Source organism: Idiotropiscis lumnitzeri, chromosome 15 (genome assembly GCF_059441095.1).
Source record: "Idiotropiscis lumnitzeri isolate Australia: NSW breed Sydney's pygmy pipehorse chromosome 15, RoL_Ilum_1.0, whole genome shotgun sequence".
NCBI classification, from domain to species: Eukaryota; Metazoa; Chordata; class Actinopteri; order Syngnathiformes; family Syngnathidae; genus Idiotropiscis; species Idiotropiscis lumnitzeri.
Genome location: NC_142405.1, coordinates 11,401,791 through 11,545,305, shown reverse-complemented (window position 1 = coordinate 11,545,305; position 143,515 = coordinate 11,401,791). Strand labels below are relative to the sequence as shown.

The window sequence follows — 143,515 nt, the reverse complement described above, 5'->3', positions numbered from 1 at the left end:
AAGACGAGAACACACACATTATGCTCTAGGTCTTATTGCAAAGTCATCCGTTCAACGGAGCCCTCCAAGCGCTTATCATAAATGATCACTCCTGACATATACTCATCCTTCGGGGTGATGATGCAACACCCAAACACAGATAACAAAACACACTATCACTGGAAACACTCGTTTCCCCTCAGACATGATATGAATTAGGAGGCTGGTGTGTGCGTGTTCGCACAAACCAAGGAGTTTGCTCATGACATCCATTAATGTCGAATGAGTCACACTTTAATGAGCGCGCTCACGCTCACTCAATCCTGTGGGTGATTAGATTTTCAATCAGCCTTCAGATCATATACAGTACGGGTCAGTGCAAATGGGTTTCATTGCGCAGCAGGGGGTGCATGCAAGAAGAAGATTCCGGGTGTCTGTACTTAAAGAGACCAGGAAACGGAACCGCACCGGACGGGTCTCAATTTTTTTTTATTTTTTTTTTTACACTGGTTCTGCAAAGCTCAGAATGGTCTTGGAGCTAAATATATTCAAGACTTTGTCATTCCCTGTGTGACTTCCAGAACCTGCAGGTCATCAGGTGCAGGCTAACCGATGGTTTCCATAACCAGAAGCAAAGAAAACGAAACAGTATTCTCCTCGCCTTTCTTCATGTTTTTGCCATCTTCAATTTTAGTTTGTGATTTTAACATGCTCATGCCTTTGCAAACCATTTTTTTCCCCCCGTGTTTGAATGGTGCTGTACAAATAAACTTGCCTTTGCCAAGAGTGATTTTTTTTTTCTTAACATGTCATTTTAAAAGCAACAGTCGTCACGCAAAGAACAGCTCTGACTTGCAGATGCCGCTTCACAACAGCTGGTTTGAAGATGTGACAGGGGCAAAGATCAGTCTGCAGAGAAAGCGGCGAAGCAGCATTAATACAGAACAACTCGGCAGACACTAATAATTGTGGTGGCAGCTTGCCACATATAGCTGCGGGGTTTCTACATTTCTACAGTTGGCTATCCTTTCATCGCTTGCTTTTTCGGCGCACTTTCAGTAAAAAGTCTACAAGAGGCGCGGACGCTGCAGGATGCTGACTTCATCCAGTACAACTCTCATACGGAATCGTGTTTTCCAGAGGCCATACCTGCGCTAACGTCTTTTGGCAGAGTGTCCAATCGACTTAGAGAGAGAATTTGGAATGTGGCACGAGATGAAACTTTGTTTACAAAATAAGGTGGATTTTGATACAGGTGTTCTGAACTTCAACAGTCTGTCTGGAATGACAAGAAAATGGGTGGATGACATTGCACGTTCAAGTGTACAAATGTGATATAACGTCAATGCATCTAATGTAGCATATTACGCTGACTTCGTGTTTGCAATATTTTAATCAATGCTAGTGTTAAATTACTGATTGAATGCGTTTATTAGGTTGCATTTTGCTGACGTGACTGTGCACTATAATGTATAATACAACTTCAATGAAGCGGTGCCTGGGAACTAGAACAGGCTGGTGTTTTTACTTTCAGTAAAGTTGTCATTTTAAAACGTCGACGATATGTAAAATATCCATCCAACCATCCATTTTAATGATAAAATAACAGTACATTGTTTATTTTGAGCTTTATTTCATATGACTTTGATTACATTCCCAAAACAATTATTTAATACAAAAAAATTTAATTACCTATTCCTTTAAATATTGCAATACATCAACTAGTCTGAACTAATTAGTCAACGAGATACTGTAAATCAATACAAAAAATTTATATTAATTAAAAATGAATTCACCTATTTTAATTAACCATCTTTTGTGAAAAAGCAAACAAACAAAAAAAACAACCCAATAAAAAGGACTCTTGATAAAGTAATGTATGCGATTATCAGTATATGTACCTAATAATCTGTCCAAAGTGAAGTCATGGAGAAAATTCACCAGCAGTTCAGACTGGTTACATGACGATGACTCAACCCGTTTGCTTCTCAACATGCTAAGTCTTAATACAGTGTCACACTTAAATGTGAGTCATGCAGTCCCGCTCTGACCCACCCGAGAGGTCAGACAACTTCACAGAATACTGTAGAATTCCTGAGACACAGTGCAAAGGGGTTTTGTGCGCATGGTCAGATTCTCTAAATGCTAATGTCTACAAAGATAACATGTCTCTTGACAATAGACCAGTTGTAAAAGAAGAGCACATTGTTGCAACCTTCTAAGTAATTGATAATTCAGAGGTTTGGTAATCTATAAGGCAAAAGGAGAAAATATGGTCATTAAGCTACTGCAAGAAGTTAAAATGTCTTGCTCTGCCAAATAATTAAAATCGGGAGGAATTAAGGGTTCTTTCCAAATTAGCCAATTAACTACTTAGTAATTAGTTCAGAGGTGTTTCTCACTTACTTCCTCATGCATTTCAGTGAGTTACATACTGAAGTCGGTGTTATACAGAGCTCTCACAGTAAAACAGGTGTGGCATGCAGCTTCTGGAAGAATCCATCTGCACACATTCTAACAACTGCTTGGGGACACTAAATAAAATATGAGCAGACATCCCTTTTAAACTTGCCCCACTTCAAAAAATGCCACACTACATAGAACGGGATGGGATTCTGTAAAGTTATCCTGGCCTTAAGGATGAAGGGAGAAGTCACATTAACCTCTCAGAGGGCCAAACATGAAAACCTGAAGCGTCATTCACTGACTGATCCCGCCCCCAATAGATTTACCTTGTCATCCTAGTCTGTGCTACGTTGTGAGGTGACGTCATGGCCTACACAAAACAGAACAACGTGTAAACAAATATGAAGCATATCATAGTGACAGCATCTTAGGAGATATAACCGACTTGGGGGGGATTCGAGATTCAAACCCAATGCCCGTTCACTGCAAATGTAGATGAGTTATTTTTCTCAGTGTGGTTTTAAAGAAAACAATAAAGAGCCTAATTGCCCTCCATCACGTGATTTGGTATTGCATTGTGCAGTACATATGTCAAGCAACATGGTAGAAAAATGTGGACACAAGCATTTCCTCATTCAAGTACGTAAGCAATTTACATTCGGATTCCAGTGTGTTGGCTTCAGTTATGCTAATTAACGGGCTCAGGTTTGTTGTTTCTCGTTTCCTGTTTGTTTCCTTAACTATTGTTTATAGGTCTATGTCACTTTTTTTATCGAAGACTTTTACCTGCTTTCTTTGTTGTCTGGTCGTCTCCACCTTTTTTTGTCTGCTATGGTTTTACTTTGAACGTCAAACATTTGAACAAATTGGCCGTCAGATGTGCCAGCTGAATCTAATAAAAGTAAAGAAGTCTTGCCCTCAAAGAAATACGTTATACAATCACTAGGACAAGAAAAAAATGTGAAGTACAAAATTGAAAGGTTGACAATAGAAAAAACAAAACAAAACAAACAACAACAAAAAAAAAACAAAGACGCACACGCTCTCAGACTAAAACACGATGACTACATTACAAAGTCTTTGTCTCCACCTAGAGGAGAACAGCGTACGTTACAGTCTTTCCATGCACAGTATTTTGAATTGCATTTTATTTAGTTTTTATTTTTACAGGAAAACTACTCTATTAACATCGATGAATAAATAAATAAATAAATAAATATAAAAAACAGCGTTTGGTTTTAATTTGTTGAGTTTAAGCGGCCTTGAACTGAATGCCAGCCACTCACAGAGCACGTATAAAATACAACCATTGACACTCACAGTCATGCATACAAACTTTTTAAAATTGAAGTTCGACCAATGTCTTGACATTTTATATAAACTATAATAATTTTAAACTGCATAATCAGAATGCCCTTTATTGTCATTGTACTCAGTGTATCGATATTGGCACTATAGACCATCATCATTGTACATTGCAGGGCACCCCCCTCACTCCAAAATGTAGCTAGAATAATAATAATAATAATATTTTCCTCAGCTAATAATTTGAATTTCTGTTGTCCTTGCAATTTGGTTGCATTTCACGACTGACTTTAAACCAAATTTTTTCATCTAAAAACGAATCAAAAATAATTTTTAAAAAAAGGGAACGGACAACCGTGCACTTGTCTAGACCAGAATTTTGGTTTTGAATTTAGGCTTAGTCCCTGTCAAATATACAAGGCAGAACAATATACATATAAAAAACAGCTGTTTGTGCATGTATTATTGTGTGTACTCATTAAATAATATGTGGTGAATACAGCTGAATGTAAAAATGTACTTCTAAATTATTTATTTTCCTTTGTACTTGTCGCTTTGTAAAAATGGTAAAAAGCATCACATGTAAAACACAATTTTCCAGTTCTTACAAAATTTATTGTCCTAACAACATAAAGCACTGAACAACTGTATACAGATCTACTGCATTTTAAAATTCATTTACCAACATTTTTATTGACAAAACCATGAACAAATTTCCTACTGCATCTGTAAATTATATTTTAGGCGTATGTGTGTATAAGTGTCTCACACATGAAAGCTCAAGTCCAGCATTGTATTCATTGTACAGCATATACTGACAAAAGATGTTTTTTTGTTTTTTTTCTTTTGTTTTTTTTATAAATGTTGATTTAAAATCTAGCAACAAACCTCACTGCATCAGTGAGTTTTGACCTGATTTCCGCACATAACTCAGTGAGACGTCTGCTAAATTATGAATAAAAACTCATGACAAAGACACTAGCCATTCTAATTGTGTTCAGACTGATGCTACGTACATTACAGCAGCAAGTGGAATAATTGATCATAGCCAAACACAAGTAGTGCAACGACATCCTACGAAGAGTACTAGTTTATATTTTCTATGCGAGACTCTTGTAAATATATCTGGCAGTAAATTACAATAAGATTCCTGTTGGCTTCCAACCAATCAAATCCTGATACAACTGTGCTTAATCCTCTCATGATTTAAGTAAAAAGACAAGACAGTAATGGCAGTCTGAGGAGGATGCATTATATAACCCAAAAACCTCAGGATAAATCCAGATAGCAATGTTTGCTGTAAATCGTCCAGTAGGGGGAACCCTCGGTCCTCACCTGTGTCACCATGACGATGCATTTGTCTAGTTTGCCATCATGCAGCACCTTGATCAGACAACTAATGATGCACTTATGAGCATGAGCATTGCAAAATAATAATAATAATAAAAATAATAATAATAATAATAATAATAATAATAACAAAGTATAAGATGGAAAATTGACACTGAAAGTGAGGATGCTTTTAGGTCAAGTCTACTTCAGCCACATTGTTAAAAAAAAAAAAAAAAAAAAAATTACAATCCAAGTGAAAAGCCCAGAAAAAGATGTGTTATTTTGCGGCATTATTATGAGGTGCTGCATAGGCTGAAAATAACATTTACCTCTCACGTGCACCCTAAAACCTCTCACGCTGACCTAAATCATTATTTTAATAAATAAACTCTTACATGCACCAAAAAAAAAACCTGCAATTCCATTAAAAAAATGGTCACGTTTACCAAACAACCGCCCATATATGCACCAAAAATTCACATTCACCCTAAAAAAAAAACTTATCTAAATATTCTTATACTAACCCAATAAATTGGATTACACCAAAAAAACAACCAAAACCTCCCCCACACACAAAAACCTAAAAAAAACACATTAAAAGAAAACTCATGTTCAGCAAAAAAAAAAAAAAAAAAACTCGCTCTCGCGGGAAAGAAAATAGCTCAAACCTGAAAAGAATTACTCTTATCCAAAAAACTTTCACATACACTCACCCCAAAAATGCTTACATTACCCAAAAACACATTCGGCAAAAAATCTCACAATTTTAGCCAAGTAAAATCTCTGTTTCACTTGACAAAAAAAAAATAAAACATACATATTCATAAAAAAGACCCTGTCACCCCAAAAAAATCTTTGGCAGTTACCAATAAAGCTCTCCCCAAAACTGCCACGACACCTAAAACCTCTCACACAAGAACACATTCATTCACCCAAAACATTCCGAGTCACACACACAAAAAAAAAAACCTCACCAAAGTAACTTTCAAATACACCAAACACCAAACAAAATACTCCCACCTCACCAAAACAACTTCTCAGATGCACCAATAAAAAACAATTCTCACATGAACACAAATATTTCTCACACACTCTATACTAAAACTAAATTTTATACAAAAAGAAAAAAAATTGGGGAGGTTAACGTGAGAGGTTTTCTGGTGACTTCTGGTGAGTTGTGCCTGGTTTTTCAATTCACATGAGAGGTCAATGTTATTTTGGGCCAACAGTAGATATAATCTAAAAGTAAACACACCCCTGTTCAAATGGCAAGTTGCGTGATACAAAAAAAAAAACAAAAAAAAAAAACAAGACTAAGAGAAGTCAATCCAATTAAGGCTGGCACATGAATGTTAATATTTGACATTTGACATTGGGCATAAAACTCTTTTCCTGTATTCGGCTCTGTCAGGAAAGAAGAATTTGCCTTAAAGGTCATCTTAAACCTACGGCTACATGATTGATATGCATCTGCTGCATACCCGGAATCGGCGTGGTCAGCGGCACCATTCATAAGCATGATTTGTGCACGTACGAGTTGAGGAGGCAATGATGATTACGTTTTGCCGTCTCCTCCGCCCCAAAGCTAAACTAACACGGCCAAAAGGCCAAACCGATTGCATGTTTCTCGATATGTAACACACCAGACCCTCTGTTCTGCTCTTATGCACCCACTCTAATTTGTGTCCTAAAGCCCAAAACTTCCTTTTTAATCTAAAGGAAAGTTGTTGTTTTTTTGCAGACATAACGCTCTTTAATAAGGACACATGGTGATGGCTCATTAATCAAGAGAAGGAGGGCGAGTACAATCTTAGAACTTAAGAAAGCAAAGGGAACACACTACGTAAACAAAATGATTGAGACTCACTTCTTAATCAACTGATTAATTAATCTAAATCATTTTTGACAAAATTGTTTCCCCACATCATGAAACAGTTTTGGCTTTTCTTTTTAGTCCCAGCATACCTAAAGTCGATAAAGGCTTGGACGGGGTTGGTGTGGAAAGCCTGACTTCTTCTTCTTGGACACTTCACCTCACCTAACCTTACCATGTCTCTTGCAAGATAACAGCCCATAATTTGTTATTATTGCAACTCAAAATGAAGAAAAGCTCTTTTAATTTTCCTTCCTGTAGAGAGTAATAGCCTCATATCCAGGAATACCTCAAGTGAGGGAAAATTGATTTTTTTTTCCCCCACAGGAGCCCCAAATCCGTGACAGAACTGTACCCCAATAGTGGGCATTGATGAGATTTCCCAACCACGTGTCACGGCACATTTGCATGTCATTATGAAAAACCAACAGGAGTGCTGTGGTAAATTATCCAGTTTCACTTAATTGTTTGTTAGGCAAAATGTATCTGGTTAAGTCCCTTCAGTCAAATGATGACGGTGAATGATCGAGGTCGGAGTAAAGACAATGGAATGCTCACTATATGTTTATGTCTGCTTCATCCCTCAAATTTCGTTCCAGAAGCTACACAAAAATTAGCAAATTTTTCTTCTCAGGGATGTCGGAGTCTTCAGCTATTCCCTCGGGAATCTCCCCAGATGGGAAAATGTGCTCGTCTTCATGTGTGCGGCGCTGATGAGGTCTGACAGCAGAGTGCACAATGTACTCCTCTGCCACGGCAACAATGTGCCGCCAAAGCTCCTCACGCGCGGCCGCACACATGCATTGTATTCAATTTACACACGTGTGCAAGGAGCTCACTACGATGCCCACAATCTCTCAAGCGGTTACGCTGGGACCAGCCAGCAGTGAAGGACAACAATCCATAACTTGGAGTCAGAATTCAAATGGTTGAGGATGGGCGGGGGTAGGGGGGGGGGTTAGAAAAAAAAAAAGGACAAGTTGCTTCAGTATAAAAATAGAGGAATTCTCAGAGGCTGATTAAATGTCTTTGGCACTTATGAAAACACAACATAATACAAAGAGATCAACACTGAGTGAAAAGGCCAAACTTGAAAGCTCTCCAACTCGAAGATTAACATAATCTGCCTTCATCCATATATGAGTCTGGCCAGTCCGGGGTGGATTTGAGCTTGAACCGGCCCGTATTCCACCGTCTCTCCGTCCACTGTGATCACACCCTGCCTAGAGATGGGCTCCAGCCGCAGCGCTTGCACCTTCTCGTAGACCAGGTGCGGGCATCCGCACGCTAAATGCGCACCTTTCTCCATGGCGAGGAAGAGGCGCAAGAGGGCGGGTCGAGAGATTCCGGCAGTCACGTAAAAGAGGTGGATGATTCCGTCATCCGCCATAGCGCCGGGGACTGCCCACAAGTCCTCGGCCAGGTGAGACTGGTAAATTGCCAGCACCAAGACAAAGTCCTCCGCCTTGACAACAGTCCAGCTCTCTGGGACCGGCTGGTCCAGTCCTGGTAATAGAGAATCCAAGGGCGCTCTGGTTTTGCCGTCATTGGGAGTTTTGAGTCGTTTGGCGTTGCTGACGGTGTTTAGGTTGGAGTTTGTCTTGTTGCAATGGCGGTGCAGTTTGTGTGTCGGGGAGGAGTTTGGGATGAGCTGGCAGGGGAGGGAGGAGCACAGCGAGGGTCGCTGAGGCGTGGGAGGAAGGTTCGGCTTCTCCTTCAAAGGCAGGTACGCCAACCTACCCTGGTACACTCGGAGAGTGGCCAGGCGCACCAGGGTGCCCATCAGGAAGCGAATCGCCCCGACGTGGCGGTACTTCTCGCTCTCGATGTCCACGTCGGCCACAAAGCCCCAGGCCAGGGACAGGAAGGAGAAGATACGCTGTTTGGAAGCCAAGTGAATCGACACCAAGTCCAAAGAACCGACGAGACCCTTGCACAGCAAGAAGCCGCAACTCAGAAGGAGTTCTTCATTCCATGCAGGGGGTGACCTGCGGGATAACGTTAAAAAAAAAATAAAAAAAATACCGTATTAATACCGGGTTGACTAAAACTACGGCCCGTTAAACTTTTTAATCGGCCCGCCAAACTTGAAAAAAAAATTAAATGAATAAACCTTGTTAATGTTTTATTTTCTAAGACATATACATCATTGTAATGCTTTTGTTCACTTTCATTTAAAATTATATGTATTTTCTTTCTCCGATGAGGTGAAACAAAAACACTCCATCCATCTGCTCCTGGTCCGTGGCCCCTCTGTCGAATTTTAGAACCCATTGTGGCCCACCAATCAAAAAGTTTGCCCACCCCTGTTCTAGGTAATCAGCAGCCTAACGTGACCTCTGCTGCAGTGGAGCATTGCTCCCATGTCTCTTCTCCCTCTAAAGAACCGATGTGCCCAGTCAGCTCAGAGATGATTACACAGGATGGAGATAAATCACTTTCTTTTTTAAGGCTCAGCAAGTATTTTTCTTAGCTCTATTTTTTATTTTTTTTTGCAAGGTTAGCCCATGCATTTAAATGACTGACTCACTGAGAATAGTGATGGACGGAGGCAGCCAGGGCGTTGCCAGAACCACCCGGGAGAATCCCCAGAGGGGTTTGGATGGCCTCTTGCCAATCGTCACGCTCCATCAGACCATTTATCACCTGCTTGAACATAGATGGAATCAGACGGGTGCTGAAGACAAATAACAGCCAGACATAGAACAGAAATGTGCAAGATGGGTCCAGTCCAAGCACCTCAAAGAGCAGCCCATCTCCCGACATGATAACCAAAGCGTCCCATTGTGACAGGTCTGCTTTCTTCACCAGCTCTCGCGCGTGGTTCTGGTGCTCTGATTACACACAAACAGCGGAAGGGAAAATAAGAGAAGAACATTTATCTCTCGGAGGGACAAGAAAACAAAAAAATACAAGGTCGAGGGCAAAAACAGACATGCTTACATCATGGCCATGGGAGATTAAGCGTTTATTTTGCCCTTATGAGGCCAGAAATGTGACATTCGGCTGCCCAGTGGCTCCTCAGGAGCTCCAAGGCAGCTTAACTGCTCCGTAAACATCTGCGACCAACTAATGCGTATGTACACATTACACTTACTGGATGAATTCAGGTATTTATATGTGTGTATGTTTCTAACAACATTTGTGGACAAAAATGTACACTGTATATCACATTTCAGTTCCAAGAAGCAATCAAAAGGGCTTCGCAGCAAAGAAAAAAAAAATCATAAAAAAAATAAAATACATTAAATAGATCAATAAATAAAAATAATAAATAAATAAATAAATAAATACATTAATTAATTAATTAATAAACACCCATTGGAGCGATTTAGAGTTAGAAGCATAATCTTTACTATGTAGAAATCTTTTGGATCTTCTTTGTGGTCTGTTTTAGGAGTGCATTAATATAATAACTGCATCCTATGAACGGTATGTTGCTCTCAATTTGTAACAGTACATGTTAACATAAAGTGCATGCTGTCCTCAAAACATTGCATTCATATTTTATTACAAAATCTGGATCAGATAAAATCAGTCATCAATTAAAGACACATTATTGATCTGTATGAGCATGGATCACTAAATTCAGCAAAAAATAAATAAAATTATTCACAAACGTTTGTGGACACCGGAGTTCAATAAAGCAAAGAAAATGTGATCATCTTTTTAATATCTTTGAGTCCTTTCTTTAAAGTCAATGGAGATGTGCTCTGAAGGGGACGGAAGCTGTACAACATTTTGAAAGACAGAGTTTCCAATCAGGACATAATAAAACACGTTTGTCATTGTTTTTTTTAGCTATGTGGAAATGGACTCAGTGTGTAGATAATTGCCAAGACAAGGCAAAAAAAAAGGGAAAATCAAACAAGAAAATTAGCATCACTCGATACAATATTGATTAAAGAATTATTGACACACACAACAATTCCCTCGCTCGTCTGTGCCGCTTGTATGTGCGTACGTTAAGTCAGGAGGCGGTGATGGGGTGCTGCGTGCTGCGCTGACAGACAAAGCGGCAGAAGGAGTAAACTGTGCTCAGCAGCCAACTCAGCACTTGGAGCCTGTTAGGTCTCAAGCTGATGCATTACTTCCCAGCCACTTCCCTATTCAGGAGTGACTGACTAACACGCTAACCTCGACCTAGGCAGAGGGGCTTCTCACTTATTATAGAAACCAGTCATGAGCATTAATGCATCCTTTTTTTTTTCTTTGTTATTTTTTGGGGGGGGGTTAATTGCAGTTGTTTTACTTCAGCTTCCTGCACGTGACACTTGAGTAAGGTGGAGCACAGGATGAAGAGAAGGCCTCTGTGCACCGGATGCTTCATACAGTATGTACTTGCAGACTCGGGAGGCTGCTTCATCGGTTTCGTGTCCTTCCTCAGGCAAAAGCTCAGTGATAGTCTTTGAATTGTTGTTTCTAGGCTCCCCCATAGATTTGGAAAGGGCAAATTAATGTGGGAATTACAAATCAACAGTGGTAAAGACCTTGAAAAAAATAGCTTAAAGCGGAAGTCAACCCAAAACATACATATATATATATATATATATATATATATATATATATATATATATATATATATATATATGCTTTCGTCGTCAAAGAGCCTCGTTTAGCTAGTCATTGTCTCGTTATTGTCATGAAAAAAAGAAGCGTTGACGAAATATTTTCATCATCTGCATCGTTGATGAAAACAACTCTGGCGCCTTCACTAGTCAAAACATGGCATTCTGATTAACATTGCGTTTGTGGAATATGTTGCTTAAGTAAGGACCAATCGCGGCTCACCGGTTTTCTGAAGCTGAGCCACGATTGGTTGTTTTCTGAGCCCCAAGCAACTGTGCGACAGAAGTGACAAAATGGCCGCCCCCTGAGAAGGCTAAAAACAGGTGGATTTACTGCTTGACTCATATTCGGCAAACACAATATTAATCAGAATGCCGTGTTTCAACTATTGGTCCTGCATAGAACATGTTCTGTAAAGAACATTTTGGGTTTAAATTCCCCTTTAATTAAAACCTTCCTCTCTTTCATTTTCCTAATTGGCATTCAGACACTCAGTTGCTTACCAATTTACCGCTTCTGTTTGCTCTACCTTTGTTTCAACTAAACGAGAAATTCAGCCACTGCACTGGCAGGCTTCTACTTCTGTGAGGAGGGGCTGTGCGTTCTTGCACGTTGTGTGGTTGACGCTGTCAAAACAGGGCTGCGGTAGTCGTACAGGGTGAGAGAAAGATGCACACCAGCACATCATTCAGAAGGGGAACCATATTGCGTGTGTGTGTGTGAAGCAAGACACGAATTGGGTACGTATGCCATTTTTTAAATACAAAGAGTGTAAAACATGCACAAGAATTTCTGCTTGTTGACACTGGGGCTATTCCAATTTAAGAGATTGTAAATGGGAGCTTGGATGACCCAGTTGTCAGTGAAGTGGTCCCATGCAGAGATTAAAAGTTTAATCCCTGCCATCCTGAGATGCTCGCTTCTTTGGCGTTATGTACTATGTCTTGATTTTAAAAAGGCTGAAAAAAATTAAGACTTTCCCATCCATCCATTTTCTGTTGCTTGTCCTCATTGGCATAAGTGCGTTTGCAATTGTGTGATTGTGACCTAGTGAGGATGAGGTGACAAAAAATGGATGGATGCAAAACATTCTTAAAATAGAATGTTATCTCATGTATTATAGCTGGGGAATTTGTGAGCATTTAGTGTGTACAGTCAGTTTCTTCACTTCTTTGGCCTCCAATATAGAAAACACATGTTGACTCAATAAAAAAAATTTAAAAAATACAGTTCACAATTGTACGGGGAAATCTATGAAAAAAATTGCTATCTGCTGTAAACATATTTTGAACCGAGCATTTTTTACAGACTACCACAAAAGTACAGTGATGCATGACTCACATTCCAAGCGCCCTCACTATGCATGATCAGATATTAAGGTTATGCATCATAAAATGCAAATCACCTGGGAGACTGCACGGATTAAATTTCAAAGGGAAAAAAAAAAAGGGTGTTCGTGTGCACGTGCGCATCTCCGACCTGTGATGACAAGCGTGTAGGGGACGCCAGCTTCAGTGAGCATGCCCTGCAGGTGGCCGGTGAAGAGCTGGAGAGCCTGGCCGCGTCCACTCAGAGGGTTCACCAGTATCATGACTCTGCAAGGCCGACGCACCTCCGAGGTTGGGACGCCTGAGAGACAAACGGAGAAATGTTTCTTGAGCGCATCCGAGCACAATGTGGAAAAACAATGCAATCATTTCACACTGGGTTGAAAGCGAAGCGGGACGGCTGGATTTGAACAATTACGAGAATGGATGGCTAGACTGTGCTTTCGATCATAAAGTAAAAGATTGAGGCCGGACGTGGAAAAAAATATATATTATTTTTTCTATTTTGAACTATCCACCCATTCATACACAGACAAGTAACAAAACATGAGCCTCAATGATTGATATTCTGCATCTTAAATCTTCCATCCACCCATCATGTTGTAACCTATTACCCACAATGCACTTGTACAGCAGGACTTAGCTGCATATGACCCCACGATGGCGATGCGGTACAGAGGTGTGATTCCAGCAGGAGGAGTGAGGAGAGTCAAAACAAACAAGCACATGCTCGAACTGTGCCTCCATTCAGCCGCACACGGTCAGCATTGTTTTTATTTGTATCAAAGCACAATGTGGCTTTCATATACAAAAAGGGCCTTCACACTTCCAGAAGATCAGATACAATGGTGGAAATTGACAGTGAACGAGCTTTTGATCAGCTTTTGTACAGCGCTCCTTTAATCCATCCATCGATTTTCTATACAATTCACTAGAGTGTTAATTATCGCCATCAATCTGTTTGTTCTCATTAAGAACATTTTGGAGTCATCAGGACCATGTGTGTTTTCGGAACGTGGGAGGAAGTCAAAGTATAACCACACAAGCACGGCCAAAACGTGAAAAAAATCTCCACGGGGAAGGAAGGAGGCACATTTTGAACCGATAACCTCACGGACTCCACCGTGCTGCCTAGCTTGAATATAATTGAACTTAAATATTTAATTTAAATAATTCATGGGTTACAGCAAGACCGAAATAGAAACACTTTTCGCCCATCGGTGCAGATTCATCAGGCTTTGATTGAGTCATGATTCAGTCAGTTATTGATATACATCTTATGTGTCTATTGCTTTGGCTGAAATTAATAGAGAAAGAATGGCCGGATTTACACAGCAGGTTTAAGTTCCCAATTCAGATTTCGTGCCGCTATCTGTTTACATGTATTTTTCAAATGACGCATATACAATATCACTGCATTTACATTCACAGAATACCTGGCAAAGACAACATGGAAGTAAAAATAAACTTTGCATACCATTAATGCCAACTGGACGAGCTTTCTTTAGAGCCAAAGCCACCAAAGAAAACACATGAGAGATATGTTATATTTTCTGTTTAGATTTTGCCGCACAATGTTTTTGACAAACTTTAATATGTATCTATTGCGTTAATGAGTGGTTTACTTTCAAAATATGCAGTGAGTTTATTTCAATAATCTAATTCTAATTTATTATCACAATTTGTGTTAACAAAATAGTTATTTTAAAAAAAAAAGTTATTACAACTATTTTTCAAATGCTATTATTTACAATACATAAATGAACCAATTAGTTGATGATAAATAGAATAGTAAATAAATTATATATATATATATATATATATATATATATATATATATATATATATATATATATATATATAATATATATATATATATTATATATATTTATATATATTATATATATTTATTTATTTATTTATTTATATATTATATACACTTTAATCAAGCAATTTTGTGGGGGAAAAAACAGCCAAATTGATAAATAATATTTCATGGCTCTTGGCAATAAAAAATGCCCGTGAGCCGAATTTGAGAACCGCCGCACACTACAGTAGTGTGTGAAAATAAGCAAAATTCCATCACCAAGCTGAAGGGCAGAATATGTTGGCAGCGTGTGTCACAGAGAGAAAAACGCCTCACAGGAGTTTGAGATACTGGCTGAGGTCAGAGGTCCTCTCGTGACGCAAGTGTTGGTCACCATAGAAGCCTCAATGGTGTCATCAAAACTGGAACACGCATACAAATACACAGATCGAATGAGAACAAGTGGGATAGAAAATGGATGGATTTTTTTTTTTTAAACCAAAATACAATGGGAAAAAAATCCTAAATATTTAAAGTCCTGCACAGTATGTGGGCAGTTTACATGAACACTATTGCCTAACATGCATGCGGTGAAATTTTCCATGCAGCTTGTCATATTCGGTTAGCATCCACATGATTGGCCTCCTTATTTACATTTGCATCCCAGCGAGAATTTCAGCAGTCAGTGAATGAAAACCTCTGCGCCAATTGGCAGAGCAATGGCTTCCCTATAATCCTCATAATCCTGATGAAAGAAAACAAAACCCATCCACTACTTCATTGATATAACCTATTCCCTTTCCATTAACTTTCCGTCAAGCTTACCAAGCAGTCGAGTATCCAGTTTCTTTGTCATTTCTCAGCTCTTTGACGTAACACAAACCTTGCCCAGTGCACTTCTCTTGCACTTTTAATCCAACTTTACCATCTGCAGCAAGATCAAATGTAATTAACTTTAGGATAAATACTCTATAAGAGATATAAGGGATTAATGATTCACACTGACTTTCATACACCCTCTGCAACAGAAGCAGCATTTATTAGCAAAACAGTAGTCGGCTCAGTCAGTCAGTTGTACGGGGCTGCTTTGGATATGGACAAGATTATAAATTAAAGACGTGTGATCTGAAAACAGGAGAAAAGTCAACAATCTGCATGCGTCTCATCAAACTGCCAAACCGGATCAATGATGGCGATATTCAAGACTCCGCGACCTCAGATGGCGCTGTATGATCAGGCCAATAGGAAGACAGAGACCAAGTGCCACAGCTCCCACTCAGGTTACCGTCTTCCCTTCTGCTTGCCAAACTCCTGCCGACTGCAAACCACAGGGAGGCTATGCCCACCACATCTTATTTTTATGTCAGCGGTTCTCTTTGCTTGCATCTTTGGCAAGCAACATTCCAAATGAGTTACTTCCACAAGCAACGGCTTGTTCAACTGCGCTGTTTGCTTCGAGTGGATTCTTGCAATTTTGAATTGGAAATGCTGTACACTCACCAGGCGCTTCATTACTAAATAATTTGCCAAGCTCAAACATGAGTGCTAAATCATAAAAAGATTGCATTGAGGAATATGATCATATATACTGTCAAAATGTCAACGTTGCATCAGTGGTTCAAGAATCTGGTCAGTGTGACTTCTTGGGGCCAAGGACCTCTTTCTACTTCAAAGTAAAACTGCAGGACTTTTAGAATTGAAGACAAGAGAGGAAGTCTTTATTGTAGTTTGGGTTAAGCGTCTAAAAGAGTTATGGGTGAGTGACCCTTCCTATCTTGTAGGCTCTGAGAGAAAAATCGACAAAAAATAATTGACGTCCATTCATCCATCCATTATCTGAGCATGCCAGAGCCTATCCCAGCAAAAGTAAAATTAGCTATTCATGCAACATATGCTCAGATAATGGATGGATGGATGCTGCATTTGGTCAGCCCCAAAATGCGAGGAGGCAAAAAGATTTGGGTGTGCGCGGGACATAAAATGATGGAGACATTGCAGTCCGTTTACTCAGCTGAACTCGCTGAGAGTAAAATGTTCTTTAAATTAAGCAAGACTGTGTAAACTCACCAATCCAGCCGATTATCGGGCCAATATTTGGCATTTTGACGATTTTTTTTTTTAACTTTCAAGGACGATAAATTAAACGCTGCTTTATTTTGGCTCGCTGCAACACACATCTCTCTCTCTCTCTCTCTCTCTCTCTCTCTTTCTCTCTCTCTCTCTCTCTCTCTCTCTCTCTCTCTCTCTCTCAGTCTCTCTCTCTCTCTGCTGTGCTCGTAGCCCCGCCTGCAGAAGCAGATTGTCCCACCCATCTGATTGGTTCCTTGTAGCAGTCAATCAGCCAGTAAGTTGCCCGTTTTCTTTTCCACCTCGGGTCACACGCACTAAGGGAGAGGTCCCGCGAGCAGAGGAAGGAATGGAAACAGACTTTGCCGAAATTTAAATAAATGTCAGTCTACTACAACTCACAACTAATAAAAAACTATTTGCCGTAGTAAACTTTAAAGAGCTGTTAGATTTAATTGTGCTCCGTGCACTTTTTGTTAGACATTTTAAACTAAGTTGTCTATTTTCTAACATCCAAGAAAGCTTTAATATGTTATAATCATTAAAGTTATGTAATAAATATGTACTTAAAGGCATTTAAACTAAGTCAAGTTTTGGAATTTTGATTTTTCAAAATTTTGACACAATTTGAACCCTTTTTTCAACAAATAAATATCGGCTTTCGGCCTCCATGACTACTAATAATCGGTATCGGTATCGTCCCTGAAAAAAGCATATCGGTCTATCACGACTGCATATATGCTCTCATTTTTTGGGGAACACCAAGTATTACTTGAGCTAAATTGGGGACCTTCTCTGCCTCTTCTTTTTGCTCCTAATTGTGCTGCATCTGTTCCAGTAGTCACTGCTGCCCGATCTGTTGCGGCACAACACATAAAATGGTTGCTTAAAAAGCCTCAATATAACCAGTGGTAAACCACAGAAAAAACACAAGCTTTCACTCAAAAATGAGCATTAGTATCTTAATGAAGGCTGAATTATTGATTGAGCTCTCGTATTGACTCTCATTAAATTATTGATGTCGCTAACGAAGTGGCCAATAATTGTATTTATTCAAAAAAAAAAAAAAGAAAAAAAAGGGTGCCCAGTTATCCTTTCATGTTTACGCACAAACAGATGTATCACATCGCATATTCCTCCCATATGAGTGATGAGTAAACATCTCCCATATTGTTGACATGTTAATGACTACCTCATTGTAATCCAGGATGAGAGGATAATGAGATTGGAAGGTGGAGGAGGACCAGACCTCATTAGACAATTTCAGCTGTGTTTTCATTTTCCACACATCAATAATAAACCCCTCAGTGGGAATTGACTGCACAGATGAATGGAGTGTGAGCAGCAGTGACACTCTTGTTGACAGTGCAGCAGTTTGAAATGTAAATAGGCTGGGCGGACTAAAGTAAAGGGACAGTCAGCCTTTTGGAAAACGGAAGAAAACAGAAAATTTCTGTCTCCTAACTAGTAACTCTATTTTGGAATGTTTCATGAGAAGTCTCTAAATTGTGTTTAGGTGTGAATGTGAGTGTGAATGGTTGCGTGTAAATGTGTCTTATGATTGATTGGCTGGCAACCAGTAAAAGGTTTACAGTGCCGCTATAGAAAGAATCAGAGCTGCAGCTGGAAATGATCCAATTTCACTGAATGGTCTGACAATTTATTTATTCACTTCAAATAATGTGTCTTGGTTCATCAACCTAATCCAGTGACTTTATGTGACAGCTGGAGCAATCAAATGTTGTACTGTATTTCTACATGGCATGACATACAAATTTAATGTGTGTATCCACTTTTTGTAGTGATTTTTTTTTTTCGATGTAAACTTTTGTGCCTAGGCTCAATAAAGGTTGGGAAACACGTATAATATGGATGGATGGATGATTAATTGAGTAAAAAGGTGTGGCCATGCAAAACTTTGACCCATATTATTAATGCAGTCAGCAATGTGTGCTATTCTAAAATTCCTTTTCACACTGACTGAATTGACGGAAGGTGGATCAACTTTCAAGCAAGTCCAGCAGGTTATTGGCAGAAGGAATGCAAACGTACTGTCCGACAAACTTGTTTTTAACGATAGAATTGTGAGTCAGTTTGAACTTTCATCATCTTGTTAGAAATTGCAGTATGACGCAAAAAGCAGAGCACTTGGTGACACGCTATTTGGTTTCAATAGTGACTTAAAATTATATTTAAAATACTTTTGGATCTATCTAGAATTGGAGCACATTTTTTGTGCCGCCTTTGAAATTTCAGATAGCCCACACACTGATTATGAAAACAATAGTTGTCATGTGACAAAACGTAACTGCATCTGTCATAAAAGTGATTCTAAATGCCAAATAACTTTTGGCCACACATTAATAGGGATTTTCTTCCTCATGATTCCTCCCACCAACACCCCCACAAGCCTTTTTGATGAGCATCTTACATATGTTAACATAAGTTTCAAATAAACTTTTGGGGGATAATTTTGTTCATATAGATTCCTTGTATAGTAGTGCCATGAGAGTTTGATTCATCCAATAACTAGCCTTGTAACTCAAAACACTCAAATCTCAATTCATCTTGTGCCATTGAAATGTTCCAGCCACACAAAACACACAAAATAAATTTTTGTAATGTGTGATTAAAACTATTTCTTATTAAATAAAACACAAATAACTATCAGAATTAAATAGAATAAAAGGAAATTAAACAGTTTTTGACACATTGAGGGTATATCGAGCATAATCCAGCTATAAAGATAAGAAGCTAGTCAAAACAACATAAAACATGTTAGCCCATCCATGGCATTTCCCATTAGACGTTAGCATTAAGTTGGTGGACTTAAAAGCAAATTTCTGTCGTTTTAAATACACAACATGTAATTCACTTTGTTTTATGTTTCGTTTGACAGTAAATTTCAACTGGGCGTGGCAATAAAAACTTTTAGCCTCTTTTTGAGAACGGTTCACTATGCCAAACTTGCTTGTTGGGAAGTGCATTGAGTTGAGTTCACTGCCACCATACAGCACTAGGATTCCCAATTTTTGCTTGCAGTCAAATAAAGAAAATGGGCCGAATGATGGCTCATCTATCTCGAAAAATTGTAAGATGGGTGAAGTCATCCCAGTAACACTTACTACAATTTATGTTATCGCAGACATTTTATATAGCAGTTATTATTTTCTTAAATTCTGTCTCTCAGCGTACATTCAATTGTGTTACTAAAAGCTTTTGATCTATCTAGAGCACAGGTGTCAAACTCAAGGCCGGGGGCCAGATCTGGCCCGCGACCTCATTTTATGAGGCCCGCAAAGGGCAAATCATGTGCATCATATTCCTCTTTCTCGCACATTTTCTTCACTTTTAACAACATTGAGATATGATATATTGCCATTTATTTGTTGCCAATCCACCCCCTTCAAAACAAATTGAAGAATTCTTGACCAAGCAATTACTGACTGGCTTCTGATTTCAAAACTGGCTTTCCATTAATTTGTTGTGCGTATGTGATAACGTAAGGTAATCATACATTTATATGGGTTCACAGTCATGATGGCCTTCTGAGGGAAACCAGAACCATGATTCGACCTGTCCAGAAAAACAAGTTTGACACCTCTGAACTAGGGGAAGAGAGAAAGGTGAGCTACATGACTCAGCAGGGTTGACCTCATAAAGCTAATTACTCAGACTATAGAAATTAGGTAAATCTTTTCCCACACTTTTTACCCATAATAGAGTGCGCCACACAAACCAAAGCAACCCTGTTGAGAAACTCAACATTTTTCTGATAATGTCAGAAAAATACACAAATAATTTTAGGGGAGAAAAACTAATTGTTACAATGTTAACAGCATTGCTATATGTAAGACGAACAAAACGCAATAAGAGAAACCGTCTGTGGCGAATCATATTTCAATTCTGGCATGACCCATATAAGATGCATGAATCGGAACAATGTGACCTTGCTCACCGTCTTTTCGGGGTGCCTGCTGCACAGAGGCATCCCTGATGGCACAAGCCCACCGTTCAGCCTCCCGCAGGTTAGTCCGAGGGTCCTGGACCAGCGCCACCCGAAAGCACTGCTCCACTCGCTGCCGGGCCACGCCGGCGCTCATCCAGCGCCGTTTGAACGGGTAAAAATAAGCGGTAAAGTAGGCGCCGACGTCCGCGCTGTCGGCTCCTCTGTATGCCCGGCAGCCGACGCAGTCCGTCAAGTTGAAGACCACCTTAGTCCGCCCCGGGGACGAGGAGATCCTCTGGATGGTCAGGGCGCTCTCCGTCAGGCTCACCGAGTACCGGACCTTGTCGTCGAGCGTGTCCGTAAACTCCCCATAAAGCATGCCCACGAAGCCGTTCCGCTGGCGGGGTGGCTCCGCTTCAGGGGCGTCCTTCTCCATCCCGGCCAGCCCAGGCCAGTGCGAGGATGGCGGTGCGGTTAGCGACTCTCAAGTGGACTTCGAACTGCTGCGGGACGCTCCGTGCGCGAGGACACCATTCATGGTTTGGAGTCTCTTCCTAGTGGCCAAATGAAGGTGTGCAGCCAACAAGCTCTGGTAGTATATTTTGCATGCACATTGCACACGTTTTAGGTTTCGGGCCAATTTGGACCGGCCAATAATATCCTCATAAATGTCGATATCAAATTCAAAATTTATTATGGGCCTGTCTGGCATTAACACATGGGTGATTAATCATTAAAGAAGTATGGTCAAATTTGAACTTGATCAATCTCAGGGTACTCTAACTTTGTGCATAGTAAATTTCGTAGAGTACATTTTAATCTAAAAAGACTATATTTGGTCCCAGTAAACAGAGTACGATATGAGAGTAAAATATTCAAAATTTTACGTTGAATATTTTAAATCAATTATAATCTTTTTAGATTAAAATGAACTCTACGAAATGCACTGCATGTGCACAAAGTTAGTAAATTTCGGAGTGTACATTTAAATCTAAAAAGACTATATGTCGTTGTCGTAAACAGAGTGAAATCTGAGAGTAAATTATTCAGAATTTTACGTTGAATATGTTAAATCAAATATAGTCTTTTTATATTAAAATGTGCTCCACGAAATGTACTGTGTAGCAACCGGTCAAATGAATGATATTTTTAATGTTTGTCAGTATGACACAATATACGAAGCAGACCTCAAGGGTAACTGCTATATATATGTAAATGTCACTTGTCTCTTTTTGTTATTTATTTATTTTCTTTTGAATACGGTATTACTTGAGCATTTCTTATTATTTCAGTATTTAAACATTACTGCAAACCTTGACAAATACGATGAACACATTGTAAAGTAAACTTCTTCTGAGACAGTGCAAATAAAACAATTTCCTTTATTTGAAATAAGTTCATTTTTGAGTGCTTACGGTATCTTATTATTTCGGAACCGCAAATTATAGCCACGCCCATTATTTAATACGTATGTTGTGACGTGTTCGCCAAATAAAATGAGATCACGCGAGATTTCCTGTCTCTGTTCTCTTGTCGGCGTCCAAGATGAACGTCGGTACTCTCAAGCAGGCAGCTTTTTATATATATCTCTGTTCGAATATTAAGTTAGTGAGGACAGACTTTCCTCCTTGAACTGAGATTTATTTTAAGAGTACTTGGTTGGCAAATCTAGTGACTTTTTGATGTTGCTAGCACGTTAGCTTTAATGCTATCAGCACGTGGTGCAGAGCTTTTCATCGACCATGTACCGTAAAAGTGCATTATCACGGGTAAGGTTTCACGGTCTGTGTGAAAGACGCTTAGAAAATGGCATCTGCTTTTCGTATGTGATGAGTTTTGTTATCCCTGTCTGAAAGAAAACGTGTGGAGAACCTAAGTACCTGAACAAGCTGTCCGATCGGCCGTAGAAGCACGTTGCAGATGCTCCAGCACTCATTCACTCCTTACTCTCGTTTCAGGTGCAGTTGGTGTCAACTTCCAGAACGAGGGGACGTTATTAAGGTTTGTACTACACTGTCGCACTATATTATGTTGTGAACGTTTCAGTGATGATACTTGCTGCATGGGAAGTGCCGTCTGATGCGATAACTGGCGATGAGCTGATCTGAGAAATGCACCCAAAAAGTTATTCTTGGCATAATAGCTGATCACAAGAGACTGACTGATATGTTTCTCATTAGGTGCAGCGCATTGCTGTCATCTGAACATATTCTGTGGGAAAAGAAATTAACAGGTACTTGTGTAGGGACTTGTGCAGGTTCAAGCCAATGATGATAAAAGTTATCCCTGTCTGAACATGAATGTTGAGTCATGGTAACCTGAGGCTTGACCACAATCACATTTTCAGTTATCTCCAGTGTATTTTTCTTTTGTTACCTTTTAGGTGAAATTCCTGCATTGGGATGGATGACCTGAAGAAAATGAGTCACAAGGAGAAGATCTTTTTTTTAATAAACAATATTCTACAAAAATGTATGTAAAGCCCCAGAAAGTGATCTTGAATCACAATGCTGGAGCCCAGTGTGACTTCTGTCTGTAAGACTTTTTCTTCAAGTTTTCAAGGAAGATTTGCTGCTCTTGGAGGTAGTCGTGTTCCTGTGTGCATGAGTAATTCGGTTTAGTGGAAATCCCTACCATGACTTAAAGACTCCATTAAAAACATTCAAGCAATGTGTTTTCCTGACATGCATGTCAACTATTCATTGTGAGAGTTGCGATGAAGTTTGTAAGCATTCCAGTAGTTTGTGATAAACTGTTAGATTCCACTCTGAATACATGATCAGTAACATGGTAAAATTATAAGGGATTTGTTTGCAGGTGATGTTGCTCAGGTACTAGAAGTGTCTCAAATTTGAGTGACGTTCAATTACAAAAAAGTGATTTACTGACTAAATATAATTAAATAAACTTTTTTTCAAAAGGCCAAATTAAATCTAATGCATTTCTTTGTCGTAAGATGTAATAACATTTTTGTGAAGGGTGAATTGCACTTTCTGAACTACTTTAATTAATTTAGTTTGTCATGATATTCAATTGACATGCTCCTGAACAGCAAAAAAAAAAAATCAATATATGCATAATTTTCATATTCAAGGATTGCCGCTTACCTTTCGTGCATTATACTTCCATATAGCCAGACTTGCCTGGAGTGCCACTGACTGAGAATTGGGCATTATCTGAGTGGTGTTTAAAGTTGGTTTCAACTTTGAATCCAGCATGGCTGAACCCGAGTCTACAATGAAAATAAATTGATTATTTGCATGATGGTTCAATTTCAAATTTCTGAAAATGAATGTAGACTGACATCACCTGGTAGAGTGGAATTGGTTTGTGTCAAAGAACCACTTGGAGGGTCTGCTCTCGGCTTCTCCATTGTTTCCTGTGGATTAAATCTTACTCGTTCCTGCAATTGAAAGTGCAAGGTTTATTAACTACAAGTGACAATAAATTATTTATGTTGACAATATCAGATGAAATACCTGAAGAGCACGTTGTTCAAGATGTCTAAGCCGCTCAATCTGGGAATGAATCGTTCTCAGTCTTGCCTGGTGTTCGGACTCGACACGTTTGGCTTCCTGCAATGCCTGTTCTCCTTCCTCATACTTCTCAGCTGCCAGCTGCACACACCATGTCAAGTCACAGTTGTGGTGAGTATTAAGGTGCCTTTAAAACAGCAGCTCCAAGAGTCAAATTAAGAACATTCAGACCGAGCAGAACATACTGCTCCCAATATTAAGAGTGATTTACCTTGCTGAAGGCATCAACTTCTTGTGCTCGGATTTTGAGCCTGAGAGCAGTGCTGCTTATCCTCTCTTTTTCTTGCTCCAGTTCTCCTTTCAATTGTTCCAGAGCCTCTCTCTCCTGTGCCACAGCCATTTCTTTGAGTTTCAGCTCTCCGCTGCGAAGCTTCAGCTCAGCTTGTTCCTTGGACCAAAAAAAAAACAAAAAACAGTTTCCATATATTTTGGTTTGCTGAAAACTAGTTTGAGCTCACCTGCGCAAGACTCATAATTGAGCCCTCTCTTCTCTCCAGTAAAGTGCTGACATCCTGTTCGGCCCTCTCTCGACGCTGCTTTTCCTGGGTATGAAAGATGTTCCACTCGGCTGCCAACTTTCTTCTCTCTTCTGCACACTGCTGCATAACTGTCTTCTGATCCTCCAATAACGCACTCTGATGTGTAGCGGAAAAGGAAGAGTCATGGACAATTACATTTTTGCATTTTTTGTCATGACTGCCTGTGCTAAGCCTCACCTTGGCTCTTTCCAGCTCTTCTCTCTCCATGGTCATCTGCATAGTCAGGGACCGTCTTTCTTCTTCCAAGCTTTTCAGGGAAGATTCTACCTTGGCTTGCTCTGCTGTCATCTTCCAGCGCTCCTGAAAGATGAATAGTTTTGATAGCCTTTGGTCCTTAGGCCATGTGTCTGTGCCCTTGAGTTGCATAAATAGTTTGATTATCTTCAGAGTCTTTTTAATGAGAAAACTATGGACTGACTAATTAATCGGTCAGTCGATTTAATCAACTGATATTAGACTTTTAAAATCAGCTAATTTTATGATTTTTTTTAACACATTTAACCCCACAAAATTGTCATATTTTCTCTATGTTGTAAAGAAACAAATACTAAAGGAACTAACATTATAAAACAAATGTTCTGCTTTTAATTGCTTTTTTATTGTTTTCAGTGTTCAGGGATAAAAAAAAAAAGGAATTGTATTAATTCAATATTTTTTTGGTTAAAATGCCGATTAATCGTTTATCGGAATTTTATCATACCAAATATCGGCATTGGTCTCAATGAACCCTTCTTTGTTCCCATCCGTACACTAAGCTAACGGAGTACAAACAGATGCCCTTAATTAAATTGGTGCCATGAATTGATTTCATGTGCAAGCTTGTAACTTCATTTACTCATTTCAATTGTCATGATCATAAAATCAATTTTCCCTATTAAAATACAAGCTTTCCTAAAAAAAAACAAAAAAAAAAAACAAAACATTTTATCTGCTTTAAAAGAAAAAAAAAACAAAACATTTTATCTGCTTTAAAAGAAAAAAATATAGCGCAGTATTTTATTTTTCAAAAATCTGGTTTTAAGCAGGTAAATTAGTGTTATGAATGAGTGCCTTTATGGGGTATGGCCTAATGAGTGACATTAGGCACTGGTTGGAGTCAGTCATTTGTATGTTTGAGTTGTTCCCTCCACTAAATAGCTGGAAGTGGATCGGCCACTGTGGCTCTCCTTGCCCCCAATGCGAGGGCACGTGCTTCGACTCTCCCTGCTCACTTCACTCAAGATGAAGTTTGCTGGAAAATGACTTCAATTCTGGCAAACTTGGGTCATAACTTGAACAGTAAATTGAAAGTAACCTTCTCAATTTGTCTCTGTTGTTCAGTGATCTGCGTGTCCATCCTGGAGATGATCTCCTTAAGGTAAGCCTTCTCCTCCGCCATCATTTTCTGCTGCTGAGCCAAACGGTCCTGCATGACTGAAAGAAACATGAAACAATTAAACAGTGACGGGGCTCTTGTCCGCTAATGAATCAGGATCACCGCGGGTGTGAAGCGCATACGTCGAAGCTGCTCATCTCTGTGCCGCGCTCCCTGCTCCAAGCCATGGGTTGTGTGTTCATGCCTGCTCTCGACCAAAGTGGAGAGATCTCCGAGTCGAAACGAAAACTGCTCCATCTTCTCGATTACGAGCGTTAGAGACCTGCACAAAGAGGGCATAATCATACCCTGACCACCTTAAATTGATCAGGTAACGATTCAAAGTCTTTTATGCACTCTGTTTTTGTATAATATTCACGTTCATGTTGATAGTAATAATTGAAATAAACCCGCAAACAATAATTTATATTCAATAAATGAAGGACCTGGTCTCAGATGTTGCACTTGTTACTGCATCAATCTCTTCTTCTTTCAGCCTTTTCAGTCTATTAACTTGGTCTTCGTGGTCTTTCTTCATCTCTGTGATAGATTTTCTGAATGTCAAAGAAAAAAAAAATTACAATTGATCATTGAAATTGTTTCTACAATAATGTGTATTCATTATTTTATTATCAACCTATTTCAAATATTTGAAGCAACGTGGAGGTGAAATCTCAATTTCATTACTTCCCGTAATCCCAACCCTCAATGTTTTTACGTCAATGGCAAGTTGCCACTGATATATATTTAAACGCTAGCTCTTTAGCTTTAGTTTTACCTTTGCAAATCCCGGAGTCTTTCTACGTCACGGTCTTGATCTTGCTGAAACTGGGCCAGTTTGCGCTGGTAGTGAGCCTGCAGGTCTGAGCGCTCCTTCTCAGCCACTTGTGTTAGCGCCGCCAAGCGTTCAATTAGATCGTCGCTTTCCTGTCTCATCCGTGTCTCGCTCTGGATTGCCGATTCCTCGAGAAGCTTGACGCGAGTCCTGCAAGCGGCACATAAGATAGTATGACTCACATTTTTGAAAAAGACGGCGGGTGTACAAGCATGTGTCTCGGAATGAATACTTGTGTGCGTTTTCCATGAGCTCCATGTCCTGTCTATGTCGCTGCTGGACACTTTCCAACAACATCTGGCTATGGTCTCGCTCCAGCTGCAAAGTCTTAGCCTGGAGAAGAACAGATAGAGGTCTTAGGTTACATTACCATCCATCATAATGCATACAAGCGTCTCTTGGCGCATGCTGTAGCATTCAAATACCTGTGCCTCCAACTGAATGACGCGCGCCTGTAAATCCTCTCCATCACTGCGGTGTTGCTCATTGAGTTTTTGCAGGGCCTCAACATCCAAAACATCCCGGAGCCCCAATAACTGTGACTGCATCACCTTTCAGACAGAAGCGGTAATCATGTGAAACCCAGGAATGAAATGTGGAAGTGAAGAGAATTGAAATGAATGTGAAAAAAAGGGATTATTAAGCACCTCCTTACCTGCTGTTGGAGTAACAATTGCTGCAGGCTGTCGGCTGAAAATGGCACCTGCTCACGGGATAAGGAATTCAAATATAGCAATTTAAATCCATACAACAATATCAATAAATTAAAAAAAAAAAACTAAGACCTGTTGCTGGACAGCATCTGATGAGTTTGGCATCAAGTGTGGCCGGGGGAGCGCTGAAAAAAATGCAATACAATACTACTTGATTTATAAATATTTTAATTTTTCTAGATGTGTAGATTTAAATGAAAAAAAAAAATCAGATAATCAGCAATGTTTACAGGGGCTGCATAACGATGCTGATCATCTTTTTGAATCAGGTGTGTTAAAGCACAGAGCGATGGAAAACAGTCATGACAGCGACCCTTGAGGAACAGGATTGAAGAGCCCCGATGTAGAATAACGCAGTCAAGTAAGAAAAAGACTATAATGTACCTTGCTTGTCTCTCTCTTCTCTTTGACGGACATGTTGTGCAGCATGGCTAGACTGTCCAAGTGAGGAGCTGGTACAAATTCAACAATATACAAAAAATATATTACATAAAGAACAAGTTGGAAAGCATTCAACCTATTTTGTTATTTATTTAATTCTTCTGCCAAATCTTACCCAACATCCTTGGAGGATGCCGATTGTTTGCCGGGGATGTTATTTCTCCCTCTGCTGGCTTGCTTCCTAAAAAACAGTTTCATAATGACAAATAAGATTCAATGTATGACTATTGTGGAATCTTATAAACATTACCTAACAAGTGACTCCAGATCCATTTCTTCTCCAAGACCTAAAGACTGCTCCTGATTGAAAATTTTGGCATCAAAGTTTGATCCTGAGAAAGATCTCTTTCTGCTCAGAGCTCCTGCCAACCAGTCGTCCTCCGTCTCCTCTTTCTTCTGGCTTTTGATGGCCTCGGGCTTTACTGCTTTGGTGTCAGTCAAAACGGAGGCATTGCCCTCCATTTTAGCGGCTGTTAAATTCTGCTCACCAGACAGAGAGTGCTTTCTCTCCAATGAAGGAGAAGAAGGAGATTTGGGAGACTCTATGGAAGGCTTCTTTTCTTTCACGTCATCGTCAAAGTAGCTCTGCTCATCGTTTGCCCTGAGACAGAGCCAGTCAGCTGGGTTGCGGGATCGAGTGGCGCTTGGGGCAACCGGTGGCTTTTTCTCCGGGGTGGAAGCACTGACATCCTCCGTGGGGAATCTTTTAGTTTTTTTTTAAGCAAAAAAAAAAAGAATATTGTTGACCAATTTCTCACATATCCTTATTGTTTTTTCTTCTTCACTTTACTCGAGCAGCTGTCTGAAGCTTGCACATCGTTTTCATTTTGGATTTCACCTCATAGCAAAAAAAAAAAAAAAATTTGCCGTTCATAACTCGCAAAACTTTTAAGATGGACCACTCGCAAGGCAAGATACATGTGTACAAGTAAAGTAAACACACACCTGATGGATGGCCTACGGCACTGGTGCCCTGAAGCCGTGTCACCCATTATGGGCTGATAGGACCCAAATGTCAGGTCATCTTCTAAAAGGGCCTCTGAGAAATGGACATAAAGATCTTCAATTATTTTTAAAGACTCCATCCCGCTCACGGTGTATGACACAATTGGACAGATGGATATCATGCCTTTTATATTGTAGTTTTTCTCGCGAGACGGAGGCTGGTCCTTCGTAGCACCCGAAGGTGGCCACTCTGGACGAAGGGAATTACAATTCTCTAGAATCTCATCGAGTCTGGTACGGGCTCTCTGTGGTTGCTCACTGTGGTATTGAGATAACACATTCGAAAGGATTTAGGTCATAAAACACACTTAAAAAAATAAAAATCGTCAATGTGAATCAATAAAGTTTGGGAATATTTTTAGATGCGACAAAAGCTGTATTACTTTAAAAATATGTCATTATGTTGAACATTATGAGAGGAAAAAACAAAGCTGTCACCTTTCTCTGTTGGGCCAAAGCACATTGTCTTTTTTCTTGGGAATTTCACAGTCCAAGCCAAGTTCATCAATCAAATCATCTTTCTCATCATCAAACGCAAGGTCATTTAGTTTTTTTGCTGCACTAGCTGATTTAAACAGGAACGAAATTCAGCATGTGATGTTGACATTGAAACATGAAAAATAAGAGATGCTGTGTAAACTTTCAGTTTACTTGTTTCTCGCTTATGGCCCAGTGATGTCGAATGTGAAGGTGCCGTCGGCTGTGAGTTGGATTTGGATGGAGTTTTGTTTTTATTTTTCGACAAATCATCCAGCAGGTCAACCAGGTCATCCATATCATCCTGGTCATCAAGGTCTGCAGAAAAAAAAGACCATATTTGGTTAAATATTTGACCAAAAGTGTCAGTGCCCGAAAGTTCTCATTTCAATCCCTGACAGACTGGCACTTAAATAGCATAAACCTCGTGGAAGGGCATTTTATCATGCTTCCTGTCCGTCACTATACATCACTGGCGGAGATAGATGAATAACAATGTATTTGTACTAAATACATTTATTAAAAAATTGATTGGCTGAGTCAACGTCGTGATTATGTACTCATCTCCTTTTCATAAACTATTACATGTCATCCTGGCATTGCGGCTGAACAATTAAAAAGATTCTCTTAATAATATTGCAATTTGATAATGTGATTATTTTTTTGTCAAGGTCCTATTCTCATGTATAAAAATCAGTATGCAATAATCATAAAAATAAGTTATAAAATCAGTATTATATATAAATGCTTTGGTTTTATAGATACAGTACTAAATTCCATTGCACTCTCTTATTTATTTATCTAATTTATATATTTGTCTGTATTATTGTTGTATTGCACTGGAGAGGGGAGCCCTCTAATCTCGTTGCACACTTGAGTACAATGACAATAAAGGGATTTCTAATTCTAAATTCTAATTCTAATATAAACTTTTTATGATTCATGGTGGCCGACTGGTAAGCACGATGGCCTCACAGTGAGAGACAGCATCGGGCGTGGGTTCGATCCCGGCTCCGGCCATCCTGTGTGGAGTTTGCATGTTCTCTCCGTGCTTGTGTGGGTTTCCTCCGGGTACTCCGGTTTCCTCCCACATTCCAAAAACATCCCAGGCAGGTCGATTGAACACTCTAAATTTCCCCTAGGTATGAGTGTGAGTGCGGATGGTTGTTCGTCTCTGTGTGCCCTGCGATTGGCTGGCAACCAGTTTAGGGTGTCCCTCGCCTACTGCCCGAAGATAGCTGGGATAGGACAATAACGTGCAAACAGGTAGACTACACTTCCTTATCGCGGAACTAAAAAAAAAGGCCTACCAATTTGCCGAATTAAAGCATTTTTTTTCTTTTGTTTTTCTTTTGAAAATGGCATTTTACTACTTTGAAATGTTTAGATATGATTATATGATCATCACTTCCCATTTCTACTGATACACAACTTTGGAGAGCATTGAACTTTGGTGATTCTACTGCAGACACTCTACAAGTGATAACTAATCCACAGAATGTTCCACCCAGGTGGTCAACATGTTTATTTCCTTCAAGTCTATAATGAGGGATGCCGGTGTCGGTAAAGTCATGCGAGCTTCTGTTTTAGAGGACAAAGGCAAATGGCAGACTCACCAGAGAAGCTGAACTTTTTGTTATGTGCTGAAGATGAGCTCTTCTTCTTTCCTTCTATGCCAGCGTCATCGAGGTGAAGTGGGGAAGACAAAGCTGTCATTGATTTCAGAAAAAAAATCACTCTCAGTCAGTTAATATATGAATAAAAAAAAATCATAATAATTAGGGCACTGCTATATTACCAAGTGCCCTTGGTTTTAGATCACTTTCTACATCTTGTTCTGGCAAGAACTCTTCATTATCAGATGATTTTATTTTTGCAGAAGGTGAATTAGTTGGGATCTTTGATGCAGCATTCATATCATCTGGACCCTGTGCAATCATAAATTAAAAACAAAAAATAAAACCAGTTAACACCTTTTAGCAAGGTTTTCCTTGCTTACATTGAGGCAATGGTTCATACAATCTGTTAACATTCTGTTAATTTGCACAGGTGCATATGATGTGCCCCCTATTGGCACAAACCTATTTTCTGTTATGTGTTTTTGTACGTCATTGTTCTCTCTGGTTTTCTTTCTTTCATAAAATACTCCTTGCCACCTTACCCGGAAAAATTTGACATAAGAATGTTTTGTGGTCCGGTCGTTCAGGCACAATAATTTTGTTCTCCTGAGCATTTGGCTCCTACATATATGGTCCAACGAACATAATTCCAACAAGTTCCTCTTCCTTTCACTCTTCAAATACGTGGATCCCCTCAGATACATTTGATATTTCGCTTTCCGAATCAAATTCGGACTGGCCTAAAACACTTTCAATGGAGAACACTGCCATATTCCCTTGCTATTACGTCACACATCGGGGTTTGTCGCTCGATAGAATCTAACAACGGAAAAACTATTATTTTGTCAAACACACAATTTTTTTGCGTGCTCTCTTATTTGTATTATGTGTAATTACTTCACAAATAGATTTTATTTGCCGTTTTTTTTAACTTACTTCACACGTCTTTAAGGCTCTGACCCTGGATAGGTGTTAAAGTTAACATACCTCAGTGTTGCCTTCATCCAAATTTAAGTCGTTAAGCATACTGAAGATGTCAATCTCAGATGTGCTGAAGAAAAAAATATTTGTAGGATTTGGTGGTTTTCTTATTCGTGTATTATATGTAATTAGTCAGACATACCTTTGTTGTAATCCACCACGACCTGATTTCCTTCTTAGCGGGAGTTCTGGTGAGTAAATTGTGAAATGTCAAGAATGACCTTACTACGGTAATCATAACAGGGTTTTTTTTTCATCTGGAGAATTTCTATCACTTACTATCACTATCAAACAAGCTGTCGAGAATATCACCGGCACCGAATGGGCTTTGGGAGAATAATGATGAAAGAAAATGTGCATCTTAAACATCAGGATGTTCCCCTTCGATTATTTTGCACGGGAGGATTTAATTGTGTATTAGATTCTGAATGTTCGAAGCTCCTCTGTATGTACATTACTGTGATTGATTCTGCATCACTATGACGAAAGAAACTTACTTTTTGGTGGTTTTCCTTTTGCCTCGGTGGCCTGAAAATAGCATCACAATTAAAAAACAAATGAAATAAAAAGTAAAAAATGCCGATACAAGAAAATCTCTCACAAAGACTTCTATCGGTCAAGATACTCACCATTTTGGTTTGTTTACCATTGCACTAGCAGTTAGCTGGCTACTTTAGCATCAATCTGATAAAGCGTCTCGTTTCCAATGGTGATTACAAACACCACTCTGCCAACTCGTGCTCCATCATTTCAAACAAGACAGTTGATTTAGAAAACATTGCAAACGTTCGCAAACTCACTTTTTGCATTCGCACTCGCTCTATTTGGAGATTGGAACCGACGAAGGAAGAACGTTTCCTGTTTACTCCCCGGAGTGCATTTTGGGTAATGTAGTTTTCAGCGAACCCGTGAATGCATCAAAAACACGATGAAAATATTGACTTCTACATCTTTCCAGTTAATTACTATGAAAACAAAGTATGTTTGGTCGTTATTTGATTTTACAATCAAATTGGAATGTATTAAATTTAAAACTATGTATTTAATGGTCAAATGATAGTGGAGGATTCGTGTGGTTAGACTTGCGCGTGTGCGTCTGTGTGTGTTTATTAACTTTAACCACTTCAGATAGTGAATCACTGCGCTGGTCACCGCAACCATGTTTTTGTCATCTATTTAGTAAGAAAATTCATTCATGTTTATGTCTGTAAAGTGGAACGCTTACATTAATTATTTATGCTTCAGATTTGAAAGCACTCAATGTTTTAACCTGTGGTTAATGTCATATTAAAGCTCCTAACACCTTCACCACCAGGTGGCATCTGAATTTACAATATTAACGGAAGAAAAAAGGTTCGAAAACCGATCTGAATAATTCATATTTTGTCTATATTTAATTCAGTAAGCCTTATATTGCACTGTAATCAGCAAAACGATAACCAAGTAACCTCCAGTCAGCAGAACTGGGTGATCAGTAAACGTCAGGTATTAAAGTGTGTAGGTGGATATTTTAGCCAACATTCAGCACAAAATGTTTTATGTTGTGACCTAGAAATTATTCCGTAAGTAATGAATATACATCAAAAGCAACAACATAAAAACATCTTGAATCGTTTCAGTGTGCTGTGCTGCAAGAAGTGAGTTCAGTTCCAGTTGAGCAATAAATATCCCAGCAATTAAAACATCGGAATGCATGTGTCATTTCTCCTGGACTTGATTTACTTCATACTCCTTGAATTTTTTGGATACATTTGATGCTGGCAAGAAATGCCCTCTTCATATTTTTTTTTCTTTGTCCTTACAGGGCAAACGTAATGCCATCATTTAATCATTCTAAGGAAATGCAAAATGCTGTTATATTTTTTAAGATTTTCTTTGAATTTGAGAGATCTTTCAATTTATAACAGTTTTCAGGATGATCTATATTCTTCTTTAAAAATGAATACTACATTCCTTTACTAATTATTACTGACATTTGCCCCGTGTTTGGACTCTTATTCTTATACTAGATATCACACATGCGTATTATTTACAACAGCACACAGATGTGTGCACTATTTTTTCCAAGCAACAGGACAATTAGCCTTAAGAGATTCTAGGAAACTGCCTGTGCATGACACATCATATGTCCATTTCAGAAGAATTTTGTTCATTTAATAGACATTCTTTACAATTGCAGTTAGTTTAAAAACAAAACATCAAAGCGCAGCTGTCGTAAAAAGCACATTTCCTGACCTTGAACAAAGGAAGTCCACGAATCAAAGATGTCAATTGTATTTATTTGTTTATTCATTTTGTTATTCAACAAGGAGGCACATTACTAGTTTCGGATCGAGCTCTGCCTATAAACTCTCTAATGTGGTGTTGCAAAACTAAATGAAACAACAATGCAGGGTCATTTTGTGAATCTAACCAGCTTAAACTGGCATGAAACCACTGAACATGTTATCTTCAAACTGGAATTCAGCCCAAATTCCGTTTGCTTCAGTTCCCCGCCGCAGAATAGAGAACATGTGCAGGACTGACCAAAACAGACTCAACCTCAACCCCCAAGCCCCACCACACCTTCTTGTTTCTTCATTCCTGGTTGGAATCTCAGCATGAGCTGCCATATGCAGACCTGTCCGAATCAGTAATGAGAGAAAACAAGAATACATTTACTGTTTCGACACAATCTGATCATGTTAATCTTAATAGCTGAAGCGAAATTTGGTTTGACATCAATAAATGAATATGAGGTGCAAGATCAACAGTACGCCTTTTAATTCCATGCGTTAACATCTGGATCTGGATAGCAATATTTGAGCAAAAAATATTGAAACCGGTTCATATTTTATTCCACAGACGCGTCCTGTTGAATTGATTATTAAAACAATAAGACCGAATGTCTTTCCTGTAAAGAGAAGTTAAATATATTACCAACATGAAAACCAAAGAATGGATTCAAACTGTGGGTGGGCAAACAACTGCGAAGCTGAGAGAAAAATAGAAAATCGACCAAAGCCATTGAATAAACATTGGCCAGATCCAATACAATCATTTGCAGAAGAAGAAAAAAATGGCGTATGTAGAGATGTTAAACGTATTCTCCTAGAAAAACAACAATCTCGACGACGTAAATATTTTGAAAGTTGTAAAGAAAGACTGCGAAACAACCGTTACTGACATTAACAAGAACCTCCAGGAAGCAGGAGTGATGGTCCTGAATGAGAACACAAGTGTTGATTCTCAGGGGTGTAGTTCCAAAACCCTTTCAAGCAGGCGTGGGCAAACTACGGCCCGGGGGCCACATGCGACCCGTTAAACGTTTTAATCCGGCCCGCTGAACTTGAAAAAAATTAAATGAATAAACCTCGTTTATGTTTTATTTTCTAAATACTGTGTTTTTTTTCCAAAGACATATAAATTGTAGTAATGCTTTTGTTCACGTTCATTTAAAATTAAATGTATTTTTTTTCTTCGATGAGGTGAGGTTACCAAAACACTCCATCCATCTGCTCCTGGTCCGTGGCTCCTCGGTCAAATTTTAAAACCCATTGTGGTGTCATGATTTGTATTTGTTATTTTTGGTTTAGTATATGGGTTCATGTTTTGGCCTTGTTCATGTGTCTTGTCTCGTCTTGTCTATTGTTTCCACCTGTGCTCGTTTACCCAAGCCCGAGTGTTAACCAATCCGGTCCTTCCAACCCTCCGTGTCTTGTCAAGGTTGAGGAAGGTGAGGACCCAAACGCAGGGAAGCCAGGCAGGGGTAACTTAAAGGGCATTTAATAACAGAAAACTAAGGCAAGCAAGAAACTTGGAGAACTGGACAACGACAGGAACAGGCGACAGGGACAGGCGACAGGGACAGGCGACAGGGACAGGGACAGGCGACAGGGACAAGCGACCGTGACAATGAACCAACAAGAACTGAAAGCAACCAGGGAACTAAATACACACAACTTGACGAGACAACGAGGAGCACCTGGACAAGACACGGAGGGTTGGAAGGACCGGATTGGTTAACACTAGGGCTTGGGTAAACGAGCACAGGTGGAAACAATAGACAAGACGAGACAAGACACATGAACAAGGCCAAAACATGAAACCAAATACTAAACCAAAAATAACAAATACAAATCATGACATGTGGCCTGCCAATCAAAAAGTTTGCCCAGCCCTGCTTTAAACAATTCAATTACTTTATATGGAGAAAAACATTTTTTGAACTGCCCAGTTGATAGAGATATATCTGCTCAAAAATTATTGAAAAGGGCTGAAATTCTACCACAATTTTTTGACAAACAAGCAATATAAAATGAGAAAAGTAACATTAAAGTTTAGAGCTTTCGTCTCTGCTTGGATTTTGCGCTCAGTTCTTTGCACATTTGGTTTCCAGCTTTCACTCTACAAAATAAAACATCACTTGGTCTTTGTACATATTTCCTGTCCATAAAAAGAAAGCAAAACATTGCGATTGCTTGCAATATAGAAAGTCCATGGGCCCTATTTTTTGTGTGCAGCACATTCTTACAGTGTGCATGAGTGATGTTCTTTCATTTGATATTTTTTTTAGCCAGGTACAGGTCGAAAGGGCCATTTGCCAAACTCAGAGACTTGTTTTGAAGCCAATGGAAGTGCCTCTGTCTGCCTGTGCCTCAATCAAATTCAAAATCATGTTACATCACCTGCGCCACAATTTAAACCTGTTTTACCTAATCCAAATTCTTGTCTACTTTGTTTTGTCAGGTGCGCCAGGTGCATGTAAAAGAACAAGCCCTCGGTCCAGATAAGAAAATTGGCAAACATTTTTAATCCGGTTTCTCACATAGGTCCAAGCTGGACTCCATGAATAATTAAGGCAATTGGAAAATCTCAACATTTGAATGGCTAAATAAGGTTATAAAACCTCTTTTCTTACTTTTAATTTTTGTGCGATAAGGTTGCTGGCAAAAATAACGTTGAACTGATTATTTGTGTTCACTGTTGACATTGTAATTTAATATTTGGCAATTTATTCTTAACTGTCATTGTGTTTGACCTCAGGATTGACCGTTTGGTTATTTAGTTCTTTGGCCATCATGAAGAGGAGCACTCCAATGCCAAATGCTAATCATTTGCTCATCATGTCTGGCTTACTCATGAACTATTTGTTCCCCCCCTCACATCTGAGATGATGGCAACATCCCTGAAGACAAGATGCAAACCAGGTGGAAAACTTTTTCTCTGCCAATTTAATGATAAACGATGCAACCAAAGTGATCCTTTATCATGCAGCAAAATAATCACCCAAAATACACATCCAAAACAGCAAAGTCATTTTTCAGTTACAAGACATCGGAAGGATTCTGGCCGATCTCCCCTTAAATTCTAAGACAGAAGATACAGAAGATCGTGAAGGGAATGAATCAAATTTCACCTCTGAGAAGCAATGACGGATTAACTCATTTGAAAACTTCCAAATAAACCACAACTGAAAAATGCTCATGTGAAAGTCAGTAAAAGTATCACAAAAGATGAATGCAAATGTTTGGAGGGGTCATAGGGTCACAGGCTGAGCAAAGGATTTAGTACTAGATATTTAAAAAATTATATTAATAAAACCATTCATTTTATCCAGTTTGAAGTCAATATCTTCCAATACTTTTGCTCACCTAAGACATCTGTATGTGTGTTATGTGTCTGTCTGATACAAAAGTAAAAAAAAATTAAATTAAAAGAGCTGTCAATGTCTTGTCTCACAGTCATTTTTAAAATGTGAAACCCAAATGTTTTCTTTCTCCAGCGGTGCTTCCTAATTTTTTGCCGTTACGCCCTACCATAGAATGAAATAATATTTTTTGCCCTCCCAATTTTCCGTCACAACTATAAATAGTATTGCCGATGGAATAATAAAATTGTACGATTATTAACATTAAAATAAACAAAAATGAAATCGAAATCTGCTGAATAACTTGATTAACAATATTTACACTCTTTGCGCACACCACTGCGACCTACTGTAGTGGATGTGCAATTACAATTTATTGTAGTATTAAAAAAAAATATTCCTTAGAGTCACATTCACGGTCTTGCATGCACTGGAAAAGCTAATCTTAAAAAGAAACATGGCCAAAAAAATAATGATATGAGAATATATACTTTATATGCAAATGGCATTTCATTATCAAAACTAAATAAATTTAAACTAACTCCAAACCAGACATAAAACTTCACTCACAAGTTGTAATGCCTTGAAGCAAATGAAATACACTTTCCTGGTAAGAGGAAATACATTGGCAGAAAAAGAACAAGCACATTTATCCCTGATTTGCGATATGGAATCTTGGTTAATTTTTCGTTTTTGGTAGATTTCTGACAACACGATGCCAAACTGGTGTTTGGTGACGCGCGAGTTGAACCAAACTGCCACCAGCTCAGCGTGAAAAGTGTACTTGATGCCTGTGTAGTCTGGTTTGCTGTATGGCTTCAAAGAAAAGTGAAAACCGAAATCACAGTGAGGGATAAAAACTAGCACTATATACGCTATATACATTTTCTTTTTCCAATATAAAACTTTTTCTTTTGCCTGGTTCCGGAAAAAGTGGTCAATGTTAATACATTTAAAAACGTCAATTTATTTGGAATTGCAGTAATATATCCATCACAGCGTCTATCGCGTTTCTTACAGCTGTAGATGTGGGAAGGCGATGTATTTGTAATCTGCCTTGAAAGTGATGATGATGGATTGTTGTTCAGCCTCTGAATCATTTAGTGTTCGTGGAGTTGCAGCCGGTGCATAAAAGAAAAATGTGGGACAGGCATCTTTGCAGTCTTCGCTCTTTATGCATCTGTGCTTCGGTAACATGTTCCACTGCTCCACTTTCCGCCCTTGTCTGGAACCTCTTATGAACCCCTTCCCCAACCCCCACCCCCAATTTCATAAACACACACACACACACACACACACACGCTTGTGATCCTAGGTAGGACCTTGTTCCCATTTATTTTTCCCTTTCCATTGCCTTGTTTTGGATTACTGATAAATGTCATTTTGAAGAGTTTCTATAATAACAATGATCATTTTGCTGAATTCCAAGGTTTCTGTAAAAATGAAACTTTGGTTTCTTGATGCATTACTTGTTATTTTGTATGCTGTGAGTGATACTCACCGTCATTTATGATTGTCTGCAGCTTGATTGCTCTTCACATATGGCACCTCTTCTTCCTTCTGCCTGCGTCCAATGAGAAGAACATTTAGACGCGACGTTAAAGGGGAAGTCAAACCAAAAACTTTCTTCCCAATAATTTGTTCCATGAGGCCACATTGGTCTGTTTAATGCAGTGCCATACATTTTTCCCCACCTTATTACAATAAAGTGTAATTGCACATCCACTCCAGTAGGTGGCAGTGGCACTTGCGAGTGCACAGCGAGTATTAACTCAACAGTGTAGGTTTGTTTTGCAACGAGTTGGCGATGTGAAGGACAGTAAACAAACCCTTAGACGACACGAAGACACTTTTAACCGGGATAAAAAGAAAAGCGGAGAGAAACAAAGATAGTTTCAAAAGAAAGTCACACATGCGCAAATATGACGAAGCAGAAAATAATTGAGAAGCACCATTTATATCCATTTCCGCCGGCGACCATTTTGCCACTCGCTGTGAACTGAAAATTACATCACAATTGCTCAGGGGTCAGGTAATGACGAATAATGGCTCAGCTTGTGACTGTCACATGACCAAATACAGAAAACAGGGGCAAACCCACTCTCATAGTACCCCTAAAGTCCCTGGGGCCATACCCGCAAGTGTTTTACACCTTGTCCTTTTGGTCCTGGAGAAGATATTTTGGACATAAACATTACATTGGAACTCATTAACTCATTCACTGCCAGCCTGTAGTTTTTGGCTTCTATATCCGTCAATGGCAGTGAATGAGTTAATTTGCCACATGGGGTAAATTAGTGAAGCTTGTCTCTCCCTGACATACACTATTTCTGACGACACAATAAATCAGAAATTCATCCATGCTATGATGAAGCCACATCTTGGATCAAGCAAAAAAATCAAATGACAAACTTCAGCAGGACCACATGATGCAATGTTTTATGATTTCTCAGAGGATATGCCGTACTGAGAGTGACGTAATACGAAAAGGTGAAAATTTGAAAAGTGTTCATCAGACCACAGGTGGGCCACCAGGGATCTGAGCATCTGAGCTCCTGTGAACGCTGCAAATTGAAAATAACATTTTCCAGGACCCCTGTCAGTCATGTGCCTTAATTACTTTTCTCCACTTTATGGAGCCTCAATATATAACTATAACAGAGTCATGATGTCATTTTTTTTGTATTTATACGTGATACCTCAAAATTTCAATATTTTGGCTCCGAGAGCACTTTCTTCGGAAAATTACTAACAGCTAGTACTTACGGGTAGATTTTACTGGAGAATCTATGGCGCAGGATGAGACCGATGCTGGTAAGGACCATCATTGTGGTGCACATGATCCTTTTTTCAAGGATCTCCTTGTGGTTAGAGCAGCGAGACCTCCGCTCCCATTGAAAGCCTCGAATTGAAAAGGCAAACGTTCGTGGTGCAACAATCAGACTACTATTCCTGTCTTCCTCTTGGCTGTGACTCTCGATCGTGAAGATTAGCTCCGAGGATTAGCTGGGATCAAGGAGGGGTTAGATCTGGCTGGCAGGACGAGGAGGCAAACAGAGCCTTCTGTGGGGTTTTGTTCTAAAAACAACCATCGTGAGATTCATTTTGAGATTGTCAGCACAGCAAATCAAATCCACCTGCATAGGTCAAGTATTTATTTTTTTTGTCACGGTAGGGGGTGGGGGTTAGGATGATCTGATGCTTCACATTTGCAGCATGACAGCAGGGGTTACAATTATACTTTCATTTCATGCATTATGTCTGCGGCTGCACCATGGATATCCGGTTAGCAAGTCTGCCTCTCATGTCTGAGCTCCAGGTTTTGAATCTCGGCACTGGCCTCCCGTGATGGATGCGTAAATTCGACAGACTATGTGGTGTCAAACATACAGCCCGCGGGCTGGATCAGGCCCACAAATGGGTTTAATATGGCCCGGGAGAAGATTTGGTAAAGTGTAAAAATTGTTTCGTTTTTATTGGGGGGGAAAAAAGAAAAAAATGACACATTTAACAACTCGTAACACAGCATGCAAATTGCGATCATCTGCGTAATATTGATGCCAATTGCTTTATGTCATCGATCAAGAATTTACTGGTCCGGCCCCCTCTGGAATAGATTTTCCTCCAGGTGGCTCCTGAGCTAAAATGAGTTTGACACCCCTGGTCCTGGTTTAACATGGGGTGGATTTTCTCAGAATACTCAAGCTTCCTCTCACATTACATCCACTTGCATGTAGGTAGGCGTGAATGGTAGTTTGCCGAAATATGCCCAGTGATTGTCTGGCAACCAATCCAGGGGCATTCAAAGTCATCTAAGATAAGATCCAGCTCACCAGTGATGAGAAGCGGTATAGAAAATAGATGGAGAGCTGGAGTGCTAAAGTTGAGACCGTTGTTGCAGAATTCATTGGGCTAAATAATGTACCAGATCTTAATGACGTTTTTTTTCATGTTCAATGCAAAGGTGTCACCATATATACTCATTAGCTAAGTGTTATGGGATAATTAGAAATATGGTGCTTCGAAGCTCTATATTCCTAAAGTTGCTGACTCCAGAAAAGAAAAAAAAGGCATCAATGAAACAATAGGAGAAAATGAAAAAATTCAGTTTGATAGCAAATGATCGGCAATACGAACACAGTAACAGAAGGAATCAATTAAAATCTCCTTTTCATATTTTTATTTCGAAATGTTGGTAAATATGGATACAAAGTTTCATCATGATGAGAAAAATCGACTATTATTACTATTAAAAATGTAAAAATGTAATTATTCTCAGTAACTCGCATGGTGCACAATATTGAAAGACAGACTTGAACAAAGCATCGAGTGAAATTTACATGGCAGTTTTCAGGATGTATGTACTATACACATTCATTAAAAGGCACATCCAATGCGGCAAATGTGTCCTCTTGTCCTTTGTTTCACTTTGCATTTTCTAACTTCCACTCCCTTGTCGGGATCGGTAGCAAAACTTGAGATTCCAGTTTCTTTTAAAATGTCATGCCTGCTAGTCTATAATCAGACTCATGAATACAGCAACACAAGAGAATGATAACAGTATTGGTTCATATTGGTTTACATCACGTGTGCACCATATGCACAGTATCCTATGTGCTATTCCATAGCTGCCAATAGATAAAATGACACGTTATTTCTGAGATATAGGTTCCGGGAAGTACATCATTTCAGAGGTATGTCCTTCAACCTTGAGGACACACAGGCAGAGGTCTATCGTTACGCACCATTCAAAAAACCTGCTTAAAACTTCACCCGGTGGAGGTTGAGAGCTTCGGCCAACCCTCTTCTTTGTAGGTGCTTGTGATACTGGTGTAGAGTGTAGCGAAGAATTTAGTCCACGCTCCTGCCACCTCTGCTGTCACAACGTCTGAGTACTCTTCCCCCAAAACTTCCAGGATAACACCACTGAGGAACTGGCAGGCACACAAATAAGGGAGATGAGACACAAAAGAATATAGCGCAAATACAAAGAGGTCAAATCAAATCATTTCTGGTGCTCTCCGGTCTCACTAAAGAAGAGATTTTCATGCATCGAAGTCCCAAACCTGAAAAATGCTGGAAAAAGACATCTTCTTATTCACTATTAGTACTGTACAAAAATTCCTACCCAGTGTGCTGTGGTACTTTGAAATGCTGTCAGACATCATCTGATACAGTATGTTACCGATTATGATCCAATTTCACTTAAGGGCATCTCGCCGTCTCCGCCTCCGCTCATTGTCTAATAAACGTCATAAGCTGTCAGTCTCTGCAGGCTGGAGTGGGTAGCCTGAACCATTTTATGTAATTGGAGAGCGGGAGGAGTTGAAAAAGTTTCCCAAACAAAGACACCTACTGTTGCCACCAATGCTTTAGAAATGACATATGTGGGTAATTGTAAGTTGATTACTGAGTGTTATATTATTTTGTCAGGATTCCAATTTCATCAGGGGCCCTTCAGGGGCCCTAGAATCCTTCTCCTTATTTCCCCCTTTTTGGCGCCCCTGGCCGAGTATCCAGCGTATTTTCCGGAATATAAGACACACCTGCATATAAGCCGCACCAATAAATAAATAAATAAATAAATAAATAAATAAATAAATAAATAAATAAATAAATAAATAAATGAATAAATGAATAAATGAATAAATAAATAAATAAATAAATAAATAAATAAATAAATAAATAAATACATAAATAAATAAATAAAATAATTAATTACAAAATAATAATAAAAAAATTACAGGCCGCACCAGGCTATAAGCCGCAGTTTTATATGTTAAAAAAAAATTGTTGTTTACTACATGTACAGACCGATTTTGTACTGTGAATGCACATAAAGGTACATAAACAGATTCTTAAAACAGTGCCTTTTAACACAGCAACAACTTTGATAATTAAAACAGAACAGACTCAAGAGAAAAAAGAAATTGAGATTTATATTGCGTATTTTCTGAACTATAGAGCGCCCCTACCGGTGAAAGAAAGATGCACAGAAAAGCAGCACTGTTGTATTAGCCGCATGGTTCAAAATCTAGGAAAAAAGTAGCGGCTTAAAGTCCGGAAAATACGGTAATACCAAATTGCCCCCGTTTTGCTTGAATTGACAACAATGCGCTAACAGTCCATCAGTGATAGAATGATCGTCTGTTGCTATTGATATATTTTCTGAACATCTTATCTATGCCGCTGAGAAATAAATCTCACATCATTAAAACAATCCAACTCTGGTGATAGTCTTGCGATGTGAGTTCGATCCACCTAAACTTCTGACTCAACATGATGATGATGATGATGATGAAGAGGTCAGCCTTTAAGTCAGAATTGTATTCTATTTTGAAAGCAAATTTCCACCAATGACTTTGTAAGTAGGCCTACTTATTTTTTGTTCTTTATCTCCACTCACGTTACCTTAAAGTACACAGGCTCCACTTTGTGCCGAAGCGCGTGGGTTTTGCCGAGAAGCTTCAGCACTGAGGCCACCTTGTCCGGGTTATCCAGGTTCTCCACTAGTGTATTGATGCTGCTCATGACTCTGTGGGCGTGATTCCTCAGCTGGGCACTGTTTTTCAGTTCCACTGGTTCTGTCATGTTCTTAAATTTACTGAAGTATTGCTTGGATGAAGGGAAGTTAACAAACAGCCTGTCAGGGAGGGAAAGATGAATGGGAGATATCAGTGTGAGGGTGCGAAGCTCCTCTAATCCCTTGCATTTGCACCGGCACCAACTTGTTGGCTAGCTAATATGAGCAAATACATGCACTAACATTCAATTGACCTTAAACATATTTTTTAAATTTTAAATCAATCAATTGACTAGGTTGTGTCTATATATTTATTTTTCCAATTTTTACAAGCAATATGTGCCTGATATTCGGCAGAAAGCAGTTTTTCACAATTTAAAAAAAATATATCACAGTGCCGAAAAAATAAATAAATAAATAAATAAATAAATATATATATATATATATATATATATATATATATATATTTTTTTTTTTCATTTAGATTGTATTTCTTAAGTTTAAATTTTGGCTTTGGAATGCAAGTACTGAAAAACTGAAAGCAACCCCCCCCCCCACACGATTAAATTATCGGTAGGTGGTGAAAATAAAATTTGTATTGAATAGACAAACATATATGCAGTGAGTGCATGACTTAATTGTATTATATACACATTCACTTAACAGCAGATGTTTCTGTGAGTGAGACGTGAGCACATCTGCATCACATTTCTAACATCCAGGGTTCGAATTTCATTTCGGGCCTTCCTGTTTATTGAGAGTCTAAATTGCCCATATGTGATAACGTGAGTCTAAATGGTTATTTGGCTAAACGTGCCTCGTGATTTACAGGCAGTCTGTTTCATGGTTTTCTTTACAGCTTTTTGACAAAATAACAAGGGCTTTGTGTGTGTGTTTTTTTAACCCATTCTACACTCTGAGGCGAGTCAGAAAGGGGCCAAAGCATCTGGTAATCAAATCCCGATGCCCTGTTTCATTTTCTTTGACCAAAAAACGACTCATTAACTTTAAAACACAGTGCTCCCTCTTTAAGACTTGCATTGGTGAATTGAAATTCCTGAAAAGGATGGAGGATGGATGTTCAGCTCTACGTCGATGGAGGGCTTCTGTAAGTATTTCAATTTGATTCTTACAAGCTAATGAGGGACCATGATGTTTAATCTTTCGTGCATGGAATTGCACCACCTGTGGTTGCATATAAATAGCCTCATTAGTATTTTATACGGTCATTGGAGTCTTAATCCTTCGTTATCTATTCTTCAAGATGAACCAGGGAGCTGAACCTGGCGAAAGTTTTTAATTTCATAAGATGAGTCAAAGTCTGCTCTTTTAGATATTATCTTTAACCCACAAGAAGGTATGGGCAGTTTAAAAGCTTGAAAGTTTACTCTGAGATTTGATGGAAAGAATTCTCTCTTGATTCAGATCCTTTCATTAAATTCCAGGTCGCAGGAATTAATGGATGAGGAATATAAATGTGGAAGAACATACTTTAAATCAAAATTGAGAAAAAAAAATAAATAAATAAATAAATATATATATATATATATATATACATATACATATATATATATATATATATATATATATATATATATATATATATATATATATATATATATAGATAGATAGATAGATAGATATAAGATTTTGCGATATATTGCAATACTTTTTGTGTCGATACCAAGTTTCAATACGTTGAGGGTGTATCGATACTTTCAATACCATGTTGAGCTCTGTGATTGGAGGTCATGCACTCCTCTGTGTGTCAGGAACAATTACTGGAACGGTTTATGCACTTTTCAATCGTGACAATTGAATAACTGTCAAATGGCACTCAAGTTCCAACTTTGGGAAGACATGCCTCTGTTTTTTAATACATATTTTAAGATGAATACTTTATAACATTTATCGCAATACGTATCGAATCGCCACCCAAGTATCTGGACGAGTATCGGATCATGACAAAAGTTTGCATCAGGCGAACGTCAATGAAAATACCGTTTGTCTGTCTGTCCTACGGTTCTCTTTCAACTGTGATACCAACTCATCTGCAAGTAATATAGAGATGACTAAAGGTGACTGGGAGGAGTTATATGCTCTGCATTCCTTCTGAGGTCCCCGTAATCTTTCACCTCGTAAGCGCATACAAAGATATGAAGGGTCAGGCAATGAATTACAACTGTCAAAATCTTCCAGCGAGAATTTTCATAACACTGCTGTATTTTTCCTGCTATTTCTGTTTACTCAATGAAAAGACAACAATGGCAGCTGTGAAGCCTTCAGGAATAAACCAGAGCAGATTGCATGGTCCACCACACTTGGATGAAGTAGATGTTTACGTGATGGCTTGACAAAATTCAATGATGCAGTTCGTAAAGAAAACAACCGCACCTCAAAACGGGGCTGTTTTGAAGATCTTATTGCTTGTGATATAGTCGAGGCACCGCGGGATGCCTGGCATTCGAAACATGACCTGCTTCAAGGGAGGGAGCCCTTTGAGAGCCAAGGGTGTCTGACTAATGGATTATTGTTTATCCTTTTGCCTCTACAATTTGACAAATAGGATTATGTACAAGGCGGAAAGTGAGACTAATGCATACAACAATTTGACTGGCTATGTTCCTTGACACATCATGTAAAAGGTCAGTAAAAAAGTTGACCTCCGGCTATGTCACATATAATATCGGTAACAATGAAGCATCAATATGGTTCTAGTTAAATAGATTTTAATCTGAGCATTATGGAACTGATAATGCAGAGCTGTAGTGAATTAAACATATGTGCAGTGTTCAGACAATTATTGTGTCCATCTCTTAATAAGAATTTCTCTCTTTTAGATAAGGTCAACAAGAGAGTAATACGAAATACCTGATGAGTATGGCCACTCCAACATCATCACAGTTCTGGTAGACTTTTGCCCACGAGTCCTGGATGTTCACCTTATCCTTGTTAGTCAGCGGGCTTGGTCTCTCCAGGAGGTCTACCTCGGATTCTCCCTGCATCCTCTCCATCTAGGAACACAGTTGATCAGTGTCTAACACATGCAGAACGCAGAGCAAAGATCTACCCCTCACCCCCGAAATAAATAAAAAGTCAAATGTTACCTTTTTTCTCGTCTTGGCTCTTTCCTGGTGATTGGGAGTGAGGGGGAGTAAGATGCCTTCTTTTCCGTCTTTGCCCAATGAGAAGCGTTGCTCCCCAGCCGTGAAGCTCCACTGAGTGATAGTGTGAGTGAAGAACAGGCTGGAAAAAAAACACAAGAAAAGACACGCAGCGAACGAGGAGGAGCTTCTGTACTCTCTCTTTCACACACTCCCTCTCCTCCTGCTCCCCTTTTCGACCTCACTTTTTATAAGTGCTGTTTGATGAAAACATGATGAGATAGAAGTTTGAAAAAAATAATCCGCCGTCAGGGATCCAATGTGAGATTAAGATGTCAAAAAAAGATAAAGACACACACTGCGACCTATTCTTCCACTATTCCCATTCTTAACTGTTCAGGAGATTAACCTCGAATCATTTTCAATTCCACGCAAAGCCAGACCAACGCAAATGTAAAAGCACACCAATGGGTGTAAATTAAACAGAATGACGTCAGTAAGAAATAGGACAGACTCTCATTCATTTTGATTTGTTCTTTGTTACTGCGTCACAGCGTGGTTTTCTCATCTGACCCCCCACTCGCACCAACACAGCCAATGATCCACACTTAGAAATGTATACTATTCACTCTCGCTGTGAGCTCGTAACAAAGGTTATCCGAACAAATTGTATACCTTGGCTTTATTGTCACAGCTGAGAACGTGCTCAGATTTCATTGCTGGTCAGGCAAGTAACAACAGTCACTCAAGAATGAGTCCAGAGCCACCTGTTGAGAGAAATAAATGCTCAGTTCAGTATTCACAGCCTTTATTAGGGAGCCAACATGTGTATGCAAGAGGTGTGAACAATGTACAGACGCAGGTTAAACATTGACAAGTGTGTCATTAATGATCAAGCTGGTCTGAAAAAAGAAAAAAAAAACACACACAATGTTGCCTGTACATGCCACTGCCGACCTTGTGGGACCAGGTTGTCGTTGTTTGCATGTTAAACCAATGTTGTTTGTAGCTCGCACCAGACGATTTAGATACTATACCTCAAGGTAGCTTGTCGGAGTCTTCAGTATCAGATGATTAATTAAGTTCCTGCTCACAAAGTCAGATGAGGTGACTTTATGAAATATAGAGATTCAATTGGATATTGAATATAAATTTAGTTTAGCCGAAGGCCCCAGATGTAATTGTAATAGTAATCGGAAACTAAATGCAGAAATTGACGCACAAGAGGGTAGCAGTATAGCTCATCAGTACATTTGGGAAGGGCACGTTGGCACCACCGACCCTCACAGCCACATACAATCGCATTTTTTGCACAAACAAATACATAAATAAAATAAATTGAATACAGTACAGTGTTAATAGATATTTAAAAAAAAGGGAAAAAATGGTGTGTTTAACTAACTTTTTAAATGGTGTTGCTGTCTAAATATTGTTGCTGCCCTGTGAATGTCCAATTTTGTGTTTTTAAAATTTTCATGTTAATCTGTAACGCAGACTTTCCATTGACGTAAATGTCTGTAAAAAATGAAAAAAAAAAACGGACTCGTGTTTTCCACAGGACAGCAATGATGTTGAGTATTTTATGAACTTTTTTTTATTTTCCTTTATACAAGCATAGTGTTCATGTGCATATGTGGTTACTGTTACAATGGCTTACAGTAATAAATAAAGGTACACTTTTTTTACGGGGTAAAAAAACCTCTACCTCGTTTTGATGAAAACATGGGCCTCCCACGTCACTGTATTTTAATATTGTTGAGCGTAATGAATTGTACGCAAAGTATCTGGCAAACGTGATCTTATTATTAGCAATAAATATAAGAACATACAAAATTCAAAGGGAATATACAAGTCAATAAAAAGATGCACCGACGGCCCACCAAGGCATTTTCTTGAAGTAATATCTTTGACACACAAACACACTTTTTGCAGCGTGACTCGCAAAGTTTGTCCCACAGAAGCTTCCGTAGAAGCAAATGTCGGCTAATGTTTGGACCAGCAGCACGGTACCTGAACTAGTCAGGCATCAGTCAGTCGTTTGATCACCGCAACACGTTCTAGAAAAAAATCCAAGTGGCGCATAATGATCATGTGCTGTAACTCTCTTACGTTTGGAACAAACTGAAAGTTGTAGTTTCTAAAGACGCGGTTTAAGCTAACAAGCAAGCGCACGAACAGCTAGCGCGGCAGCTAAAGTCGACGCCTCACGAACGAAACCGAAAAAAAAAAAGCAAAAGAAAAAAAGCTGAGTTTTCACACAGAATTTAGTGTGCACCCAAGTTAGTCGACAAAATAACACCTCCAACAGCACGATGAACGTCGCGAAAAGTGGTTATCGCGTGTTCTCTGCAAATTCCACCGCAGCATGCACGGAACTAGCGAAGAAGATAACAGAGTAAGGAATGATACAATTCCTCAGCACAATACCCCGTGCATGCTAAACGGAACTATCCAATAACGCATTTGTTTTAATGTTATATTAACCTGTTAAACCTGTTATTTTACTTTTTGTTTGCAACTTTGCTTGCGATGTACAATGATCGCATTGTATCTGCTTACATGGCCCATTTGTGCATGGAGTTCTGACGTTTTAAAAGATCACGTGTTTGTGTGTGCATCAAAAACGCTGAATATTAAGTATTGTGCTTTTGCTCTTCAGGCGACTTGGAGTTGAACTGGGAAAGTCTGTTGTATTTCAAGAGTCTAATAGTGGTAAGAGGAAACCGTGTTAAGTCTGTACGCGTGAGAGTGCGTCCTCAGGGACTGAAGTCACACAAAACCAAACAAAAAGTCAATATTTCCAGAGTCTTTTTCTTGGAGTGCAAGCTTAGTTCATTGCATCTTAACATCATTATGCACGGTAAACGTGCTTTGTTGTTTCTTACATATGTTGTATGTATGCAGAGACAAGAGTGGATGTAAAAGAATCAGTTCGTGGACAAACCATCTTCATCATCCAGACCATACCAAGGTGAGTGTAAAGAATAGAGACATCTGCACATGACAGCTATAATTTAATAATTGATATTCTGTCTTTGGTTGACATTCTGCTGATTTGTTATGACATTGTCACTTTATGCCACACAGAGATGTCAACACGGCAATCATGGAGCTGCTGGTTATGGCCTACGCACTCAAGACCTCCTGTGCAAAGAACATCATTGGGGTTATTCCGTACTTCCCCTACAGCAAACAGTGCAAAATGAGGAAGAGGGGCTCCATAGTATGTAAACTGTTAGCATCCATGTTGGCAAAAGCAGGTAAAGAACTTCTCTATTACCATCTTTGTTTTTATACCGATTGCAAGAATTCATTTCTTGATTGTATTAAAAAAAAAAAAAAATCTCATTAACATGTCTTTTACTCTGAAGGGCTAACACACATTATCACCATGGACTTGCATCAGAAAGAGATCCAGGGTTTCTTTTCTTTTCCGGTGGACAATTTGCGGGCCTCCCCATTCTTGATCCAGTATATCCAAGAGGAGGTGATAATTCCACCCAATTAAACTTGTTGGCAATTGAGTTCTGTACCACTTAAAATCGGTGATATGTTGTTTTGGTCATATGCCTCTAGATTCCCGATTACAGGAATGCCATCATTGTCGCTAAATCCCCAGCAGCAGCCAAGAGGTAAATACAAAAAATACTCATTCTTGTTATATGCATATGCCGAAGTCTTATTGACCTAAAAAGGGTATCGCTGTCAGTAAATATTGAATTATAATTAATAATTTTATTAGAATTTCTTTTGTGTCAACATTCCGTGTCCAAATGCCGACCACATCTTCATAGTCCAACACTGCTCTTAATGAAAAGCATTCAAATAAGTATTTGGTCTGTAGGTTGTGGTATATTTTTTTTTTTCAAATTGTTTCCCAGTGAATATTGGCAACTCATTATGTGACAGGTGCGGATTTTTTTGTCATTGATTCTTCTAGAGCTCAGTCCTATGCGGAACGTTTGCGTTTGGGTCTGGCTGTGATTCATGGCGAGGCTCAGTGTTCTGAGTCGGACATGGCTGACGGAAGACATTCACCGCCGTGTGTGCGAAACACCACCGGACACACCGGATTAGAGCTGCCTTGTAAGAGAGACATTTCTTTTTCTTTCTCATATTGATTACTTTCATTTAGTTTTTTTGGTGTGACTTTGTAGGTTGGATGAACCCAAAAAGGAGCACATTGTTTCTTTCTAGGGGAGCTCAGATATTACTGTCACAAATTTCTCCTAGACTTCTGTTTATTTGTCATACTGATTTTAGGTTCGTCGCTCATGAAGAATCAGGATGTGTGTGATTACACGCGTTCATACGCTAAATATTCCGTCACATTGCAGCCTTCAAGTACCTGAAAAAATAACCTCAATTTAATTAGTTGTTGGCTCTTTTTGTGTTTGAAATATGATATGATACCAATGTCCAAGCTTCCAGGCATTGGAGTCCAACCCAATACGCTTTACTGCATGTGAGACACGACGGATTTGAAACTTTGTGTATTTTGTTGCATGAACTTTGTATTGACGTGTGTGGGTTTTCAAGTTTGTATTCCTAGGTTATTATTTATCGGTTAGATCAGGCAAACAACAGAGTGTGACTTGAATAAATCAAATGCGTGTGTCATTGGCAAATGACTCCACAACATCCCCTTAATTTAGTCGAAATATTTCAGTTTTTACCAATGACTTGAAAAGTCCTCCCCTGGAGCAGTCCAATTCCATCAATATCAAAGAAAAAATATTGACAAAGTATAGACAAGTGATCCGAAAGAGGATTTCCCAAGTCTTGGCATCATGTGTTTGTGAAATGTGTGCATTTGTGTTTAACGTGGTGTTTATTTGTTGGCAATAGCAGGCAAACAACAAGCTCCGTTCCCTGGCATAGAGCTTCCAAGTACGAGCGTAAACCTAACCTCCATCTAACTATTGAAATGGTTCCTCTTCAAATGGTTCCTCGGTTGTTCGTGCATGTGCCGACAAAGGGTTTGTGTCGCATCCTGGGGAAAATAGTCTGGATTGAAGAAGGGGGCGACTGGTGCAAAGATGTTCAAAGTTAGAAGCAAGTTATTTATTGTATATGCCACGCGCATGGCACGATTGTGTCGGGTAAAATAATCGCACCTCACCTCAGATTCCAGACAGATACTTCTACAAGATGGCCCAAACCTTCTTTGTTTTGTAGTGTTCTGATTTTATTTTCCCATAAATCAAACCAGAACCACACCAAACATCTTTTTTTGTATTCTTTGATTCTTTTCTGAAAATATCTGGACTCATCTTGCCAATCAGCACATGTTGCATCTTTGTTAAACCTGCTTTTTTGGGGGGAAAATCCGATTAACATTTTTTTGCTCTTCTCGACTGCATGTGATGAGACCGATGAAGCACGATTTCCTAATGTAAAACATTCACCTGCAGGAAGGGGTAAAAGTTAAGAATGAATTAGCGTGATGCATTTAATCATTCAGCTCATATCCTCCAAGTCAGTTTTATTCACTGGATTAGTGAGGTCCCTCTTCATTTTTCCGCCCATTTGTTTCGAATAGTGCAGCTTTACACTTTGAAGCAATTTCACGATCAGACAACTCTCATGTTTCAACGAGTCTCTGCAAGTCGTAAAGAACTTTGCAGAAGTGTGTTTACTGCTAACGCGGCTATCATTGGTTTGACTTCAAGGTGTTTACATGACTGACTGATGCTGTGCGCCTCACGGTATTCAGTAGTGTTGCACAAGGCATGCGCCTCCTCTCTCTCTCTCTTCTTCCTGATACTTTTCCTCTTAGATTTGGCTTGGTTGGCTGATTGTCTCCTTCAACCCTGAATTAATTGAAGCATTTACATGGTCAACAATTCTCACAATGCAGCTGTATTTGAACAAAAGTCTGTTTTAATTCTTCGCGACCTGAAGTTGGGCTAAATTAAATATGCTGTGAAAGTTTGTTGAAGCTGGCTCACCTAAATTTGAAAAATTAAGCATTAAAAAAAAAAAAACAACAGCTAAAAATCTCCTGTGATTGGCAGGTGAGCTGCATTGTGGTTATTGTACGCATGTATGCAAATATTTGCTGGAAGCAGTGATGTTGGACTGACGATTGACCCTTAAGATTGGCAACCGCGAATGAAGAATCCGTCAGCAGTGGTTGCCATCCACTGTTGTCCACTGTCAAATAAGTTTCTCCGGTGCATAGTTGCTCTTATGCACACTGCTGTCTGTCATATGCCTGCCACAGGCAGTTGAGACGCTGCCTTCTGATTGGGTATCCTGGGCAGAAAGGCCTCTTGATTCTTTGCATGGCATGTGCTGGACATTTTGGCATTTCAGATAATCTTTATAGAGTAGGCGGGGTAGAATGGGGGGAAAAAAAGGAAAAAAAAATACTTCAGTAACATTCAATTGCCAATTAAACATGGCGACAGCGTTGTGTCGTCAACTAAACATTTCCAACGGTCCATTATTAGGAAGGAATTTGGCACACTCATTTTCCTCAAATACGAACCGTTTTCTCAACCCATTTTACCCAATCTACTGAGAATGACTTGTGAGACGGCGAAAAGCGGAATCTGCAACGCTGCTAACACAAACTCATTTCCTTTGCAGTAATGATGGCCAAGGAGAAACCTCCCATTACTGTCGTTGGGGACGTGGGGGGAAGAATTGCCATCATCGTGGTGAGAGGTTGCTATCGTGTTTTGTTGATTGAAAACCACCAAGGAATACATTCACCTGTCGGACACTTAGAATCTTTGGGGGATCATTATTTTAGATTTTTGCTTACTGCGCGTATGTGCAAAGCAATTTTGCATGCACAAATTTGCGATTGGCAAACAATTTAAGGAAGTCAGCAAGGATACTATTTGCTTATCCGTGGCCATTGCAAGTACTTAATTGACTTCCTTATTTCTTGCGAATTATTAAACCTTTTTTTTCCCTCGTCATTCCCATTCACTATTTTTTTAAATTTATTATTTGTATTATTCAAAAGGTGGGGCGATTTCATCCTCAAGATCCACTAATTCTTGTCTGCTGTTCCCTCCCCCAGGATGACATCATAGACGATGTAGGCGACTTTGTTGCAGCCGCTGAGATTCTGAAAGAGAGAGGTGCTTATAAAATTTACATCATGGCCACACACGGATTACTCTCTGCCGATGCTCCACGGCTCATAGAGGAGTCGGCCATTGATGAGGTGAGGACAACTAAGCATCTAGCCCTGAGGCACTGTGATGTCATTTTCACTCAACAAGGGGCAAAATGGCCGCCCCCTTTTTAACTATCTTCAATGTTTTTGGGGGTGGGGGTGGTGGTGTATCAATAGTTTTCCTCATCACTAGGTGGTCTAATTTGTAACTACACTAATAAGGCGAGATGGCAGATTGGCTCCAGTTATTGTAATTGTTGTCATTCAACAGAGCTGACTTGCAACTTATTACAACTTACTAATAAGTTTGTGTCAGCATTGCATCGATCGTGAGGATGTGTTTTGTATTTGAGGTGGTGGTGACCAATACAGTCCCGCATGAAGTGCAGAAGCTCCAGTGTCCAAAAATCAAGACCGTGGACGTCAGTATGATCCTGGCAGAGGCCATCCGCCGTATCCACAATGGAGAGTCCATGGCTTACTTGTTCCGCAACATTGCTGTGGACGACTAGAGTGTAAAGTAAATCAGAGAGGTGGGTCTGGTGGTGACTGAAGGAAGATGTGCTTCTTTGGGGTTCTAGCACACTACTGTAATGATTAGGAAAAAAAAAACTTACGCGCATCACATATCTAAGTCATTGTCCAGCTCTATACAAGTGTTTCTACTCCTTTACTTGGACTTAAAAAAAAAAACTTCCCACAGCAATACTGTTTAAAAAAAATGTAAGTGATTGAATTATTTTCTTTTTAATCACGCTTCAATTCTGATCAAGTATACGGTTTATTTTGAAATTTCTGAAATTGTTATATACATTACATAAGACAAGATGAATTATCATTGCTTTAAAAAAACAAAAACAAAGAAAACTACGAGTGTACTTAATATCCACTGACTGAAAAGTAGTAAAACATGTCTCCGACTCTCTTGCTGGCCTTTTTTGTCGGCGCTTTGATCAGCTTGCATTTAATATGGGGCACCCAAACAGCTCTTTGTAACCAAATTTGGATTATTTTTTTTTTTTTTTTAGTGTCACATGGGTTCTGTGCCGTTTACACCGCAAACCTAATTCATCCATTGCAGAGAAGAACGAAAACCTTAACCCTATTAGATGAATGTGTTGCCGTTTACCGTACATAGTTTACCATCCTCTTTGTTACTGTTCGACTAACAAATTCAATACATGTACTTAATCGCAACCGTGATGTCGTAGTTCGCATTGTTACTACGAAACGTATTCACAGCAACATGGTTTCGAATAGTTTTCAGTTTTAGGCCTACTTCTCTGTTGAGTTAGCCATTTAGCTTAGCTTTCCCCTTCCAATGTGTGCTGTTTGCGATCATTTCATGCCCTTTTCGGCAGTGTTTTAAAATGTTGATCCTTAGCAATGTGACATCACTGTTGGCGGGGCGTTTATGTCTAAGTCTTAAACAAAAAAAATATATTTAGCTAATCGTCCTCCGTCGTCAAGTACCACTCCAATTGAGACAAAATTAGCATTGCGAATGTTAGCATGCTAAGAGGCTAAAATTAAACGTGTACATTCCTATAAGCATTTAGTGAGCCTCGCACCAAAACTGGCATGCCTTTTGGACTTCAGCAAAATGAAAACAGACAACCACCGGGTGCCTAGAGTTAGATGATGAGATATTTGGTAATTAGAAAAACAGAGTGGCAACAATGTGAAAATATGTAATTACAGTCTTAGTGTACAGGTAAGTTGACATGTTTTCCATTGACCTGTATGTATGTTTTGAACATGTGCACCTTTTGAGCATTAGAAATGATGCTGAGTCGTGATATTAATATAGCTCTCCGCTCAGGGACATGTACTCTATGAGCCAATGCAAAATATGTTTTCAACGTTCCTGATGTTGGTTTGATGGGGTGCTTGCTTTTTGCCATTTGTTGTATCAATTTTAATGCATTATTTTCTCATCAACTCTACTGTAAATGCATGTGCTGATTTGCAAGCAGGAAGTTGCTGTAATTTAAGGGTGTCTTCCCTTTTTTTTGTTGTCCGCTTGCCACATGAATGTTTGTCATTGTCTGTGAAATAAAAGAAACAATTTGCCATACTGGTGCCTTGTTTATCCGAAACTGTTTGCGCCTTTAAAATTTTATTTCATGTACTTTTTCCAATTGGATTGTTCAAATCTATTTGATCTAATCTGCAAAACACCAGACAAGAATAATTCTGCGTAAAATGGACAATTTGATCGTAATTACCGTGTTATGTAATGTTATTTCTGCACCCTCCCACCAAAATGTGGAGGAGCTCGGAGAGGTATGCTGCGGCGATGCCATTTAAAGATTTGGAGAAAGCAAACTCGAAAGTGCACTGGGAGCCAGTGAAGAGAGGCCAAGATTGGGGTTATGTGATCTTCCGAACTGCGGTTAAAGGGCGGGAAGGTAGCATTTCTGACCTTTGCATAAAGCAAAAGTCAAAATTACATTCCTCTTTCCATTTTCTAAATTGATTGTAATGGCTGAGTCGGATTCCTATCTCAGGTGACTTTAATTAAGAGGATGGTACACACTGCACCTGTCGCTGGCTAGTTGCAAGGCACATTAGGCCAACAATTCACGAAAGGTTCGCTCGAGGCGAGGGTGGTTCTTGTTTGTTTAGGCTGTTGTAAGTTCAAGAAAAGTCCTGTTTCCTTGATTAGACGATTTCCATGACACGTTCTAAGACAAACAATTGTTCATACTCCTCAAGCTCTCAATTAACACAACATGCTTCTTTTTTTTTTTTTTAAGAATGTGCGAGAAAGAACAACATGGAAATTCGATGATGACCTGAGCTATTATTGAAACAGAATTTCTTGACTGTCAGGCAAACGTGCTGCCCTCTCCGTTGACATTTTGTTTATATTATTCCAGACAATGGCAAGTCAATATCATTTTACAATTTGGACAGCTGAAGCTTCAAAAGACAATTCAACACAGAGAAAGCAGGGCAACACACGACACAGACTTCCCACTTCCAACAGTCCTGGCATGATGACGATACAACAACAATGTATAAAGTGGTAAAAAGCTAACATAAGAACTCTTCGAGAGCATGGCAAACAGTGCTTGGTGTACAAGATGGCGTACCATTCCAATCTGACAATGGTTGCAAGGTGGAGCAATTAAATCCACACGTTTCCCTCCTTTGGCCATTGTGGTTTAAAACAGCAAGAATATATTTTAGGTTTCCGATCGGTCGCCAGTTACAACTTTCGGGTGTGTTGATTCTGCATAGCGCTACCCCCATGCAAGTGAGTATCCAATCACAAGAGGCGGTCATCACTTTCAACGTGAGTCCGGCGAGAAGGCCTTACTGTCATCAACTCGTGATCGAATTGGCTATCGCAACTGTCTGTCAACGGTAAAAGCCTCCTTGAGATCAAGAACAGACGCCTGCACGATTGTGTCTGAAGGCCTTGGATGAATAGTCCGTGCTCCTGGTATTATGAAATCTGCTTGGCAACACGAGCTAGCTGCATTCTGATTGGATGAAAACGCTAACCTAAAAAATTAACACTAAAATATAATATGACTTCAATGTGAATAATATGATCAAGATTTCTGGATTAGCCTTAGCCTCAAACCATTGCAATGCTTCTGATGAAATCCCAAAATAAATACGAATGAAATTTCAGTTTTAATTATCTAGTTAAGTTTGTTCTTTGCCTGTTAGCATTGCGCTAGCACAGATAGCATATACAGTAAAGCAAATAAAGGATTATTTGCCACCCTGTTGCTATAATTCAAAAAGTGTACAAATATGGATTAGTCAAATTATATGATTTTTTTCCCACCTGTTTTTATTTTTTTTGGGGGGGGGGCAGAAAAACAATTACGGCTTCTGTGTTCTCAAATGTTGGTGAGTAAATTGTTCTCCAATTCCACAATCACCCATTTTGAGAAATTTTTCTTTCTGTACATGTACTCAATTGAGCCCAAATTAATATAACACTAGCCAAATGACCAACATATTTGCAATAGTCTATCCAAATTAATCAAAATTGAAACGACACAAGAAATGACTCAAGAAAGTTGCACTGTGATCCAATTTTCAGAGCCATGCTGCATGACAAATGTTGACCACGAGAGGGCAATATCAGACAGACAAGCTTCTGCTCGAGTTCTTCCGTGGAGTCATTTTTTCAACTTCAAATGACGTGAAGTAACGCAAATAATGTATTATTGATTGTCCTTATTTATCAGCGATAGATAGAATGAGAGCTGTGTTTACAGTATGAAATGAACGTATTTACATTCATATCCAATATGTCATTTATATGTGGGAAATGTTGAACAACAATTCACAAAATAGGATTTTCAACAATTTTTTTCATTTATTTATTTTTTTTTACCACGTAAGGACTTAAGCAACATATGTTTCCACTTGACTTACAACTGCATAGGGTTGTGACAATATAATATACAGTAACAGTAATGTTCTGGCATGTCATCTTGTTCACAGTTAAGCATTTTTTTCCTCCACGACTTAAAAGTTTATTTTCAATTTGTATCCCTGGTGGCTATGTTTTATTCATTTATTCATTCATTTATTTGCTCCAGGCACACAAAACCATGATACAGTACTTCAAGTGTTTTGGCATGAGTGACAATTCTCCACACTTTTCCACGGAGGCTTTGTAGAAGGTACACAGAAGACAAGAAGAACATACAGATGTTAATTAGTCAATATTTAAAATCACTTATTGTGATGTTATTTAGAATCAACTCTTACAATGAGGAATCCATCCAGTCAGCCTTCCATCAATGTATTAACTACTAATTGCATTCAGCGATTCCTTTCAGTAAATTTCCATATTGGTATCCTGATAAGCCATCTCTTCATTAGGATAGGAGACAGCTGTGGGCCTTGTTCATTTTAGGCATTTTGTTCTTCTCCTTGGGAAATGTTTCCCTCCTGTGGCAAAGTGTCGGGCTGAGCCAGCTGGGCAGGTTGGCTTGCTGCAAAAGCTCCCGGAACGCCTGTAGCACGTTGATGTTGTCTTTGGCAGATGCCTCCACAAAGCTATTGTTCCAGTCCAGCTCCACTGTTGCGACAACATCCTCACTTGATACTTGACGCTCGTGTCGACAGTCAATCTTATTTCCTATCACCACAATGGGTGTGTATTTGTCCTCTTTGACCTCCAGAATCTCATCCCGCAGACGCTTGACTGCCTCCAGGGATGCTGGGTCATTCACTGCGTAGACCAGTGCAAAGGCATCACTGTTCTGGATGGAGAGCCTTCTCATGGCTGGGAAAGAATAGCTGCCACTGGTGTCCATGATGTTGATGTTGACTTTGACACCCCCGACCTCATACTCCTTTCTGTGGAGCTCCTCAACTGTGCGGCGGTGCTTGGGTTCAAAGGTGTCCTTTAAGAAGCGCTGGATGAGGGCAGTCTTCCCCACACCTGCTGCTCCCAAAAACACGAGTCGCACATTTGTCCTTTCTTTTTCTTCAAGAGACATGCTGGCTGAGTGACTCTCGGTAAAAGAAGCCCCCGTGATCTCTGCAGCGTAAAAATGTTTTTATCTAAGTGACAGGCAAATGATGACTTGTAACACTGGAGTGGATGAAGCCAGACAATCTGCACGCTGTATTTATGTTCACGCACATGCCTGCCTCCTCCGTCTTCCAACCAATCATGACGCAGCTTGTCATGTAATATCAGACACTCAAAGACATGCTGTTGATACAATATTTAATAACAGAGTGTGATTCTTTTAATTGCTTAAAAAATGTGTCAGGATAAAAAAAAGAAGCTTAAATCTTAATTTTTCAATCATCTGGGCATGAGAATATGCTGTTTCGAGTTAATTTCATAATACAAAAAATCAAATAGATTTTTTTGAGTCTTCCAAAGGGTTTGAAAATCACAACAAATAGCTATCCAAGGATTTGTGGAATTAATAATACATATAAAACACGCTGTCTGAATTTCGAGTTAAAAATATTTTGTATTTGTTAAATTGCTGCAGCTGTTGTGAAATGCGCTATATATATATATATATATATATATATAAAAAAGTTGTCTTATATTTTCTGTGTAGCTTATTCCTGTCATGGTGTGTGTTTGTTGTTTTTTTATTTAGTATTTAGTTTCACGTGTTTCTTTATTTAGTCTGTGTCTTGTGCTCTGATTGTGTTCACTTGTGCCTGTCGTTTCACTGACAAGTGTGAACCAATCAGTTCCCTCAAAACCTTTGTGTCTTGTCCAGGTGTTCCTCGTTGTCTCGTTATTTATTTATTTTATTTAGTTCTCTGGTTGCTTTCAGTTCTTGTCGGTCCGTTGTCGCTGTCTCGCCAAATCCAGTCAAGTTAAGTCAAGCCGCTGTGTTTTGTTCGTCACTGTTGTTTTGTACTTTTTGATATTTTATTTATTTTAAATTCAGTAAAGCAGCTTAAGTGTTAAAAAAAAAAATCACCGACGCTTGTTGCTATGATACCACTAAAACCACCTGCTGGGAGAAATTGGATGTCATACATGAGCACATATGGGGCTGTCACTAATTTCTCACCAGGCTTCAAGTGATTGAAATATCGGATAAAGAAGCAAATTAACATATTGGACTCTGAAACAACTTTTCGTTCATATTAGGTCACCATTCCTGTAAAAATTGAGCAACTTGAGCACATTTTAATCAGTTCGTCTGTTTTGCGCTTGGATATTTTTGTACTCTGTTACAACCTGATGTAACTCAATTTTAAATTTATTTGCACTAATGTAGTGGGGATGTAGAGGTGTCCACATTTCTGACCTTTGCTAATAAAGGTCTTCTCAGTCATTTTTCTTTCTTTTGATGTAATTGATAATTTCTCTCCCCAATTTCAGCTTTGGGTATTCAGAACTTTATCTTGCCTCAGCAGATCTGGTAGTTGGCACACTCTGGGCTCAGGCGTAGCGATTAAACCTCCGAATCTATCAAGCTAAGAGTCTTCAGGCAATTGCACTGCTTCTATCGTTTTTTTTTTTTTTTCTTCTAACTGGAAAGGTAATATTGCCCCACTACTTTGATTACAAGATCTGTATTTACCTCCCGTCCAAAAGAGTGATTTTTTTTTTTTTTTTTTAACATCATGTGGCGTTGTCTGTGAAATTCTGAAAAAAAAATGTTTATATACTACAGAATGCATTTTGTATGGGTTGTCTTGTCTTAAACTTGTCATCTCTTTCACTCGTATCATTCTTTAGAATTTATTTAACTTGATGGAGTTGAGGGATATGATTGTGCAAAATAAAAGTTTTGATGCACATCAGTTTTATTCCATTTCATTTTGATTTTAAATTGATTTATTTTGTACTGGCATGTCATTTGGTTTGGATACTTGACCCATGAAATTGATGACAAATGTACAATTTTAGCTTAATACAAAATCTGTATCGGAACTCACTTCTACTTTGCTAGAGTGGTATTCACAAACAAACAAACCAAAAAAAAAAATGATAATGATAGCGATAACAGGTATTAGTATTGGACCAATTTCGGCCTTATTTAAAGTACTGAGTCATTTGCCGATACCTGCCACCAATACTTTACAATGCCCCAGTCTCATCCGCCATTTTAGGGTTCACATTGCAAGCAAATGCGACCCAAATCAGATTTTTTTCATGACAGTTTGAACAGCTCAATTGTGATTTTTGGAAATCCGACCTGGCTCGCATTCATATGTGATTCTAGATCGTATACATATTAGATTAATTTGCAATGGACCGCAGTCTCACCGGCCAAGTCGCATTTATTCGATCAAGATGGCTTTTAATTCAACTTTAATATAATCTTAATTAAAAAAAATGAAGCCTAAAGTGAACTTTTTTGGCAAGAGTTTTGGCAACACACTGGACCACATTTACTACCATAAAAACTACACTGCGAGTGACGTCTCTTCTGCGCATGCGGGTCACTTTGGGGAGGGATTTAGGGGGTAGTAAAGAGGTAATTCTGAGTTACTTTGAAATTTGGGGTACGTCGCCCGTGTAGGAACGGAACTCGTTCTTAAACTGAGGACCAATTCAGAATTATCTTTCAAAATTTATTGATCATAATTACTAGTGGTATTGATACTTGGTATCGGTATCGGTGGCTACTCAAAAGTGCGTACTCATACTTGTATCAGTTTGGAAAAACAAACTGGATTTTGCTAAAAGGTCACAATCACGGTTGTGTTGGTCATTCTAGCAGTTCATCCGCTCCACTCACAAATTGTGGAGGTACACAATGATCCTGCCTCTGAGTGAGCATCCTATAAAATTGAGTTCAGTCTCAGATTCTGGAGATTCAACCGCCACTGTCTTCAGAAACTCAATCCGATACCTCACTGCATGAGATTGCTTTCAATGACGACAAGGCCTGTAAGAGATCCACCACGCCACATCATCGCACGGCCCCAAATCATGCTACGCCATATCTGTGTAGCAATCTGCTGACAGTTCTCCACGATGTCTCCACACTTTAATGCTGCAACCCGGCAGACAGATGCAAAGTCAATTTCATGCAGGAAGCTTCGCGACACGACACTACATAGAGCAACTTGATTATGCGCTCTTTGAGTGATGAGCTTGGCATTGTTCACCCTCACCAGAAGATATGATGATATTTTCATGCATTTGATGACTTGCAAATGACGGACGAACAATCTGTACTCCAAGCAACTTCTCTATTAACATACAAACACTCAAGACCTGCTGCTGCTTGTTTTCTCTCTCTCTCTCTCTATCTCTTTCTCTCTCTCTCTCTCTCTCTCTCTTAATATTATATATTTACTTCACTCTTTTTTTAATTGCTCAAATATTTAAAATTGAACTGAAATAAGTTAATTTCTTTAGTTCAAAGTCCTCAAGTATCATAATTAAAGTATAATCATCTTTACTGTTGTGGAAGCTGCTCTGGAAACCTTGCAAAAACGTGAAGTGGCCATATAATTGATCCGCTCTTCAGTACAGAGGATAATGAAATCTGGCAAGACACCAGATCAGCACCATTTGTTTGCACACACTGTAAAAGTCAGGCAAAGAACGTTGCACTAATTATCCTCTTAGGTCTTACCAACGGAACCAGATTACTTATTCTCATCATAAATTTTTTTCCAGAAAAGCATTTTTATGAATAACATTTTTTAAATGCCAAATAACGGTAAATACAGATGAACCTCTGTTCATGTATAAGAACTCAGATACAGTACGGTATACAGCAGGGGTCATCATCCTTTTTGAAACTGAGATCCCAAAGGAGGCAAGCGGCTGCATGATTGGGGTACAAGACAGTCTCCAATTGCCCACCCCTTTTTTTTTATGAAACCCATTTTACTGAACTGTTGATTCTTCTTACCCGAACATCCCTTGTTGATGCGAGTTAAAAAAAAAATATGCGTGTATTATCCGTGAATGGCTGCCAACTTGTAGACCTACGGAGCCTCTCTTCTAAAACCGGTGACCCTAACTGAGGACAAGTGAAAAATGGATGGAGGAATCCACATTTATCCCTTGGGGCCCATTTTTTGGAATAATCAAAATTTGCTCCATTGTGTCTCTCGCAAGAATTACTATGTCACGTACTGTACATTATGGGGAAGAAGCCGAAATCTGATATTTCTGACTACTTTTATGGTCCTGACGGAAGAGTTTTACGGCAGGATGTAACAACTTTTTGGGGTTACTGCTGATCATTTTTTTCCTTTTGTAGAAGATGAATAGATGCGCTTTTTCTCCCTTTATTATGGAGAGCATTTGAGTTATTTGATATTGAGCATTATTCAACTTATCCTTGCTCTTGCTTATTTTCTATTTTAAGTGACAGGGTTTGTCTGTCAACATGCAGTCCTTCGAACAAATCCCGCAAGCGCATGCACTCTGATATGTTCTGCTCCCTCTAATCCAGCCTTTCACTACCCTTGTGTATTCGCACATAATGAGATGGCACATGCTTGTTGCTTACAGAATTGTTTTCAGACCTCCTCCCTTGCAGGCTTTCTGCTTGGGAACATCCAGTCCTGGTAATGAGAGGTGTGGTGGTGCTTGCACGATGTTTGCATCTCCTCTAATGACATTACTCGCTCTTGCCGTCCCTAATTGAAGAATCATTCATTGCATTAAATGGGATGAAGCTTTATTCGTGCTGTTTTTTTGTTTTTTTTCCAAATGTACTTATAACCAACTCATAATTTTGAGCATTTATGATCTCATTGCTTCAGGTTCATCGGGTTCAGCAACAGCGCTTTGTTCACGATTTTTATATGTTCAATTTTGGATCCAGATCCAAATTGTGAGCATTTTAGGATTTTGCACTAGAGGGAGAAAAAAAAAACTCTGGGATATCAGGAAGACCTATGTGAAAACAAACTTACCCCTTAATCCATTTTGCGTCACAAAGTAGCTTTTGCCTAACAAAGATAATAACCTGCATTCTTCAAGCTAATTGAATCTGTTTCCTGCTTTTGCATCCAGCACATTTTTAAATTGCTTATACATTCGTTCGAGCAAATTGTTAATTGATTTTGCTGCCTCGTTTACATACCAAACAGTCCATACTCCAAATAGTCTGTTTAATAATTATGATAATGTTCTGCAAGAATGTGTTTATTTTTTTGTGTTTACCAGAATGTGTCATGGCCAGTGGCAGGGTTGTGAGTTAGCGCAGGCCGGTTGAAGCTACGCGAGACCTTTCACTTCTCTTTCATGTGAACGGCGAATGCAAATTCAGTCAGTATATAATTAGCATAAAATAAGCCTGTGGGCAAAAGATAGGAGGAGACTTCTGATACTGTTACATATAAACGATGACCTTCTCCCACTTATCATACTCACACAAATACTGAAATGACATAAACATGTGCCTTTTTGAATATTTCGATAATTCCGCCAGCTAAAATTCACATGGTTTTCAAACATATGGAATTTGTTTTGTTGATTTAACATTTCTTAATTAGGTTCATTTGTGGTACACGTAAAATTTCTCAGACGGTACTCCTCGTAGCTTTGCCCGCTAATAAACCCAATCAGTTTCAAAATATATTATCAAACCACATTATTTTGTAATTGTGCGTTTAGGGGGTTCACACTGTGTGGTATTCAGCTTCTAAAAAAATGTCACTTGTCGGCAGTGGCCGAATTAAAGTGTCTGAAGAATTTCCAAAGAACGCTCACAAAGCTCCGTTTGACCTTTAACGCTGTCAGCGGAATCATGCAATAGAAAAGAATTTCATTAGTTCTCGTTTTTTTTTTTTTTTTTTTTACACCTTTTGAAGTGGGGACCCAACTGATTTCTTGGTTTTCATATCTCACGAACAGAACAATGAGAAATGGAGCTTGAAAATCCGAAGATTCTTCTGACAAGAGGATGTATTCACTGTTTACTTCCATCTTTTTTCATCCTGAGCTGCTGATGTAACATTTACAGTTCCATTGGTTCTGCTGGTCAGGTAAAGGAAAGCTGTGGTGAACGTTTGTTTCAAGGCTCAGAAAGCCTCTTCAAACCAGGTTCAGCTGAGGTTTTCCAGACTACATGTCTGCTCTCTCCTTTGGAAATTGATCTATTTCACATTATGGCTACTTATCCAGTCCTTACTTGTCTCATTTTTAGACAATGTATTGTTCCAGTTTACTGTCTGCACGTTGTGTCCTGGCATGCGTGAACTGGTGTGACTGTGCAATGTTCGCCTATTGCTGAAAAATGCGATTTTTTCTGTTTGAATGATCAAGGTTTGTTCCGGTGAAATTTCATATTTAATAATGGCCATGGTTTGTCTAATGTGTGACACACTGCATATGCTCTAAGTCAGGGGTCTCAAACTCGCGGCCCGCGGGCCATTTGCGGCCCGCGGGATGATAGTTTGCGGCCCGCGGGATGATAGTTTGCGGCCTCCGCCTTATTATGAAAGTTTAATGTTCGTGCGGCCTGCAAATTTGATATGACTGGCACTTTACAGTATAAAGTGCCAGTCTGTAGTTATAAAGCTTTAATTACAGTGTAATTAAAGCTTTATAACTACAGAAGTAGGCCTACTCATCCCAGAACTATGGTTTATGCTTGGGATCTCTGCTATTTGACAAGATTTTGATTTGATTGACAGGAGACCCATGCGCGAACAGGATGTGCAGTCTGACGGAGCTTTGCATCAGCACTAGCACAGACGGGACTAATTATAAAATGTAGGATTACCTGGTCACAGTGGATAAAATTGAACCGCGGATTATTGTTGGGCACATCTTCAGCTTTAAAACGAGGGTAGGATTGTAATTTTTTTTCGATGTTTTAGTAGGGGTTTGATTGATGAATGTTCCACTCATGTTCAGGACAATTCATGTTCAGAAGAAGATTAAAGAACTGTTAATACAGACATTTGACTCATTATTATTATTATTATTATTATTTATTACTGATTAATTTTCTTATTAATTCCTTATTTATTTTCTTATTAATTCCTTATTTATTTTTAAATTTTATTTTGTGTTAAAAAATAAAAATAAAGACATTTTAGAAGATTAGATTTTTTTTATTTTTTTTCTTGCGGAAAACCTGATGCGGCCCAGCCTCACCCAGAGTCTGCCTCTAGTGGCCCCCAGGTAAATTTAGTTTGAGACCCCTGCTCTAAGTACTGTGGCTGCTATATTATTGAGCTTTGGCAAGGCAAAGCACCTTTATTTACAGTCTAAAGCACATTTCAGTCACGAGGTGACTCGAAGTGCTTCACACGACCAAAAGCACAACACCGAAAAGCATTTAATAGCAGAATAGCTGAAGGCATTTAAAGGCAAAGCAAAGAGGCAAAGTAAAGTAGCTTATTAAAAGAATGTCAAATGACAGTTAAATAGATTACCCAACATAACATTTAAAGATGTTTGATTGGTTGTTTATTTAATCAGCTTTAATAAAAGACCAGTCAATGCAGAATTTTTCAAGAAAACAAAACAATGGAAAAGTAGAATGAAGCGTACATTTACATATAAAAGCCAAGTAAACAAATAAAAAGTCGCATTCTAAAATGATCAAAATACACTCCAGTGAAATTTATTTTAAAAATGCTTCAAAGCCTTTAAAGGGGAAGTCAACCCAAAAATGTTTTTTACAAGAATATGCTCTGTGCAGCCCCACTAGTCAAAACACGGCATTTAATTAATTGTTGTGTTTGGGGAAGATGAGTCAAGCAATAAAATGCACATATTTTTAGCCATCTAAGGGCAATTTTGTTACTTCTGCCCACTGAAAATGACCAGCTATCATTTTCAGCTTCAGAAAACAGGTCAGCCATGATTGGTCATTACTTGAGTCCCGAGCAACTGTGATGTCATTTTCAGTCGACAAAAGTGACAAAATGGCCGCCGCCTGAGGTGGCTTAAAAAAAAAAAAAAAATCAAATAAAATCAAATAAAACGGGTAGATTTTGCTGCTTAATTCGTATTCCACAAAGGCAATATTAATCTGAATGCCATATTTGGACTAGTGAAAGCGCATAGAACATTTGATTGCAAATATTTTGGGGGGTTGACTTCCCCTTTAATCCAAGATAAGTGGTGGGGGACAGCATCGTTGTTTGTAATTCATATTTCCAATGCTTGCCTTTCACTCCGGACAGTTTGTGTTTGTTCATATTTTGTTTTATTTATTGTTGTTTTTTTAACAATTCCAATTCAACATCTAATTAAAAAAAACCGAGTACTATGTGCTGCTGTAAAATTTACATTCTTCTTTCTTTGTGTGAATCACATTGACATTTTAGACACCCAATATTTACATTGTGTAGAAAAGTGGCGCTTAAGTGGAAAAACAAGCCACAATTTTGTGGAAGAAATAACTGTGAGGACTGAGCTTGGATTGAAATTCTCTCCAGGGGTTCAGATTGACTTCTTCATTTGCAACTTAGCATATTCAACAGTCTGAGTAAAAGTAAATATTAATTCCCAGGACAATCTCATCAAATCGCCTCTTTTCTCAATTAGCATAGACAGAATTCGCCTCTCTGGATTCGAGGAAGTGTGGAGGCTCTTCAAGGTGAATTTGTTTGAAGACGACTGGAAAATAACCTCTGGCTTCCGTCAACCTTGGAGATATTTCACTTGGCGTTTGCACAAAATGTTAAGGAGAAAGAATTGTTCATTGACATAACCACCAGTCTGATAAACACTTTTGTGAAGTTTTCTTTATGAAGCCAAATCATTTTTGTGGTTTGACTGACCACTTTCATTGCTCCCCTTCATCCTCACAGACACGCATTGAATAGAATTCTTTGCTTGATGACGATTCAAATTGGTCCATAACAAGTGCTAGAGTGCTTTTCAAAGCTAAATGTATCTCATTATTTTTCCTTCGATAATCTTGCGTGATGCAAAGAAAAAAAATTGAAGGAGCCAAATCCAGCAAATATAGATATATATATTTTTTTTATAGGTTATCCAGCACTTTCAGTTCACCATGGCAACAGTGTCTTCAAAACATGAGCTCATCTTGGCTGATTTAAAGATTTTTCTTTCGTCACTTGCAATCTTTGTGTCCAGTTTGGACGGACAGTTTTCCTGTTAAGTGTGGAATTGCTCTTTGTTTCATGTTGTGGTATTTTGCTCCATGTTGTCTGATCCTTAGTTTAATAAAATGTATTATGTGCAAAAATTTGGTTTGAGTTTTTAAATGTATTTATTTAGTATTTTATTCTCATCAAAATTTTGCCTGTTGTTGAGGGAAAAACACAAATTAACATTGGAGCAACTATTCAGAAGTGATTAAAACAAATATTTTCCCTTGCATTTGGGATTTATTAATTTTTCCTTTCCTTCAAATATAAAATATGCAGTATCAAGTTTCTTCTCCGCTCCGTCTCCCCCTTTCACTCCGCTCCGAGTATCGACCCGCTTGCTGTGAGGGATAGCGAGCGGAGACCCAACATCCAATCGCCCTTCAATATGCAAATGAGTCAGTGTCAGGTTTCTAACAGCAGTAAAAGAAAATGACCTTTTCAATCTCGGTATTCGTCATAATTGGTGCTGTCAACCGATTACATTTTTTTATTAATTGCAAAAAATCTGTAATTAATTGTGATTAATCACACTTTCTAACTACAATTTTTATAATAGCTTGTAATTAATGTAAAACAACCAAATATTAAGTGTATTTGAAATCAAAGACCGTTCTAATAGTTTTGTTTGATCCTTGAAGACGATCTAAACGCTGTCATCTTTCCAGGCATTTTCCTTCGAAACAATTCTCAAAACTTGCACCACTGTCCTGCTGTGTTGGTTTGCAAGGCTCCGTGGCAACTTGAGCAGGGTGTTTTGTTGAGATGATGTGCTGAAGATAAACAGCTAATATGGTACAGCGTTTATGATACGCAAACTCTTTTTGGAGTGAATAAAACGGAGTTAACTCAGTTAAAATATTTAATTGCGTTATATTTTTTGAAAATGAATCTCAAGCTTTAATTTTGACAGCCCTACTAATGATATAATCAAAACAAGAGTTCATATTTTTCTCAAGAATCTCAACAAGAACAACCAAAACCATCTAACCAAATTCTTGTAACGGTAGCTTATTCTCGTAGAACATGGTGTGCGCTCACTGGCCTGACATGTGTCACCGCATAGGGAGTGACCTGGATCCACTCCCTGCCACAGAATGAGCACAAATTATCTGTGCGTGCAGACCCCTAAATCAAAAATCCCTGCCTCCATCCAACTTCTGCAGTCTGATGATATCATCTGATCTTCACTTTTCCACTCCTGCAAAACTTTCAGAAGACTTGTCCCAACCTTGTGTATCCCATTCTCCTCAGGGACTCAGCCATGTAAACAAGTGAAATTCAATGTCGAGAAAGCTTGCGTTCAATTCTGCTGGTCATTCTGAGATTAATGCAGCATAATGCCCCCTCAAGATTTGTTCCTGCCCCCTCATACATGCCTGTTGAGATCTGGCCTTGGTTCCGTGTATTTTATTCCATTTTTTTATCTCTTTTTCCCTTTGGCGATGTTTGTTCTGAGTATAATTGAAAAGTCATCAATGATATGGTGTATGCAATTATGCACACACACATTCAATGAAACAATCAATCGTCCGTGTAACTGTTTTTGATCTCTATCCTTGTGCACTCTTTTTTGTCACTCTGCTCGAGCACAGCTCCGTCTTCGGCATTCTGCGCTTCGCTCTGCTCTCATCTGTGTCGCGTAGAGTTCAACTGTGCTTTCAGTGTGCCCTCCCTGCAATAATCCAGCATATGTTGGTCCCCCAGCACCACAACAGCGTCCGGGAGAAAAGGGGACAGTTTATCCTCAAACAAAGGATTCATCATTCTGCTCTTTGCAGCTTAACCTTTCTTCGATATCTTGAAGGCAACCAGAGAACATGCTTTGTTTGCTGGATATCAACTTCTGATGTAAGCATCAGTTCAATTTGATTGGCTAAGACCTTCTGCAAAAGGCACGTTTCCCCCGGTGAAAGGCGGCTGACGAAACTGTCTTATTCAGAATACACATTTCTATGTATTCATTTAAATAAAACGTCACTTGTGTGTTGCATAATCAAAATGCATACGTGAGAAGCTTATCATATATTTTTCAGGTTTTATTTTATTTTTGTTTAAACACACACAGATTAAAAAAAATATAGAAATTTGTGTTGTCTACCACAAATAAAAAAATAATCTGAAGTATTTTTATGTATTTGCTGCAAATTGTAGGTACATCGGTTACAAAAAAGTACGAGGTATTTTGACTCACGTAGTTTTAAGAAAATATTTTCTCGTGTATGCAGCTGCAAATTCCGATGGCCAAAGTGAATAAGTTCTGAAAAATGCATCTTTTAAATATTTGAAAATATTTCCAACAAACTACTGATTTTAGACTCTAAATGAAAGTTATTATTATTATTAAAATTATTGTGTATTACTAAAATCACTTTTGAATATTGCAGGCCTTCCCGGTTTCAATCAGAAAATCCTCTATAGTTTAGAACTTGAATGTAATGTAAAAATGTAATAAATACAGGCATACAATTTTATTTATTTTTGTTATTAAAAAAAAAAATAAACCCAATTAATTCATCATCTTACAAATTCATTAATATTCCCCCACCATGCTTCACAATTTGCAAGTGCATAATTAGGTTCCTTTCTGAACTATAGGACAAATATTTTCAACCATTTTCCCACAGAGTTGGGTATTTTTTTCAAAACGGAATGTGGATAAAATGCATACTTTTTCCAACATTTAGGGGAAGGAACTAAACTAAAAGAAAAAATAAGTTTTCAGTATATATTCTGAGACTGCCTCCCTCTGGCCATCTAAAGGAAATCCACATTCTGTAGATGCATATCAGAGCATTGTATTAAAAAAAAAAAAAATAAAAAAAAAAAAATATATATATATATATATATATAATTCACTCACTGGTAAATTCCAATGTGCTTTTATCATGAAACGATACATGTTACCAACATGACGTGGAACATCACACAGATCCACTGACTTTTAAATTTGCTCCCGGATGAATTTCTCGCCTCTTTAACCATGACTACCTTTTGAGTTGACACATATTTCCTCAACTCCGCTATCCATAATGAGCAGTTATAAATATGCTGCCCTGTGCTGTCCTGTGCTTTTATTGTGCTTGCGATATTGTAGCGGCCATATTGGTCGACATCTTCCTTTGAACTTATTGAATTGTTTATCCGCTCTTCCCCCTTGAACCAGTGGATTTCACCCCGGCTGTAAACTCCATGAAACCAGCACTCTGCCATCGACTCATTAATGAAGTAGTTTTGATTTCCAAGACAGCCTGGAGAGATAAACAACCATTAGAAGACTAAAAACAAGGCAGCAGCTTAAACAAATACAAATGATAAAATCTAGCAAGCTCACCTTGTACAGTGATAAAAGTGGTGCTGTAATTTACCCCCACTTGTGAGCGAAATTTGCAGATGTACTTTCCTTGGTGAATGGGCATGAGGTCGAAGAGTGTCAGAGTGAGTTTATGGAGGGATCCGTGCATTTCGTTCTGACACACATCTGCAGAGTCCATTTTGACCTTAGTGTCACAGAATGTTTTATTTTGACCAATCCAGGAAAAAGATTTCACATCCAACAACTCGGGGGAGGTGGCGTCACATGTCAGTGTGACATTGTCCCCACAGTGCGCCACCTTGTCAGGGGTCGTCTTTACGTAAATATCTGCGCTCAGAGAATAGGATAGAAGTCATAAAAAGTCACATTAGAGTTCAATTAAAAACACAAAAGCTTTATGTGTTTTTCATGAGTATGAAAAACTGTCAATATACTAGAGTCACTTCACCCACAAGTGTACGGCCGTGCCATTTGATGTGTCATTATGTTTTCACAAAAATGGTTACTGAGCTAGTGAACACTCATCCAGAGTTTCTAATGAAATCAAATTGACTTTAAATGAAATTCTGGATAGCCCTCGTCCTAAACTTCAATGTAATTTGGATTGGATACAAAATAACAAAAGTGAATTTATCGTGAGTTTGACCCGTTTAAATTTGCCTGTGAAAAGCTATGATGCCAAAAAACGTTCATGTTAACAATTAGTGTTTTTTGTTGATGAGTGGGAGAGTTTGAAAATTAAATGTTGCAGCAAGACAAAACTAAGAGCTTCCGCCCTATATACTGAATAGGAAAGGGAATATAATCCTGCGCACATGGCATCCAAATAATGTTTTATTTTAATTTAATTCATTATTCTCCCTCAAGGGCAAATTCAAATTATTTCACTCGGTTGTATATACTTTGAGTTGCACACCACACACCCATTGAACCAAATCACACATCAAAGGATGCAAGAAGAAATATCAGTGTGAAAGATTCCAGCAAGCACTATTTCACCTCTTAAACTCTCGTTTTACTGTGACATTTCTTTTGATTTCATGAAAGCAACCAGTTACATTGGCATTACATGCGCAGTTTTTAGGCTAAAACTTGAAAAAAAAAACCCAGATTGTGAGGATGTCTCTTGATTCTCTTGTGAACCATCATGTCAGATTTAAAAAAAAAAATAGACTAGTCATGTCATGTTGTCTTCATCAAACATACTGTACATATGCCATCTTCAGGTCAATCGCTTTAGTACAGGATTCAAAGTGAAACTAAGATCAGATCATAAAGCAAAACAAGATTTTCAATTTTATATATTTTTTTATGTATATATATATATTCCTTATTTTCTTTTTTTCTTTCTTTCTTTTTTTATTATTATTATGTATGTATTTATTTATTTATACAGGCGATTTGGTGGTGTTTTTTTTCTTCTTTTTTTGCGATCCATAGATAAGCTAAGACATATCATTTCGCCTATGCACTGTGTCCTAACATGCATTTCATGTTGGAAAAGCACTCACCCGTAGTGGCAACTGCCACTGTGAACCACATGATGGAAAAACAGTTGAAAACACGTGTCCTCACATCAGAGGAGAAAATCCATCTTTCGATCTGTACAATTGGAGCATTTGTCACATAATAAGTACAGATAGGAAAAAAGCTTGCACTGTTCCAACATGTTTGTTGATGGTCTTGACTCACCATGATGTTTGTCTTAAAACATGTGGAGGTTGTTATTGTTATCCAAGTGAAAGCTTTCTATAGTGTTGCATATATCCACTTAATCTCAGAGAGACCCACGGGTGACTTCGCGGAAGCGTCAAAGTAAAACTTCAGGTGTGGTGTGACGTGTTTGGTTGAACGTGAATGAACATGTCCTGGAATGACAATGGAGGTTAGTGAGTAGAGTGAAAGTCTATTTTCCTGTTCCAACATGTTCACCTGATTGACTATATGGGCACTGCATGCTATTTATATGAACTACAAATGTCGCCAAAAGTGGTGGTACGGCTCTATTAATGAAAGGAAAAACCCACAGTGGTGCCTAAAATAATCAGAATCTGACAAAAGTAATAATAAATAGAAATGTAATGAAAATTAACAAATAAAAATTAAACATTGCTTTTAAATGCACTCAAGAAACATGCCTGGGCAAAAAAAAAAAAAAAGAAAGACTAACTGTTGAACAACCTTTGGAGGCGACTGTGATCAAACGATTTTTGGAACTTTGAGTGAGAATTCTGCACCTCTCAGTAGGCCCACGATGAGAAAACTGCTCCATTTATCCCAGGTTTGAAAGGTGTTTTCTCCAGATAGCATGTTTCACCTTGTTTCACAGATGTTCGATGGGACTTAATAGGAGATCAAACCTCCCAGATGGCCACTTCAGACGAGTCCAGTGATTTTGCTTTTAGACATGCTTGGGTTTTTCTAGCAGTGTGTTTTGGGTCTATATATATATATGTATATATATATGTATATATATATATATATATATATATATATATATATATATATATATATATATATATATATATTTATATATAAGCTTCATCTTATCACCATGAGTCGGCAGTACTGAAAGTTGCAATATGTGATTTGGCCAGTAGGTGGCAGGGACAAACTGTTGCCGGTCCACATTCCACGCGGGCACTCTCCAAGGTTCTACAACTCGATGGATGCATGGAGGTGAAATGCTGTAATCTTAGATAGTTCTTTCTGTATTGATTTTGGCTTTGTAGTGATATCCATCCGTCCATCCACTCGGTTCCTTGCTCAAGAAACGTCCACGGTAGTCTGGAAGCAGAATTGCATCTCTCCAACAACAAGATTATTATTATTTTTTTTCTTTTTCCTCCAAAGCGGGACCCCGTGATTCCAAAACCCAAGTCCTTACAGATAAACTACTGTCGTCGCTAATTTGTAATACTTCATTGACTACAGCATGAATAATAATGCACAGTGGCACTTTCAGAATTCACGCAGCAAAATTTGCGCTGGCATGACTACTTGGCTGTGCATGCGGGAATGAAGCACCTGGGCCCCATGACCACTCCAGAGACCCCAGAAGTAGTCCTCAACATGCAGAGGGGGAGTGGTATTTTTAAGTTTTGACTGACGGCGGAGGACTTATTAGCGCGATGGCCTCACAGTGATGAGGTTGTGGGTTCGGTTTCGGCTTTGGACTTCCTGTGTGGAGTTTGCAAGTTCTCCCAGTGCCTGCGTGGGTTTTCTCCGGGTACTATGGTTTCCTCTGACATTCCAAAAACATGCATGGTAGGTTGATTGGATACCCTGAATTGCGCCTAGGTGGTTAGATAGTTCGTCTTTGTGTCCCCTGCGGCTGGCTGGCAACCAATTCAGGGAGTGCCCCGCAGATAGCTGGGATAGGCTCCAGCACGCCCGCGACACTCGTGAGTAGAAGCGGCTCAGGGATTGGATAGATGAATATTAAATGTGTTTGCACATTTTTTTTCATACATTTTTTAAAAGAATTAATTCTTCAGCTTTTGTTTTGTGTTTGAAATGCTTTTTGTCACCTTGTTTCAGGAACCAGTGTTCACATACATCAGTAAGTATTTGCGGACAATTTATAGTAATTTAACCGCGTAGTTTTGGACATTTTAAGTTATTGAACTATATTTAAATTATTTTTTTTGGAAGGGTTCTTGCTCTTGGGGTTCTTAAAGCGTAGTTGATATTCAACACGGCGTAGTGCTTTCTCACTTAATATGGGACGTAATTAAAGTCAATTTCCCAAATAGGACCCCTTATTATATCTGTTTGTGTGTGATGATTAATAGGGATTAACGCGCCTGCACGTCAGCTGTCCGGGTTGTCTCAGCATCCGTCTCGAATCAACAAATCAGTCGCCTGATTTTTCAATGTGACCCGCTAGATGGCGCCCTCGGCCGTCTTCAACCAGTGTTTTTCTTCTCACGCCAGTCGTGTGCTGTTCATGCCATCCGTTCGCCGCTGTGAGTCGTGGAGCAACAGTACACAGGATGCAGGGCTAACATCCACACAGGTCGCGTGAGGCTGAGAGCATCATCAGCATCATCAACATCAGACAGTCGCGGGACGCATCGGAGGAGGAAGTTGCAACCCGGCGTCGTGTGCACCAGAGCAGACAAGCGTGGAAGTTGGTGTTTTTGGTGACACTCTTCAATTGCTGGCTGCCACTTGCCCGCTTGAAAGTTATGCGTTCGAGTTCTGCGCTCCTCCGCACACACCGCACGGTGAATGGACACGCGTGTGCGCAATGATGAGCAGCGACATTTCCATTATGACGAGGAGATGTCTTCTCACGTACAAACCATTCAGGTAAGCAAAAGCTAATGAACTAATTGCGTGTGCCTGTTTCTTTTGGTTAATGCATCGTTTAGTGTTTGAAATCATCCCTTGAAATTGAAAATAGGTGCCAATTTTAATGATAAAGGCCTAATTTATTTGCAAAGTTTTTTTTTTTTCAAGTTTTATGCAGAAAGGTGACAAATGCTCACGGTAAGAAGCAAATAATTGCAATTAAGGCATCTCTTTGCAGGACTTAAGTATTCATTTGTCTTAAATGTCAGTTAACCTTTTACATTTTAAAAGTGATATTTGAACCTTCCACACGTCGCTTTGTGTAAATAGGCTCGTTACTTTTCCCACCTTCATGGCATGGATGACACCAGGACTAGAAAAGACTTAAATAGAAAGATCAAAGTGCACAAAGGTTGACATTTAGCTTGATTGGTTGACTGGTTGACATCTTGGGGATCCAAACGGCGGCGTGTACCAGGGCGCATTTATAATAATGACAGCAGATTCAACGAAGCAAAAATATTCCCCATCCACGTCCTATAACCAATTTTTATTTTATTTTATTTTTTTAACACTCTAAAGGTATGACGGCATGTTGACTGGTTAGCACGCTGTCGGACAGATGTGGGCAAACTACGGCCCGGGGGCCACATGCGGCCCGTTAAACGTTTTAATCCGGCCCGCCAAACTTGAAAATAATGAAATGAATAAATCTTGTTAATGTTTTATTTTCTAAATACTGTGGTGTGTCAAAGACATATAATTGTTGCAATGATTTTGTTAACTTACATTTAAACGCAAATGTATTTTTCTTTTTCTCCGATGAGGCGAGGTTACCAAAACACTCACATCCATCTGCTCCTGGTCCGGCCCCTCTGTCAAATTTTCGAACCCATTGTGGCCCGCCAATCTAAAAGTGGGAAAAGCAACTTAGAAAATGGATGGATGCTTTAAAAGTGATTGTTGATGAACGCATCTTGTGCCAGTCTAAAATCAACCACCTAAGCTTCCCACCTTTTCCACCTATCCTGAAAAAAGAGAACCCCCCCCCCCCCAAAAAAAAAAACAAATTCAGGTAAAGCAGCCCCCCCCCCCTTAGTTATCAGTTGCTAATAAAACCTGTATTTTATTTATTCGCAACATTACACGGGAACACGATTTGCAGCTTGAGTTAACAAAATAAATGCGTGCAGTGAATTTTTATTTTGTTGTTGGACAAAACACTTCTGTGGTCGGTGAGCATTGACGTGCAAATAGGGCTCACAATGACACCCCTGGGTGCCCCTTCAGCATCAGCCATTGCAAACGTTCACATGATTATAAACCAGCTGGAATGTCACAAGGCAGTTTAGTCGATCACAACTGAGAAGATATTTAATGCGGAATGCCTAAATTTCAACTCATGACTTTTCACTTTCTGTCTGAGTAATTGCAAAAGATTGCTCATTCAAACCTCCGCCAGAGTATGTGCAACATGTCCTTTAATTGTCACTATTCTGCCATATATGCATTCAAGGATGCATCCAGGTTTTAGTCTCAGTGACAATCGTGCCGTTTAGTAAAAGCGTGCAAATCTGTTTTTCAGTCTGAGATGTAATTGGTACAAAACATTTCTTTTCAAGCCTATGAACTTGAGTTTGCACTCTCCCGCAAAGTAGTACGGCTCAGTCAGCTCAGTGGAATTCATGTAATGGGCAAAAAGAACTCACATGCGGGTTGATTGCTATGGTGTAAAAGTTTTACAGTGGACATAAAGTTTGACAGGAAGTAAAATTGCATACTTTCTGTGTACATTTTGTTCCTTCAACTCTGATCTTGTCTCCTTTGTTTTTTTTTCTTCTCTCCTTTCAGGATTTTCGTGGTCGGGATTGGCTTCTTCAGTTTGTGCTTTCTAATGACCTCTCTCGGGGGCCAATTCTCAGCCAAGCGACCATCCGATTCTCCTTTCACCACGCGTGCTGAAGGTAGGCCCGCAGTTCTGCGCCAGTGCTTTTGGCAACGGAGTGGCTGTGGTCCCTGCTGGTAATGGACAAGCAACGTCATGCTGAGACTTGCACGGTGCTTCCTTGATTGCCGCAGAGCAGGCCGGGCGCACACTTTCGCTTTGTTCATCTGGGATCCATCATGTTCATCTTCTGTCCATCAGATCGGTTTGTCTCATTCGAAATAGTCAACATGAGTAGAATCATTTTCACTTTGTGTTCTGTATGACAAGAATGGCGCCTGGTGGAAGGCAATCACGAAAGCAATGGCACTGAACGTTGCCAAAGACGTAGCGGCCATTTTGACACAAGGAGTCAATTGCAGTGATTTAGCAACAGGACACCTGTTATTTTGTAATGTAAAAATTAATACTGTCAAGCGACTACATTTTTTTAAACTAATTAATCGCGAATAATTCCGTAATTAATTGCGATTAATCCCATTTTTCAAGCTTATAACAGGTATTTTCTTGAATAATATTTTGGAATGAACGTGAAACCACCAAATATAAAGTGTATTTTAAATCACTGACTGTTCTAATTGCTTTCTTTGATTCATGAATATGATCTAAATGGAATCTGGCTTTTTTTTTAGAAGCAATTCTAGACGAGAACTTCAACAGTACATTTAGTTCTCTCGACAATCACCACACTCCAGCAACAGTTTGCAAGGCTCAGTGGTAACTTGAGCACGGTATTTTGTTTCGAGTTGATGTGCCAAATATGTACAGCTAATATTTGAATTTGGCTTTGCAAAGTATGCAAATTATTTTTGAAGTAAAAAAAACAGAGTTAACTGAGTGAAAATATTTAATCGCATGATTTTTAAAGAAAATTAATCTAGAGTTAAAGCTTTAATTTTGACAGCCCTAATATAAATGTAATATTTATGTACCAGTCCAGTACAGGTAGTCCTCAATTTATGAATTCTGTTCCTACGCTGGTAATGTAACCTGAATTTTCATGTAAATTGGAATTAACCCTTCCCTAACTCTCTTGACGAATGTTCAAATACACATTTCATACATCATATTAATGAAATAAAATGAATTTAAATAATAAGATACTGACTGTAATACATTATTAATGTGGTGTGTGATTACATATCGTTCCCAAAAGTGACCCGCATGTGCAGAAGAGACGATGTCACTCACGACTCACTTTATGCTCTTAACTTTCAATGGGATTAAAATAAAGTCACATATAAAGTTAGTCCAACAACAATATGCACTCTCCCTCTGCCCACCCTGTGGAGCGCATTTTGGGCTCCGGATGATGGATACATGCAACTTGGTCGTGCTCCAAATCAGATTAAAAAAAAGGAAATCAGATTTGAGCCATTCAGACTGTCATAAAAAAAAAAAAAAATCACATTTGCCTGCAGTGTGAACCTAAAATGCCAGACAAGGCATGACCTTTGTAAACAAGAGTATGTCGTAATTCGAGGACTTCCTCTATTTCTATTATTTCTGTGGTAGATAATGAATTATGTTGTCGTCTGAACAAGAAGAGAGATTGTGTGAGTGATTTTCTTACTTTGTCTCAATCTACATTCATCTGCAAATCCTATAGGCACAGTCATGGAGAAAATCTTTCCAGTAGAGGCAATGTTGGGACCAACTCCATCCATCATTTTCACTTGTAGGTATGCATGGCCATGTTTCCCACGACTGTCCTTTTGTCCACATGACGAGTCCATTCATCCAACCATTACTTGATCGGCTTATCTTGCCAAGCATTCAATTGTGTGCAGACTCTATTAACTTTTATTGAAGATTTTCAGACAGAGGCAATAAATTTAGTTTTACAGGATACTAATAACGCTAGTAAAAAGAAGTTGTGGGTAAAGAGCTCTTTATATTGTGTACCAATATTCAGAATGATCAGATCAGCAGAATCAGAATGCCCTTTATTGCCCCTTCTTCAGTGCAGTGTAATATAAAAAAATAATTCAATTAAATATATCAGTTAAATTAATAAAGGATTAAATAATTAAAAAATAAATGTGAAATCAAATAAATAAAACACATTATGTTGTCGTTCTGCAAGGCAAGGGTAGTTGTGTGCCAGAGCACGGAGATGGCTCTCGGGAAGAAACTGTTTTTCAGTCTGCTCGTCTTTGTTTTGATGCACCTGTGGGGCCTGCCAGAGGGCAACAGGTCGAAGAGGTGTGAGCTGGGGTGAGTGTTGTCCTTAATGATCTTGTGAGCTCTGCTGAGGCACTGGGTCGTGTAGATGTCCGACAGGGAGGGGAGAGGGCAGCCAATAATCCTCTGCGCTGTTTTGACTGTCCTCTGGAGTCTCACTCTGTCTGCCTCAGTGCAGCCGCCATACCAGGTAGAGACACGGGAAGTCAGCAGGCTCTCGATGGACGAGTGGTAGAAGGCCAGCAGCAGGTTGAATTTCCTGAGGACAGGACATTAGACGCTGTTGAATTTTCGGACATTAGTCATTTGCTGCCCATGCATCCATCCATACATCAATTTTCTAGCATGTGAGCTTGCGTAATTCCAGCTAACTTTTGGACGAGAGGGAGGATGCACGCCGGATAAGGCAATACACTCTATGTCACATAAAATCAAATATTTGTGCTTTCTCGCACGGCATGCCATAGACAGCTTTTTAAATCTTACTTAAGCGTCACGGTCTTGCAATCGGAAGTTGTATGTAAATTACACTTATCGCAAAGTCTGCAAAGGGTACACTCTTCCGAATGACATTGACAAGTTACTGCTGACAATCTACCACAACATTAAAATTGCTACTGAGAGAGAAAACTGTTATCTTGCCAAGCACGTTGTCAGTGTTTCCGCTTTTGTGCCTGTGCATATAAATGTCCACAGCCCGAGCCATTTGGGGGTATCGCTGCGAGCTTTTTTTCCGTCCACTGTCTCACCTTTTATCTGTGTCCGGCATGCTGTTGACATGGTGTGATGTTCATGCGGCTGATAGCAGCTGGCAGGAAATTTGTGCGGGGCGCTTCACAGTCCATTTGTCTTTTACTTACCAAATATTTGGCATAATTCACGTGTCGTCATCAGTTCAAGCTTTTTTAACTGATAGTGACAATGCAATTTTCTTGATAATCTACCTCTTGCTTTTAAGTTGTTAGACTCCATTGAAATCTTATCCAATGAGTTCACATGGATGGGTGAATAATTGGTGCAGTGCCATTGAGTGTACTTTTAAGTGTAGTAAGCAGAGGAAGCTCCAGTGATGTGCACTTGGAGTTCTTGCATAAAACAATTCAAAGGTTTTTGCTCATTAATGAAGCCCTGCATGCAGAGTTGTAGAAGAGTGGGTTGCAGACGACAGGAGAGCTGTCTGATTAATTTAGCACTCACACGCTAGAGTCAGGGGAAGGCTTGTTTGGCCTTTAGCTCATTAAAATCAGCCTTACCGCAAGCCATGAAACATCAGTCTATGTAAATCCTCACATGTGCTTAATGTGTGTGCGTGAACATGCGTGAACATATTGGTGAGTGCGCCTTGGTAGCAATGTGCACACATCCAGTACCTATTCAGCGAATAAAACGTCCTGTGGGAAATACGATCAAATGCCAGTCAGATGAAACTGTCCCTTAATCAATTTAATTTGTATTTTTCTTTTGCCAGATTTTGTTCCCCCTTGTTTGTTATGCTTTAACATTTTTGTCAGAATTTATTTGATTTTTTTTTTTTTTTAACATTTTTCACTGCCAATAATGTGGAAAAGAAGCTGCCAAATAGTTCAACCTTGGTTTCATGGCGCCATAACACACATTATGCCAAATGTGTTTGAGGGATTTTTTGTTATGGGCCAATAAAACCTTGGTTGAGCTTTTTGGGCATCATTCTAAAATGTTTGCTTGGCGCAAAAGACAGAGAAGCTTGATGGTGGCAAAATCATGCTTTGGGGCTGTTTTTCTTCTTCTTTGCCCGAGACAAAGGAATTGTGAAATAGCAGTCAGTGTTAGCAAACGATTGTTCAAACTTCTGCTACAAAACAAAAATAAATAATATCTCAGAAGAAGCCTGCCTTTTGAAAAGATGAGAAAAAAAAACAATTGAGTAGCCGATGAGTTTATAGGTCACAATGGAGGAGAAGGTTTTGAAATTATCATGGTCTTATTTTTTTGCTTCACAAAAATTTGACATTTCAACAGTGGTGTGTAGACCTTTTTTTTTTTTTTGTTCACTGTAATATTGTGCTGAGAAATCTTATTTAGTTTGGAAGCCGGCTGGGCTTGGCTCCAACGCCCCCGTAAACCTTAACATGATGAGTGCTATTGAAAATGAAAAAAACATCTATTGAGTTGTACAGTTTATAGGTCACAATGGTATAAAAAAAAAGTTTCGAAATGATTTATCATGGTCTTACTTTCTTATTTCACAAAAACTTGTCCATCCAATAGGGTTGTCTAGACCTTTTTTCACTTTGATGTTCTGCTTCGATATCTTACTTGGTTTGCAAGCCATAAATTCACGATAAGTGATATTGAAAATGTATTGATGAATGGATTTCATGAGAGGGCATAATATTAGAAAAAAAAAAAACTCTCAGTATGATGCAGTTCAAACGTTACTGCTGACACAAACCTCCCCGCGATGACAGATTGGCGGATGAGAGCCGTATCCACTATTAAAATGCCTGTGTTTCCTTTAATACGTTCTCAGGAAGGTACAAGCGACTAATGATGTGAAAAATGAAGAAGGGTGGCACAGGGATACATTTTCTACCAGAGTGGGAAGCATTAAAAGCCAGAGACGTTTGATCCAAGCTATCTGAAAGGCTCCAGAGATGCTTTCTAATAAGCTCTTTGAAGACCACCTTCAGTATGTCCTTTTAACCTGAGGGTCTTGATGCTGCATTGCCTCAAAGGCATAGAATACATAACCTCGAAAATGTACACTAAATGGTTTGCATGTGAAATGTTGCACTCTCTCTCCAGCAACCTTGAGCGTTAATGACCAAAATAAAAAATAAAAAAACGTCTTTAGGTTTCCGCACAGATTTTCTGTTTTGACGAAGGTCTGTGCTCTGCCTAGCTCGTTTCTTCTTTTTTTTTAATTTTTTTATTTTTAATTTTGCTTGAGTATACATCAACCTGAAATTCGTCTATTTTGGAGCTCAACTTGATCTTTCTGGTTTCGTGATTGAGTTGTTCAGACAATGATGGTACTTAATTTTGTGGCTCAGAAATGCACACGGTGCATGAATAGAAACAGAATCGTAGCCATTGCTCTGTTGCCATGACATGAGAATACATCTTTGGAGATGATGAAGCAAAAATTCCAATAAGGCCTTGAAAGTCCCATGCTGATTTTAGAATGTTTGCTGATATTCATTCACAAATGCTCTCTACCCACATAACACGCTACAACGTACACTATTAACTCATTCACTGCCAGCCGAGTTAAAAAAAAAAAAAAAAATGGATCTTTGACGTCTTTCGCCGTCAATGGTAGTAAATGGGTTAAATAAGGTTGGGTATCAATTAAAATTTGCAAAATCAATTCGATTTGATACACAAGGGCCCGCTTCGATTTTCGATTCAGGATTCACTTGATTGTTTTTTGATTCAATCAACAATTTCACGCAATACCAATTTTACTTTCGTATGGAAGACATTCTCAGAACATACTTATATATGTAAGTAGGTGTATTATGTACAAGTATTAATATTTACATCGCGTGACACGTGAAGTCAGGTAAATGTATTGGGGGAAAAAGAGATTATTAAAAGTATCGATATATGGTTTTATGAATCGATATCGAGCGATGAGAAGGAAAGTCAATTTAAATTGATATATAATTTTATTTAAAACAGCCCTACTATTAGAAATACGGCCAATGGAGATTTCTTTGAATATTTGTCAGTTTGATGTCCCACTATTTTTACACCTGACAAAGTTATCACCATCAAACACATGCAGACGGTCTAGACAACAATGCAGATCAGGCTTCACAATTCCAAGTCATGTCTCCTGTGTTTCATGCTGTTTTGTCATGGACATCTTTGTGGCATCATCACTTGACAACACAAAGACCAATTTTTGTCCGTTTGCTTCTTAATGACTTGAACTGCAGGTCTGAGAACATTAAGTGTTGGTTCAGATTTGTGCGCACACGGTGTTGATGTCAGTCGTGCCACTTGTTTAAATTGTCTCCCGAGGATACCAGTGGGAAATGAACAACTTAATTGCCATGCTTTCTGTAAATTAGCTCCAGAACACTTGTCATTTGCATTTTTTGGTGACCATGAAGAAAAAAAATCCCAAAGATGCGATGCAATGTGGCACAACCTATTTCACATTATTGCCTATAAAAAAAAAAAAGTGTCATCAATTGAATGATTTATGACTCCGCATGCTCAGCCGCCATTCAAACAATGTTGTTTGGTTGAGCTGAAAGTGGGTCAGGAAGTTTACGTCAAGTCCTGGTTCAAGTATCATTTGCAATTCTTGTATATTCATTTTGAATGCATGCAATACTTTTTTTTTTTTTTGCTACGCAAATAGGAGATATATTTATGCAAATGATCATCATATTGTCCTGATGTGGCACAATGAGAACACTAAGCGCATAAAAGAGAATGCAACCCATAATAACTCATATCCTCATTGTTTGCTGCGCCACATTGCAGTGAAATGAGTTGCGTTTTGATAGCCTCAAGTTTTATCAGCTGAGCTCTGTGTCTGGACTTTTTTTTTCATTTTTTTCATTTTTTTTTTTTTTAAGATAATGAATCTTCCTGCGACCACCAAGTGACAAATATGATTTCAATTCCATTGTGGATGCCAATAAAATACAACAAACCAATAATGCCGACTCAGCAGCCAACGCCAGCTTTTGATTGAAGCGATTTAAATAGTAGAGCTTGTTTCCATTTTTTGGCTGTCAGACAGAATAAGAGGATGGAGTTGCACAGAAGATAAGGGACAGTCTTTCTCTGCTCTGATAGCTTTGCCATCCGGCACCCCCAGATCTCAATCAGCCTCCTCGGTAATGAATCTTTTAATTAGGAGTGAAATCACAGGAAGAGGTTTAGTTTGGGTGTGTTTGTTAGGACGCTATCCTGATGAGACGGAGACTGCGAGAGGTCGATAGTGTAGCTCTCTGTTTTAAAAACACACAGCCAAGCCATGAAAAATAATGCAATGACATCGTCTTTAGATTACATTTTGTGATGTCACCTTTGAAGTGTTTAATTGCTGAAGATAAAATAATTAATGTTAATAATCATTATGATGCGCTACTGCAAACTATAATGACAATGATGAATGGACATCTAAAATTGTTAAATGAACGTCTTTCTGACAGGGTTGCAATGCAGTGCAGTATTAATTGTTCATGCATTCTGGGTTCAGTTGCATTTTAATTTTGGGTGTAATTGCACTTTTGGCCACAAGATGGCGGCATACTAAAACAGGAAGTAAGCCTGTTCTATGTTCGTCCTGTTTTTTTTTTTAATTCAAGTCAAATACTCTGTAATCCTGCTTTTTACTCCAACGCAAAATGTTTCATAATCATACATCGTTGGCTTGATTATTGCAGCATACTGTGAGTGTCAGGTTTGCTCGCCGGTGGGCGAGGAGGAGGTGGACCCAGAGGTGCGAGGAAGCAGGGAAAAGGGTAAACTAAAGGGAATTTATTAAATTAATCAATGAGGACAAATAACATGGCGTGGACAAACAAACGTGGCAGGGTGCAAAATGACTATGACGAACTAAACTTGACTAAACAGAACAAAAACCGAGGAACGAAGACAGTGACAAAAACTAGGGAGAAGAGCGGGAGCAAGAGCGGGAGCAAGAGCGGGAGCAAGAGCGGGAGCAAGAGCGGGAGCAAGAGCGGGAGCAAGAGCGGGAGCAAGAGCGGGAGCAAGAGCGGGAGCAAGAGCGGGAGCGAAGCGAAGCGAGAACATGAGCGTGAACGAGATCAGGGAGCGGTCATGACAGTCCAAATGAAGCAGCAGGGGTAATGTTCCGACCATGGGTTGTCGGATTGAGGTGTTTAAATAGTCCAGTCAATAGGGGAGCAGATGGGAATCAGGTGTGTTGATGATAACGGGGAACAGGTGCGTGGCTGGTGAGACAGAGTGCTGAGGGGAAACGCCCTGACAAACATAAACAAAAGTGCACATGGTAGGAAAGTGACAAAAACAATAACAAAAGCACATGCAGACGAAAACAATGACCAAAACCCCTGTCATGCCCGACGCGGATCATGACAGTGAGAAGATTTTGTTTTAACTGCATGCACACCGTTTATACAATTGTTTTGTCGAATCTACTCCTCTCGCTCACTTTCAATATATTGCGTTGAATGTGTTTGTATTATTTGAAGCCTTAAAAACAAAGAAATATTGTCCATGTTATAAAAACATGCCTTAAATAGGGTATTTCCGTATCACAGATTTCACTGATTGCAGCGGATGATATATCTTGGTCAAAAAAATAATACTTGTAGGTTGTATGATTATATTTGGCAAGTCGTCGAACTGTTGTGACTGGTCGGTGATTATGGCATACATCCAGTTTTTGCATTACGTTACCTTGGCAGCGGGCTGATCTCAGAGCACAGACTGTAGTGCAAATGGCGGTCTAATATAAGAACTTGTTCAATATTGATGGTGCTGTGGCACTGCTGGAATGGAGTCGTTAGAGGAGATTAGCTGCAGCTATTTAAGCTCTTTATTAACCAGCAGATGAAGAATCACACAGTGGAGACTCTACATTGGCACAAAAATCTAAACTCCCAATGTTTTGTTTTTTTTTTGGTCAAGAACGCAATGCTTCCCAGGAGACAAAAGGGAAGGAGTGAACGGTGGCCTAATGAACACTTGATTGCAAACATACGCTATATAAGACCCGGTTCTAAAAATGTACTGTGTAGGGAAGGGTGTTTGGACTCCGTAATGGTGATTTATGACAAGTATTACTGTGAAGAATTGTGAGTTCTCCTTCCCACACTTTAGCCCAAAGGCTTTTAGATTTGCTGCAGCACTGCAGCTCCGAGACCAACTTATAGCAAATATCTGGAATCCTTCTGCAGGGAGCCCCGGTCTTGTATTTAAAGTTGGTGCCCTTCTTCTAAGAAATAATTGTGCGTTGCATGGTGGAAGATACTGGAAGGGAGCCACAATCAGTCCACAACAGTATATTCTATTTTAGCATGCAGCACTTGAGTCCTATTTAAGATCGTGTCCCCTTTTCTGTTTGGATTCATTCTTTTTACTCAAGCGAAATATTAAACTGCGACTACAAAGTCGTCTGAACAGAAACTCATCTTTCTATGGAAGTGAAAAATTGTTGTCAAACTGTTGAATTATTGAACGGAGGCTTTCCGTTGGCCCCTTTAGACTGCGTATATTCCAGCAATGATTGAAGTTATGTGTGAAAGGAGAAAAAAAAAATATTTACAGTCACTCCAAACCTCTCTTTGCTTCTCAGCTGAAATTCTCCTGAAACTTTTCCACTTTTTCATTTTTTTTATGTTTCTTCTTTCTTTTCTTTTCTGTACAGTACACAAAGAAAAGGAGATGTTTTTCTTTTGCTGCATTTTCTGTTTACCGGAGATGTACCGTGACTTTCTGCCGCGCTGGCAGTGTCAACTCAAATGTTTTGCCAAAGTCCACGTTGTTGCCGTTTTGAAAGCGTGAGGGGGAAAAGTGAAACGGTTCCAATCTATTCTCACTCGTCGCATCACATCAACTCAAAACTGCAAACTCTAAAAAGTCAAAGCGTGCGGAAACAGGAAAAGACGTGACATATGGATTGATGGACAGTTCAGTATTAATTTACAACATTTTAACATTGAGTTTTCTTTTCTAACAATTATTTTTATAAAAATGTTGCTGACAAAGTATTTAACAAAACCTTTCATCTGCTATGTGAATTTCTGGTCGGATACACGGGTTGCCTGCTTGATCTAATTTGTAATTTTCTCTATTTTTTTTTAACCGCTCACCCGCTTGACTACTGACGCTATCGTGTGTTAATTAGCGTTTAGAGCAAAGTATGATCAAAAAACATTGCGGGGGGTCGGCCTTGAACACATGGCAATGCAGTCTTTTGACCTCATTGTCTGCTGCCGTGGGCCAATAAATTGACAAGATGTTTGCTAACAACGTCAGACCACCACTGTGGTCGTTAATTATTTGAGTCGAGCAAGAAAGCAAAACCAATACTGTCAGAATAAATTGCTGATTCTGTCTTTTCACACCCCTGTGTTAGAACACTGGCTCCCAGAGAGCTGTTGATTATTAATGACGGATTGTGGGGGAAAAAAAAAAAAAAGCTGCACTGTAATACTTCATTGAAATCAATTGCATGTATTTATTTTGGACTCATACTAAATGTAATTAAACATGAAATCTTTATTATTTATTATTACTATGTTATTATCTATCATGTTTCTCCTCTTGTGTTTTAGTGTTCGGTGGCCAAGAATCTCGCGGTGTGCTCAGGAAAATCAGCGACATGCTGGAAGTCATTATGAAGCGGATGGACTCGCTGTCTAGACTGGGTAACACCACCGAAACCCACAAGCTGGATGAGCTTGCCTCCGTCCTTGACAGGTACATCGAGCATGTCTGCTTTACTGTTTCGGTCTCGGCTGAGCGAGCGACGTACTTATCTTATCGGAGCAAAAATCTTTTTGCTGTGCCTGCACAACTTTGATGAGGCAGCTACTGGGTGATGATAGGTGATTTCATGTGGAAAAGATGGAGCTTCAATGGTTATCTTAACGTTAATTATTAAGACATTATAAGGGTTGCTCATTCAGAAAAAAAATGTTTGATTTAAATAATTGCAAAAAATACTGCTAATAATGCTAAGTTCTCATAATACTATTGACATTTGTGTGTTTAACTAACACAATAGAATCAGGTGGGTCATTTCAACACCTCAAAAAAAAAAAAAAGAACATTACATTTCGCATAATGGGAAGCTTGTGATGTTGACGTGTCAAAATCTAAAATGTCACTTAATTGGTAATTTATGTTTGTTAATCGAGCTATGCCGGGCTTCATATGGTATAGTGGCAGGAAAAAAAAATGTGTATCCAACTGTTCCCATGCATACAACGGAATAAGTCATACATTTCCTGCGCATCAGCTTTGTCATTTTACATCAAGTCAGTCTTTTGTGAGTGACAGGATCATCATTATTTCATAAACCTTTGTGACTTTTTTTGTACGGGATATGCCATGAGCTCTTCAGATGATGTGTTTGGTTCATTAAAGGTTAGGATTCATCACGCATCCAATCAACTTTATTTACTTTAGAACAAGCGTGGGCAAACTATGGCCCGGGGGCCACACGAGGCCTTTAAACGTTTTGATCCGGCCCGCCGAACTTGAAAGAAATTAAATGAATAAACCTTGTTAATGTTTTATTTTCTAAATACTGTGCTTTTCAAAGACATATCTATATTGTTGTAATGTTTTTGTTCACTTTCATTTAAAATTAAATGTATTTTTTTTCTCCGACGAGGTGAGCTTACCAAAACACTCCATCCATCTGCTCCTGATTTTAGAACACATTGTGGCCCACCAATCAAAAAGTTTGCCCATCCCTGCTATAGAACATTGAATGTTTGTACTGCGAAACCGTTTGAAACACTTTGCTCATGGAGCATTTTCAAAATTTCAAATTGGTAGCTTTCTTCTTGAGTCATTCCCAGCTAAAAGATCCCCTTTCACCAAGTCAAACTAGCTTCAACTCTGACTAATTTGGAGCTCAACACTACTGAATGCAGGTGAACACAAAGCAGCCAAAGACAACAATAAGAGCAGTGGTCTTTAATGAAGTACTGGAGCTTCCAGCCAAGATTTGAGTGTGGTTGCCACAGCAACAGACCTCTCATACTTGAATCTACTCATGGGCTTGAGTAAAGGAGTCTCCCTCCTCTTTATGTACTGGCCATTTCCGTCATGTTTCCACCTTTGAAATATTTTTCCTGCCTTTTTCCCATCTTTGCACGCAATTGCATAATCACCTCTTATTGGGAGTATATGTTGCTGGAGTGATACGGGTCATTCGATTGACCTGAAATGACCCCAAAAAAATGTATGCTTGCTTTTTTACACGCCCTCAGGAAAGCATTTCAAATCTTCATAGCCGGTCTATTTTTCAACAGGGAGCTCAATTTCTGTATTTATTTGATCTGGAAAATGATATCAGCTGAAGAGTCTAAAAACGTCTCCTGGTATTGAGCATCATGGCCACGCCCCCTCACTCCATGTTTTGGTGGGAGTCACATCAAGGACCGATCACAATTTTTCCATTCAAAGTTATATTAAATATGTTGCAAATGATGTCAACGTCCACACCTGATCAAATGCCAGCTTCCGCCTGAGATGGAGCAAAACTTTAGCGTTGGAAAATGTCCAAAAACTTCAATCAGCCGGGGTTTGCGTGCGCATTCATGCTTTTGAATTCTTCAGCCTCGTAAGTGAAGAAGCAACTGGCACGTTTTTTTGGGGGGGAATTGAACAATAGTAATGTGCATTTGCGTTTTGGTGGCCATCGATCACCGTTTCAAGCAATACTACCACGCTTGCCCCTTTGCGGTAACGTAGACAGCCGAGACAGAAAATATAACAAGTCAAGCTCCAAAAGGGGGCGTGGCTATTGATGGTAAATCTCATCCCTAAATAAGCCCTTAAATCACGACAGGGTCTTGAAGGGGGGGGGGGGGTGAATTTTAGTACTGATGTCATTTTTACATGCCTATTATATAAGTGCCAATGTTAAGACGGATCACGTGTCCCTTACTCATAAGTATCTTTTGATGTGTCAGGCTAGCACTCATGAAGTTGCAATTGCATCCTGCATGTGGGTGATGCAATTAAAACGATACTGTATGCACACAGCCTGACAGAAACGTGGGCATGTCTGCCACATGCATCCCATCCAGCGATCAAATATTAATTTGGTGATGCAGTGCCGTTTAATAAAAATCGAGCAATGGACCACAATTTTCTATATGTCAAGAATGTCAATAGTCTATCGTATCAATTTTTCACCCATTTTCTTGTCGTCATCCGCACACAGACTAGATGATCAATTCCATCCAAAACACTTTTTGGATTACATTCAGTAGATTTCAAATAACCATTTAATTGGCCCTTTATAGACTAAATGGTAAATGTTGCGGTGGCAAAGGCCACCAATTTGGCGCTTCTAATTTTCGGAATGATTAGAATGCCAACCTCCATTTAATCTGACAAAAGTGGTTAATAAACGGCGACCCTAGAGACACAGCTGTTGTGTCGCTATTATCTCCTCCACTACGTGCATGCGTGTGTGTGTGTGTGTGTGTGTGTGTACTTTATTATCCCTGTTATGCTCGTGTGTCAGCTTTTCATTTTTGCTAATCTGTTGATCGAAAGGATAAAGGACAATGTTTTCCTATCTTCCCGGAATGGTGAGGAGAAAGAAAAGTTTATGCTATAGGTTTGAATGCAGTTATGCAAATGAGCTCAGCGCCCACAGAACCCAACGGAACCACCGTTCCATTGCTTTGAAGAGATTTTCCGAGAGAAGCAAAGCAAGAGAGCTCATTAAAGACAACTCTTTAAAAGGAGAGGAGCCATGTTTAGACAATTTAGCGCTTGTTGTAAGTAGCAAGTGAAAAAAGTGACGAGACCAGTCGAACAGCAGGTTATGCTATGCTGTCACGATAACGCTTCTATAGTGTCTAATATCGCAACATTTTTTTTTTTGCTATTGTCAAGAAGAAGTGGATAATTAATATAAAACCAAATACAATGTAGATATTTTAGTTTGAATAAATGGAAGAAAAAAATGGAAGATTTCTTCATTACATTGTTTTTTTATGAATCATTCAAGCACATGCATTTAATTACAAATTGTGTGTCTCTCGGTGAAAAGGTTTGTGCTTTTTATGAATACTTTAGTGCTCCCACTATCCCTCTCGAAGTTAAAAATGGAACAGCATATTTTACATCATCCAGGCCAAGATCCACAAAAGCCACTTCTTTTTGGATTGTACTGTGATAATGAAAACGTCATTTACTAATGAAAACGCCTGACAAATTGCTTTTTAAGTTGAATTAATTCCAGAATTATGCATGTCTTTTGAGATCCTCGCTTTAATATTGCGAACGCGCTCGCTGTATGCATCAAGGCGTCTTCGTATCCGGTCCCCAGTCTCAATCGAACGCAAAACAATTAAAGTAATGTTTATGTATTATACTCAACAAGGGAGTTTTCTTTTTTTTTTTCTTTTACACATCAACTCTTACTTTGTGTGCAGCGAATTTAGATAAAACCCAACACATCTTTTGCGCTGTTTCGCCTAATACACACGGCCACTTTTTCATTCATTATGTTGTAAATAATGAGGATGAACCCAATGTATTTGAAGTCATTTTTTGGAATATTATGTGCTCACGCGTGTCCTCATTTTTTGCGCGTGTGTCAGAATTCAGCCGATAGGTCTGGTGGAGCGGATCCAGGCCATAGCCCAGAACATGTCGGACATGGCGGGGAGGGTGGAGCAGATTCTACAGCGCAGCATTGCAAGCAAAAGAGGTGACATTGAAACCCGAACATACTCACACAAGCACACACACACGCGCACGTACACACACACACACCTGTCCTGCTCTATCGCACCTTCAAAATGTCAAATAAAGCCGTCGCCCTTCAGATGAATCCCACCCGTCCATTTCAAATCCTTGCAATTTGGAAAACACTTTCCTCTCTGCCCACACGTGTCAAACTGTCAAGTCTGAATGTTCTTGAATGCACAATTTATGAGTAACTTGCACTTGCTGCTCGAGCTCACAAAACATGACAGGCATTATTCACGACACATTGCCCATTCAAATAGCGAACCCTTCATTTATGTCATAACTGGAAGCACTCAGGTGATCCACACACCAAAACACGTTCTGCACTGTTACGGCGTTACTCTCCTGAAGCAGGATATTTTAAATCAAGATGATGAATGACCTCGAAGCTCTGTCGGCGTTTTCATTAGCCGCTTTCAACTTTCAAAGCATAATGTCACGTTTTAATTCACGTCGCCCTTTGTGACAACAATCCAACATGTTGGCTCGTTAATGTGTCATAGTCTCTAATAACATTTCAATGAGTTTGAGCCAAGCGCGGCGTTACGCAAAGTTTCTTTTTAAGTCAAGTTGCAACCATGCTAATAGGACCTTGTGACTGATGAGGTGCTGTAAGGGGGAGAAGCTGCAACTGCTCCCCTAATTGGGCTCACTAGCGCTGGGGCTTTGAGGAGAAGGATGGATGGAGATGGAAAGAGGTGCAGAGAGATAAAGACAGTGTGAATTAAGTGAGAAGGGAATAAGGGGAAAAAGAGGACACTGCAAAGGCGGCTAAGGGCTAATAAAAGCTGACATGGTCATTAAGCACATGAGCCATGTAAGGGCAATAACTTGAACGAGCTTGGTCGCAACTCATATTACCTAATTGTCTTTGTTGGAAAATAAGAGGTAATGTATGCATAGGACAAAATATTGGGTACACCAATGAAAAATTGAGCCTTTACAAAAACTTGAATTGACGCTGGTTGACCTCTGAATATATCTGCATTGGTTTGCTCCAATGCGTGTTACCATGATGAAACATTTATCAGTGTTTTAAGGAACATTTAACAACATTAATTGTTATACAAGTATCAAGGGAAGTTAACCCTGCAAGTTGAAAAATATAAAACGCTCTTTAAAGTGGAAGTCAAGTGTCTTTTTTTCTTACATATATTTTATGTGGCCCCACTTGTCTAATCACATCATTCTGATTATGAATTAAGCAGCAAAGTATTCATATTTTTATCCATCTCAGGGGTCGGCCATTTTGCCACTTGCTGCCAAATGAAAATTACATCACAGTTGCTGAGGGCTAACGACCAATTGCGGCTCACCTGTTTTCTGGGTTGGGTCATGTGACGTTCGCAAACTGAGCTGTGATTGGTTGTCATATTATTGTAAACACTTTTTGGGGATTTGAGTTCCCCTGTAAATGCTTTTCGAACGAATAAATGAGAAGAGATAACTTGCTAGATTTTTGCATCTCAGTGAAAGGGTATGTTTGAAAAATAAATAAATAAATAATAATAATAATAATAATTATAATGTATTGTTATCATTATTAATTTTATGATAATAATAACAATTATGATGCTTATTATTATTATTGTATTATTGATATTATTATAAATTTTACTGTATATTTGTGTGATAGTTATTTTAAATAATAAATAATAAATAATAAATAATAAATAATAAATAATAAATAATAAATAATAAATAATAAATAATAAATAATAAATAATAAATAATAAATAATAAATAATAAATAATTAAATAATTAAATAATTAAATATTATAATTATTATAATTTTTATTACTTTTTCAAATAACTATCACACAAGTATACAGTAAAGTTTCAATTGGTTGCAACCCAGTGGGACAAGCTATAAATAGAGCAGCCCACAGCTTCATTCTCTGCTTCTTGTCATACAGCACAAAGTGGAACTCCAATACTGTACAAGACACCTGCCAATCAAAATCAAAACATCATAGGAAATTGAGGCCTTATCCCTGAGCGCTGGGAATGGGGTAAAAAAAAATATTAAAAGCACTAGCCAACGCTTAATGGATCAAGAAAACTTCTGCTCAGTCATCCATATAACTACTGGTTCCACTGGCATGACACTGAAACACTCTGTAACACTAAATAATATGGGTTGGAGTCTGTCTCCTTACTTCTCTGTGGCGTTGACAATAACTTCTGTCGGATATACTTCTTCGTCTCTTCTCACGTCACTTTCTTCCCTTACCACATTCCGTTCAGAAAATGTGTAACAGAAAAAGCCAAAGGAAAGAGCAAAACACAGTTCAATCGTTTGACGCTGGCTGAAATGAGGTCGAGAGAGATGTGCTGTGTGTGCGTACGAAGCTCTGATAACCACCCACTTTTCTTGTCCCCAGTTAGGGAAGGAACATTGGGACAGTGTGACATTCCTAAAGACCCTCATTACCCAGACTGCCCCAGCAAGATGGATGTAAGTCTGCCTTGAGTGTAGGTTCCCAAACTGTTCTGCACACAGAAAAACTCATTTTTGTCCTGTCCCCATACCACTGACATTTTGAGATGAACACTCCTCGTGGAATTCTGGGTTGTCAAGATTGACGCATTTCAAGTGACCAATGATACCCTATAGCCTTTGGCTGAAGCTGCTGTAGTACAGATTTATTTTGCCACAAAATCCTTACATTTAGGAGTTATAATTGCAGTGCACTCGCTTACAACTGCCCAAACATGTGAAATAAGAAGGCTTCTAAAGAGCTGCTGTAGCCCTCAACTTACGTCTTGACACTTGAAATGAACATTACTCATCAAATTGATTAGAAATACAATTGCATTGAGTTGGAGTAAATTAAGCAAATTAAGGTAAGTCAAGGTAAAGGTACACCATTGATTACGTAAATAATGCTCAAGACTTTTATTATCATTTGTTTATAATGATTTTTATTCACAAATGTCAGGTAAGCACAAGCAATACATCTCGCAATACCACCTTCAACCTCAAGAGGTGGTAAAGAGCTTCTTGAGATTTAAACGGCGAGTCCAAATGCCATATTCCGATTAAATTTTTTTGTTTCTGCATCCATTTTAAGTGACTCATATCCAGTACAATACAAAATTGTATGTAAATAACTCATCAACACCAATCTCAGCATAGAAATAAATAATAGCACCTAAATAGTACAAATACCGCGAATGGAACATGATTGGACGACATTTAAAAATTGTGTTTAAATCGGTCATTCTTTTCTTCACATCTCAAAGCTTGTGGCAGTTTTTACGCAAAACTACAGTTTGACATTTGATTAAGTAGTGCAAATGCATTTTCAAATATTTGTGCGTTTGTGTGCGTTCCAGTGGATGCGTGCCCGTTGGACCTCTGACCCTTGCTATGCTTTTTATGGAGTAGACGGCTCCGACTGCTCTTTTCTCATCTACCTGAGTGAGGTGGAGTGGTTCTGCCCCCCGCTGGCCTGGAGGAACCAGACTGCTACTCCCACCTTCAAGCCTCCACCCAGAAAACAAGTATGGAACAAAGCTCCGATGTACAAGGATCAAATTTATTACCCCTGCAAAGATCTTAGTCTTGGAAAGCATAAGCAATTGGGAACAGCGCTGCCAGTGCGAGAGCTGTCGGGGAGCAAATATTTCAAAATGACAAGCAAAATTAAGCGCAGCAGAATACTAAACATCAAGCGGCGCTCCTACCTTTGGACATTTGGGCCTGTGCCTGTTTCCGCAGCATGCTTTTAACTTATTGAGGGCAAGCGTGGCATTTATCACTCCTTAAATCAATCCATAGCTGTAATTTATGATCAATAACATCCTGACAGGCCGAATATGCAGCACGCCATCTCTCCGAGATGCACTAGCTGTCATTCCCCGGTGTCTTTTCCCCTCTTGTGTTATCTCCATTCTCACCAGTATTAAATGATGCATTCAAGTGCAATGATAGCTAAAGGTCCAGCTCCCTGTTTAGCACGAAGGTTTGTCCCAAGAGAATTTTGTCGCCTCCACAATGAATTCCAATGTGCAGTCAGTCTGCAGCCCTTTTGCACACGACAGTATTTCCAGGATGAACTCACTTAGATGCATCCCTTGGGTACTCTGCTTGTGGATGCGCTGTACACAAGTTGGTCTTCATCGTTACCTTCATTGTGGGAGTACACGAGAGCCTTGCATACCGATGTATGCAGTGAGCGGCCCTGGCGTATACAGTAATACCCCGGTTATCGCGGTTAATGGGGACCGAGACCACCCGCGAAAACTGAAAATCCGCGAAGTAGCGGCGCACCTTCAAAAATGCTTAAAAAAAATAAATAAATTAAAAAAAAAAATAATAAAATAAAAAAAAAATATATATATATATATATATATATGGGTAGAGAGAGAGAGTGAAATTCATGTTATAACAAAAAAAAAAAATATATTATTAAAACTTATTTTTTTATTCCCCAGCCATTATTTTCGTATTTATTCAATTACTTCTTTTTGTATTTATTTAATTACTTCGACTTTTACCTGCCGGTACGCCGTCCGGTGTGCCCTGTGAATGTTATGATCCTCCAGCAGAGCACTTTTTTCTTTTTTTTTTAATGAGATCCAGCTGGATAAAATGATGCTCCGAAGATGATAACGTTAAGTTTTGATCGACATCGTGATGTAATCAATTAGCAATTTTTATTATTGTTTGCGTCGGTGTATAACTCCATTGCATCACGGTGACAGCTGTTTCTACAACTTTGATTGCACGTAAAAAGGTTTTGCAGTGGGCTCATCCACTTAGTTATCATAGTAAAAACAACACTTAAGACGCAGCTTTTGAATTTCAGCTCACTGGAATGTTCCGGTGTGTCGAACGATGCGGCTAGAGACGTTACATGACTTAGTATGACCCATGATGACCTCACAACATGTTAACTTGCGACATGAAAATTGTGTCTAGAACAGTGATGGGCAACATACGGCCCGGGGGCCACATGCGGCCCGTTAGACATTTTAATCCAGGCCGCCGGACTTGAAAACAAAAAAAAATGAATAAACCTTGTTAATGTTTCATTTTCTAAATATCTATATTGTTGTAATGTTTTTGTTCACTTTCATTTACAATTAAATGTATTTTGTTTCTCCAATGAGGTGAGGTTACCAAAACACTCCATCCATCTCCTCTTGGTCCGGCCCCTCTGTCAAATTTTAGAACAGATTGTGGCCGGTCAATCAAAACGTTTGCCCACCCCTGATCTAGAATAACACTTGAACTGATAAGCTTAAGCAAACCGGCCATGTTAGTTTTTCGCATTTTAGTTGCCTTTCATTGTGAGTAAAGGATGAGAGACGAAAATAAATTCCTCTGTCTGCTCCTCCAAAATGCGATTCTAGCTCGGCACGATTCAATTCTGTAATTTTTGCCTGACGTTTTGAACTGACTTATGGAGGCTCCCTTTGCGCTTTGCAGGTGTCCCAAATGTTGTGGCCAGTAACATTTTGCTGCCTCCACACTTGTGATTTATACTCATGCTGCTCATGGCTGCTATTCCACTGAGGAAGAAGAGTGCATAATATGGGCAGACTATTTATGAGGATGAGCCTGTAATAAATCCGACATCCTGTTAGAACGATCTGACCCATGGGTAGCTGCAAATAGACACGATTGTCTCTCTGTGCCTAATATAGTTTTAAAAATCCCACATTGTCTTCATTCAAAGCAAATGATCTGAATTTCAATGTCGGATTTTACCATACATGCCATAATCCTTTTCGTATGATGGTAATTGCTCGCAATTAGCTTGAAGAAATAACACATTGGTGTGTGAAAATAAAATTTAAAAAAAATCTGTTCCAGCACTAACAGTGGCTCATGTCCTCCAGGCTGTTTTCCAGTTTGACACAGGCGCTCTGCTGGAGCAGGTGGGCACCGGGAAGGAGTCTCTGAACTTCATGAAGAGACGCATACGCAGGCTGGCAGCACAGTGGGCTTCTGCGGCTCGGCGGCTGGATGACAAGCTGCGTAGCCACTGGAGGGACGAGAAGAGGGTGAGTGTGGAGCTTTGGAACATAAGCGGTTTCATGAGCAGAGGACATGAGAGTTAAAGTGCCGCATTTGGTTTCAGTGAAGTTTCTTCATGTTGTTTAAACGAAACACTGCAGACATTTCTGACAGCTTGACTATCAAGTGCAAGGACGAAAATTGCCGTGGGAGTTTAAGTTTCCTTTCCGTAAATGAATCACTTTTCAGTGAATGTCGATTTCAGTCACAGACTTGAGTACGACGATGAGAATGGTCGAACAGGCATTGATTGGTTTGGTTAAATTTTCACCTCTGACATCCGGAGGGACAATTGCCGCAGTTTTTTTCAGTTTCAGTGAAAACCGTCTGAGGAAAAGTCAACAGCTTTGAACCCTCCCAGCTGTAGTTAAATTGTTTCAATTAATTGTCCTCAACCTTTTTCTGCCGCGAAGTCCAAGACTTTTGTGGACCTGTACCAGAGCTGGCTTCGTCTACGTCAATGTGCTAGCTTGCGGGTTTAATATTTAATATTACCGTAATGTGACCGAGTCAATTAGCATATTGGCATCCATCAAGTGTCTGATGTAACAGAGAGAATCCACTCACGTTTCAAAATAAAATAATTTTCAGCCTCGAATAATAAATAAACAAGAAGTACTGCAACCTTTTTTTTTTTAATTCCATCTGTGCGGCCTAAGTGGCCCGCAGACAGATACCGGGCTGCGTGGCATTGGTTGGGGACCACTGGTTCATAATGCCACTGTTCTTTTGGAATTGGCACATTTTTTGGGGGGAAAGTGGGGGGAGTGGCAGGCTAGTAATTGAAAGTCTGATAGAAAGACTCAAGAGATGCCCATATTTATTCGTAATTGTGTTTCAAGAGTGTGTTTCATGTGAGGGTGGAGCATGTAATTTTGCAAATCACAGGGTAAGAATATCGACTCTGATCTTTCTGTGTGGCGCTTTTGTACCTGTACTGGCGTAGGTTTTCGTTAATGAGTCAGTGGTTGTCATTTATGTGCCCTGTAATTAACTAGTGACCAATACAGAGCTTGGATAGGCTCCAACCTCAAACCCTAACCCTAACTCAGGTGTGGGCAAACTTTTTCGACAGACCGGATTAAAACGTTTAACGGGCCGCATGTGGCCCCCGGGCCGTAGTTTGCCCACACTTGCCCTAACTCCTCCCAAGAGAATAGGATAAATAGATGGATGGTTATAATAGAAAACTAACAACAATGTTCAACATTTTGAAACCTCTTCAGAAACACTAAAAATGGCCGCCTGCGAAAATGCCAATGTATATTACGTATAAAAATGAGCTGATACAAGTTGAGACGAGACAGATGTATGTTATTTACACATTGTAACCTCCACGCAGTAAGCTTACACCGAAAGGCTTCATCTTATCTTAATGCCCAGTTTTCTATTTAGCGGTTGAATAAACATGAAGACACAAATTAAAATTTTGAATCCGTCATTACTGCATCCACAGCAGTAGGATGTCTGCGAATCCTCTGATGCATGAAGTATTTGAACACATCGGTTCCTCCCCAAGGAGGAGCTCACGTCGTCTCGACAGAAAAATCCTAAAATGCCGGCAAGAAGAATTTGGAATAAGAATCCGGCAGAAATGCAACCACGTAACTCACAGCCACAAATACTTGAAGTAGTGTGCTTCCCTGCCCTTTCCGGGGCTCACTTTTGACCATTCCTCTGAATACAGATTCTTGTCCATGTGGGATTTCTGACAGAGGAGTCCGGCGATGTGTTCAGCCCAAAGGTGCTGAAAGGGGGTCCGCTGGGCGAGATGGTGCAGTGGGCCGACATCCTCACAGCTCTCTATGTGCTTGGACACGACCTCAAAATCTCTGTTTCTGTCAAGGAGCTCCACGGGTATGTGCTGACCCCGTCACCCCTATTATGTTAATTATTCACTCATTCCCCACCAGCCCAGGTGAAAAGAATGCACTTTCTGACGTTTATATCCGTTAATGGCAGTGAATGAGTTAAGGAACATTTTGGGTCATTTCTTTGTTCATATGCTTATGTTCTAGGCCACAGAAATGAACTGTATATGTTTTTTTTTTTCCTGCACATGTCGACAAACATTATTTATATTGTTTTCATTGTAAAATTTTGTTTTAACTTTATTATTTAACCTTTGTCTTTGTTATGGAGACACATGATACGGCATCTTAGCGCCCTTCTTGACCGCTGCCTTAGTCTAAAATTCGATGCTGCTTTTTCTGCAGTTGGATAATAATTTGAGCGGCTGTTTATTAAACAATTCATGACGGTGCGGATCGTTCACTTCATCTAACACTTGTTTACTCAAAGAAAATGGTTCATTAACGACTCAGTGTTTCTCTGAAAGCAATCAACAGCCCAATCACGATGCTGTTTTTCACCTATTTTTTTTTTTTGATCACCTTTGTTTCCACAAACGCCCTACGCCCGTGTTCATAATTCCTACTTCCCGCTGGGCATTTTTGCCGCAAGGGCTTGACAGCATCACTGCAGTTGATTCACCTCCTCCGTGCTGCAGCTTACTGACTCCAGAGTGATAACAAGCTTGTTGCTTGTCATCGGCCACACACACACTAACATATAAGCACCACACTTCTTCCAAGTAGACGTGCATTTCATGGGTTCCAACTTCAAATCCAACACTTGATCGATTGTCACACTCGCGGGGTGCAACAGGGGGAGTTCAGACTACTGACAGGTTCGTGATCTTTGGGAATTTCTCCACCTTTGGGAAAGCGCCTGCGTGCAATATTTGATTTTCTGTGGGCGGTGAGAAGCCTAGTGCAGACAGGCTGATGATAATGTGTGCTTGTTAGTGAGCAAAGTATCCACTGCTGTAGAGAAGAGGCAATGGCATTAATGAGTTTGGGCTGCCCTTTGAGCTTAAATATCAGGCTGGGCGGAAAAGGTGCTTTGATAAGAGCAGAGATGGGAGATCCGCGAGGAGGGAAATATGCCGCGGTGGGAATGCTTCAGATGGCCGAACTGTTATTTACCTCACTAATTGATGTCATGATGTATTGATTCATGGCAGGGAAACCGCTTTGGGAACATAGCAATGAAGAGGATTGCGTCAGCTCACGTGGATACAAATGATTCATTAACATGCTTGACTTAAACTCAATCAGATTTTTAAAACTTTTTACTTGGATCGAGAGTATTTTAAAGTGACTCACTAATAATATGACTGTGTTTACATTTACTGAACACCCAAGAAAACCTCGATGCGCAAATGGTCAAAACAAGTGTGAGAGGTAGCGTGAAAAACAAAACAAAAAAAACATACCCTGTCGTTTAGCTTTCCAGTAGAAGTGCTTTGGTATAGAAATGTGTGTTTTCATCATCATGCACTGTGAAGTCATATTGGCGGATCCAATCAAATGATGTTTCCGGAATGTGACAAATAAATAAATATAATAATATAATAAACTGGATGGTCGGCAAGCAAGTCCTTAAATAGTCCATGGTAATGACTTGGATGAGTCACAGGTGCGTGGCTGGAAAACCCGCCTCCCTGAACGACTGCTGGAGGGTAACGCCCCCACAAGACAACAGAATAGGGACATGACACAAACGGAGACATGACATTTTTTGCGGTCCTAACTTCATATATTTTGTCAACTATATGTTGCATTTTTGCAGATTAGGGAAAACGAACCACTACAGCAAATGAGTCAAATTTTATTCAACTGCAATTTGACATCCAAAAAATAATGCACACCGGATTATAAAACACACTGTTGAATTTTGAGAAAATTAAAAAAAAAATTAAATGCGCCTTTTAGTCCAAAAAAATACGGTATGCAGTACAACGGTAGTTGTGATTCAACTCTGACAAAGTGACTCCTGTGGAAGAGTTCATTAAAACTACAAAAGTGGCGTTATTGATGTCTGATGCATGATAAATATTGGAATTGGGCCACATGAACCGTGCAGCCGGAAGGGAATTGCCAAAGAAACATATGCCGTGGGTAAGGTCGTTAAATCAGAACTGCTAATGTCCTGTGTTTGTGTATCCGCAGAATCTGCTTTAGAGACACACAGAGGATAGCTTGTTAGTAAATATACATTTATAGATGCAGGCAGCGTAGCATTTCTCAGGAGCTGATATTGGACTCCATTCATCAGGAAATAAAATGTGCAGCCTGAGGGAAAATATAATAGGGGGCCGAGGGGGCTGAAATTGAAGCCAAGTGGATTTATCAACCTCTTTGGGATGCAGTGTCAGTTTATAGGTGGCGGACTCGATTCATATGATTTGGGCTCGCGTCGACTCAAGTCGCTGATTTTATAGCTTGCGACTTGCTTGGCTAAAACTTTTTAAAGACTCAACTTTGATTAGAACTTCATGACTTGACCAGTCATTCTTTGTATCTTTTGCATTCAGTGTGTCTTTTGTTTTTGGAAAAAAAAATGTACAGTTTTTTTTTTTTTGGTGTTACGCTCACCGTAACCCAGCCGCCAGTAGGGTACGCTATGTGCCGAGGGCTGAGGCTGCCTCATTGAGCAAATGTGACGGAGGAGAGCCAAAGATTAATAGGTTGGGATACAAGCAGAGCTGGGCACTTGACCCTTTTTTGCCTGTAAGTCCTCCGTCCTCTGACTACGACCACCCCCCCCCCACCCCAAAAAAAATAAAAAATAATAATAATAATAAATGACGTGACTGCGGGAGATATGCTAACAGCAGAAGTTGATTAAAAGATGTTAGCTGTCTAATTTACAACTCAAATGTGCTTACCTTATTATGGGTTTATTATGGTCTTCTTCATCTCCTTCTTCTTTGTCTCATTCTTCTTTCTCCTTCTCCACAAACGGGCCCAATGTGTCTACAGCTCACATTTATATTAATGGTATTTCTAAATCGCCCAATCATAATCAACATTTGTAAATTCATTTCGCATGACTGTTACTGAGTAACATATACACATATCTCTCAATTCCTTGTTCTTACTCACCCACTTGCTATTAAATTGACTTATCGTTATGTGGGTTGTGCTCCCACTGATTCCCTCAGGCTCAGAACTATTTGCATCTCCAACTCTTAGCTTTCCCACTCACGCTTTGGGAAGAGGCTCACTATCGCATTGTGCAGCTCATATATTAAGAGTTCTTGACATGTGTAAGTTTTTGGTACGAGGCCAGAATTTTTGCAGTTTGGTCCATAATTTAAATGAACTGGAAATTTGTTTTAAAGATTCGTCCATTGGAGAAAATGTTTCAGGGCTGAGAAGGCCTTGCAGAGTAGTCATTGTCCAAACTTGAGGATTTTTCAAATATGTTCTGTATTTTTATTGATTTGGTTTTGATTCAAATAAATTTTCTCAGGTTTTCAATATGTCCATTTGTTATATCTTGTCTTATTCAGGCTAGGTTTTGGTTTCCACCTGTTCTCACCAGCCTAATCTCTGGTGTAACAAATGAGATCCCTCAACCATTTTTTTGTCCAGGTGTACTCCGCTACCTCGTCAGTTTGCTTGTATTTAGTTCCCTGCTTTCTCTCGCTTTGTTGTTGCATGTTGCTGTCATGAATCTTGGTGTTCCAGTTTCCTTCAGTCAAGATTTATTGCTTGTTACTTTGAGCCTTGCTAATTCCGTCTTTTGATTCATCCCAGTGTCTTGTTGGCCCTTTTGTAGTTTTGAAAAAAAAACAACATTTTTTTTCTGCTCCAAGTCTTGCTTCCCTGCACTTGGCTCCAGCTTTTGCCTCCAAAAACACAAAAACATTCAGTTTATAACAAAATAACTTCCCAGCATGATGCACCATAACACACAATGCTTCTTTAAAGTGCTGATTTCCTTCCTGCCTGTTTACAATCCTAGTGATTATCTGCAAAATACGTTAATTGTCGGCATCCGGTAAAATAAACGTCCATATTGTGCATGGCACATTCAAACTTTGTCCACCACAGTGTGTAACAAATCTCAGCTCTGCAGTATATTTTAATATCGCGTATAAGAAACATTGACTCAGACCAGTAAGTGGCCCCTTCTGCTTGAGTTTGTTACATTCATCCTTGATATGACTCAGATTCTGACTCAGACTGCAGTTCAATAGTCTAATAGCAAAGTACGGCAAGCGGTGACACATTTAGACAACTAAGATCTTACATCACATATTTATTAATCCCTGAAATCCAAATTTCCATGACGACGATAGAGGCAAATCAAATGAATTCTTCTGCACTTACAGACAGTAGCGGGTTACTCGGCTTCCGAGTGAGAGTGTTTGTCCGTTTCTATACGTACCAGGTGATTGATTGGCATCCAGTCCAGGCTGCAGTCTGCCTTTCGGCCAATGTCAGCAGGGCTTGGCGCCAGCTCCCCGCGACCCTGAAGAGGATGAGGAGTACACGAAATAGACGGATGGACGTGTATACTGCTTTGCCTGAGTGCATTATTTCCAAAAGCATTACCTTGGGTGTTGATTTAGCCGCGAGTCGTGCGGGGAGCAGCGCAGCCGCTTGTAAATACGCAGCAGCAAAACATGAAGAAGTGAGAAAGAAGCCTCTCATTAAACGAGTGGTGATGACATCACTGAACCGTGTGTGTGTGTGTGTGTGTGTGTGTGTATTGAGGGGGGGTGCAGTTTGCATGGTAGCATGATAGCTGTCACATCTGCTCTAATTAATCTGCTAAACCACGAGTGAGATACGCTGGACGAGAGGATGGATTGGAGGGGGAAGCAGCTATATCCGCGGACATCAAGTACACATCCGGAGAAGTAATGTTCTCCTGAGATAATCCAAAGACTCTATGGCGTCCGTGTTAATTCGTTCAGCGAGACACCCTGCCAGCTCATTGCACAGAAGAAACCACACTGTCTCAATAGAATGTTCTAATCTTTTCTTCTTCTTTTCTGTCGCTGACACTGGCTTCACCTCATGCTTTTATACGCCCTTCTTTTCTGTTTTGTACCTTCACTTGCACCACGTGAGTTCTGCTTTGCATTTCGCCCATGGCTTTTCAATTATCATTCTGCGGGCTCCTCGGAGGCATCGAGAGTAGCCTCTTTTTTCTTAAGTGTGTTAGTAGTGTGATACTGTCTGAGGATTTTATTTTTAGAAATATCAGTCTGTCAAATGCATGGGTGATCAGTCGCCTTGACGGATGAGGACAAGAGACAATGAGGTGTCAAATCAGAAACCTCAATGAAAGGTGATCCTTGTTATACTGGCAGTCTCGGGTTGGTGCCGCTACCAGTACGCATGTGCTCACCTTGCAGCCTTTTGATTGATTTACCTCAGTTTCTGTTCTTTATGATGGAAACAAAAACCGCAGCAATGTGAGCGTCTTGCTTTTTTTTTTTTTTTTTTTGTAATGACCAAAATAAGCCCTCTCCCAAACAACTGTTAGTAGATGTCAAATTACCTCACTTTATTTATTTATTTTTGATTTTTGATCTAATTTGCCCGACCATGATTTATTCTGTTGAAGGGCAACAGTTGGATACACAGGTGACCTTCTGCTCTCTTACGGAATAGCGTTTAACTGTTGTATAGGTCACAATTTGAAGTTGGCATAGATAGCTAGCTAGATAGCTAGCTAGCTAGCTAGATAGATAGATAGATAGATAGATAGATAGATGGATAGACACAAATTATATTAATTAAATCATTATATTTTACCATTAGAAGTAATAATTCAATAATAAATTAAATGATATTTGATCATTTCCCATGGCACCACTGACGGTGTCTCAGATCACACTTGTGTTGCCAAGCCCCTAAATAATGCAAAATGTATGTAGAGTTAATTGTCTGATGCTTACTAAACTGAGTTTTGCTTCAATGTTTCAGTGAATAGTTTTTTGAAAATTTGGTTGAAATCCAAAATGTGGCGTAGGCATTTGTTGGAAAAAAAAAACATGGCAGAATTGACGTCGAATTGAAATAGACAATTAATAAACAGTACAGTGTATTGGATATGATAATGAGTATTTCTAATCATAATCACGATCATCAATTCCTGATCTTACAAATCACTTAGATTTAAGGGTGCAATAAAAGGCCTGATTGACGTTATGAATTTCTTGTCTTTGACCATTAATAAATAAAGCTAGCAAAGACATTAAACGTACGAAGTATTATAATATCCAGACTTTTAGAATTCTGTGGTGTGTTCATACGAAATCAAACAAGTGCTAGAAATCTGTTCTCGAGAACACTTCAATGAGACCCAACATTTCAATCTATCTTGATGCCATTGTCAAACATCTTTCACACGTCACACTTAATGAATGAATTTCCAACGTCAGAAAATGAGGCGCTCATGTGCAATGCCGCTCAGCGCGCCTCCAGAGGAGAGGGAAAATGGAAATATGACGAGAATACAAATGAGTTGCTGACTTGGCACTGCAGTAACCTCACCCCGCCTCCTTCCAAAAAAATTTGATTTCTCACCCAGATGATTTAACGTTGATGTCTATAGAATCTCTACAACCTTAACTGAGCCCATATTGTATGTCAGCTAATGGATAACATTTCCTGTAACTGCTATCATTCATCAATATATGGTCCACTGGTCAAGGCCACCGCGAATGTCCAATTCATAGCATTCAACTTATCACCGTAAAACAGTTCATAATAAAACATACACAGTTCACAGATTTATATAAAGACATAAAATATATTTCCACGTGCGCAAAATGTAATTTTGTGAGAAACTAGGCAAAGGTGCATATTCAGAAAAAAATAATTCCATCATTTGAGTAACTAGGAAATTCAAAGGTCTCGCTGTAATTTCTCTTGGGGCAAATAGATGTTAGTGTGCGTTATGCGTGTACCTTCAAAGTCTTCATTGCACTTTTAATCCTTTTACGATCACTTCCTGCCAAATTTGCATATATCCAATTACACCTCTCGCAGCATCAGTGGATCTCTAAGGAGCAATGTCACGTAACACTTCACTCTTAGTTCCCGTAATACTACATGAGCTTTTACATTAATGTCGTTCAGCTGCGAGCACTAAGAAGACATGTTGGGATGATTTTAATTGGCCGATGGCTCAGATTGATGTTTCGTATATATTTTAAAGGATTATAGTTTAAAGGATGTCATCCAGTCCCTTAAAAAAAGTGGGCTACCGCAACTCTATTAATATCTTTTGGGATGATGAAGCACACGTCATAGAGGGGCAAATGTTGCTTGTGTGAGGTGCAGAAATGTATTTGTGTGCACCTTCTGTTTGATGAAACAGCTTAGAAAGTGCCATTATCCGACACATTCCTGCTCATTATGCCTTTTAGTGAGCAGCTGCCACAAGGTTGTACTGCTCACTGTGTTCCATGTCCAAATAGTGACGCTTTGCTCAGACTAACGTTTTGAACTGTTCAGCTTGTTGTTTGGGTGAACGACCATTTCGACTTAAATGAAGTGCATGCAGCATTAGGCACGTGTCTGATCCGATATGCTTCACATTATATAAATTATACACAACTCAACTAGGTCATGGACAAATTCAGGTGATGCATCTCTGTCTTAACTATTTTATAATTAATACATCATACATTGTGTATGTACTGCTTATTCTTGGGGCAAAGTAGTTTTTCCACTCCCTGCGCTCATATTTTAGCTAACTTGGTCTTTGTCTTGTAAAACACTGAACAAATAGTTGAACAAATTACATTATTCGGACCGATTTTTTTTTTCTTTTGACCGATTCTGTTCTTTGGCGCAATAAATGCAGATAACCAATTAATTAGCTAATTAATTAAATATATATATAATTAATAATGAAAAAACTTCCTATTTGATCCCTCAACACTTACAACAATAACGGTTTGAATTACAGAAGAACATTTCACTGTTTTACTAAAAAATATTAAATATAATATAAATATAAATATATATATATAATATAAAAATATTTTCTGATCGTATACAACTCGACTGTGTGACGCTGAAAGAAAATCGGCAAAAATGTGATGATTTTTTAGGGATGTCATTATGTGTTTGTTAAAAAAAATAAATAAATAAATTTAAAAAAAGAAGAAATTGTCCGATTTTAAAAGTGCTATTTCAGAATGATATTACCTCGCAATAACAGCCGAAATACTTGATGTTCTTTATCTCAAGTGCAACTTGATCTTTTCAGTTTTTAGTCTTTTCTCTTGACACACAACATACTCGAGGCTTTTTTTTTTTTGTTTTTTGAAAACAGATTGATATGACTGAGTTCTTTCAGTGCGCAGAGCAGCAGAAAAAAAATAATCAGTAAAAACTCACTGAGATCATTTTTTTTATAGAGTTTAATTACCTTAATTTTTTCTAATTATTTCCTTAAAATAAGCTCAGCCTGGCAAAGGCTTAAATTAACTACCATTTTATAAGCACAAAAATAACAGCAAAGGCAAGACGTCTTGCACCTTCTAAAAATGTGGACCCTGATCTATTTACTTATTTATTTTTCTATCATAGTGTAAAGAAACTGACCACAATATAGCCTTTGTTTTTTTTTTCCCTTGAAATCTCTATGTGTGCTACCAAGTGTCATTCACGTCTTGTTATTTCTGCAATGCACATGCAAACAAAGCACTGCCGTGCTCCTGAAGGCGACATTTTACATGATGTGACAGGCACCATGAAGGCACCGTGACACATTCAGCAGAAATAATGCTTGAAAGCAGTCATCCTGGTGTTCTGTCAAAAATGTGCTGTTAGTGTTACACAGATTGCGTGTGTGTGCGTGCGTGTGTGTGTGTGTGTGCGCTCTGATGAGATCCCCAACAAGCTGTGTGGACAAATTGGCTGACTCCCCTATTGTGAGACATGTTCGCTGTGTTTGTACGCTTGAACGGCCTCACCGTCATCTTCCTGAGAGCACTGACACGCTTCACAACGCAATTGGGCTCTTTTTTTTTTTTTTATGCTTACTGTTTGAACACTCGGTGTGTCTGTATCTATACATCAAGCACAACAATTTCATACTCGCTTACACGCACACACGCGCACACACTTCCCGTGAGAAAGTCGCATTGATCAGTGCTGAGCGTCTGGATCAAAAAGATGCGTATGAAGTTTTTCCAATGGATGGATGGATGGAAAATCTGAATTAGCCGCTTTGATGCTTCTTTTATGTATGTCCGGTACTTATGGGTCGAAGATTACTGACAACCGACGTAGAGTCTCTTCGCTTCTCAATAAATTACAACATGGTTGTGCAAATTCTCACGGGGAAGTGACATTTTCTCTTTTCTTCATATTTATGTCATATGGCTGTTTGGAACTTGTCCATTTATTTGGCGCCTTGTTGCGTTTATTAGTTTCATCTCTACATCAAAACATCCTCACACTTCCCAGATAGGTTATACCATGAGCTTGTTTTTATAATGACCCTTTTTCGCAGAAGTCATTTCGACTTTTTTAGACATACAAAAAAAAAAAATCTAAAAAGAATTTCCATTAAAAATTGGAGGGAGTAGAAACTATTACGTTTGGTGAGGATCTGGATAAAAGTGCAGATATAGGAATTATTTGGAGTAACATGGAGTAGCAAAATTTATAGGAAAATAGATTTTAAAAAAAGGAGTACATGAAGAGTATTTTTGTACAAACTGCCATTAGCACTGCATGAGAGCTAAGTGGGGGAAGAGCATATGAAAATGTGTGTGTGTGTGTGCTGCAGATCGGAATCCTCACAAGAATGCAAATAAGCCCGCACCATCCCAGTATCAAATATTATTGGGGGGATTAACAACAAAGTGGGTATTTTTTTTGTAAATATTGATGAATAAAGAAAAAAAAAAAAGCATCTGAAGGTGATGTTTTCTTATTTAGGACACAAGGGTAGGTGCTTGAGGGTCAAGCTTTGCACATGCCTGATTATGGCTTTTGGGAGTTTCAGGCTATTGCTTGGTGTTTTTTTTTTTTTTCTGGTGTTGCGAGCCAAAATTTGAGTTGCAAGCCACTCTGACTCGGAAAAAACTGAGCAATTTAGGTAATGTGAGGCCCTCATATGTGGGCAAGGAGAGCCACAATCACCAATGTGTGAACGGAACCGACACGCAAACGCAAAATGAGACCACTCGCAAAGAGCTGCTCTACGCCGCCAACACGCGTTCAGACTTCAGACCCCAGCTTCGAACCACACTCACTAAGCCACGCCCTTCAAAGGAACACATCCAACTTGGATAATCAACAATATCTTAATTTATCTTGTAAATTAAGGTATTACTGTAGTGACATATATTATGTTCATTATGGCTGAAACATTTTTTCCAGCACTGTGGACTGATATCATGTCTTCAGGTTTTTGGGGGTCCCGCCAGGGAGAGGAAGCTGCCCTCTGACTGGCCCTCTGCCCTTTGACCTCATCTACACAGACTACCACGGCCTGCAGCAGATGAAGCAGCACATGGGACTGTCACTGAAGAAGCACAAGTTAGTCCTTTGCGCTACCTACCTCTATTGATGAATAAGATTTCAAATGTTCAGGAAATTGATCTCGCAGTGGGACTAGTGACTGGATTTCTTGCAACTATTGAAACTGAGCCAGATACTTTGCATGCATCTGCAAATCTCTCGATAAGTGTCCAACTAAGCCTTGTTTTCTTGTTTCAATTTTGACAGAGAGCGGTCCGGACCATCGATAGCGTAAATCCTCATAGAATTGATCCACTTTCAAATGCATTGAAAAAAAATTTCAACGCAAAAATTCTTGGAAAAAAGGCTGGTAAAACATTATGCATTTTGGGCACTTCCAACAAAGTGGCTGCTCAAAAATTTAATACAAGTTGAAGGGTTGCTACTTGGGCAATTAAAAACAGGTATGAAAAGGACCAAAGGGGGCATCAACGACAGGCCAAAAAGTTGCTCCGCCACCTCTGCGCAGATGGTTGGATAATAATAACTGCGTTTTTTTTTTTTTTTAGGAAACAGAAAAGACAGAAAAAACTGTATTCAACAACCTTCATATGCAGTATCTCACATAAGTGTTGAGTTATTTATTAGAGTATATTTAGAGTTAACTCTCATAACTATATGTCTCTACAATTTTATTTATACACATTCAACAAAAAAAAATATGATGAGTAAATTAATTATAAATCAAAGTACATTGCATGTGACGGTGAGTAAATACAAAGTACCTTTCCAATTCAATGAAACTTAACATATTGTTATTGCAAATTAAATAGAACACGATTGGAAAATCATTCAATAAAAATTTCACTCGACTCTTCCAAAAAAGGACCAGCCGCAACTATCCAGTATCAAGTTCAACTGACTGATTAACTCTCCTCACCAGAGAGAGTGAGATACTATTTCTTAATTGCTACTGTATGTTACATTCCCTCTCGACGCCCGACACTAATTATGGATGCGGTCAATGCAATGATAAATCTTCTCAAATTGGATTACGGCAATTGATTTTAGCCTTCCCTCTGTGATCATTTTGCGTTTATTGCTGATCTAAGTGGCTATTTTAGCCCATTTAAAATTAAACGCACAGTGCACCTGTAATTAGATTTCAGCACACTTAAAAATAGTGGCTTTTAAGGATCAAATACTGGAATTGTAAATGTCATATGTGCCGATTTATTTAAGTGGCACATAAAGATTTGTCTTTTATGTGATCAGTCAAAGGGCACTCCTGTGCAAGGACCATGCTCATTAATAAGCATTGTAAAATGACTCATATTCTGCTGAATGGATTGCAATTGTAGCCAGTTACTATGGCAACACAGATATTTAATACTTTTGTCTATTTTATCGAATTGACTTTCATTGTTGATCCAAGCTATAGAACAAAAGGATTTTGCGGCAAACATTCTGTTTATATTATCAATATTATTATTGTTGTTGTCAGAGCTTTTTTAAGGAACATTTCAAGTGATGAAAAATTCTGACGCCCTAATCAAAGAAAATGAAGCAACAAATGTAAAGATGTACGTGGCTATATCAGTCTTGGCTTGTGGTTTTTCCGAAATAAACATAAGAGGGAAACCTTAGGTTAAGCTCTACATAAATAAAAACATATCCGTGATTAAATTGTCAAATTGTCAAAGTATTGCCATTTCAATACAGGATGCGATGATGTGTGACTACTTTACAGTTAATTACAAACCTCACTGCTCCTTGATGCAGTTGGTATCATACTGGCATGATGGATTAAATGTGCACAAAAACAAAAAATCAAAAAATTCAAGTGTTTACTGTTTTGAGTTGCTCTGGCAGAAAAAAAAAAGATATCTCACTATATTTATTTTTAGTCATCCAATTCATCAAGGTGTGCGCATCTGAAAGCAGGCAAGTTATTTATTCTTATTATAGCGCCACTTCATATTTTTTTTCTCAGGTGCCACATCCGTGTGATTGACACTTTTGGCACAGAGCCGGCATACAACCACGAGGAATATGCCACCCTACATGGCTACAGGACCAACTGGGGCTACTGGAACCTTAACAGCCAACAGTACATGACCATGTTCCGTATGTGGATATATTTCTATTTTTGTTGACGTGAAACAATACAGGTGTGATATGGATTACTCACACTCATCCGCAAACACGTAACGGTCTGTACCAATTGTTGTGAGTTGTCGGACTGCTGCGAGCTGAGCTTGAGGGCACAGAGCTGTGAGCGTCACTCAGAACAGCTGCTTCTGCGCATATGCGTCAAGCCGCCGACTGCACCAGTAATTCCCTGGCTACACTCTCACTCGCTTACGCGCTCACATAATCACGCCAAATAGGCACCCATTTGTTCAAATCTGCAATACAGATGGGAGTGAGCAAAATAATCAATCAGAGGATTAATTAACCGTTCAGGATTCTGTTCAGTTTGCATGTATTCATAAACAGGTATATTAGATCATTAAAGACTCGTAAGCGTCCGCAGGTGTGACTCTGTGAATAACTGGCTGGCAACCACTTTGTTTTATCCCCTCCAGCCTATTCAAAATTAGCAAGAAAAGTTTCCATGTTACTCACTCCCCTAATTTCTTTCTTTCTTTCTTTTATTTATTATCCTCAAGGGGAAATTTAAACATTCTTTGTGTTGCACATAAAACCCAAATCACACAAATGCAGGTATGCAACAAGCGTAAAAGAGGTGCATACTAAATGGAGCCAGAGTGGTGTGGACGATGCCTTGCTCAAGGACCCACCAATGCCCGTATGTGATATAATGGTAAGTAATGGACAGATTCATTACAGCAGAGTTGCTGTGGATTCAGTTGTCACTGAGTGCAGGTGTGAATGTGTTGTGATTGACTGGCCAACAATGCAGGGTCCTTTTGCTTGATATCAGAACAGGACAAGCGGGACAGAAAATGAAAGGGTGGAGATGGATCGTATACACTGACAAGCCGGAACATTATCAACACCCGGACTATATACGTTTGATTGTAACTTTTTGACTTAACTCTTGTATTTGATTGTACCTGCGAAGAGATCTTGTATGATGTTTCATTCCGTATATTCTCTTTTCAAACCAAGGAATTAGTTTTGTGCTCTAACCTAAATTGTGTTATTTGTCTTCTGGCAGCTCACACTCCAGACAACTCTTTTATGGGCTTTGTGGCAGAGGAGCTGAATGATACTGTCAGACTGAACATCCAAAAAAGCAAAGTGAACAACATGGCCGTTGTTTATGGCAAAGAGGTCAACATGTGGAAGGTAAATATTACTCAAAAAGCCACTGGACTCCCCTTATTAATGTTCTCTAAAACTTGTTACTGCGCTTCCGTGACCTTGACTCTCTTCCGTCATTGTCACTCCGTCCTTATTCATAAAAATAATCGTCCTCCGCCCTCGTCCGTCTGTCTTTGTCCTTTTAAAGTGCTTCCATCCTTGGATTTCACCAGTCCTTCATTGCGTCAGTGCTTGACGAGATGCTAATTCTAAACATTATTTAAAGCTCATTAGCTGGTTAATTTCCTGTTCAAATTCACTTACGGTAATTTCCGGACCACAAAACTGATTAAAAGCCACAACAGCTACATTTAGCCATTAAAACAGATGTGTACATACAATAGCCGCTTCAGACTAATAGCCGCGGGTCTTCACCTTATTAAATGAAGTATTATCTATATTATAAACACCAGTAGATGCTATTTTTTACCCACAACAATGCTTCAATGCATTTTTTTAACTTCATAAATAAATAAATAAAAGCCACTTAGAAGGCTTTGTTTGGCTCTCAATTGCTTCTTCACTCAACCACGTCCATCACTTTTTCTCTCTCCCTCTCGATCTCTTTCTCAGTTATAGGGTAGAACATGCAACAGTATTATAATATTTCAATCTGCTCCAAGTACAAATATTCACTTCACGCAGCACTTGACTCGAAAATATGCAAAATACATATGGGACGACCAGGTTTGAACCAGTAACTTTTTGACTGTGAGGCAGGCATGATAACACTATGATGTTGCCTATACGACCGTATCAAATATACAAAAGTAGGTTCTTACATTGAGTGAGCAAGTCTTCCCTGCCAGGAATGTAAAGTCCAAAGCTGTAAGAACCTTTTATTTATTTATTTTGGAGTCACTAATGAATTTTTTTTCTTGGCAAGTTCCCTCTACTGTATCTTTGAAGTAAGCTATCTTCTCTCCAATTGTGTCTCCAGAATGTTCTTTGTTCAGCGACAGCTCTTCTTACACTATGAGAGTTAACATTTTCAAGGGTAATTTGTCTTGCTTCTCACTTATGAATGTATGTTTCCCTTTTTCACCCCACCATGACCACTGACGCTCCTAGCTTCACGTAAGTAAATGAGCTTATCTCTTTCTTGCAACATGACTTAATTTAGTATACCAATATATCACCAAGCAAATAAAAAAAAACAAATATTTTTTTAAAAAATTCTACAATAGCAGATGAGAGTTGAAAAGGCTTTTTGAGAGCATCCTTATTTTATTATTTATACTTTTTGTGACATTTTTGTTTGAGAGAGTGCTGGGAGATTTTTCTAAAGTGAAATGGATGCCTTAGCTCACTAAAGACTGGGAAACACTCCATTAAAAAAATGTGTGTTTCCCCCGCCCTTACATTTTGTCAGAGACATTCAGAATGAAAAATGTGGAGCTACATTCAGATGGCATTTTTTAATGATTTATAACTTGAAGACACAGCTTAAGTAAATCATTCATGACATTACAAGGAATCAGTTTTCAACTTTAAATCAGAATGCAGTTTGGTCATCCTTTTCCAGATAGGAGTAACTGGACAATTATGTCAGGCGACAGAAATTCCATTTTACTCTTACAATCCAATAACACTTTTTTTTCTTTCATGCCCACCCTTTGGGTGTTTTGCTCAACTTTTAAACAGTGGTGTACGTACTGTTGGGAGGGTCTTTGTTAATTTTTACAGCCGTGAGGGAAAGTTTATATCTGCAGTCAATGCATAAGGAACTAACGATGGTATAAAACCTTATGGAAAATATCTTTGTACACACCATTAAGTAATCACACAAATAATATAGTACAGTATGTATGGAGGAATTTAATTTAATTTAATTTAATTTAATTTAATTTAATTTAATTTAATTTAATTTAATTTAATTTAATTTAATTTAATTTAATTTAATTTAATTTAATTTAATTTAATTTCATTTAATTTTAATATATTTTAATATATTTTAATATATTTTATTTTATTTTTTTAGAAAAGTAAACAAAATGAGCAATACCAGTTATCAGTATCAAGTCTTCATGGAGGCTGCTGTTACCAACCACCGATACTTAAGGCAAAGCAAATCTGGCATTGAGTAAATCTTTTGTTGCAGTTTATTGACACATCGGCGAATAATCATACATTACAGTACAATACAATTTTATCGGCGACAGAAAAAAAGGTCTTGGTTCACACTTCTATGACATTGTGTTTGAGGAAATTGTCCATATAAAAGGTCCTAGAATTATCAGTACTCTTCTCAGTGAGTACTGACAGAGTGAATACTTGCACTAGTATCAGTCTGAAAAAAGTGGTATCAAACATCCCCAATGTTTACCATCGGAAAGTGTGAGCAAGGCCCACTAACAAATCAAAAAGAAATGACCTCACAAAAGTTCTGTTGAAACGAACTGTTGAATGAGTAAGAGCCGTTCTTGCTGTTCAAGGGCGTCCAAGTTGCATCGATATTTTGTGTTTGCCATTTCCTCTTGTCTGGATAGTGTAAAGACCGGAGTTGAATTCAATTAATGATATTCTATCGCCTATTGTGTTTTTGCAAAAATGTCATCTACCTTAAAAGGGTAAGGAACCATTCCTGTCCATCCTGCATCGCCACATGGAGATCCATGGGACAGTGTACTATGAAACACAGCGTCCCCCTGAGGTGCCTGCCTTTGTGAAGAATCATGGCCTTCTCCCTCAGCAGGAACTCCAGCAGCTCCTTCGGAAGGCCAAGGTGAAACTTTGAAATGAAAATGAAGGCATTGTTTATGGCTTCCGGTCTCATCTTTTTTTTTCTATTATTCATCTCCCCTTAAAAGCTGTTCATTGGATTTGGCTTCCCGTATGAAGGCCCCGCTCCTTTGGAAGCCATCGCCAACGGCTGCATCTTTCTGCAGCCCAAGTTTAGCCCGCCTCACAGTTCTCTCAATCATGATTTCTTCAGAGGGAAGCCCACTTCCAGGGAGGCATGTACTGTAAATCTTCTTATTACACCGAGGAACACAAGTTAGGTCTGACAGCCGCTGTCAGTTTTTTTCTATCATGTCAAGTTTTTGAGCTATAGGTTACAAAAGTGTGTGTGTGTGTGTGTGTGTGTATGTGTATATATATATATATATATATATATATATGTATGTATGTATTAGGGCTGTCAAAATTAAAGCATTAACTCAGGTGCTTGATCAAAAAGATTTAAACTCAGTTAAATATTTTAACTCAGTTAACTCAGTTTGATTTACTTCAAAAATAATTTGCATACTTTGCAAATACTGTGCCATATTAGCTGTCTTTAGCACGTCTCAGAACAAAACACTGTGTTTAAGTAACCACTGGGCCTTGCAAACCAACACTGCTGGAGTGTGGCGCTTGTGGGCAGTTTTGAGAAATGTTTCGAAAATAAATGTCGGCAAAGATTTCTCCATTTAGATCGTATTCAAGAATCCAAGAAAGCTATTAGGACAGTCTTTGAATTAAATCTGCTTCATATTTGGTGATTTTGTATCAATTCCAAGATATTAGTCAAGTAAATATCTGTTATAAGCTTTGCAAAAAAATAGGAGTTGAAACATGTGATTAATCACAATTAATCATGGATTTGTTTTGCGATGAATTAGTTTAAAAAAATTAACCACTTGACAGCAATAACACGATTAAATATTTTAACTCAGTTAACTTAGTTTTGTTTACTTCAAAATTAATTTGTATATCTTGCAAAGACTAATTTACACACTGTACCATGCTAGCTGTACATCTTTAGCACATCATTTTCAGTACAAAACCCTGCTTGAGTTACCACTGGGCCTTGCACACGGATCCAGCTGGAGTGTGGTGCTTACAACTAAATGTACTTTATACGTTTTGTGAATTATTTCTACGAAACATTCCCGCAAGAACGATTCCATTTAGCTCGTATTCAAGGATCAAAGAAAGCTATTAGAACAGTCTTTGATTTAAAATACACTTCATATTTGGTGATTTTGCATTGCATGCAAGATATTATTCAAATAAATACCTGTTGAAAGCTACACCAAAAATAGTAGTAGAAAAAAATGCGATTAATCACAATTAATTACAGATTTCTTTTGCGATTAATTAGTTAAAAAATTTAATCGCTTGACAGCACTTATTGGCTCTGGACATGAATTCTTGTTTACAATGTTTTCTTTACACATTTAGTGGTTGGTTATCATTGTTATTTTTACTTGAGCCGCATCCAAAAGCTCTTTTTTTTTTATGTACCTGTTTACAGGTGTCTTCTCAGCATCCCTATGCAGAGCAGTACATCGGCAGGCCTCATGTCATTACAGTTGATTTCAATAACTCCGAAGAGTTTGATGCAGCCATCCGTGACATCATGAAGCTCAGCGTATGTCTGCTACCACACTCATCCAACACATCCGTGGCCCTCACATATTATTATCTTTGACAGTCGAAATCATGAGAAAATGAGAAATGTGTTCTCTTTTTCATGTTTGCCCCACTTTGAAGCGGTTAGCCTTTTAACGGAGCTCTTCATCGCGGCATTAGACGGTATAGAAAATTTCTTTGCTGAGTATCTTGCTACTTTGCATTGCTAATCACTTGACAGCATCCCTGCATGCAAACTGTGGTATCAGAATTGCGCCCAATTCCAAAGAAGAAAGCATAGCTTCACTTGCCATATTCACATCTACAAAGTAGGCTTTAGCTTTCCATACTGCATAATATAAACCATTTTCCTCGCAGAATGTCACGGACTGAACTGCTGAAATGCAATATGGAGTCGAACCTTTCTTAGAAATGAGTGAATGTTCAATATGCCATTAAAAAAAAATCAATCCTACTTATAAATATAACTAACTAGTTAGAAAATTGACATTTGTCTTGTGAATTTAGTCTTGTATGGACTTTTCAATTATTTAATTTTTTTCTGGTATAACATGCTCTCATGTATTATACGCAAGCCATATTTTCTTATGATGTATTTTACGCTCCCCCGATTCCTGTAATCAAAGTATTATCTGCTAGTACTGTGATTTGAACAAGGTGCTCGTATAAGTCCATCCGATGTTTTGAGTCATCAACATTTTTCACAGAAAAAAAATGAAAGAAATGCATTGAAATATGTCTAACTTGTTGACACCCTCGAACATAAATTTCAGCCGTGGTCTGTATGAACTCCCGCGGGAAATACGAGGCTAACTGCGTAATTGCTTCACCGGCTCCATCGGCTAATTGCTGAGGCTAAAGCCTTTCCAAGAACCAAAACAACAGGTCAAAGGGCTGCGCAACCAAACGACTGCCCGGACTTCATTAACACAACTCTATAAAGCCAAAATGTCATCTGCAGGGTCCTTACTGCAACAACACCCCCAATAGATCATCTCGCTATACTAATGGAAGTTATCAGCCACAAGATGAAGCGCAGCACATACAGTACTTGTCATTAACTAATAGATGCAGGTTGTGATTTTTTTCTCTGTATGACTAATAAAATATTATTTTAAAATTCCATACTGCCATCGTCATGTAAGAATTGTCACGCAGTGTGAAAGGATCATAGCAGCTCCAGTGATTTCCTGCAGAAATACATTGAATTCTTTGTTTGACAATTATATTCAACATTTCATAGGGCACTCGTTTAAATACCACCAATAAATGTGATTTAAAAAAAAATATAATAGGCTGTATTCTTTAGTTCAGGGGTGGGCAAACTTTTTGATTGGTGGGCCACAATCGGTTCGAAAATTTGACGGAGGGGCCGGACCAGGAGCAGATGGATGGAGTGTTTTGGTAACCTCACCTCATCGGAGAAAAAAAAAACCCCACAGTATTTAGAAAATAAAACATGAACAAGGTTTATTATTTTAATTATTTTCAAGTTCGGCGGGCCGGATTAAAACGTCGAATGGGCCGCATGTGGCCCCTGGGCCGTAGTTTTCCCACACCTGCTTTAGTTATATATGCTCTCTTTACCCATATTTGTGTTTCCTGATTAGAATGTTAAGCCCCACGTGAGCCATTTAAACCAAACTACTCGAATGGATGAATGGAGATACCTTGATGATGACTCTAATATTTATTTTCTATTAATTTTTAGGAGCTTTTAAACACGGCCAACTCAAATGTGCTTCCCTGTCACTTCTGAGCTAGTCTAACCATTAAAAAAATAAATAAATACGTAAAAAGGCCAAACTATTGATCAGTGTTCTCATGTTGAATTTCAATATACATGCCATCAAAAGCCGGGCGGTGATTGACAGCCTCTGACGGGCGACGCTCATAAGCGCCCCAAGATGGACTCGGGACCCCGTCTCTTTAATCTACATTTTTTGACATATTGATGAAGTCATCACTAAAATAATGAAATCAAATTCCAAAGCTGTCCCCTGTGATGTATTAGGTCATTGATTTTAATGCGAACGCATGGAACAATATAAGCCTTTCACAATTACGCTAATGAATATGTCAGCGTTGATTAACTACCTTGCTCAGTGACAGTAATTACGCTGGCTCGGTTCTGTAGAAAAACAACACTCTCTGGATCCTCTGTTCTTTCAGCTGTGCTCCCCATCTGTGTTTGCAGGTGGAACCTTTTTTGCCGTATGAATACACCTGCGAGGGCATGCTGGAAAGAGTTCATGCCTACATTCAGAACCAGGTGCGTCTGGGTACGCAACATGCTCCCGTGGGTAAAATTAATACGTTAATTAAAGTCTCTGTCCGCAAGAGTCGACGCCACTCCTGATATAGGCCGTATTTTTTTGTTATATCAAATGTCAAAGCTATGAAGATTCACGCAAAAAAACTCTGTTGAATCTGATTGGATGGTGTCAAAATTAGGTGTACCTAATATGATGACCTCACGTGCGTACGTATATTTTCTATCTTATATGAATGGAGATGGTTGGAGAGCAATGCAATTATTTCTGCTTTTGCGCTGAAGCTATGAATTTGCATACACAGACTATTTCATCATCTAAATGAGCATGCCTAAAGGTTGGTTGTTTGGATTTAAAAAAAAACAAAAAAAAAACATCTGCCTCTTTTTGTTTTAAGGATGGTAGAACAGGAGACGTAGGGAGATTGGAGGACTAGTTATTGCCTGTGGGTGCTGGAGGAACTTTAATAAACGGCGCTGGAGGCCAGAGGGACATGTCAGAAAAATGTTATTACCTGAGTCTTATGAATAGCTCTAGCTAGAGGGAGGGAATCTAATCCGGGCTCTCACTGGAGCGTAGTTCAGCTTTCAATTCTCATTTGTTGTTAAGCGGAATAACCACATTTGTATTATTGCTTGGAAGTTTGACAAGCACTTATCAGATCTGTCAAGCACCTTTTGTGTTGTCATGGTGGTTGTATGATTTCGCCTATCGGTTGCCCAGATGCTCATCTAAAGATGCCATTTGTCATCACTCAATTTTGTGGAATTTATCTCCACTTGCATGTCACTGTTACTACCGTAATGCATATATAATGGCTGATCAGAATCATATCATCTGCACCCGCAGGACTTTTGTTCCCCCGAAGCTCCGTTTCCACCAGTAAACGCTTCGAGGATATGGCAGGGCAGCCCACTGGCTCCTTTCATGCTCCTGCCCAACTCCAGCATCCTAACTTGGGCCTCCAACATCACCTCCTACACATCCTGGCCCCCCCTCGGTGCCCTGCAGCTCTTGGCTTCACTGCAGGGCGAGTCGTGTGTGAAGGCCTGCCAGGATGCGGGTTTAATCTGCGAACCTGCCTTGTATAGTTTCATCAACATTAAGGAAGCCTTTAATGCGTAAGATGTGCTGCTTTTTACTGCGAACTCTTTTGCTTTTGCTTTGATCTAAATTTAAGACGCAGCATTGTACCAATCGTTTGCATAAATTAAGCCACCTTTCCACCAAGCAGTACAGGATTTCAATGTAACACAGCGCAAAATTATATCATGTGGTGAGAATTGTTTGGGATTTTTTTTTTTATAATAATTAGTTGTTTTTATTATATTATTTTTAAATTTAGTTTGTTTTATATAGTTTTTTTAATATTTTTTTGTTTTTATTTTGTATAAAATGGTTTGTTTTAGCTTATCTGCTATTAGTTTTAGTATAATTTTTTTTTTTTTTATATATCCGGAGTATTTGACAAAAAGTACACTGTAATATATATAACCACGGCCACACAGTAATACCAAAATAAATGCATTTAAAATCTAAATAAAAATCTCATGCATGATATTAATCGACAAAGACGAAACGGAATTTATCACTAGATTGAAAAAAAAAAAATTCTGTATTCTTACCAAGTACACTGTGTCCTCCATCTTTGTCTCCAAGGCTGGACTTCCAATGTGCCGGGCTGGAGTCAGAGATGAATCACCTCTTTCCCGCCTTCTCAGCAGAACATGCAGAATGTGGCCTGCAGCAAGACCCGCTACTGTTCAGCTGTGCAGGTGCCAGCATCAAATACCAGCGCCTTTGTCCCTGTAGAGACTATCGAGACGGCCAAGTGGCGCTGTGCAGAGACTGCTTGTGACCGGAGACACCCGGTCCAGCTATCCCAGGAGATCCTCTCTGACTCGGTAGTGTGTGGTCAAATGTTTTGACAAAAAAAAAAAAAAAAACTTTACAAACTGGATGTCGAATTAGGTTAAAAAAAAAACTCTCAGGGACTTGCATGATTGTACTTTATATCTGGTGGGCTTTTGAGTCTCAGTCAAAAGGTTTACGTGTGTGTTTTGGGTCCATATGAAAGTTATTGATCGAAGATGCCACATCCTGGCTGTGCAAGCTTGCCGGCAAATTCCCACGCAATGAAAGAGGGACATCATGCTTGAAATTCTTCAATGTGTGTATCTTGATATTGTGTGAATCCTTTCAGTGATCATAGTGTATATTTGTATCAGATGCACTCAAAGCCATTTACACCATGTCGAGATGTACTATTTTCCCTGTCTTGTATTTGTACATAATTTAATAAATACAGAAAACAACTCATTTGTGATCTTTAATATATTCAAAAATACTTGCCTATGGATCTAACCAAAATGGACATTTTATAGGGGAAAAATACATTATTAAATTGTGGATATATGTATTTTTTTATGTATCGATATCAGGCTATGGATAAGAAAATCGATTAAATGATTTTCTTTTTTTTTTTTAACCTAGCCCTAATTTGAACACAAGCACATGTAGGACAGATAATATAACAACTCAAGGGCATATATTCTTTATTCTCTTTGACAAATGACTGACATTACAGGTCCTCAGTGAGTCACCCATAGTAGAAATAGTCAAAGTAGCGGGATTCTTCTTTGTTTGTTTCTTTTGAGTTGTGAGCGTGGTCACATAACAAATCAAACTCAACAAGGTGAATAAAAAAAACAAAACATGCAGCTCTGATTCTATCCGTCATTAGATTGTGCTGTGGCCGTTGCGAGAATGTAAACTCGGGATGTATCCACCCACACATTCCGTTGAGATTGTGAAAGCGAGGTCCAAATCAACGTGAGGATGTTTGCGATGCATCGAATGAGCGCTATATGACTCTCACAAGCTCCACTCTGACTCTCCAGGGTGATAAAAAGGGCAAGCGTACTGACGTGACGAGTCGAACTTTCGGCATCTTTTGCTTCTGAACATGGTTTTCTCACAGTACTGACTGCAAGTCCTAACCTGTCGACCCCAATTTGGTATTTTTAAGGACCGTATAGCTGCAGTTAAAAAAAAAAAAACGCTCAATTTATTACCGACAGTCACTAAGTAGATGCACGTTCCCCTGTCAGGGGTCGCCACAGTTTTTACATTAACTTCACTTCAACTTCAGTTCACAACAAAACTCAAAAATAGCGACCAGCTTCAGCTCGTTAGCACGCCCACAACAATGCAACATTTTTTTTTTTTAGTACGTAGGCTCCATTATGCCATTTTTAGGACTGAATGTGTTCTCTTAAGTTTATTGTCGACTGATAAAGTATTGAGCAATTTGTCTTGATTAAAAATGAGCAATTAAAAAATCGTGCACAATGGCTGCAAGTGTCACTCATCAACTGAGCTGACGCTCCACTAAAGCCCTTCCCACACGATAAGAGGATTGAAATGAGGCAGATTTTCGAGTCCAAACGTTGAGTCCTAGTTAGCTTTTACTCTTTTCCATAATTGAGTCACGTTGACTGATAGGGTCATCTCATAATAGGCTTCATCGGTTTTAAGGCTCGGCCCAGTATTGGAAGAACATCTGCTGCTTGTGTAACGTTGATGGAGGCGTTCAGAATTTTCCAGTTTTTCCTCAATTTTGGACGGTGTTGAAGAAATTCTCGCATAGAACATTTCTTTTCAGCTACACGCAGTTTATTTGTAATCTTACATTATCTACCGCTTCTTCTTTTATTTCTTTCATTTTCATGGCAGCTCACGAATACATGCCTCGGATAAGCCCTTGTGCTTTCCTGTTATTCATTTTTTTAAATGAGCAAAATAATTGTCTGACTTTTCATAATACCAACCACTTGAGTGAATGTAAACATTTATTTATTTTTTTTTTTGTAGAAAGCATTGCATGGTCATTTGAAATGACTAACCTAATAGTATGTCAGAGATAAAAGAACCAACGATTTCAAATATAAATAACAGACCGAATGAACTTCAATCAGCACATAGTCATAACACACTACAAGAGTATTGTTCCTGACCTTTCCATTTCAAACATATTTAATTCAATTTCATTTTATTTCATTATTCATAGTGTCTTTTATTGTCTTTTTTTGTGCATGATTCTAACCCAATAAATGTTCAAAATAAAACATATGTCTACGGAACATAATTTTCAGCCATGAAAGCAATCAGTCAGTCACTGTGAGCTTTAGTCACCTCCTAGGCGGCTGCGAATGGACCGACTCTGAGGTGCACACTTAACATGTAACATACTTGCCGACAGACAGATGACGTGACCTTTTGAAGATGCAGAGGTACTGCTGTGCTCTATTTCTTACCCTACAGTGTTCTGATTCTTTTTTTTTTTTCTGTGTGAATTTTGGGATTTATTATTGTTGTCCATTTGAGACAGGTATATGTGCATGTATTGTTCTTTATAAGTTAGTATTTGGAGAGATTGGTCCAGGGGGCGGATGATAGGAATTATGAAAAGCTTTCATTCCATTTAGGCGGCACGAAGGACTACTGGTTAGCATGATGGCCTCACAATGCAGAGGTCATGGGTTCGATTTCAGCTTGCATGTTCTCCCCCGTGCTTACGTGGCTTTCCACCGGGTACTCCGGTTTCCTCCCACATTCCAAAAACATGCATGGCAGGCCGATTGAACACTCTAAATTGCTCCTAGGTATGAGAGTGAGCGCGGATGGTTGTTCGTCTCTGTGTGCCCTGCGATTGGCTGGCAACCAGTTCAGGGTGTCCCCGAAGATAGCTGGGATAGGCTCCAGCACCCCCCGCGACCCTAGTGAGGAGAAGCGGTACCAATAATGGATGGGTAGTATGGGCTGATATTTGTGCCACTAGAAACTGAATATTTGAATTGAAGACTGAATATTTGAATTGAAGACTGAATATTTGAATTGAAGACTGAATATTTGAATTGAAGACTGGATATTTGAATTGAAGACTGAATATTTGAATTGAAGACTGGATATTTGAATTGAAGACTGGATATTTGAATTGAAGACTGAATATTTGAATTGAAGACTGAATATTTGAATTGAAGGCTGGATATTTGAATTGAAGACTGAATATTTTAATTGAAGACTGAATATTTGAATTGAAGACTGGATATTTGAATTGAAGACTGAATATTTGAATTGAAGACTGGATATTTGAATTGAAGACTGAATATTTGAATTGAAGACTGGATATTTGAATTGAAGACTGAATATTTGAATTGAAGACTGGATATTTGAATTGAAGACTGAATATTTGAATTGAAGACTGGATATTTGAATTGAAGACTGGATATTTGAATAATTAATAATTAATAATTCAATAATTCAGTTTTCAATTCAATAATTCAGTTTTTAATTCAAATATCCAGTCTTCAATTCAAATATTCAGTCTTCAATTCAAATATTCAGTTTCTAGTGGCACAAATATCAGCCCATAGGGTAGTGCTTTAACCATGTACACTTGTTTGAACAGTGAGGCCAATTTTTTTTCTGTTGACTGAAAACATTCAGCTTTGTCATCAAGTGATGAGTATGAGACCAAGAGATCAACATAACACCTTTAATTTCCTGGGTTTGGATCTGATTTAGTTTGAGTTTTAGGTGACAACAAATATGGAAACATATGGACATAGTGAAGTGTACGAAACTTCATATTGAACTGCAAATCCAATAAATGCAATAAATCTGTGAGTCATTGGCATCACCAAACTTTGAATTTTGACGTTGTCTTTAATGTGTTACTCATCAGTTTATCCCAGAAGAAGACACGCAAGCATGACATTTCACAGATGAGCTGCTTTGTTTTGGGTTATGACGGTGCTTTCTTTGCCCAAACTTCTCATTTCATATTCATCATTTTAGTACGAGTCTAATCTTAAACTTCGGCCCATAATTTCTATTGGTTTCTTTTGGTGGTTTTCCAAAAATTCCAGCCTGGCGCAATTATCAGAAACTCTCATTTAAAATGGAGCATAGACTCATGGTGGGATTTATTGTTTGATTATTAAATGCAATAGGACAGTGGACACCAACCCCCGGGCTGGGGGCTGGAGCCGGCCCACAGACCACTTTGGACCGGGCCGCACAGATGAAAGAAAAAAAAATAAAAGCAGTAGCACTTCCAGTTTATTTATTATTCGAGGCGGAAATATTTTTTTTATTTTAAACGTGACCAGCTTCTCTCCCTTACATCGGACTATTGACGCATGTGAATATGATAATTGTCTTGGTCGCATTACGCTATTAAAACCACAAGCTAGCAAAATGAGTACAAAAAACAGACAACGCACAAAGACCACTCTGCCCAATATCGGGCAAGCACCCTGCACCAATGAGATTTAAATATATAACTGGGAATAAAAAAGTTTGGTTTTGACTTAAATTCATCTTTCAATATAAAATCTAATTTTTTTAGTCTACACAGAAAAAAATGGGGTGTTGTATTTATTTGGGTTTTTTTTCCATCAAGAAATAAAAGCATCTGGATTTTTTTGTGTAGAGTACATTTTGACTTATAAAATGTGTGAATCTGAATCCAGATTATCTTATTTCAAGCAACCACTTGACCAAATTGGAAACTCCATTATTTTCAGTGTATAGCAAAATAAAGGAATTGGGGAGTGCGCATTTTATGCTGCCGATGTTTTTTAGTAGTCTTTCAAAGCATTTAAACCATTTCCTCATTTGATCTTCAATGTGCGTTTTCCCCTTTAGTTGCAATTTTCTTCTTCATTGATTACGCCTGCTCATGTCCCAGCGGTGAGGACCTGGTTGAGATTGCTTAACATCAAGATTGGATCACCCCACATGCAAATACAGAACTGCTTCGAAGACACCTGAGGTTAGACGTTATGCTCCATTTTCAAAGTGCTCTCCTGGTGTGCGATAAAGCCAGCCTATTTCGAAAAAAGAACCAGTGGCATTTTTGAAGGTGCAATTGAAACAGCGTAAATATTCAATCATAAAGGGTTAACTTTGTTATTTCAGTTAATCTCATTTAATTATACTCATTAATTGGCACACCACACAATCGCTAATCAGAATTCTACCATCGCTGCCACGTCTGTCAGCCCAGATGGTGTTAAAAGCTGTTTCATGGATAACTTGCTGGAAATTACTCCATTAATGCAAACCATCAGGATTTGCATAGCCACTGAAGCGATTTTATCCATCTGTTTTACACACATGCACTGCAATGAGAATGCATTTGAAGGGAAAGAGTTTTTTTTTTTATTTATTATTATTCCGTTGTTACACGATTGAAAGTAACGTTCAGCGTATTTAGCGCATAGCACTTGGATAATATAGGAAATAATTAAAACTCATTATAACCGGTGTAATAAATATATTTTTTCTACCGTAAAACAGAGTCATTTTATTCGATTACCTGCGCAAAAAGGTAAAGTACTTTTCATGCCAGTACTTCTGGCATTTCTGGCAATGTGACATTGATCCTCTTTAAAAAAAATGCCAAATGAGATGAATAATATAATAGATGTATAGCGTATTTTCAATGGGTTTAGTCGTTTCATTTCTGCCAAGCAGCACTTGAGGTGGGACAATGTAACGGCCTCGAGGCAGTGGCTTATTCAGCAGGATATTCGACCTTCTCATGGTAACGTTTCAAATTCCACATTAGAATCAACAGACGGCTACTTTTTCAATGCCGCTCAGCCGTCGTCACCCCCGAGGTTGGCATTGATTTCTTGCCCGTGTTAAAAGAGGTTCTTCACGGATAGTTCTGGCAGGCAAAACTAGGATGAAGGTTGCGGCAAGTCCTAAATTGCTTTGGCAGTTCCTGCAGTGGAAAAAGCGGCTTAAAAAGAACAAGAATGGCGATGCTGTAATTCTTCCCTGTTGCTTAATCATTATTGTCCATGGCTGCTGCAGGACTGGAGACACAACGCTGAGTTGGTCACGGCTCATTGCCGCAAAGGGATCTCCATGACTGGATTTTCCAGAGCTGTGCAACAGCAATAGCAGTGTTGCCACAGTTACCTTGAAAAGGTAGCATTGATTACTTGATTTTTAAAAATGAATAATTTGAATAACAAGGGAGTTGAATTAAATTCAACAGAAGCCATTTTATTTGTATTTTTTTTAACAGTGACTTTTAAAGGGGAAGTCAAAAAATATTTGCAACAATATTCGTGCCTTCACTAGTCTAAACATTCTGATTAATGTTGTGTTTGTGGAATATGAGTTAAGCGGCAAAATCCACCTGTTTGTAGTCATCTCAGGAGGCGGCCATTTTGTCACTTTGTGTCAACTCCAAATGACATCATTGTTGCCCAGGGCTCAGGAAACGACCAATCAGAGAGGCCGTCTGCCCGCGGCTAATGACACTTCGGGGTCAATATGGTAACTCCATACAATCAGCACCGACATATAAGGAAGCCCAAGACTTGACGTGACGTGATAGAGATGAGAGGAGTAGAAGCGCCGCATAGACACTTCATCTGACCCGGTGAACCTTTTGTCTGAGTGGACTGTCAAGTTGTCATCGAGGTTATTGAGCGTGAAAAGAATTGTCCATGTGGGAGACCAAACTGTCCATCCTCGAGAGGAAATGAGTGGATTGAGTGAAAGAGGATGCAGACAAGCGCGTGAATCAGACGCCAGGGGTTATGACTAAAAATTAAGAAGTGAAGTGGGAAAGCGGTGGCAGAAAAGAATTAGCCGTCTGTATGTGGCAGGACGCATCAGGGTTTTAACTTTGAAGTGATCCCGCACAAACATCAAACCCTGGGCGGGCGGTACAAAGTGCATGGCTCTCAAATGCCAGAATTTTTTTTTTTACGGGTCAGGGTCGTAAAAACATTGACGTCAAAGTTCACGCAGGGATGAGAATATGCTATGGTGCTTCCAAACGTGGTTGCAACTTCTCGTGCGTTATTTAACCTTTAGATCGATGCTGCAGGTGGAAAGGCCGCGGCGCGGATGAGTCAGACGGAGGCTGAATATGTCTGCAAAACGCATACGATATCATGACATCGGAACGATTTACTTCCAAACAGGTTTTTCGTCGCAATTTGCTCTCTCTTGGGTTACGTGCTTGCCGTCCCGCTTGGATTTTTGTGGCTTTGCGCCAAAACGCACAGCTGGGTGGTAAATTATTAAGATGCTTAGCCATGATTAAAGATGTTCTTTATCCCCTGAAATGTTTCAGATGTGCATTTCTGTGATTTTCCATCTTGCAAAAGTCTGTGTATAATAAAAGATGTGACACTTGACTAATCAAATCCCAAGTCCCGATGTTCTGCAAATCCTGACTTGATTAAACGCGATTAGATAGAACATATTTGTCGGTAAAAGTTTACCAATGTCTTTTTTTTCGATATCCAAGATAAATAATTGACGTGAACGTCTTCTCTTTGATTATACCATGTCCACAGAGTAATTATTAATCGTGATCAAAAACTGACGAACTTTTTTGAACTAATTCCTCCATTTCAACAACTTCGTTTTCACCCGTGAATCTAAATCGACTCACGTGAAACGATTTCTGCACGCTTTCTTCTTAATTCGATGACATGGCAACACGTTAGCAGCGTTTGTCGCTGAAACAGCAAATAAATGAGGTCATGTGTCGCGGCTGTATTCTCCCGTGTAATTGCTTTTAATTGGTCTCATTTGAGCTGGTTTGACGTCTCCATCAGCACAGATGGACTCAGCTGTTGCTGGGTGCCGAGATGTCGCGTAGAAGCGATTTCACGTGACATATCTGGCAACGGGGCGGAACGGCACGACGACAGCAAAGACCGTTCACGAGATCCACCACAAGGACTGTATCAAAATGACAACCTAGAATAATAATTGTCAATTTTGATTGACACTCACTGCCATGTAAAAAAAACAAAAAAAAACGTACTCATAATGAGGCATATGCTTACAATTGCGATTATCTAATTTAGCTCAAGTCGGGTGGCGGCATGTTTGAAGAGGACTCTGTAAAATTTAGTGCCGCATATTGTGAAATGAAAGCCTCTAAACTGAGCATTATTATCTTTTGGAAAGCAGAGTTTCTAGCGGAGGTATTTGATTGTTTCCCACTAGATTGATGCCTAAGGAAAAAAGGTTTTACAATTCCGAAGGATTTTCTCTTCTTCCTTGGTTTGTTTTTCCTTGAGTATTTTTCCCCTTTTGTGTTTGTCTAACAGCCGTTTCTTCAGCTCCAACCCTGCCCTTGCTACTTTGTGTTTTACAAATCAAATCATTTATTTGGATACTTTCTTTTTTCAGGTGTACACTTTTGGGTCCGCATTCAGCTCGTTGAATTCGAAAATAAAGAAAAATAAAGAAAAATCATCCTTGCGATTGCAATTCAGTTCTGCGTTTGGAATTTCGGAGGAGAGTCCTTCAAAGCGAGCAAAAGCGCCTGGAGTGAGTCCAGGTTAGTGGCATGACATCAAATCTGATGCAAATGCACTTCAAAAACCTCCAACTATTTTCAGCGCTCATTGTATTGTGACATCACATTCTTGAGGAAAAGAAAAACTTCCCTCAGTATGTCGAGATTTTCTTTTTTTTTTTTTGCACAGCCAAATTTCATCAAGTATTTGAAGTCCTCCCTCCACAACTATGGGCTTGCATCAGCACTTGTGCGGTAACCTTGATCTATTTTTTCAGTGCCGTATGATTTCTGGTTTTGGTCGTGTGTTTGAATTTAATTTTTATCAGTCATCAGTCAATAATCTTGACTGACCATTTCTTTTCCAATGTCATAATTGAGGAAATGCAATCCAAGTTCCAATTTCATTCTTCACATCTGAGAGACTTCACTTCCCCCACGCCCTTTTCCTCCTCTGCTTCCTTTGTCCTCTCAATTTCAACACGGAATGTCATTTAGATTAAAATTCACAAGAAAGAATTATGACCAGTTTCTATAGAAGTCATTTCAATGTTGGTTGAAGTCAATATTATGATATGATGCTTTATCTAATGGGATCTAAAGCCTTTATACTATTTTTATTTTTTTTTAGCTTTCAACTCATTTAGAAGCATCGATATCCTAAATTGATTTTGGTGTCATCCTCCAAATCATGATGTTAAAGATTAATGACACTCTGAGGTCTTGTAAGGACTCAGACATTTTACACACATACCGGTACAATGACAAGTCTCTTAAAATGTGTTTCCTTCATCTTCATCAAGTTCTCCTTTGGATATGTGGCATTTTACCATTTCACGCTCAATTGTGCTGCTAAATGCAGCGTCTGAAACATTATAATTTTTACGTGATTTTAATGGAGACAAATAGTTATTGATCATAACATTTTATTTTCAAAATGAAAGCAAACAATTTCCATTGGCCCGACTGATATGGATATATATATATTTTTTTTAAGCCGTGGCCGATATTTTGCAGAAAAAAAGATACTGATTACCGATTAATCGACTGATTAATTAAAAAAAATATCATCCACGATCTATGCCGCTTTTCCTCTCAAAATGCATCAAATATCTTTTCTTTTTGCTTATAATTAACAAAGCTATAAAGACAATTCATGTTGCACTTTGTTTTTTGTTTTTTTTAATCAAAGCAGGATTTTTAGTTGTGTGTAGAATAGTGACATCCAAGTCAATTCCTTGCATAACTTTAATTCATAACCTAAGTATTGGTTGTAAAAATTAAGACTTATTTTGTTTTCAATGCCAGGTCCATATATGTCCTTATCAATATAGTTAACACTGTAGTATATCATTTTTTTTTCAAGGACACAAGGTCATGGTATAGGTCAAAACAATCGGCAAATATTAGACGAACATTGCCCTAATTAGATGATTTAATCGGACGGCTAATCAATTGTTGTGACCCTAATTTTCCATGTATATTAATTGCTTACAGTTCATTTAGATTATAAAAAAAAGCATAAGAAGTTGATCAATACACATTTATGATAGACTAACATCTACTTAAAGGGGAGCCAAACCCATTTTAAATGTGCATCTCTTCATTGTCATCTGCAGTTTACTTCAAGTATTTATTCTAAAAAAATAAATAAATAAATGAATAAATAAATAAATGAATAAATAAATAAAATACTCTTAAAACATCACATCTGGTCTTCAAGCCCTTGTTTATAAGTTCAGTTTTAATAAGTATGATTGCATAATTAATAGAAGAGATCAGACAACAAATTTGCTTAGATTTTTGATTAGTTTCATTGTACTATTTCAAAAACAACAGAGCATTATTTGTTTTTTTGTAATGGGGAAAAAAGATACAGGTCATTTTGTTCAATTCTTTTTGGGTTTTCCTTTGATATCTACAATCTTGGTCTTGTCTCCGTGTCGACCTCCAAAAGTCCTGTTGTTGTCTCGGTAATGAGACTCTTTACTCTAGATGATATCTTGGCCTCGATTGCTGTGGTCTTGACAACAAAACTACGTAAGTCGATGCAAACAAACATTGACACCACACCGCCACAAAATCATGTTCAATTGCTAATTTACGGTGCTAAAAACAATCACTAATTATTTAGGCTGTCACTGATTTACCCTCGTGAGGATAAGCGGTTAAGATGACGGATGGTTAGAAAAAAATTCTTTTATACTCTGCAAAAAAAATAACCCTTACATCATCTTCTAAAACAATGTTAAAACCTCAAAGGTCTTTGCGCCATGAGTAGCATATCAGGAAATTAATCAGCACTCACTTTTGTGGCTAATTCCATTCCTTTACAGTGATCCATTTTAAAGTATCTAAAACGATGTTCACTCATCATTTTTACCCAACAAAAAAGACTCTCAACCTTGAGGTGAAAATTATGCAAGACGGCTCCACGGCACGAAGGAACAGACAAGAGTTTTACAATACTTGAATTAGATTGAGTTCCCCTCTAATGCAATTAATATGAAGTTGAACGTGAAATCTCTACTTTTTTTTAGGTAAAATGGGGACTTTTCAAAGGCACCTTGTGATGATATTGAATCAACAGTTCAATAACTGCTCTATGACATTACACCTCCTCATGAGCAGCACCTTCACTTGGCACCTTTTCTGCAGTTTTGCACTCAGCACCATATAATTCTCCTCCGCTACTAAGAAGCAACGATATTATTTCCTTCTATTTCAACTGCGTCAGGTTTGTTTTCCCTGCAGCCTCTTTAATCCAAATGGGGAATATATTGCACTCAAGTGTAATTATGTCAGGCTGCTTCCAGTCTGTATTTTTTCCAATCTTACACTGCCACCATACAGCTAAATATAGTTGTTTCCTCTTCCGATTGATGCGTCTTTGATGACGTACGCACAACAGTCTTTTCTTTTTCAAATGTGAGGTGAAGGATTTCATAAATCACATCTGTCTTCTCTATTTTTATTTGATTCCGTAGGGTGCAGTTCATGCTGACACCGTTTGATGTGCGCCGTTATAGGGATACACGGGTTCTATTTCATTACCGTTCAGACGAGTGTTCCTGTGCCAAAGTTCGATGAAAGTGTGACAAAGATAAATGTGTTAGTCTTCATGCAGCATGACAGGCGGTAAGGTCACATGACGTGCATTCAGGCATGCTAGTGTCAGATAAGCATGCAAATTGTTCCTTGTATTTTTTACAAATAAACATTACATTTAGAAACATATATATGCTACGTATGGATTATGTACTAGCACTTTGATCCATCCATTCTCCGCACTGCTTATCCTATCCCTCACCGGGGTGCTTGAGCCTATCTCAGCTGATTTCGGGCGGGAGCCGGAGTACACCCTGAACTGCTCACAAGCCAATTGCAGGATTCAAATAGACACATTTTTATTTTATTTTATTTTATACTGTGGAGAATATATTGTTTTTGTCTTAGCATTCGAACCAGTGAAATTGCCTCATATGTCTAATTGCTCCATAATTAAGGTTTTTAGTATTCTTTGTCTTATTATTATTATTATTATTATTATTATTATTATTATTATTATTATTATTATTATTATTATTATTATTATTATTATTATTATTTATAATGTTGAAAAACTGGAGCCATCTCACAGTTAAACCTATCCAGGCACTCAGGTAAATATATGTGCACCATTTATTTATTGGTACTGTGGCTCTGGGAATAAAGTGGGTCACAAGCTTTGGCTTTAAATGCTAATCTGAAATATGTTATTGCCTCCTTCTTAGTGAGAAGAAAGTAATGCTCCAGGGGCGCATGCATGACATACAGCTATCTATCTTGTGAAATTGACGTTGAATACTTTTGCAGAAGTGTTCCTTCATGTAAAGCACAAGTCCAAGTCATTATCATAATCGACTGAGGACCTCAAGTGGGGAGAAGACGTACTACAGCCTTTCACTGGCCTCGTGAAGAATTTTCAATTTGACCTAATGTTGTTTGTATTTTACACGAAAAAACAAATAATGTTGCTCTCCCACCAGCTGTATACCAGATTGGGAGGAGTTAGTTTACTTGAAATACTGCAAAGTTCAGTCATCTATTGGTTGCCTGGGAGGCTGCAATGTCCTCTTCCTATAAAAGATCAAGAAAACAAAATGGATCTCGCCTACTCTTTATCTGACGTGCAGATGGCACTTTCTTTTTGCCTTCGTGTTTGCATGTCTGACAAGATGATTTGATTATGATTAGTTTAATCAAGGCCCAAACACTCAAGCACGTGTGTGAAAATTCGATGCATCTCAGGAGAAGACATCCAGAGTGCTTACTGGTGGTAATTAGACACGGTAACATTAAAAAAAAAAAAAACACTAGTATAAAAATCTGGTAATGAGCCAGGTAATTGGGAAGTTGGGTGTTGACATTTTCCAAACCGATTTCCCATCAGCGCGATTTGTTCCTGTATTCTTTTAGAATGGGAAATAAATTAGTCTTCTGGTGGACTTTGAACGCAATTGTCAAGTGTCATGGTAATAATTGTTTAGAGAAATGTGTCAACTTTATATATTAAAATAATATTTTTTTTAAAATGCATAGGGTGGTGCTTGATGTATATTTTTGCACCAAAGAGATAACTGAAAATAAAATTGGCTTGTAAACTTTATGAAATATCTAATATCGTGAAATTTTATATGACATATTAAAGTATTACAATCTTATACGACATACAAAATAATGATTGCAAAGCGTTTTATATGAAATCTTGCTTTCACTTTCTAACAGTTACCAGGCGTAATGACGTCAATTGACGCCATTGACGCGCCAGTAATTGGCTTTAAGAGGGAAAACAAACTCATGAAACACTTTGTCACGCGAAATCCATGCATGATGACCGTGTTCTTTATTTTGACGGCGAACGTAGGCGATAAAAATGAACACGAAAATGAGATCAAGATCGCTGCTATTGAACGAAACGCCCCCAGACGTCACGGAGACAAACCTTATTTGGGCATGAGTCGGTCAACTTCCGGTCACCCACAGGAAGTGCACCGTTGCTGTCAGCCGAACTTTTTCGCGCAACATCTACACGCTCAGTCGTGCAAGTTGCAACCAGGTACTGTATTATATATTTATTTTTTTTTTGGGGGGGGGGGTGAAGGGATCTCTGCTTTTGTAGTTTGCTATTTCCCACGCATTGTAAATCATGTAATCTGAATATGTCACGCTTTGAAAAAAAAGTTCATTTTGAACTTGAAACATTCAGCCAACAGTTTGTATTATGTGTTAGACACCCATGTGTCAAAGTCTTTTTTTCCGCCCTTTTTAGTGTGAAATTGATTTTGACTACTGTAGATTTGCTGCGTCTTTGTTGTCATTTTATAAAATTCAGATACTACACTTTGATCTGCTCGCATTTATTAATTTAAATGTAATATTTTCTCACAAAATATTAGGGACATTTGGCTTTTGGGTAACATTTCAGAATGCCCTACAACCTTTACAGGGGAACATAAATAAATTTGGTATTTCAGTACATGACCCATGAATTGGCCATACTATTTTTGATGATCCTCTTAATCACGCTGTTTACATTTTAACACGATTCCAAAACATCAACAATCGATCAACTGTATCTCACACTTGGCAAGGATTAAACAGAATATTCCCAGAGGCAGAGTGTCACAGAATGTCATCCGTCAACAAAGATCCTGAGAAACTGCAAAGACAAAGAAGTGGCGTCCTTGTGAATTTGGCCATTCAGCTTCTTGTGAGAGAACTGCAAGCTGTGCAAAAACGACAGTATTGAACAGTTGCGCATACTGTATTCACAAGTCTTGAGAAGGTCCAATTCAGTTCACCTTTAAATCTTTAGTTTCAGAGGTTCATCTTGAAATTTCATCCGCTGACTTTCTGTGTGTAGTGTACCGTGGATATACAAAGTCTACACACCCTTGTTTGCATGCCAGGTTTTCGTGATATACAAAAGAATGATAAATCTTTTTAAAAATGTTCCCCGTTAATGTAACCTACGCAACTCTAAAATTGAATTATTTTTTGAAATATTTCAATGAGATGTTGTGGATGAATTGTACTTAATTAACAAACGTTAAACACATCACCAAAACACTTGAAAACAGCTGAGTCGACTTTTAACAGCATGGGAAGTGTTTTCCTCTCACGTGAGACTCACACCTCCCCCCTTCCTTCTGACCCATAACGCGTAGTCCGCTGTGAATGGAGTTTGTCCAAGCTTAGTACATTTACTTACCGCTTATCTGTCCTCTTCTACCAGAGATACCACATCTGACACACACGTGGCTTCCAATTGGCTTGGAAAAGGCGGAGTTCACGTTCGCCAGCTGGTCACAGTGTTTGTCATTTTACAACACCCGATGAGGCAAAAAAAGCATTCCCTCTACCAGCTAACTGTGGACGACATTCAAATGGATCATTGAAACATCTTAAACCTATTGATCAACATTCCACCACTGTAAGTCACATTTTTACTCCTTCGAATATTTTCTAGGCTTTAGACAATGGCTTAACTTTTCGCCCCCAAACCTTACCCAAGGCAGGAATATCGACAATTCTAAGCATGGTGATGAGTCATGTAAATGTGATTCTTGTTGCCTTTATTCAGGGACTGACAAAGCTGCAGCCATGGTGCGAGAATACCAGTCTCCTGTTCGGGTCTACAAACATCCATTTGAATTAATAATAGCAGTGAGTAGTGTTTTTTCCTTAATATTCATACTGTAAGATGGGTGTCATTTTGCGGCAGGGTCTTTGTGCATTTTTTTTTTGGTGGTGTTTTGTCATTGCGGCCTGGACCTTTTTCCTTGTTTTATCTTAAGTGATGCTAGATGGGATTTTTCGCGACCCTATGAAATAGTGTCTCTTTTTTACTCCGTATAACTTCTCAATCGGCATGGATGAATTGCACACGCAAAAAATGAGTCTTCAATTTAATGCATCAAAATGCTGTGCAAAGGAGTTCACTTCTCATAGGATGAATTTACAGTTTCAAGACGGTTATGTAACAGAGCAGCTGATGGCACGGAGGTGCCGATATTCACACAAACCTCAACTTTCAAATGATTGCCTTCATCAAATGTGCTGTTGATGCAGCTGTCGTTTGCAGGATCTAAGATACACAATGTGAAGTGCTTCGTAAATATTGATATTAGTCCGTGCAGGTTTTCTGCCCTCGTTTTGCTTTTTCCTGACTTCGTTATACATTAAACCATGCTTATGCAACAACCGTGACACTTTGCACTGCAGACGCTGCTCGGGACTTTTTCAATACACAGCCCAAGCAAACAGCCATAGACACTTTGTTTGACTTCATGAAAATCTTCTCTTAAAGTAAATCTCCCGAGTCTAAGGGATAATAAAATCTTTTAAATTTCTTGTCCAATCTCCAGCCCCTTTGAGACCGATAAATCCTCTCTCCCTTCAGACACGTTTATTTACTCCCAACATTTTTCTTTAAACCTTGACTCAACAAGCATTTCTGCCAACTGTTCTAATTACTGTAATAGATTCTTTTTTATGACTTGTCTTTATGTCTTATGACAACCGCTGTCGTTATAATACGCCTAAAACCTGTTAAAAAGCCATCAAATGCCAAATGAGTGCAACCCTCTCGTTTGTGTTCTCTTGCTATAAAGTTGTACATCCTGTTGTCATCTGAGCTTGAGAAATTCACTTTTAATACTGCAATAGATGTATTGTTGACTTTTCAGACTTTGCTGCTGTGCATTTAAAACCTTTGCAGCATGCGAATAGAATCAGACAATGTTGTCATTTTGCGTTGAGCACCACAGCTGTGCCTAGGCTACTTCGACTTTCATTTCTCCTTTCCAGGCTTACAACAAGAGATTCCCAAAGTGCCCTTTGATCCCAGTGTTTGTTGACAGTGAGATCATCAGCGAGAGCCAAAGTCAGGATGGCTCCGTACTGGTGATCGAGAGGCGCTGCACCATTGATATCGATGCGCCTCGACTCCTTAAACGGGTATCTTTGCTTTCACATACTAATTGCGATAATCTGATAGTTAAAATATGCCAATGTTGCGCTAAATTTGAAAGCATATGGGCAGATGATGCAAAATGTAGTTGTAGTGGATAGAGACACATGTTCGAATGCTACTTTAGTGAGATAAATAACCAAGATAGATCATTTCAAAACTTTACCACCATTTTTGGAAGTAAAAATAAGCGACTGAAATTGTGTGATTGCGCAAGTAACCGGGATGTGGCTGTGTGAAGAGTTAAGGAATCTCATACTCCTGTTCAATATACCTTTTGAAATTATGGCCCCAAATAAATCTACCGTTGCTTCAGAATTTGTGTGAAATCACTCTTGAAATCTCAGAATTACATCTATGAAATGGATGGATGGATCCATCTAGTCTTATTTATTATTTCACCGTGCCGTACACTAACCTAAAGAACCCAGTCTTGAAATGCTTGCAAGACACCAAAAAAAAAAAAAAAACGACCATGCAAACAGTGATAAAAAAAAAACTCATTACAGTATCTATCAGAATTAAACAAATCCAATTTCAACATACTGATGCTCATTTGCCAGTTTGAATGTGATTGGTTAGTTCTGAACGTGGCTTTTTCCCAGTTATAATAAAGTGTGCAAAACTTCTGCAGCCACATCATTTCATTTGTTTAAACTACCTCTCTTAAAATTTGAGTTGAACAGTTTATATGGCACACTGATGGAAACACATTTTTTTTAAATTCTTGACAAAAATGAGACATTTAAACAACGACGTGTCGACTTATTATTCCCACCGTATTTTGTTGAACTCTCCTTTTGTTGCTCATATTAATGTTGTATTTCCATCCAAAGATCGCTGGTATAGACTACCTATATTTCCTCCAAAAGAACACTCTGAACCGCAGAGAGCGATCTCTCGTCATTGAGGTCCAGAACGAATCGTTTTCCAGCAGGGTCATTTCCTCGGAATGCTGCAAATATACGGTGAGCATTGAATTCCATCCAAATGACATCATTATGTTGGAACATCACAACAAAGTTTACTTCCGTTTTACTGTTTTGTTAATGGAACGTAACACGACCGGCGCGGAGCTACAGCCTCATATGTTGAGATCTTTCTTCACAGGTTCATCCTGAGAATGAAGAGTGGACATGTTTCGAACAGACAGCTAGTCTCGATGTTAAATCTTTTTTCGGCTTTGAAGGGCTGGCAGAGAAAATAGCAATGAAACAGTATGCTAGCAGCATAGAAAAGGTTTGTGTTTTCTTTTATCTGACTGTTCTGACGGTAATGATTGCCGGTTGTGTGCACGTGCCGGCATGAAAAATGTGTTCTGTCATCTTTTGTTCTTGTCTCTGCTATTCACAGTCCCATTGATCGTGTGTTCTACTCCTTTCTATGTTGCAGGGGAAAGAAATTATCCAGTATCACCTCGCAGAGCTGGAAAAAGAGGGCCTAACGTACATACCACGCTGGGCTGAACCTTCTCCCATCCGCGTCGTCGTCCCTGGAAACTGTTTGAAAGACGTGCTGCCTGTCTATGACAAGGACCTCTCCGCAGAGACAGCGACGGCCTCTCCTGAAGGTCAGTGTGACAATGTACAACACAAGTAGTATGTTCTTCTCGGACAACGACAGCACCCCCAAAAATGTGCCCTCTCAAATTCATGTACACTCATCCACCACATCAGCAGTTAAGTTTGAAGAGAATATATACTTAAATATTAAAAACATAATTTCTGGTGAGTATATAAGGATAATGAGAAATAAGTCAGAGGGACAGACATTATTTTTGGGATGTATGACATTTTTCTTTCTAAAAGGACAAACTAAACAAGTGGGGTTCATCCATCCCTTTAATCGTCCCTAAACGGGTCAAGTACCTCAAGTACACTGTAAAAAATGGGGAGTGATATTTACTTGGAAAAAAATGCTTGTAATGTTTTTCCACTCAGAAATCTTCAGTAAATTGCACTAGAACAGTTTTTGAGTACATTTTACACGTTCATTAAATTCAAAAGGTCACCCCAAGGTTGAAGCCATTTTATGTTTTTGTACACACATTTCATACACAAAGGAGCTCAATGCGATAGAGGGTCAAACCCATGACCGCAAGATTGGGAGAAGGCCACTCGACACCTGAGCCATGCAACTGCTTCAGTCTATTAATATATCATTGGTGACAGGTACAAACCTCGGAATCGTCCAAAGCGTAGATTTTGGCCTCCTTTTGGAGATACCAGTAATATACTCACCCCCGGTCGCAGAGCCGCAGCTCAGGTGTAGAGCACCCGTCTCCAAATCTGCAGGTTGTCGGTTCGATCCTCGCATTGAGTAACCATATGAATGAAACGAGCTATGTGAAAAAGTAAAAGCCGACTTCTCTTAGGTGGCTTTTATCTAAATTGTTGACATTTACTCAAAAACTCTTAAAATGTTTGAGTGAAAAAACTTTACTCGATTTTTTTCAGGTAAATATCACTCCCCATTTTTTACAGTGTCCTGAATTCAAATATTTGCGCTCACAGCGCAATGAAATATTGTAATTCTGTTGTATGTACTGGCCCTTTAAGTGAGAGTTCAAAACTAAGACTAATAGACTGAAAAACTGTTTCTTCCCGAGAACTTCTTAGGGGTTGCTGGTTGTGTACAAGTGTGAGTTTCGGCATCAGCTGCAAGCTTCACACCCTGGGGAAAAAAATCAGTCTTGTACCTTTTGGGTTACAATTTGTACACATGTGTGGTTTTTATAGGTTAGGGACAATATTTCTGGAATAGGAAAATTAAAATGAGTTCAATTAATATAACGTAAGTGGTATTTTTGCATCAATTGATCATATTTATTTTTACATTTTTTTTACAGAGTATATATAAAGCAGCAAAATAACAGCCATCATTTTATAAATCTCGACTGTCTCGCATGGTTGGTTCTCATTTTGTAGCTTACGACCAAGCCTAAAATCTCGACTAGTCTCTGCTCACTTCCAACTCCAAATCCATGTTGTATGAAAAGGAGCAGCATGATTTACTTGTGGAAGCTGTCCGAACATTTCCACATTGCCAGTGCATGTTGTTCTGTCCATGTAGTTTCTATTTCTCCACACAGGTTGAAAGTGCCCGAGTCCCTCTGTAATGCACGCAATGGACGATGCGCTAAGTTGACGCTGTGTTTTGGCCTGCAGACAAGTTGGATGCTGATTACATCAGACGTTACCTTGGCGATTTAACGCCTCTGCAGGGAAGCTGTCTTATTCGACTGCGGCAGTGGCTCCAGGAAACCAACAAGGGCAAGGTCACATAAATTTTGTCTGAGCAGATTAGCTCACTTTTGCGCATATCAATCAGTTCAAGTGTTTTTTTTTTTAACACTTGAAATTGTTAATTCTCTCTTTTTTTTTTTTTTTGCTTTATAGAGTCCAAAGGATCAGCATGTGCTGCGCTTTCTGATCGCCACAGATTTTAACTTTGACAAGGCTCGAGAGCTTCTGTGCCAATCGCTTACATGGAGGAAGCAACACCAAGTGGATTTCTTGTTAGACACATGGCAGCGTCCTCACCTTCTCCAGGACTATTACAGCGGAGGCTGGCACCACAATGACAGAGGCATGGTCCTTTTTGGAATATTTTATTTATCCTGCATAGAGGAGGGATTACTCTTTCTACATTTATTGCAACTTGGATT

General features: G+C 38.9%; 8 protein-coding genes, 2 long non-coding RNA genes and 2 other non-coding genes across 15 annotated transcripts in view; 5 read left to right on the top strand and 7 right to left on the bottom strand.

Moving 5' to 3' along the window:
* Positions 1 to 6,471: 6,471 nt before the first annotated feature.
* Positions 6,472 to 21,261, bottom strand: sphk1 (sphingosine kinase 1). The gene is made up of 5 exons (XM_088316812.1): positions 20,625 to 21,261; positions 12,944 to 13,093; positions 9,635 to 9,729; positions 9,426 to 9,541; positions 6,472 to 8,883 (listed from the first exon to the last, which is right to left on the bottom strand). The coding sequence occupies exons 1-5, from the start codon at positions 21,049 to 21,051 to the stop codon at positions 8,025 to 8,027; spliced, it is 1,647 nt and encodes a 548-aa protein (XP_088172938.1). The 5' UTR covers positions 21,052 to 21,261; the 3' UTR covers positions 6,472 to 8,024.
* A 1,395-nt stretch (positions 21,262 to 22,656) lies between these two features.
* Positions 22,657 to 22,725, top strand: LOC148322932 (small nucleolar RNA SNORD49). Its single transcript, XR_015846715.1, has one exon. It is a non-coding gene; the product is annotated as a small nucleolar RNA SNORD49 (small nucleolar RNA).
* A 149-nt stretch (positions 22,726 to 22,874) lies between these two features.
* On the top strand, positions 22,875 to 22,944 carry LOC148322931 (small nucleolar RNA R38). The gene has a single exon (XR_015846714.1). It is a non-coding gene; the product is annotated as a small nucleolar RNA R38 (small nucleolar RNA).
* A 103-nt stretch (positions 22,945 to 23,047) lies between these two features.
* fbf1 (Fas binding factor 1) lies at positions 23,048 to 32,981 on the bottom strand. Its single transcript, XM_088316811.1, has 28 exons — positions 32,916 to 32,981; positions 32,613 to 32,643; positions 32,258 to 32,303; positions 32,122 to 32,185; positions 31,314 to 31,443; positions 31,132 to 31,224; positions 29,690 to 29,833; positions 29,477 to 29,603; positions 29,163 to 29,296; positions 28,979 to 29,072; positions 28,284 to 28,736; positions 28,149 to 28,214; positions 27,977 to 28,044; positions 27,665 to 27,717; positions 27,535 to 27,582; positions 27,305 to 27,430; positions 27,112 to 27,212; positions 26,823 to 27,029; positions 26,491 to 26,598; positions 26,188 to 26,327; positions 25,985 to 26,103; positions 24,868 to 24,990; positions 24,610 to 24,786; positions 24,363 to 24,539; positions 24,095 to 24,232; positions 23,925 to 24,018; positions 23,723 to 23,847; positions 23,048 to 23,210 (listed from the first exon to the last, which is right to left on the bottom strand). The coding sequence occupies exons 1-28, from the start codon at positions 32,922 to 32,924 to the stop codon at positions 23,118 to 23,120; spliced, it is 3,288 nt and encodes a 1,095-aa protein (XP_088172937.1). The 5' UTR covers positions 32,925 to 32,981; the 3' UTR covers positions 23,048 to 23,117.
* Positions 32,982 to 34,382: 1,401 nt separating this feature from the next.
* Positions 34,383 to 40,706, bottom strand: LOC148322929 (uncharacterized). Its single transcript, XR_015846654.1, has 3 exons — positions 40,511 to 40,706; positions 39,246 to 39,308; positions 34,383 to 34,735 (listed from the first exon to the last, which is right to left on the bottom strand). It is a non-coding gene; the product is annotated as an uncharacterized LOC148322929 (long non-coding RNA).
* Positions 40,707 to 41,909: 1,203 nt separating this feature from the next.
* On the bottom strand, positions 41,910 to 48,150 carry LOC148322928 (cytoglobin-1-like). The gene is made up of 4 exons (XM_088316935.1): positions 47,375 to 48,150; positions 47,139 to 47,281; positions 44,156 to 44,387; positions 41,910 to 42,678 (listed from the first exon to the last, which is right to left on the bottom strand). The coding sequence occupies exons 2-4, from the start codon at positions 47,279 to 47,281 to the stop codon at positions 42,514 to 42,516; spliced, it is 540 nt and encodes a 179-aa protein (XP_088173061.1). The 5' UTR covers positions 47,375 to 48,150; the 3' UTR covers positions 41,910 to 42,513.
* Positions 48,151 to 49,316: 1,166 nt separating this feature from the next.
* On the top strand, positions 49,317 to 56,583 carry LOC148322927 (phosphoribosyl pyrophosphate synthase-associated protein 1). Of its 3 annotated transcripts, none has more exons than XM_088317371.1 (11): positions 49,317 to 49,766; positions 50,031 to 50,083; positions 50,276 to 50,342; positions 50,459 to 50,631; positions 50,743 to 50,858; positions 50,948 to 51,003; positions 51,312 to 51,457; positions 52,223 to 52,261; positions 53,966 to 54,036; positions 54,408 to 54,554; positions 54,860 to 56,583. In XM_088317371.1, the coding sequence occupies exons 1-11, from the start codon at positions 49,684 to 49,686 to the stop codon at positions 55,016 to 55,018; spliced, it is 1,110 nt and encodes a 369-aa protein (XP_088173497.1). In that variant the 5' UTR covers positions 49,317 to 49,683; the 3' UTR covers positions 55,019 to 56,583. The 3 variants fall into 3 exon arrangements, with proteins under 3 accessions (XP_088173497.1, XP_088173496.1, XP_088173498.1); XM_088317370.1 differs by having other exon boundaries at positions 52,220 to 52,261; XM_088317372.1 differs by lacking the exon at positions 52,223 to 52,261.
* Positions 56,584 to 58,874: 2,291 nt separating this feature from the next.
* LOC148322926 (ras-related protein Rap-2a-like) lies at positions 58,875 to 60,094 on the bottom strand. Its single transcript, XM_088317448.1, has one exon. It carries the CDS (start codon positions 59,984 to 59,986, stop codon positions 59,360 to 59,362), a length of 627 nt encoding a protein of 208 aa, XP_088173574.1. The 5' UTR covers positions 59,987 to 60,094; the 3' UTR covers positions 58,875 to 59,359.
* An 11,790-nt stretch (positions 60,095 to 71,884) lies between these two features.
* LOC148322925 (uncharacterized) lies at positions 71,885 to 74,152 on the bottom strand. The gene is made up of 4 exons (XM_088317581.1): positions 74,029 to 74,152; positions 73,848 to 73,938; positions 72,355 to 72,663; positions 71,885 to 72,271 (listed from the first exon to the last, which is right to left on the bottom strand). Exons 1-4 carry the CDS (start codon positions 74,029 to 74,031, stop codon positions 71,907 to 71,909), a joined length of 768 nt encoding a protein of 255 aa, XP_088173707.1. The 5' UTR covers positions 74,032 to 74,152; the 3' UTR covers positions 71,885 to 71,906.
* A 2,138-nt stretch (positions 74,153 to 76,290) lies between these two features.
* mgat5b (alpha-1,6-mannosylglycoprotein 6-beta-N-acetylglucosaminyltransferase B) lies at positions 76,291 to 123,753 on the top strand. Its single transcript, XM_088317007.1, has 17 exons — positions 76,291 to 76,650; positions 78,484 to 78,596; positions 89,032 to 89,176; positions 93,052 to 93,161; positions 95,588 to 95,661; positions 96,543 to 96,710; positions 99,054 to 99,218; positions 100,919 to 101,088; positions 111,471 to 111,602; positions 113,518 to 113,651; positions 114,709 to 114,839; positions 117,424 to 117,579; positions 117,665 to 117,811; positions 119,095 to 119,211; positions 121,411 to 121,485; positions 122,336 to 122,607; positions 123,146 to 123,753. Exons 1-17 carry the CDS (start codon positions 76,589 to 76,591, stop codon positions 123,342 to 123,344), a joined length of 2,370 nt encoding a protein of 789 aa, XP_088173133.1. The 5' UTR covers positions 76,291 to 76,588; the 3' UTR covers positions 123,345 to 123,753.
* On the bottom strand, positions 98,945 to 105,783 carry LOC148322924 (uncharacterized). Of its 2 annotated transcripts, none has more exons than XR_015846642.1 (4): positions 105,639 to 105,783; positions 105,472 to 105,555; positions 103,964 to 104,929; positions 98,945 to 99,199 (listed from the first exon to the last, which is right to left on the bottom strand). It is a non-coding gene; the product is annotated as an uncharacterized LOC148322924 (long non-coding RNA). The 2 variants fall into 2 exon arrangements; XR_015846643.1 differs by having other exon boundaries at positions 103,964 to 104,051.
* Positions 123,754 to 136,861: 13,108 nt separating the features above from the next.
* Positions 136,862 to 143,515, top strand: part of sec14l1 (SEC14-like lipid binding 1) — an 11,302-nt gene continuing 4,648 nt past the window's right edge. The window contains exons 1-9 of the mRNA XM_088316818.1: positions 136,862 to 136,932; positions 138,112 to 138,309; positions 138,460 to 138,542; positions 139,686 to 139,835; positions 140,685 to 140,816; positions 140,959 to 141,087; positions 141,241 to 141,418; positions 143,016 to 143,125; positions 143,247 to 143,436. Of these exons, the coding sequence (XP_088172944.1) occupies positions 138,480 to 138,542; positions 139,686 to 139,835; positions 140,685 to 140,816; positions 140,959 to 141,087; positions 141,241 to 141,418; positions 143,016 to 143,125; positions 143,247 to 143,436 (952 nt within the window). The 5' untranslated portion in view covers positions 136,862 to 136,932; positions 138,112 to 138,309; positions 138,460 to 138,479. The remainder of the gene's footprint in view (positions 136,933 to 138,111; positions 138,310 to 138,459; positions 138,543 to 139,685; positions 139,836 to 140,684; positions 140,817 to 140,958; positions 141,088 to 141,240; positions 141,419 to 143,015; positions 143,126 to 143,246; positions 143,437 to 143,515) is intronic.

Bases quoted from the DNA above. Each gene is read 5' to 3' on its own strand.
- sphk1 (XM_088316812.1), bottom strand. From the start codon at position 21,051: ATGGAGAAGGACGCCCCTGAAGCGGAGCCACCCCGCCAGCGGAACGGC. The intron at 13,094-20,624 runs GTGAGCAAGGTC...TTTGTCTCTCAG, and splicing joins GCAGGCACCCCGAAAAGACG to GCGTCCCAACCTCGGAGGTG. The intron at 8,884-9,425 runs GTGAGTCAGTCA...GTTATCCCGCAG, and splicing joins TCCGTCCATCACTATTCTCA to GTCACCCCCTGCATGGAATG.
- LOC148322926 (XM_088317448.1), bottom strand. From the start codon at position 59,986: ATGTCTCTTGAAGAAAAAGAAAGGACAAATGTGCGACTCGTGTTTTTG.
- mgat5b (XM_088317007.1), top strand. From the start codon at position 76,589: ATGATGAGCAGCGACATTTCCATTATGACGAGGAGATGTCTTCTCACG. The intron at 76,651-78,483 runs GTAAGCAAAAGC...CTCTCCTTTCAG, and splicing joins CTCACGTACAAACCATTCAG to GATTTTCGTGGTCGGGATTG. The intron at 89,177-93,051 runs GTACATCGAGCA...CGCGTGTGTCAG, and splicing joins CTTGCCTCCGTCCTTGACAG to AATTCAGCCGATAGGTCTGG.
- fbf1 (XM_088316811.1), bottom strand. The intron at 32,186-32,257 runs GTATGTCTGACT...TTTTTTCTTCAG, and splicing joins CGTGGTGGATTACAACAAAG to CACATCTGAGATTGACATCT. The intron at 23,848-23,924 runs GTGATGTCAGTC...TTTTCATTGTAG, and splicing joins AACCAATTCCACTCTACCAG to ACTCGGGTTCAGCCATGCTG.
- LOC148322925 (XM_088317581.1), bottom strand. The intron at 72,664-73,847 runs GTGAGTGCTTTT...CTCTGAGCGCAG, and splicing joins AGTGGCAGTTGCCACTACGG to ATATTTACGTAAAGACGACC. The intron at 72,272-72,354 runs GTGAGCTTGCTA...TTATCTCTCCAG, and splicing joins CACTTTTATCACTGTACAAG to GCTGTCTTGGAAATCAAAAC.
- LOC148322927 (XM_088317370.1), top strand. From the start codon at position 49,684: ATGAACGTCGCGAAAAGTGGTTATCGCGTGTTCTCTGCAAATTCCACC. The intron at 50,084-50,275 runs GTAAGAGGAAAC...GTATGTATGCAG, and splicing joins ATTTCAAGAGTCTAATAGTG to AGACAAGAGTGGATGTAAAA. The intron at 54,037-54,407 runs GTGAGAGGTTGC...TCCCTCCCCCAG, and splicing joins GAAGAATTGCCATCATCGTG to GATGACATCATAGACGATGT.
- LOC148322928 (XM_088316935.1), bottom strand. From the start codon at position 47,281: ATGGAGAGGATGCAGGGAGAATCCGAGGTAGACCTCCTGGAGAGACCA. The intron at 44,388-47,138 runs GTATTTCGTATT...CCTCCCTGACAG, and splicing joins GGAGTGGCCATACTCATCAG to GCTGTTTGTTAACTTCCCTT. The intron at 42,679-44,155 runs GTAACGTGAGTG...TGTGCCTGCCAG, and splicing joins TGGAGCCTGTGTACTTTAAG to TTCCTCAGTGGTGTTATCCT.